Source organism: Telopea speciosissima, chromosome 1, assembly GCF_018873765.1.
Source record: "Telopea speciosissima isolate NSW1024214 ecotype Mountain lineage chromosome 1, Tspe_v1, whole genome shotgun sequence".
NCBI classification, from domain to species: domain Eukaryota; kingdom Viridiplantae; phylum Streptophyta; class Magnoliopsida; order Proteales; family Proteaceae; genus Telopea; species Telopea speciosissima.
Window position 1 is genome coordinate 12,692,015 of NC_057916.1, and position 112,227 is coordinate 12,804,241.

General features: G+C 37.9%; 10 protein-coding genes, 1 long non-coding RNA gene and 2 other non-coding genes across 15 annotated transcripts; 5 read left to right on the forward strand and 8 right to left on the reverse strand.

Moving 5' to 3' along the window:
- Positions 1-4,557: 4,557 nt before the first annotated feature.
- LOC122649063 (exocyst complex component EXO70H1-like) lies at positions 4,558-6,578 on the reverse strand. Its single transcript, XM_043842423.1, has one exon. It carries the CDS (start codon positions 6,518-6,520, stop codon positions 4,607-4,609), a length of 1,914 nt encoding a protein of 637 aa, XP_043698358.1. The 5' UTR covers positions 6,521-6,578; the 3' UTR covers positions 4,558-4,606.
- A 10,212-nt stretch (positions 6,579-16,790) lies between these two features.
- TRNAR-UCG lies at positions 16,791-16,864 on the forward strand. The gene has a single exon. It is a non-coding gene; the product is annotated as a tRNA-Arg (tRNA).
- A 2,954-nt stretch (positions 16,865-19,818) lies between these two features.
- Positions 19,819-22,677, reverse strand: LOC122645955 (60S ribosomal protein L35-like). 3 transcript variants are annotated; one of them, XM_043839571.1, is made up of 5 exons: positions 22,525-22,677; positions 22,282-22,417; positions 21,996-22,152; positions 20,111-20,179; positions 19,819-20,073 (listed from the first exon to the last, which is right to left on the reverse strand). In XM_043839571.1, exons 1-5 carry the CDS (start codon positions 22,526-22,528, stop codon positions 20,068-20,070), a joined length of 372 nt encoding a protein of 123 aa, XP_043695506.1. In that variant the 5' UTR covers positions 22,529-22,677; the 3' UTR covers positions 19,819-20,067. The 3 variants fall into 3 exon arrangements, with proteins under 3 accessions (XP_043695506.1, XP_043695427.1, XP_043695356.1); XM_043839492.1 differs by having other exon boundaries at positions 19,819-20,065; positions 20,104-20,179; XM_043839421.1 differs by having other exon boundaries at positions 19,819-20,056; positions 20,093-20,179.
- A 10,152-nt stretch (positions 22,678-32,829) lies between these two features.
- Positions 32,830-35,872, forward strand: LOC122660035 (caffeoylshikimate esterase-like). Its single transcript, XM_043855244.1, has 9 exons — positions 32,830-32,922; positions 33,031-33,063; positions 33,166-33,259; positions 33,358-33,390; positions 33,491-33,637; positions 33,751-33,881; positions 34,029-34,166; positions 34,316-34,414; positions 35,561-35,872. The coding sequence occupies exons 1-9, from the start codon at positions 32,920-32,922 to the stop codon at positions 35,870-35,872; spliced, it is 990 nt and encodes a 329-aa protein (XP_043711179.1). The 5' UTR covers positions 32,830-32,919.
- Positions 35,873-42,814: 6,942 nt separating this feature from the next.
- LOC122660133 (UDP-glucuronic acid decarboxylase 1-like) lies at positions 42,815-50,381 on the forward strand. The gene is made up of 7 exons (XM_043855350.1): positions 42,815-43,396; positions 43,542-43,689; positions 43,825-43,904; positions 48,990-49,073; positions 49,188-49,262; positions 50,006-50,098; positions 50,193-50,381. The coding sequence occupies exons 1-7, from the start codon at positions 42,815-42,817 to the stop codon at positions 50,379-50,381; spliced, it is 1,251 nt and encodes a 416-aa protein (XP_043711285.1).
- Positions 50,382-55,722: 5,341 nt separating this feature from the next.
- Positions 55,723-56,855, forward strand: LOC122649120 (protein SODIUM POTASSIUM ROOT DEFECTIVE 1-like). The gene is made up of 3 exons (XM_043842486.1): positions 55,723-56,368; positions 56,472-56,547; positions 56,662-56,855. Exons 1-3 carry the CDS (start codon positions 55,808-55,810, stop codon positions 56,850-56,852), a joined length of 828 nt encoding a protein of 275 aa, XP_043698421.1. The 5' UTR covers positions 55,723-55,807; the 3' UTR covers positions 56,853-56,855.
- Positions 56,856-59,508: 2,653 nt separating this feature from the next.
- Positions 59,509-59,581, forward strand: TRNAA-UGC. The gene has a single exon. It is a non-coding gene; the product is annotated as a tRNA-Ala (tRNA).
- Positions 59,582-60,180: 599 nt separating this feature from the next.
- On the reverse strand, positions 60,181-61,265 carry LOC122648489 (dirigent protein 10-like). The gene has a single exon (XM_043841694.1). The coding sequence runs from the start codon at positions 61,211-61,213 to the stop codon at positions 60,218-60,220; it is 996 nt and encodes a 331-aa protein (XP_043697629.1). The 5' UTR covers positions 61,214-61,265; the 3' UTR covers positions 60,181-60,217.
- A 1,347-nt stretch (positions 61,266-62,612) lies between these two features.
- On the reverse strand, positions 62,613-64,043 carry LOC122667986 (pentatricopeptide repeat-containing protein At1g07740, mitochondrial). The gene has a single exon (XM_043864497.1). The coding sequence runs from the start codon at positions 64,016-64,018 to the stop codon at positions 62,624-62,626; it is 1,395 nt and encodes a 464-aa protein (XP_043720432.1). The 5' UTR covers positions 64,019-64,043; the 3' UTR covers positions 62,613-62,623.
- Positions 64,044-66,025: 1,982 nt separating this feature from the next.
- On the reverse strand, positions 66,026-75,524 carry LOC122667976. Its single transcript, XM_043864485.1, has 6 exons — positions 75,469-75,524; positions 74,689-74,777; positions 73,618-74,507; positions 72,522-73,584; positions 66,774-66,960; positions 66,026-66,687 (listed from the first exon to the last, which is right to left on the reverse strand). The coding sequence occupies exons 3-6, from the start codon at positions 74,502-74,504 to the stop codon at positions 66,056-66,058; spliced, it is 2,769 nt and encodes a 922-aa protein (XP_043720420.1). The 5' UTR covers positions 74,505-74,507; positions 74,689-74,777; positions 75,469-75,524; the 3' UTR covers positions 66,026-66,055.
- An 18,296-nt stretch (positions 75,525-93,820) lies between these two features.
- Positions 93,821-111,711, reverse strand: LOC122644844. Its single transcript, XR_006330438.1, has 3 exons — positions 111,701-111,711; positions 110,170-110,177; positions 93,821-93,958 (listed from the first exon to the last, which is right to left on the reverse strand). It is a non-coding gene; the product is annotated as an uncharacterized LOC122644844 (long non-coding RNA).
- Positions 100,385-101,735, reverse strand: LOC122644829 (protein SLOW GREEN 1, chloroplastic-like). Its single transcript, XM_043838211.1, has one exon. The coding sequence runs from the start codon at positions 101,681-101,683 to the stop codon at positions 100,646-100,648; it is 1,038 nt and encodes a 345-aa protein (XP_043694146.1). The 5' UTR covers positions 101,684-101,735; the 3' UTR covers positions 100,385-100,645.
- On the reverse strand, positions 110,535-111,278 carry LOC122644837. The gene is made up of 4 exons (XM_043838217.1): positions 111,274-111,278; positions 111,170-111,216; positions 110,844-110,949; positions 110,535-110,715 (listed from the first exon to the last, which is right to left on the reverse strand). The coding sequence occupies exons 2-4, from the start codon at positions 111,203-111,205 to the stop codon at positions 110,567-110,569; spliced, it is 291 nt and encodes a 96-aa protein (XP_043694152.1). The 5' UTR covers positions 111,206-111,216; positions 111,274-111,278; the 3' UTR covers positions 110,535-110,566.
- Positions 111,712-112,227: the final 516 nt, after the last annotated feature.

Consider the following 112,227-nt stretch of genomic DNA (forward strand, 5'->3'; position numbering starts at 1 on the left):
ATGCGTCAGAGGTTTCATGGTTGTTGGATTACTCTACAAGAGGTAATTCCCAATTGTAAATCCCCATTGTGAGTTTCTAGGTTGCATGTTTAGTTGAAAAAAACCTAGTTTGATTGTAAGCCAATATTAGTCAGTGTATTGGGGGATTTGGTTATGTTATTTGCAATTAATTATTGTAACTCTGTCAAATGGGGGTTTGTACAGAGATTGGGGTAGTTGCCCTCGTTTGTATTGTTGCACAAATCGAAGCAGGGATTGTAGTTCCTGGGCTGTTGTTGCAGTCAAAAATTTGAGTAGCGTATTGAGCAATATTTGAAGCCCTGGGTAGGGTATTGCTCCGTGGACGTAGGCAGTTTGACCGAGTCACGTAAATTTGGTGTCTTGTCTACTTTACTTTCTATTGCATATATTGGAGTGTGTTTGATCTGCAGAGTGGGGTGTACTGTCTGGTAGACCTGGCCACACAGTGGTTGCAAGGTGGACGCGCATGTGTGTTGTGGAATTGATAATTACGGGATTGTCCCGGCCAATCAGGTTTGCTTGAAGTCTTCTGCATCAACGTCATCACAGGATTGAAATTTATGGATTATTTTTAAAGAACACTGATTCACCCTCCCCTCTCAATGTCAACCTGGGATCAACAAATCCCACAACCAAATCAAAAGTTCTTTAACATACTTTCTCACATGGAGAGATTTGTTTTTTCAATCATATGAATCAATAGTTTTGATTTTTAAATGTTATGTTGGTAAACCTTAAGATAAATTATGAATTAAATTTTGTGGTGTAACCATTTAACTCATTGTATAGATGTTATTTTCCCTTATTTTCAGATGGTTCATGTTTCTCAATTCTCAACAAGACTTAAAAGTAAAATTTTCATTTTCAAAATTTTTTTTTTTTTTTTAATATTGACATGTGCAAATTGATTTAAAAATTAAATTATGAGACTAGATAATGATGAGGACGATGCCCTAGAAAGTTTAGGCGCCAAGAAATAATGTCACATAGGCGGAAAGATGTCCTCCATGTGGGAATGACTTCCCACAATAGAATCCGGATCAGCTACCCACAATATTGGGTCTAGGAAGCCCATTCTCTAGAATTTCCATCATCAAACGCGGGTCACGCGGCACCCTTCAATAATCGCAAAGTAGGAAAGTATTTGCTTGCTAAAAACGCTCTCTAGGACTCCAGTTTCGGATTCTTGGGCAAAATATTTATGTCTAAATGAAGATACAAGCGTAGGTGGTGGGGGAACTTGGGAGTTGACGAGAGAGGATCAAATTGAGAGGAGTGACTCTCAATGAAAAAGCTAGCTGGTGATCAGTGATGAGAAGGCTTGGGCTTCAACTTTATAAATTAAGCAGTGTACGTACACTCCATGCCCCTTCGATATGTTTTATGGAAACCTCGTTTTATGTTCTCAAAGTGTGTCACAACAGTGCAACTCAAAAATCAAAATAAAGGGCTAAGTTAAGTGTTTCTCACTTTTCACACTTGTTTTTCTTACTCTGAATTTGTAGTGATCGGTCATGCTCACGCCCAGGTATTAATAACTAGGGCGATCGAGAGAGGTTTCAATGTTTTTTGTTTTATTTTTTGGTAAAGAGTTTCAATGTGTTGGACTTGGAAACTTTTATTTGAAATTTTTTTCAAACAGAAAAGATTTTTCAAGGTTCGCGTCTTAATTAAGTGGTACATAAAGTAAAAGAGAGAATCAGCAACTGTGGTAAAGTTTGGCCGAATAAAATCTCATATTGCCTGGGATATGACATGGAATCTGCATATATATTATGATCTCTTTTACTTGTTATGATGCATTTTAAAGCCAAAAGGCTCACTCACCTATTGAAGTGGACAATAACATGTCATTGATGATATATATATATATATATATATATTTGCAGTGGATATATGCTATGCACTCCCTTGGAACCAATTAGAGCCATTGAGATGAGTGGATAGATGATGTGATGAGTTCACGAAAGCGCCTAAGGCATAACTAGCTTTATAGTACTGCTAGCTATTTGCCACATTTATCAAAATCAATGATGCTGGAGAGTTGGATTAATGGAAATAATGAGAGCAAGGGGCAGTAATAACAATGAAACCAGACTAACACTAGCAGGGAAGGAATCACCAGATTCAAGGATAGTATTAGATCTCAAACATCATGATTGAGATATATTGAGAAAGACTTCTCACTAGTATATTAGAGATTAATTGGTTATTAGGGTTGTAATGAAATAGTCATTTATGAGTTTAAACTATATGGAAGATAGACCTTTGATTGTCTGTTGGCCCTACTTCTAATCTCAATTGGCTGTCTTGCGCGCATTTGAAAAAATAGCATATTAAGTTAAGGGCACGTACATTCTCTTACGTATATATGATATTATATTTTTTTGGTAAACTTGTATTTGATGTTATATGAAAGGGTTTACATGACACTTATTTGAAGAAGAGATCGAGTCAAGCATCATGAGCATCACATTGACAATTAAAACTAAGTTTCTCTCCACCCATAGAGGACGGTTCACCCAGCATCCAAGGGTTCACAAACCCCTCCTAGGGATCTGTATGTTCCAAAATATCCTCCCGCCCGCCCGCCCGCCCGCCCGCCCTGAGTGAATGGGATCCCATTCACTGTGGATGGAGGGAAACTCGTCCAGATATACATATGTGTGTTATAAAAACTAGGACAAGAAAATTTCTAAAACTTTGTTCTCTACTTTAAATTCCTTTACTATTACGTTTACATATAACAAACCTTGGCCTAGGTTGAAGGAGACGAAGCAACAAGAAGTCCAAATAAGCAATTAGAGAATTCAAAGTCAAGAAAAAATGATTTCCCTTCCCTTATAATTAAAAACCAAGTTGGTTATTCTAATACGGAAATATAAAGCATCTTAAATCTTAAGGCATAAGTTCAACATTGGAACTTAAATTAGGAGCAGGAATAAACAAACCATAGATAGAATTTTAGCCTCTCTTAAGTCTAAGAATTAATTATTTTATGGAATTGTCAAATCAATTATTAAAATCCTAGAAAATTGCTCACAATCTATTTATTTTTCTTTAAAATGTCGATCGAGATGATTTCATATAAAACTTGATGCTAGTAGATCAAGTTGATGGTGCTACATTCTAATTATAAAATAGGAAAGACAAATTAATTTAATAATACATATTGCCTCCAAATTACGTTGTTTTGTTCACAAAGACGGATAATTAAAGTATAAGCAAATAGAAAACATAACATCATATGCGTGGTTTTGAAAATCCAACTAAAGAATGCTATCATTTGGTATCAATGAGGATACCAAAATTTTAGAGTGTCTTAACTTGTTGTCTTTTAAGGTTTTATCCATTCAAATTTTTGCTTTGTCTAAAGCAAAAGGTTTTGTAATTCTTTAGTCTCACATGGAAATGGAAAGTGAGAAAACATTTTAATTGGTATAATTAATATGCGTCTATGAGTCTTATAAGGGACATGAGTTGTATTGGAAATTCGTTCTCTTAAGACACATACCCTAGCACATGAGAGCTCTATCTATATCTCTTTTCATAGAGGTGAGTGGGGCCTGTGTACGTGGTTAAATGAGCTTGAGTTTAGGTCCACTAGATATTTTTAAATTTTGGACAAAAGACTTAAGGTATTTTAGGCCTATTTGAATCTAGGTTCATTAGATATTTTTATTTGTGGACAAAAGACTTAAGGTAGTACTTTAGGCCTATTTGAGTCTAGGTCCATTAGATATTTTTATTTTTGGACAAAAGACTTAAGATACTTTAGGCCTATTTGTCACTTATTTCTAAGTCATGGGCTTGCTAGGTAGGGCCAATACGAATGGTTAAATTCATTGTTTTAAGGCACAAACCCTTTTACATGGGTTGTCTCTTCATAGGGGCACACTCATATATAGGAAAAACGCAGATTCATGGATTTAGAATCTCCAAGGGAGATTGAATCCTGACCATTTGTTTTGGGGGAAGAGGGGGGGCACACTCCCTTGAAGGGGCATACATCTACACGCATCTATAAATGGGTGGTGACTATCATTCGTAGTTTTTCTCTGATTGATACAATACTTCTCTAGTTTTCTTGAAAGAATAGAATTGATCATCCACATTGACTATAACATTGAAAAAATATAAAATGTAACGAGTCATGCATCAATCAAAATCATTTTTAAATATCCAATGATCATACTGGCCACGATACTATTCCACGTGGAACTTTGTTCCAAACATTTATGTATTCTTTAACAATCACTGTAATCTGTTTCGTAGAAGGATTTGTTTAGAGAATCCCTATTGCCTGTAGCAAGTAGCAAGTTAGGACTTTTCTAGAATAACTGTTGGTCCTTCATGGGTCCTTCCTAATAAGCTACAAATATTTGTTTTGTTTAGAATCTTGGCCAAATGCCAAGAAATACCCCCCCCATTGAACTGAGGCCCTCTCCAGCTACGCTAACTAATTGCACCTTCAGCCACTGTTGACTATGATTCTTCAAGTCCATGGCTGAGTATCTTTTGGCGGTTTTTTTTCAAATTGCTCTCTCTCTCTCTTCTGGCCCACACAATCTCTCTCCGTGTCTCATCAACGTCTGGAGTGCTTTCCACGTGATTGCGCAGGAGAAGAAGATGGCGACGACGAAACACTCCCCAAAGCTGCTCCGGTTCCGTAGAACAGATCCGATAAGTAATTCCCCAGATCATCAGGAGCAAATTTCATAACTGACTCCATATCGTTCTCTGTTCTCAACATGTCCCGATACGTACCATATAAATCCCGGTACGCCGGCACAAGTTTCTTGGCGATGGACACCTTAATCTCTTCCCTAAGCTTTCTGTCCGTCACGACCCACGACGACTGAATTCTGTATGTCTCCTCGAACGCGGAATTGAAGTTGTGGAAACACTGCTTCGCCTCCTCTAAACTCATCGTCGTGGCCGCCGGATCTTCTGGTATTGCCGATAGTACTTTGTTCCATCCCAGCTGCACGTAGCTCGCCGCGTACTGTTTCACCGTCGATTGCTGCTTCAATATCCAATGATCTTCCAGCAGAAACCTCAGATTGGAGGATAGGACCTTCTGAACCACGTACTCGAGATTATTGGTGAGGAAGAGATACGCCAAGGCCGAGTCTTTGTATAGCTCCGCCTTGCCATCGAGCTTGCAGAGGAGCACCAGTATGATCCAAGCCATCCTAGTGGCTAACCCCGACAATGGGTTGTCGTTAGGGTTAGGGCTTTCGAAGTAAGACTCTGGCACTGACGAATTCTCCGGTAATGGACAATTGGCGAAAATATCGGAGAGGATTCCGCTGTAATCGGCGAGGAAACACAGGTAATTCATCACGTATCGAGTCAGAGGATGAAGAGCCCCTCCGTTGATAGGGGTTTTCGATGAATCCTTCTGAATGGCAGATTCGAAGTCCGATAGCATAGATCGAACCGTGTCGCCAAGCCTCATGAGTGAATTCAGAGCTTGAGATCGGACTACAGAGGTGGAGTCGAAGGAGAAGATGGAATCGATATCTGACCAGAGTTCAGCGATGGCATTATAGAGGTCCAGCATTCTGAACATCTTCTCCGGTGACTTGTGGCACTTTGCCACAGTTTCGGGGAACTGAAACAGATGTGCGGCTCCTTCTTTGGTGATGTCTGAGAAACAGGATTCTCGGATGAAGTCGGAGGCGGAGAAAACGTGATCACAGACGATTCTTTCGCCGTGGAACAGGGAATTCATTGCGATCTTGACGGCGTTGAGCCAGGTCTTGATCTTGGTCTCTAGGACCTCCCAATCCATCTTATGGATATGCAAGGAGGTGAGATGCTCGACTCCGAGTTTGTAGAGAGCTTCATCGACGATTGACTTTCTGATGATCTTGTAGATGTTGACGCATTCTTTACCGTAGCCGAAGGAGATCATGCAATCGGCGATGGAGCTGAGGTCGGACATGGCGAGGGTAGAGAATTGCTCGACCTCGGAGATGGATTCGCCCGCAAGCTGGATCTCATCCTCTGGGCCAGCTTCTTCGTCTTCAGAGATGCTGGATCGAGCGGAGACGGATTCGGGGTCGAGGTGGTCTCGATTGGAAGAGAGAATCTGGTAGAACTCCTTCTCGAGACGCTTCATGGCGACCTGCATAAGGGTCTGGGCTTGGACGAGCTTGTCAGATGAGGAGTTGTGGGAAGCATAGAAATGCATGGCTTGCTGCAATTGCCTGACGCACTTGAGGAATTCTTTGGCTTCGACTCGGCTCTCGTGGAAAAGGGAGGTGACTTTGCCGAAGGTGGAGGAGTTGGGATCCCACTTGGTGATGATGGATTTGGCTCGTTCCATGTTCTCTTCTATAATGGATTCCGATAATGTGTGAATGGGAGTGGAAGGTCTGATTCTCATAGGAGAACGGTTGTAGGATGATAAAGAGGAAGAAGAAGAAGAAGTAATTGAAGAGTCCTTGGAGCTTGGAGTGTAGAAAACGGTTCTCAACCCTTTAAACGGCATATCTCAATCTCAATCTCAATCTCGCCTGAGGCTAATTGCTGAGTTCTGGTGATTCCTTTCTCTCTTCAGTGGAGTGAAGGTTTAGGAGTTCTCTCTAGCTCTCTCTATATGTATTTATAGAAAGAGAGGTGAGAGCTGGTATTTCTGCTCTTTCTTATATCTTTCAGTGCTTGGTAATAATGCGTTTTGTGAAGCTTTAAATAGAGAGATCTGGGAGGAGTCGAGAGAGATAGAGTCTGGAATTTTTAATAAGAAGCAAGACGAAGAGATCGAAGTTGACTATCGGAGAGCGAGAGGGAAAGTTAAGTCTTTGTTACGCGGTCTATTATTTTATTTATAATTTGAAAGAAAGGGACTTCTTCTTAAGAAAGACAAAATCAATTCAAATATATTTTAACGGAATTGACTTCTCTATGATTACGTAATACAGAACCAATAAAATAATATTAATTGGGAACGACGATAGGAAGGAAGGAAGGCAGTAAAAGACCGCAACTTAGAAAAGCTACCTCTCCTCCAATATTATATTATAACCTACTCTACTTCCTATATACAATAATATATAAATAAATAATTATCAAATATCATCATTTGGCAAACTCAAACCGTTGGATCAGTCACATTGATTGAGATGCACGCTATCCAGTTCCAGAGATCCCTCCCTCTCTCTCATAAAGAAATGTTCAAATTTTCTCCTTAATCCTCAACCACTGTTGTTGACCTGTTGACCCCACTATTATTTCCATTGCGGCGGTTTGCGGTCCCAAGTTTTTTTTTTTTTTGACAAATAATTCCACCATTGGAACGTGAACAAAAATAGGAAGGATATTCATACACACGAGAAATTCTCTCATCGAGGCCATCAAATAGGAGAATGTATTCTAATTGCATTTAATGCAAGTCGTGTATATGCACGATTGAGCATGAAAATTTTTGCCAAAAAAAAAAGTAAAACAAAATGACATTATTATTCTTATATGGATAAGAGTTTTCTGGGGAAGAGCATGGCGACGGGACATATGCAAAAATTTAAAATGTCCTTATATTTTTAGTATACTTTCTTTTAAGAAACCAATAAATAAAGAAAGATGAATGAAAACTCAATCCTTTCGGATTAATAAAGAAAAAATGGTTTTAAAAAAATCCTTTTTTTTTTTGGATAATATTTCCCTTCAACCGCAAGAAAGATGCAAGGGCCATGATTATTCCTCCTATTACATGAAGTATGCTGTCCGCCTTTTAATTTATTCACCCAAAAAAAATTATGGTACTCTCGGAGGCCATCTAACTATAATAAAGAAAAGCAGTCTCCTATTATACGAAGTATGCTGCCCTTGGAGTCCCATCCAACTACAATAAAAAATAGTTGGCAAAATATTCTTCTTATAATAATAGTTTGTATTTTCTTAAAAATTCACCAAACACTACTTATCTGTAACTTAAAGATTATACGGAAACCCAAAGGATACCTCAATTGGTAAGGACCAATACCTCACAATTAAGAGATCATGAGTTCCAATACTCTGATCGAAACAAAGTTATTTGAGGGATTAATTACTATGTTGGATTCGAATGGTACTCTGAATTTGTTATGGTCGGTCACATGTGTTTTGATAACCAAGAAGGGAGGAAAGAGAGAGAGAAGGGGCTTTTCAATTTTTATGCATTTGACCAGGAAGCTTTTATTTGGATTTCTTTCAGATAGAAAGATTTTCCCAAGATGTAAATCTTAATTTTCAAATCCATCTGAACTGTCATGTGGTAGATATTTAATTTATATGAATTATTTTTATGTGAATTATGAAAAAAACAAGAACCATTGCAAATTTAAAAAAGTTACGTAATTTTACAAACAGTTTTCTTCTTCATTGTTAGATAAGTGGTAGGTGTTTAGATCGGTTATGTAGAAAATCATATGGGGATAAAATTTTATGGACGAATCAAAGGTAATCTCCTCACGTAACAAGTTTCAGTCTGATCGAAGTTGGCCTTGTGGCAAAAGAAAGTATGAAAACCTAAGACTATCAAGAGAGTGTATGGGAGTACAAAAGGTGCATGGACTTTATGAGAGTAGATGAGAGGATAAACGATTGATACTTGAAGCTGAATTTTGACACATAGTTTATTTAGATAATTTCTTAGACATGCAAATGGTCAAAATTACCACATCATTCTTCTTCCATGTATATAACAAAATAAACTACGATCACTCACCAATTTAATTCATTAGAAAAGAAAATTTTGAAACATAGGACCTAGTTTGAGGCCAAGGTAACTAATTAAGATCGTTCAAGTTGCACAATGTCTAACTTGATCCAAACTGATTAATCAATCATCCACAGCCACAGGGAAAAAAAAAAAACCGAAAGCATTTAAAATACAGATACGATGTTCAATAGTTCAGAGATTTAATTAAAAGATATATGATGTGGTCTTCCAATCAATCTAGTTTTCTCATCATTCCTATTTTCATTTGCGTGATCAGTACAACATCAAAAAATATATATGCATATATCCTACCAACCGATGTCCATAGTCCATAAAAGAATGATAAATTGCTTAAATTGGCAAGGTTCACAGTTGACACATAATATTGTAGGTTCATAGGTCGATTATCCTCTTTATTTTCTTTTCAAAATAGGAAAAACTTTAAAGGAAAGTCTATTTATATTCAATTGGTAAGATTTCATTTGGAGAGATCATCTATCATACTTGGATGGAGTGGAATCGTAGGATCTGTTGGGCTAGGCATTCTAGAACTAACCACCAGATCTGAGAATCAATCTCATTTGAGGTTAGGGTTAAGGTGCAACCTATCCAAGACTCTTGTATTGACACTCCACGCAAAAGGTTTATGGTTTCTTCTTGGAATTTAATGACTCGGCTTGTAGCTCATGTTGCTTCAAACTCTTAAGGATGATTTTATTCATGGATGTATAGTTTTTTCGTTCTTTGTGGTTTTCCCTGACCTTTCTCGTAAGCGGTCTCTTTTATTTCATGTGTTTTGTTGAATATATTGATTATTCACCCAAAAAAAATTAAATAAATTTATAATTCAAGAACCTAGTGAGAGGAACCACTTATATTTTTCTCATTCTTGCAAGCAACCAACCTTCTTTTCTTAATCAAGCTAGGAAATGAACCCTAATCGAGTTTGTCCACATATACAAGATCTGGTTGATAACTCTTTCGTTAATTATTTAGAAGTACTGGTCTTTGGGTTTAAGGATTAATAGAAGGAATGATGTCAAGATCGATGGTGAAGACTGTTGATGATAGATATATCAATACGATTGGAACTCAATAATATAAGATCAAGTATGAACACCATCCCTGGTTAAGATTGAAATAGCCTTTTCACAATTAGCTAGATGAGAGGTTGCTTACCAGGGTGAATTTAAGTTAAATCTTTGGTGACTACAAGTTAGAGCAGAGCTTAGCCCTAACAAGTGGCAAATATAACCAAAAAGGGAGACTAGCTAGTTCATATGAAATTTGGTTAATCCATGGTCCTTGAAAGTTGGTAGCCTTCTAGATGATTTAATTAGTGAGACTAACACAGATAAGCTATACCTAAAGATATTAGCTAATTTGCTTACCCAACAATTATTAAGCTGTCTCTTTCATAATAATAAAAATAGTGTTAAGTTCTATCTTAAATGATTTGACGGTCAGACTTCTAGCTATTTCAATCATATGTCATGGCCTAAATTAGAACAGGACATTGCTAAGAGTTGGAGGGTATAAAATTAGATCAATGAGTTGAAAGAATTTTACAGCCCAATAAATAAATTAACAAGAACCTCGTTTTCCTACATGAGCGCGATGAGAAAAGAATCTCCTAACAAGAGTAGTAGATCTCCCACGTGACAGATCAGATGAAGTTAAAATTTTGTAGACAATTAGACTCCTAGTTTCCTTGCTGACATGATGAATTTCAGATCAATTTAAGTTTTTCAAGTGGCAAAACACAGGAAATGAATACCTAAGAATACCCAAAAAAAAAACGTTGGACATAAACTAAGGGTACTGCATTAGATTGAAGGGTAAATGATTTGATTTGAATGTGGAATTTGTTACATAGCCTATTCAGACAATTCCTTAAATATTCAAGCACTCTTCCATGTGGCAAAATTAAATGTTCTCGTAAAAAAAGATTCTTTCATAATCAATCGTTTTGGTAAACTTTTTTGCAATTATAAAAGTAAAAAATTGATTGAGAAATGTTGAATGAAAATCTTAATTCCCCTTTAATCAACTAAAAAGTCATGGTTTAATTAGTTTGTTGTGCAATCGTCATGTTCATATTGAGAATAACAAAACTTTTAACTTAATTTGAGTGCAAATAACATAAGAATCAATTAAGTGCAACAGATTGACGGTTGAAGATGTTTAGTTGTATGTACCAACTCCTAAATATAAAAACATGAAAGACAAAGAAAAGGTATTTAAGTTATAATCAATATCTATAAAAAAGAAGCTAATGACATAATTTTATTACATTGTCATTTTCAAGGGTAGAGAACTTCCCTAATTCATTGCACTTTTCTTTCACAGACCGACAGTTCGAGCCATATGGACAGCTAATCTAATTCAGTTGGCTATTTAATTATAAATTTCAATCTTTGGATTAGTCAAATATCAAGTTTAGAACCTATCTCAATTCTCAATCATATTCTATAGTCTACCATGCACTTATTGTTTTTTTTTATCTTTGCAATTTGTATTATTAAACCAAAGATAAGCGATTGAAGTAGACATTCACATCATTTTCTTAAGAGTTCTGATTCAAAATAGAGAACTTCCCTAATTCATTGCGCTTTTCCTTCACCAACCGACATTTTGAGTCATATGGACAGCTAATTTAGTTTAATTGATCATTTAGTTAAAATTTTCAATTTTTGGATTAGCCATACTTCAAGTTTGAGACCTATCTCAACCATATTCTATGGCTTATTATACAATTTGCATTATTACACCAAAGATAAACAATTGAAGTAGACTTTTAAATCATTTTCTTAAAAGTTCTTCTAACCTTACATTTCTAATGTAAACAGGCTATCCAAGTTTTTTTTTTTTGGCTCCAGGATTCTCGTAAAGAGGGGGAGGAAAATTATAATTATGTGTGAGAGTTGAATGGTCATATAATAGACATCATCTATATGTGTAACTTAGCATTTTTTTTCTTTTCATTATGTATATATTAATGGCCGAGAGCGTTTCTATGGTCGACAGAGGAGAAAAATATGATCGGAGATCATCAATGAGGGTGTTTTGAACAATTCGTCCAATATGTGGCCATTGATTGCTCTCGAACACGTTTGGTCAACGGAATAGAAAATTCTTATCCTTATACTAATTGCCACATTTGTCAAAACAATTGCAGTAAAAAAAAATTGTCAAAAAAAAAATATATAAGTAGATTAAAATCATGACAACGATCAACTTCAATAACAGCCCCAAGATAGAGGGAATCTCTAGTCTCTACCCACTTGCAAAGAGGAAAAGTATGAAAGCAAAACACAAAAGAAGCTAGATGGTGGGTAGAACCATTTGCAATCCTCAAAACATGCAGAAAAATAGCAAGTTGAAAGCAAGTCCTTTTCTTACACGTGTTCAACAAAACATGGGGTATATTTATTTAGGGAGGCTGTTCTATGTGCCGCAGCACAAGCTGTGCCCAGGCACATGGGGGTGGGCGCAATGATCACCCTATCCGCTGAGTGGCAGACCCATGTTTAGATGTTCATAGAGAATTGCATTCTTTGGACAAAATGAGAGAGAGAGAGAGAGAAGCATTTATAATTTAGGAAGGATCTTTGCGACTTTGGAAAAAGTCGTTATAAGGTCTTTGAGGCTATAAATCGATCTTTTGGTTTACCGATCCTTTGTTCCCATCAATTTAAGATTTCACATTGTTTCTACCAATATAGTTAATTGGGCCTTGTAAGCCAACGCCCATGTGTTTCTATTTGATTGATCGGTTATCAATTCATAATAGACTGATTAATTGACTAATTGGGTTATAAATGGGCTTTAATCGGACTTAATAGGCTATAAATGGTCAATTATCGGTCAGTCGATCACAATCTTCGATTAGGAGATCATCGGGCCACTACTTTGCACTAACTAGGCACCTTTTGCCCTTGGTTGATAATTACATATTAAGCCAGCAGTTTCTCCTTTTGGTAAGGGGGGTGTTAAAAGTTGGCCCACTTCATTAGGCTCGACCTAAACTGATCAATTGAATCTCGAGATCACCCGACCAATTAATAAATGTGTCGAGCTTGATCATTGATCAATTAACAATCGAGCTTTCCCAGTGCAAGATAGTGGCCCGAAGGTCACCAATTAGGACCGACCAAATACTGTGATTGATTGTTTATAGTTCGATTAGTCAATTTAGCCACATTATATCACACGTTTCGATCAGTCAATTAACCCGTTTAAAGCCCAACCGATCGAATAGAAATGTGTTGATGCCCTAGCCCACAGGGCCGGTCCGGTTACATAAATAGGCAGAAACAATGAGAACCGATTAGACCCAACCAAGGCCAACCAGTTGACGTCCGTAGGGGAGGAGGATTGGACGATGATGACAATATTCAATTAATGATATTCTAAAAAGTATATAAAATGATATCTTCGTTACGTGATATTATAAGAAAATGCTTTACGAATCTTAACTAATTTTAAAAAGGAAAATCAAATATCATCATCACCATCAATTTGAGAATGAAGTTTTGTCCTTCTCATTCTCATATACTCCTTAACTTACTTAAACATATAACACAGCTTTGCCCTGCTCATTAAGGAGCTAGCTTCGTCCTTAACCAATCATTTGGGAGAATTTTTTACAACTAATAAAAGTCATAAGATTGATTGAGAAATATTAAATGAAAATCTAATTAATTCCTCTTAAAACTTTGAGTGCAAACAACATAAAAGAATCAGGTGCATTAAATTGAAGGTTAAAGATGTTTAATTGTACTAAATCACAAATATAAAAACATGAAAGACAAACAGAAAATGTTTAAGGTATAATCATTATTTAATCAAAATGACATAATTTTATTTCCTTATTATTTTCAAGAGTAGAGAACTTCCTTAATTCATTGCGCTTTTTCGGACCGATATTTGAGCCATATGGACAGCTATTTTTGTTCAACCGACCATTTAATTATAAATTCAAACGTTTGATTAATTAGCCACATGTCAAGTTTGAGACCTATTTCAATTTTCAACATATTCTATGTTCATATGCATTTATTTTTTGCCTTTGCAATTTGTATTATTAAACTAAAGATAAAGCAATTGAAGTAGACAATCAAATCATTTTCTTTAGAATTCTACTAATTAATTAACCTTACATTTTTAACGCAAACACGCCATACATGCTTTTTTGGCTTCAAGATTCTCTTAAATAGGGGGAGGAAAATTAAAATTATGTACGTGTGAGTTGAATGGTCATATATGCCAATAGCGAAGAAAAATCAATGACAAAGGAGATCATCAATGGAGGGTGTTTTGAACAATTCGTCCAATACGTGGGGCGGGTTTCTGACATTGATTGCTCCCGAAAACATCTGGTCAGCAAAATAGAAAACTATTCTCCTTACATTAATTTTCATGTTTATCAAATCAAATTAAAATTATATGGGTGATAATTGAACGATGATATATATGACATCCTATGTGTGTGAATTTATCAATTTTTATCTAATGCATATAAAGGGTCGAGAGAGTTTCTCTAGTCAATAGAGGAGAAAAATCAATGGCAGAGGAGATCATCAATGGAGGGTGTTTTGAACAATTCATCCAATATGGGGAGGGGGGCGGATTTCTGACATTGATTGCTCCCGAACACGTCTAGTCAGCGGAATAGAAATTTATTATCCTTATATTAATTTTTGCGTTTATCAAATCAAATTAAAATTATGTGGGTGAGAGTTGAACAATCATATATATATATATGAATTTAGCATTTATTTTTTTCTAATGTATACATTAAGGATCGGGAGAGTTTCCCTGGTCGACTGAGGAGACAAATGGATGGTAGGGAAGATTATGAATGGAGGATGTTTGGAACAATTCATCCAATACGTGGGGTGAGTTTTTTCTCTTTCGCTCCCGAAACATGTCTGGTCAGGGGAATAGAAAACTATTCTCCTTATATTAATTTCTATGTTTTTCAAATCAAATATAATCCCCCAAAAAAAAAAAAATCAAAGAGAAGAAAATGCATTAAAATCATGACAATGATCAGGTTCAAAAACATCCAATAAGATAAGAGGAGAGGGCCTGTCTACCCACTTGCAAAGAGAAAATATCACAAAGGAAGCTAGGTGGTAGGTGGGAAGTTGGAACTGGGAAGAGACTTTTGCAGTTTACCGTTATAAACCGATCTCTTCTTTCCGTGTCACGTGTGAAAACACATGAACCAAAGAAAAATTGGACGAAGAAAAGTTTTAGGGTAAGAGTTCTCCGTGGGGAGCGTGGCCCTTGCATACACACGGGTCAATGGAAACGTACATGACAGTATCAAAAGGATGGTCATTACTATCTTTCGTGAGGATGAGGAAGTCATTTTTTCTCATGCATGTGTATTACTAGTGCAGAAGGTACACTCCCCATGGAGAACATTTCTCCAAAGTTTTATGTGGGAGATAAAAAAATGGTTCTTGCATCCATGCCTAGATAGGGGTGTCAATTGGTTGGGTTTGTTCATTGTTTCCACTTATCTAAGTAATTGGGTCTTGTAAGTCAAGGTATGGATATGTTTATATTTGATTGATCAGTTTTCAATTTATAATCGGATTCAATGTAATTGGGTTAATAAGGCTTTAAACTAACTAATTGACTAATTGATCTATAAATATGCTTTAATCGGTTTCAATGGTCTTAAATGGGCTAAATAGGCTATAGATGGTTAGTTGGTCATGATCTTCGATCAAGAGACCATCGGACAACTACTTTGCACTGGCTCCATTCACTTTTGTGATGATGGCGATATTTTCACATATAATTTAAGACTAAGATTTAACTAATGTAGGGGTTCTATACTCCACCGCATGTATTGGTATCTCCCATGGCAACCAAATTGGCATACGAGAGAAGTGTCTCAGGATTCGTATACAAGGGGACTCACATGGTTAGGGAGGAGAGAGGAGGGTATATTAATGATAGTGGATATTATTTACACCATTTTCCTTTAATTGATAATTACATATTAAATCAGTAATTTCTTTCGTTTTTAGAGGGGTTTCAAAATCGGCCCACTACAATAGGCCCAACCTAAATTGATTGGTTGATTCCCGAGACTATCCGACCAATTACTAAACATGTCAAGCTTGAGCACCGACCGATTAACAATCAGGCTTTTCCAGATCAAATAGTGGCCCAACGGTTGCCAGTTGGGACTGATTAATTGAATATTATGATCAAGTGTTTATAGCCAGATTAGCCAATGTAACCAGATTATATCTCGTTTAAAGACTATTTATAGCTTGCTCTGTCAATTAGACCATTTAAAGCATGATTATAATCCGGTTATCAACTAGTAATCGATTGACCAAATAGAAATATATCCATACCCTAATCCACGAGGCCAAGTAGATCCAACTTGACCCGACTAGGGCCAACCAGTTGACACCCCTAGGGGAGGAGGGTTGGACGAGGACATACAATGATATTCTAAACAGCATATGATATCTTGGTTGCTTGATATTATAAGATCAGAAGCATGTTTACTTGAATAACAAACAGGACACTAATTTAATTAAAAAGGAAAATCAAACATCATCACCATCACCTTGAGAGTGAAGTTTCGTTTACCCACCTATGATATTAAAAATAGGGAGAAGAGAAATTTAGAACTCCTTTTCCATCTCCTTCTCAAACTCCTTAATTATTATTACGTAAACATATAACAAAGCTTTGTCAAGGAGGGTTCATGACGAAGTAAGCCACAAGAAGTTCAAAATAAGCAAATTAAATACTTTAAGTCAAAGAGAGATTGGTTTATATCTTCACTTATAGTTTTAAAAAAACAATTAAGATTTGCAACATAAGTCAATGGCATCTAGCTACGTCACCATCAACTATGATTCTCAGAACCAAAGTACATGACTGGGATTGATCTTAAAAAACAACAGAAGAATGATGTTAACGACCAAGTCAGGTCCTAGAAAGACTCGTCCAACGGATGGAACATTGCCCAATTTGAATAAAAGCTATACTAAGTATTAAAAGTTTTACATCTGTATAACAAGACCGCATAGCGCAGTGGATTAGCGCGTTTGACTTCGGATCAAAAGGTCGTGGGTTCGACTCCCACTGTGGTCGATGAACTATGGTTGAAACCCTCCGGGTGAAGTTTGTTTTAATTTTCCTATTTATCCCTTTAAACATCCTTTTTTATTATGGTTCTTGAGATGGAATAGTTGAGTTTTAATTCTTTTCTAATTTGTCATTTTATTTCATCTAAGTCCTATGGAATGGCCGAGCATTTTATCTAATATTATATATTTGTAAATTTAAGAATATATTGCCATATATAAACAGGCCTAATCCAATGCATATATTAAGGTCTGGGAAGGGTCAATTGTACGCAATCTTACCCTTGTTTTCAAAGAGGCTGTTTGTTATGGAATGGCTGAGTATTTTATCTTATATTACATATTTGTAAATTTATGTCTCGTTTTTACAAATTAATGAATCGGTTGCCCATATATGCTGTCAAATCTGTTATATCTTACTTCTTTTGACTGTTTGTCCAACCGGGACTGGTTGGCACCATCAACAGACCATTTATAGCTCAATTAGCTTCTCTATATTCTAATTATAACCCAATTAGCCCAATTAATGAGTCCGATTATGAACCACTAATCGACCAAATAGAAATGTGTCCACCATACTTGACCTATGAGGCCCGATTAATTAAACAATTGATAATGATGCGCGACCTTAAATTGGTAGGAACCTATTAGGCCCAACCGGGACTAACCCATTTACACCCCTAAATTGGCAATTTGAAACCCTCAACACTTGTGTTGATGATGTGATGGGCTCCAACCCATCAAGTTAATGTTTTAAGCCTTCCAATCACATTTCATTGTAATTATGTAATTGACATCAGGTTGGTTGTTCAATGGTATAGTGACAACTTTCAACCCGGAAAAAAATAGTGATGTCAACTGGTTGCAAACCTCCCACACAATATGCCCGGATACTTTTGAGGGGAGGGTTCTCTGAGCAAGTGGCATAGACGACACTGATGGTGTGCAATGAATGGGTGGAATGAAGATATGAACAGTTTTGTAAATAGGGGGCACCAATGTCATTCATATAAGGAGATTTTTTTTTTTTTTTTTTTTTTTGGTAAAAATTAATGTAAGGAGTTGAGAGAGAGAAAAAAAAAAGAAGTGCCAACGTATCGTACTCTTTTTTTTTTTTTTTGCGGGGGGGTGTGTGGGGGGGACGCTCAAAGAAGCTTTTCCCATACTTACAAAAACCTTTCCCATCTTGCATTTGGAAAGAAATTTAGATCTACCTCCAAATTAAGTCCTTTATTTGGAGAGCTTGTCACGATGCTCTAGCAGTGAAATCCAATTTAGTTGAGAGGAATCAAATCTCTGACCCTTCTTGTCCATGTTAACTAGGGATGTAAACGGATTGGATTCGGCTCAGATAGTGCTATATCCGCATTTGAATCCGCATCCGATTAAATTTCGGATGGATTCAGATAGTGCTAAACGGATACGGACACGGATACGAATCGGATATTTTATTCGTTTACATGTAAGTATAACTTTTTGGATAGCTATAGCCTATCCGTATCCATATCCGTTTAGCTTTCGGACGGATTCGGATAGTGCAAAACAGATACAGATACGGAAACAAATTTCGACTATTCATTTACATCCCTAATGTTAACCTACTGAAACTATTGCTCATACCCTTTTATCCTGCAACCATGGCTAAGCTGGCCTGGTTTGGATCCCCAATTTGCCTTCAATCCTCTGTGTGGTACCATACATTTGCAGAGTCGCTTGAATCTTGGTTTGAGGTTCCTGTTTTATGTAAAAGAGATTGCAAGAAACCAGCTCAATTTAATGCTATTCTCTCTTGGGAGATTTGACGCACAAGGAACAGGAAGGATTTAAAACTAATTTCAACTAATACTAAATGATACTTTATTCTTGGCTAATAGGACGGTGATTGACATTGCTTCTTCCATCAACAATCCCTCACAGGGAATCTCTTTTTTAAATGCTCCCATACAAGGATATGCTAAACTATCCTGGGATGATCATGGGTAGTTTTTGGGGGGCAATGCTCCAAAAGAAAGTGCTAGATGTGCTCTATTTTTTTACAAGTTAAATTTTAGTACAATTATAATGGATATTTCCAAACATATCAATTTCTCGAGTTTAGAGTCAGTAAACAAGGGGCCATTGCTTGGTACTGGCCAAGAAGGATTGCCCTGCCAATGAGAGAGCTCAGGTATTGACTTCAAGACCGTAAACTCCATGCAGCAACGCAGAAGGGATAAAGTCATAAAACTAACTCTTAGTCTAACCCGACCAGACTCTACGAAAGGAGTCCGACAAGGTTGCGGACTTGAAAGTTGAAACCCATTTAAGCTCAGGATTAATCAAGTCACTGAACATCAACAGCCTACAGCTCCTCGTTACTGTCACTAGATACCAGAGGGAAAACAAAACAATCCAAACACATGGATAGGGACCAAGTAATCTCAGTCTCTCTCCAGCAACCTCTAACAAGTTACTTCGATTACTCTTCACTTGGAAAGAGCACATACAAGTCCTAAAAACTCTAATTTCATTTGTGCATATACATGAAAAGCACCATTATTATCATACTGAAAACATGCCAATGCAAAGTTACTCATTAACACTATACGACTTCCCCCTCAGCTATCCTCTTCCTGCATAGGATCGATAGGCACTCCAACCTACCAGCATTGCTCAAGAGATACACGAACTATTCACTTCACTGTAAAATTTGGTTTTTTTTTTCTGCCATGAGTTGGTTTTGTGATTGCAATTCTTCTCTGCCAGATGAAACCAATATTGAGTGGATCCTGAGGATGACTATATGGTCATTCCTGGGGTTACAAATCTCAAGAATTACCTAGGAAGAATTGTCAAAACATGAGAAGAGACCCTGGAACAATATGGCCGATATTAAACCGAAGATACAAGGTCACTTGACTGGGCAGACTGAAAAAAAATTAAACTCAGATGCCTAACCTAAATTCGTAAATGAAAAAATAATGGCAAGAAAGCACATCTCAAGTAGGATTTTAACAAAATTTTCCTCATAAACAGGATATCTCAATATTACCTCAACCAGACATGGAAAAAGACTTGATCCTCAGGATTTAAAGGAAAATCTGAGAATTAAATGCAAAACAATAAATAAAAAAAAAAAAAACCAATTAAGAGATATTCTTCCAAAGTTGCATCCCAAAATGACATTTTAAAGCAAAGTAACCAAACTTCCCTCTCTAAATTGACCCTACCCTACACCTTGATGGCATACTTTCTCATTGACCCTACCCTACACCTTGATGGCATACTTTCTCATTGGGAAGTACCTCTCCTTCTTCTCTTCCCGAGTTGTTTTCAAGGATAACTGCACAGGAAAGAGTATGATATCATCACAATGCAATTGATTGGTCTTAAGCATGCAAAGCCAAAACTTTAACTGATATATGAGTACAAATAAAGTTAAAATTGGCAGAATGTCCTCAGCCAAAGTATAAAAAGAACCCATTATAAAGAACAAAGAAAAAGAACCCCAATCAATCTCATTGGTCAAATTTCAGTCCTAAACAGTTGCGGGAAATGCCTAAAAGTTAGTTGAGTATTTTATAAAAAAAGTCACATATATCATGGCAACTTCATTATTTTATGAAACATTAAAATCAGAATTTATTTCAGACTAAAATTTGACCAGTAAATTGGCCATTGAGATCTCTATCACATGGAAATCCCCATGCCCATCAAGTCTAACAAGTGCGATGAGAAGGTATTTTTTGGGGGGGGGGGTGAACAAGGTCATTGCTCTTATATACATCGAGGAGAAGATACAAAAGATACTGGAAAATAGGTCCACTTCCATGCCAATTAAGGATGCAAGGGGGAGGGGCAAAAATTTTTTGGAACATGTCTATGAAGAGACAATAAAAAACAATGAGCATAAAGCAGAAAAAAATTGTTCCATGTAAGATGATATCAACATGGTATCAGAAAATCCATGTTGACACCATCTCACATAGGACAAAATACACAATTACCTGCATTAAATTGAGTGTGTACCAGAACATATCGAATACTATAAAGTAGAAACATAAGAAATGAACATGAGAAACCCAAGACTGCAGTGCAATACCTAAAAACAAGTCTAACTGCCATGGCCAACAGACTTACAGAAGACTATTCCCAGAAGTGAACAATATTGTAATAGACATATTTTTTCCATCTAAACAGTCACACTATAGGAAAGATGTTACGTGCACATGTGGTGGAGGAATAGAGACCCCTATTTATAAGGAGCAATGACTAGGCAGACCCAATTTTCTCTCCATCTAAACAGTCACTATGGCCAAGACGCAGGCTTCGTCAATAAAGCCAACACTCCCTATTTTCTCTTCAATCTCTTTTCCTTTTTTTCCCCCTATTTTCTCTCCGCCTTCACCATGAAGGTATCAAAAGATAGACCTTCCTCTCAAAATGGCTTTAACAGACCCAAAAAACAGGGACAAAATTTTGCTTCTGCCCAGTTTGCAGGAATGTTCCTGCTGCCCCAATCACAAATCAACTTGGAATCAAGAAGACTATTTTGGAAAATACAAAAACCTAAGAGGGTTTTTGTGAACCCAAAGGGTAAGAGGATTAGTCCAAGTCGGAGCCTGTGGTTAGGGTCAGCAGGAACATTCCTGCAAACAAGGTTGCTGCAAAATTTTTTCCAGAAAATACATAACAGCATAACTTCCAAGGCCACTTGAAAGCTATTCTAAGAATAACCTCCTCAAAAAGACATAAGATAGAAACATCTCCATCAACTTAATTTGGCCAGATACCAAATCAATCATCAAGATATCAACCACAGCGTATTTCAGTACAATTATTTGTCACACAATAGACCCCTAGCATATAGTTACACATTCTAATGCCTCACAAGTTTCGAGCAAAATCTGTTCAGAAGATCATCTAACGAGAAAACGCTTTTACCACCAAAACAATTCTCCAATGGAGGTCTGTTAAATTCCAAATACTTGTATAAGTCAATCGAAGCTAAACCCACCATTTCATCCAGGAGAATATCAAATAGTAGACAAAATGTCGGGGTGTTTCATCTCAGATCGATAGATAATGTCAAAATAAAGATGATTTTCGATTCACGATTCAAAAAACGCTAGAGGTGAAGGCACGAGTAACGAGTGTACCTGATGTTTGGTGAGGCGTCTTCTAATAGCTCTGGTTTTCTTCGGACGAAGATCAAGTGGCAGGAACTTCTTCTTCTTGTAGGCTTCCCTCAAAGCCGCTTTTTGCTTCTGCGAGATCACTGTCAAGACCTGCGCGATTGACAGCCTAACCACCTTGCTGCATTCCCAAAAGGAAATATACGTAATGAATAACATATGAAAGCAAACAGGTCAATCAATTTATGGATTGCTTTACAGAAACCTAACAACAGAATTTTATGAGAGACAGAGAGAGAGAGAGGTGTACATCTTGGATAGTTTGTTAGGTGCACCACCAGTGACCTTCGCGACTCGGAGAAGAGCAAGCTCTGCTTTCAGATCTTTCAACTGGTTCAATAGATCTGTCTTCGACTTCCCTCTGAGCTCGTGAACCTTAATCCTCGCTGCAGATTTATGAAAAAAAAGCAGATCGTAAGAAATCAATGTGGAGAGTCAAAATATTGTTTGGGAAATCGAATTACAATTGAACGTTTTTCGTTAACACGCGTACCCATGGCTGTGTCGCTCCCCTGCTACTCCCCTCTCACCCTCTAGCCTTCCTTCTTCCTTCGTCCTTCGTCTGAAACCCTAAATGGAGCAATATAAGGCATCAAAGGTTTTAACCTTTTATTCCTTCACTCAAAACCCTAGCTCGAACTCTTGTGGGCTGTTGCACCAAATAAAACACGCAAAAAATTAAAAGACCTCTTGTGGGCTGGACCTTTTGTTTGTTTTATGAACCTTTAACAATTTGGCCCATAATCAAATCATGGGCTCCTACGATCCATGAAGATTTTTGTGTGGTAGAGTTGAACAGCTAGAAGCTTTAACGCTGAAGGTCGAGCTGGGTCAGATTTTGTTGAGTCAGCCACTAAGTTGGACCAGCCCTGTTTTTCTCAATCAAGGCAGGCCCTAGGGATTATTCTGATTGCCTCTTAGATCTCTGATTCTAAAACATTGCAGGTCTCCCGGAACCGCTTTCTCAAACATTGCAAGTGTGACTCTTGTGCTCATGCAAGGGTCAATGAGAGCACATGTTGCGGTGTTGTCATTCTGGGGTGGGGTTTCAGCTTTTCAAAGGTGGAGGGTGGTCATTTCGTTTCCTTTGTGTTTGGATATGGGCGGTACAATCTCTCACAAAGAACTTTCTTCTTTTATGTATTTTTATTTAAAAAGAAACTATTTTACTATTTTGTTTGCAAGGTATTAACTATTAACCCTTAAATAGAGCATAAATCAGTTCAGTTTTGGTTTCTCGATTAGGTTTTGGTTTGGTTCAAGATGTAATGAACGTAAATCAAAATCGAACTGATTATAAATCGAATTTCTCAAACCACAATCAATTAGCAATCGGATCCTAATCGTTTTCCCTTTTTCATCACTTCCTAACCCCAAACACAAAGGAATCAATGCTGAAAAATCTAAAAATTCCATCATTTGCATGAGTGTTCAAGTCTATCAAATTCGATAGAAACAAAACATCAATGAGATGAGAGAGTGAGAGAAAATAAGAGATTGAAAGAAAGGGGGGGTCAAAACTCTCTGTAACTTCCTCTCACTCTCTCTCCTCGTCTTAAGCTTCTTTTATTATGAGGAATATTATATATTTCATGGTAAAAGATTTGCATAACACCGGTTTAGTTTCAAAATTGCATGTTGGCACCCCTTGTAAGACTACATCCCCTGTAAAGTGTCTCATATGCCCCCTTATTTTTTATGTTTCTTATAACACCCCTCTTCCAAGGCATGAAGCTGCGCACTGTTCGTGTAGCAAACACTCTCCCATAGTTCATTGATTTACCAATTTAACGGTTTAATTGGTTTATCAGTTTGCAACACATGGTTTCTTGGTTAAATGTGAAATTGAACCGATTATTTCCGGTTCATAATTGAAACACATACAAATCCTAACCCAGAAAAAAGCCGAGGAAATTTTATTAATTGATGCTACAAGGTTAGAAACTCATTACTCATGGTGAGAGCTAAGCATCTAACCTAGCCCAAATCCAACCCAGAAACAGGCCCAACAAACTAAAAGATTTATTGGCTGGGCTGGGCTGGGCCAGGATCTCTTGCCCCTTAGGAGGTTGATAGGGTTGATTAGAGCCGGACCCACTGATACGTTTCCAGCCCTAGCCCAAAATAATGTATGAGTTGGAATAAAATCGAGATTCTGTGGCTGTGTGATACAGATCTCGGGATTTACCCAAAAAAATATATATATACAGATCTCGGGATAGATTTTCTTTTTTGGGGGTACCAAGAAGAAAATTATCACATCAATTTGCCTGCCCGTCCATTTCCTCAATTTCATCTAATAGAGGGGGTGGACCCCACCCGAGCTATGTGTTCGATAAAGGAGTAGAATGGTCATTTTCACCCCTATATGAGATGAAATTGAGGAAATAGACGGGCAGGCAAATTGAAGGGATAAAGGTCTGTACTAACAATACATTAGAAAATTTTGATTGAAGCTTAAACAAAATCTGGGCTCTGCGACCTAATTTGTAAATTTTTTAACAATATTGGCTAACATCTAGGCCATCTTTAATAATGTCGAAATAATGAAATATGTGCAAAGAGAGAAAAATTAAATAAATATAATAAATATCTAAGGATGCAATATTATCTATAAGGTTAAACAAATAAAAATTAAGATCGAAATTTACAAAATTTTATATAAAAATGCTCCATTTTGTTTCGATGTAAAATTTTACCTGAAAATTTTTAGTTCGAAAAAATTTACATGAATAATTTTACATGTTGAAAAAGTTTTTCCCATGTTTGTTTTTCAAAAAGTAAAGAGAGCTAAATTAAAAGAGTTTGAATATCAAGCTTTACAAACTTAATAAAGAGATTTTAATTCCACACCCAGTTGTAAGAATCTTATTAGGGATAACTACATGCACGACAAAAGCATTTAATGGGTTGTTGTCGAGATATTTTCTAGACATGTCCGTCTAGAGAACCTCTTTTTCATATTTTATTTCCAATAATTAATAGGAGCATGATGCATTGGGATTGGGAGTTGGTTACCAACTGGTGAATGTACATCTTATAGCAAATAACATTTTAATTGTGTTTCCATAAAAACCCCTCCTCCCCTTGTAAACGGCAGATATAAGATAGATGGTTGGCTCTCACATGTAAATTCACCTGTTGGTATGTGTAGAGGAATCGAACTCCTCAAAATAGACCACAATCGTTATCAAATATAAAACCACTCTTCATTTCAAAAGCCAAACATTGGATTAGAATTACATTACAGAAGCACCCTTTTAAGGTTACCGGAAAAATTTTTATGAAATGTTTACTCACCATATGCTCATTTTAGGGAGAAAAGCGTAACATTAGTATATTCTCTTAAGGCTGGGGATCTAAAAATTGCTCTCATGTAATGGTATCTCACTATCTCCCATGCCAAGTTAACTAATGGGTGCATGGGAAGAGGTACCTCACATTTCATACGTAGGGGTCCACATGGTCAGGGAAGAGAGTGTGTGAAGAGAAAAGAGTTTGTGATCGAGATCGCAACATGAAAGGAAACTATTGTGATGACAACAACCGTGGAGAAGGTATGAATGATCATTGTCCATGTCGTTGATCCATTAACTGCTTTGTAATAAGGGTGACCCAATTGTATTTCTAGAACCATTGACTTCAACTAGGACATGCAATACTCACAATTAACTCTTATTATAATTATATATCTCAACCACCTGATCTATTATTTCACATCAATTTGGATTTTGAAGGATCCTAACCGGATGCCAAAGGAAAGAAACAAGGCAATTGTAGGAAATAGGAACCAGAAAGAGATTGGCCTTCTTATTTATTGCAGTATGTCCTTAAAAGATATAAGGGGTGCTGTTCTCTGTGCCGCAGCGTAGGCTATGCCCCAGGCACAAGGGATGGGTGCAATGATCACACTGACCCCCTGAATAGTAAACCTATGTGCCTGGACGCAGCCTATGCTGCAGCATAAAGAACATTCTCCCAAGATATAAATAGTTCAATCTCAAAGTGAGGAATGTATAACTCAACCTTTAATTGTGACCCATTATTGTGGCCCACTTATTTTTTATTTAACATGCTCGAAATTTTGTTCACATTTATCATCTTTTATTCCTTCATAGTTCAATCCTTCCAGAAGGTGTTGAATCAATAAAGTGGGGTCACTGATTCTCCACGTGGGAAAAATTTTGTAATGGGTATTATAATAATGTTGCGAGAGATACTTGAAATTAATAAGCCAAACTGTTCAACCAATAATAAGCTTTGTCAGTTGTCCCGCGAGCTTTGGGTATTGGTTGTTTTGCTCTAGTTTCTCATTTTTCAGTTTTGCCTTGATTGGTGATGTTTTAGCCCTTAAGCTTGGAGATCAGTTGGGATCCGGGCCATCCGGCTCCTCTCCAACGCACCTTTGAGTTGGACATCGTCTGGTACGGCAGCAGAAATAGACACATGACCAGGGTGTCGTTCAAACGGCGAAAACAGATGAAACACATATGAGCATGGTCCACATGCGATGGAGAAAAGAAATTTTTTAATTTTGAGATCCTCATTTTCAACTTGGGGGTGTCGTTTGATTACACTTAAATTCGCATGTCGACATTTGATATCATGCCAGACAATGTCCCGCTCGGGGGTGCGTTGGAGAGGAGTCGAATCCCTTCAGTTGACAATCAGAATTGGTTTTACTCAGTTTTCTATGAATTTTGATTGTCAAGTTTTGATTCATTATCTGTCAAATTCTAGAAATGGACCGTCGTCAAAGATTTTTGACATTGTCGCTAATATGTTGCTCCTTCAGACATGTTTTGATTTTATGTGTAATATTTGTAGGTCTGTCAATGTTGTGTCCCATTCTATCTATAAGTGGACTGTTTCTTACCCTTAAAAGTAGTTTATGGGTGTCCGATTGTGGATCTCCTCAATTTTTGCCCGATGTAACCTAATAAATTCCCCCTTTCTATTGGGGTCTTTGCACAAAACGAAGGGAAAATTTTCTCTAGGGGGTAGTTCACACTTAGACACAGGGGCAAAATGATTGCTCTGCCCCTAATGAAAGACAGAAATCCCACCCTTGAGATACAAGCATGCGTAGCCCCTGCACTCTCCCGCAGAGAATTCTCAACCCCCACCTTCCCCCCCCCCCAACCCAAAAAAAAAATAACAATAAAATTTTGAAGGCACAACGACTACATCTTTCACACAAAGCCTTCCCTTACCCCTTCCCAAAAAAAAAAATATATATATATATATATATAATAAAATGAAGCAATTGGTTTCATGTGTCATCAGTAAAAGAGAAGCACAAAACGTTTTATTGGCACTTGTTGCCACGGAACACCAATAATGTTTGGGCATTGCATAACATTTTAAGGGTGTTAATCGGGTGATTCAGTTTGGTTTTGGTGAGACTGAATCGATTTTAGGTATGTAGTAAGTTAAAAATCAAGGCCGAACCATTTTAAAGTGGTGCAGCAGTTTTTTAGTCTGATTTGGTTAGAGTTTTCTATCGGTTTTGCTTTATGGGTTCCTATCAGTCTAATACCAGTTTTAGTCCTGTTTGATAGAACACTGCTTTTTATTAGTTTTTCTTGGTTTGATCAGATTTCTGGTTCGACCGTTCGGGTTCAATTTCAGTCAGTCTATTTTGTCAAGTGAAGTATGAACTTCCCCTTCCCCCACTCTACCCCAATTATCAAAGAATATTGAAAGATGATGGCATAAAAGATGTCGATGGAAACCTAATAAGATGGTGCATGAAAATATAGAAGATATCTAAATCAAGATAAGTAGAGCCTCGTTTCTTTTCATTTATACAATGACATTCTACAAAGAGATTAGAAGCAAGATTTATTTCACAATCATAGCAATGATAGTTGTTCATAATATATTCATAAAATGTAATTGTGTTGAGAATGTTGTCATCTTTTATTTTTTGTACAAAGGAATCCTTTAGGTCAAAGACTATACGATGGTACCTTTACATGATTCTATGACCTAATCATATCATATCATATTATCATACTGTTATATAAAAGTATGAACTATTTTTTAATAGTTTGGTATACTTTTTTCACTTGACAAATTTTTCATAATATAAATTTTCTTCTTTAAACCCCGCTCCCAAAAATCCCTCTCCTTATCTTGTTTTATATGCAAAATTTAAATTTTAATAGAAAATATCTAATGCAAATCGATCTGTATTTTTCCATCTCTTCTCTCTCCTATTGTCAAATGTGCATGGGTTTTCAATCAATACACCAACACAACTAATAGGCTATACAGGTGGAGGAAGAGAGGAGAGGGAGAGGCGTTGAGTTCCTCTGTAGCGCGAGAGGTAGTGTAGTGCACATCCAACGACTCACAGTGCTTGGGCATGCAGCCCAACACCCCGCTTGTGTGTTGGGCTACGTGCCCAAACACTGTGGACCATCGGATGGTGCACTACAAACCCTGTCGCGCTACAGAAGACCCAAATCCGAGGGAGAGAGCATAAATACCCAAAAAACTCTAATGCTTGAATGGTCTAGCGATAGACTCAGGCACTCCATAGTGATAGATGGGGCCTAACTCCTCAAACATATAAACTCAAAACTATTCTATTGACAATAGACTAAGGGATCTTTATCTCCTCTAGTTCTCTGTCCAACCCAATTCCCCAGTTCCTCAAACATGGGGGGCTGAAATGACCACCCTACCCCACTACTGGAGGAGCTGAGGAACTGGGACGGGCAGGGAACTGGAAGAGATAATTTTCCGTAGACTAAGTCATTGTTAGAGGATTTGAGATGAGCACTCCATAATGTATGGCGGGACCTTACTTAAATATGCCAACTCAAACTATCCCATTGAGGAACATGGTTGCCTTTTTTGATAATAAATGTTATATTGATTACTTTGCTCTTTTGAAAGCTTAACAAATTGAACCGAGTTTTCCTTTAACCATGGTGAATAGATCACCGAGGTGGGTTTTGATGTCCGCAAAGGTATAGGGGTATTTTGGTGAACATACTAAAACCCTATAGGGTTCATGATGGTGGTTAAATAACTAAACATTCATTGAGCGGTGGAGGAAAACTTTGTCGTAGCAATTTTATCTATGATATTTAACAATATAAGTTCTTTAGCATAATTAGATTAAATATTAGAAGAATCACTCAATTCAATTGCATTAATTCTCCAACTATATATCACATCATGTTTTTCTTGTAAGAATTTTCATAACCTTTTGTAAAACATAAAACAAGGGGCTTCCATGTGAGAGTGAAAATATTTCTATTAATGTATAGTATAAATTTGGGAAAAGTTTCACAGTCAAGAAAGGAATCTATTTGACACTTATTTTCCACATGGATGGGTGGTTCAGTAATTCCAACTATTGAATATCTAATGAATGGTTTGGATTATTCCACATGGATGGGCGATATGTATAACTTTTAGAAATTAATTTTCAAAGGTTGATTTTATGACTTGGTCCAACTCTATTTGTGTTGAGAATTGACATTTGAGCAGATGACCTTGGGTTCATTTAAGACAGAGAGCTTTATTTTGACTTTGAACTAAATCAGTTAATTACAAATGAAGAAGAGGATCAGTTCTATATCTTGTAATAGAACTTATGCTTGTTAGGGTTTACATATTCGTAAATTTTGACCTATCTAACCACCATAAATTAGGTTAGAGATAGATTAGGTATGAATAAACTCATGGTATCTCTTTTGTAATTAACTCCTCTGTAGTACTTATAAATATTTGTAGGGAGAGAGAACCCTATCACCTGGGCATGTGCTGTACGCTGTCCATGCGTCCAAGTAGCATTTTTTCTTCCATATTTATATGATTAATTTGCATTCAAATATGCTTTGGTTCGTGTATTATGATGCCATTGCGTGAGGTGCAAAGAAAACTAATTGGCGAACATATAAAGATGTTTTAATTATTTTAGGAGTGTCAAAATGCAATCCAAACCGGCTGGACCGATTGTAACCAAATGAGAAATAAACAAAGAGAAAACGAATCAAACTGAACTGATTCTCTTATCGATTATATTTGGTTTGGGGTGTTTTGAAAGTATACAAAATGAAATCACCGGCCGGACCAATCGAAACTGAAAAACTAAATAAAACAAAACAAATTGTTTTTTTTTTCCCCCTTTTTGCATTAGTTTTTTACACTTATAAATCGAAATTGAATGGCAACAACCCAATAATGGACCGATAAATACTTATTAAGCCAACTTGATCAAAACCCAATACTGAATATGAATCTCACTTATGACTAAACCGTTTGGCTCCAATTTAGACCAATTGACATCGGATCGACCGTTTGACATCCTAACTTATTTTATAAAAAATAAATAAATGAAAGCAAAGATGTGGAACCCACTCTTCCTATAAGCTCCCCACTATCTCCATGAACAAATGCAGTCATACGCTGCCATTTTTTTCCAACTTTGAAATGATTTTTCTTGGATTAGGTGCTGATGTCTTCATCACTTCTTTCCTATTCAACCAACCAATGATCAAATAATGTTAATATACATCTATCCCCCCCCCCCCTCCCAAAAAAAAAAAAAAAAAAAAAAATATAGATATCACCATTATAAGAAAGACAATGGTATCTTTCTAATTTTTTTGATAACTAACAACAATAGCAATAACTAGTAACAATAGCCTGCAAATGATCTCCTTTGAGGGTTATGTATTATTTTTCTTGGTTGGTGATCTCTGTCAAAAAAAAAAAAAAATTTTTTTTTTGCATTTAGTTTTGATCAATTAGTGTAGTCTAGGCACCCTAGATATTGAGAAAGAGAGGGATAGGTTCTAAATGATAGGTGGGGAATCACTTCATAGAATAGGGAAATATCTATGCTATACATAATTTTTATCACATTGTAAGTTAGATGTGACTGAAATTTTGCGGATAAGTAGTAGGTTTTCCCTCCTTGTATGTCAAGTTTCAACCCAAATGGATTGACCAAGTGGTTCAATAGAGTTTTGAAAAATCCAAGGTTATAGAAAGGTGCAGTTAAAAATTACCGGGACCCATGGCTATACAAGGGAGGGTATTTGATTGAAATCGAACATGGAATTTGATATTTGGCCTATTGAAAGTAATTTCAATATATATCCAATGGTTAGAATTAACATATTATCCTTCTCCAAGCACAATAAGGTGTGTAGAGCATATAATCATATGTCTTTGATCAGATGATACAAAATGTGATGGATAACATTGGCATCATGAAGATCATAAGATATTTCCTTGTTTAATTGACCATTTTCTTAATCTTCAATATTTCTTTCATGGGGGAGAGTTCCCCACGAAACAAATTCATGTAGTATGAATCTCCCACGACACCAATGGCATCACGTGGGACAATATCATCAGTAAGGATACACAAGAGTCAGAGATGAGAGATAAAGTAAATGAATAAAAAATTCATATAAGAAGGTATACATTAAGTGGATATGTTTATTGTCACGTGGCAAGTCATATGTGGTTAAAATTTTGTGGACAAGTAGACCTAAGTTCTTATTTCTCACATGTCAAGATTCAAACCAAATAAATCTAATCAAAATCAAAATAGAACTTTGAAAAATCCACGACAGCATTGACATGCACGAAATGATGTTTTATTATTGAATTTGAGTTTAAACTTTAACACATGACATATCCATATAATTTCGAATCTAATAATCAAAATTGCATATCATCCTTCCACATAGTACAAATATGTGGAGAGCATATAACATCTTAGACTCTAAACTTTTGCCATTAATTAATTATTGGGTCTGTAAATTTTGTATTAGGCCTTAAGCCTATCGCTTTTATGGATGTTAAATACTTCTTTTGAAGGTGTTAATTATTGATTTAATTGAAATTTGCCGAAAGTACAGACAATTATTAGTTATTAGTCGCCGTTCACCGCAAGAGGAAACGAAAGATTAGGGACAAAGATGGTGGGCCGGGAAACTGGCCCACGAGTTTATATGGCTGAAGTTAGTAATTTGGAAAATCTGAACTGACGGCCCAGCCAAGTCAAAGCTGCCGTCGCCGTCTATGACGAATTGACGATACAATCTAAGATCCCAATGAGAGGCAATGACCCAATCTCATGTGGGGTCAGGATCAGGGAATTTAACATTTTAACTCCAACCCCCCCCTCCCCACTCCCCAGTCCCCACACACTTGGAGGGGAAAAACACGTGCAAATTGCAACTGAAACAAAATCCGGAAAAGTGGCCTATCTCTACACTGATTTTTTTGTCACGGGCAGAGCGGTCTGAGCGGCACACATACAGGTCGCCTTGTAATGATCCTCTTGCCCCTGCCCAAGCATCTTGCCTGAGTGGGGGTAAGATGGTCATTGCTGAGTGCCCAGTTTGTGCACCGCTCTGGGCAGGGCGCCGTAGACGATCTCGATTGATTTTCTACCTACTTCAAGATGATAATCCCGGTTCACTTTACCAAAAGATTATCCAACCCGCACCGGCCAATCCAGTTTCAAATCCACTCACCCCTCTGTCCTCGCCACTTCCGCGGATATAGGTATGGCAGTAGCCGTTATTACTTATCAGTTATCTATATTAAGGACCAATGGAACCTTCATTGTCGGACCCGGACCTTATCAGTCCAGCCGAGACCCATAAGGCCTATAACCTCTCTCTCTTGGGTTACCCTATATATATAAGTCTATAACATCAAGCCTTAACGCGTTTCCTAATCCCACTCCTCCTTTCCCGCTTGCATATTTTTTATTTCCTTATCATCATCTATTTTTTTACCCTTTTTAATCTATAAAACTTGACTTGGGTGCTCTGCATCCATCGTCTCTTTTTATTTCTCTTCAATTCCCCTGTTTCTGAGGCGACTCTTCTTCTTCTTCTTCTCCATGGTCAGATTCCTTACCCTCCCCAAACCCCTGCTTTGTGTTCTACTGCTTTCTGTCTTAACTATCTAATTTCTGTTTTTCCTTTTTCTTTTCTTATTTTTAAATTTACAGGCGCTTGAGACTGGAAGTATCAGATTCGAAGAGGTAATTTATTTGCTTTTCTGATTCAAGGGTATATTTCTGTTGTTCTTTCTGATCAAGTAATGGTAAGTGATTGGTTTTCTCTTCTTCTCCATAAAACTGCAGGAATTTATATTGAACTCTCGAGGATTTAAACTTTACACATGCAGATGGCTCCCTGGAAATACAGAACCAAAAGCCTTAATCTTTCTCTGTCATGGTATATCCTTGATCACCAGCTGTTGTTCCAGAATTACTCTGTTTTTCCATAGATTAGTCTTAATTTATTTCTGTCATTGTTTCTCCTTATGATCATAGGTTATGCCATGGAGTGCAGCATCTCCATGAAAGGTAAATGGAATAAACTCAACCTTCTTCTTAATGGCTTGATTCATATTTAAATTAAGAACAGAAAAAGAAAGTTAAAAGGGTTTTTGAATCTCTAATGCAGGAACTGGAATTCGACTTGCAATGGAAGGTTTTGCAGTGTATGGGATTGATTATGAGGGCCATGGGAAATCAGATGGGTTGGAAGCCTATATCCCTTTCTTTGATGATCTTGTCAATGACTGTTCCAGCTATTTTACGAGCATAAGTGGTCAGATTAAATTTCTTCTCTCCTTCCACTCTTCTCTTTCAAAATTATTCATTAAAATCAATGTTGTAAGTTATTATAAACTAAACAAGGAGCAACTTGCTTTCCCATTACAGAGAAGACAGAGAACAAAAGAAAATTGAGATTTCTATTGGGAGAATCAATGGGTGGAGCAGTGGCTCTTCTCTTGCACCAAAACAAGCCAGACTATTGGGATGGTGCAGTCTTGGTTGCTCCCATGTGTAAGGTGTGCCTCAATCTCATCACATGATTCACATCTCCTTTGTGTTTTCTCTTCTTTGTAGTTTCTATTAGAGTTTTTTTTCTTTCTTTTTTTCTTCTGGGTTTTTCAAGGTAAACTATTAATTGGTTTTCTTTCTATTGTGAGTTACAGATAGCAGATGATATGAAACCTCATCCATTGGTTCTTAGTGGATTGGCTAAGCTTTCCAAAATCATTCCCAAATGGAAAATCATCCCAACTAAAGATATAATTGATCTCGCCATTAAAGAACAAGAAAGGAGAGATGAGGTAGTGTACATATATCTGAACAGATAAATATAAAATCTATGATTTTTGCTTTAATGACACTTTGATTAGGGCAAATTAATCAATAAGTAACCAACTTAAGGGGTTTATGGTATTTGGTTTATTAATAATGTGTTGACTCCTTCTCTCAGGTTCGCTCAAACCCTTTGTGTTACAAGGGAAAGCCACGCCTAAAAACTGGCTCTGAGCTTCTCAGGGTCAGCTTAGAATTGGAAAAGAATCTTTACCAGGTCAGTTTTCACTTACCCAGTTAGTTTTATACTTTCAATCTTTATTATTTTATATTTTTTTTTCTGTCTTGATTTAAAGTATTGTTTAGTAATCAAATTAATCTTTCATTATCATATGACAACTATCATATATAAACTATCTTTATATAAAGTTAAAAGCAAGTTTTTATTTTAATTTAACGGTTAGCATTCTTTCTCCCTATCAAATATAAAGTTTTATCTTTAATATAATATAACTAATAAGGTCAATAATGGATATAAAAGTCTTGGTCATATCACATCCCTAATAAAGTATATGATGTTAGTGTTCTATATTATATATATTTTGGTCACATCTTTTTTGTCATTTATTCTTATTTACGTTTTTTAATGTTTAATGGTTACATCCACTAAGATTGCGAAGGAATCGGCCTACCCGTTTTTTCCTCTTTTTTCTAGTTAGTAAAATAGCAGAAAATCAATGAAAATTTAAAAAAAAAAATTAAAATAAAAAGCTCCCCCCAAAAAAAAAGATTTAAGATATGTGGAAATATTTGCTTCTCTACATGGTTTAATTTTCTAGGGGTATGGTAACTCCAATTTGATTCAAATCATACTTGATGGAGACTGATTCCAATTTGATTTGAATCAAAATCGATGGAGACTGATCCCATGTTTGGTTACAAGCTTTAAAATTTGAGGAGTCTTGAATTCAAATCGAAACCAATGGAGACTGATCCCATGTCCAATTCTGAGTTTTGAAAACTTTGGAGTCCCGAGTATAAGTTGCATTGAACATCCCGTCCCATGTCCTCTCACATAATGAGTCAGGATACCTTCTACCAAAAAAAATGAGCCAGGATGCATGCCCACATTGACACATTTTATCTTCAAATGAAACTTAGTTATCAAGGCGTCGCCTCGGCGTCCAGGCTCAGTCTAGTTGGGCGCCTTGCCGCCATGGCGGTGTCGACTTGATTTTTGACCCTCTAAAACGCCATGCTCGCCTTCTTGCCTTGACAACTATGAAATTAAATATAAATTTTCTACTAAATGAAAAAAATCTTCATCTCTTTAATTGTTGTGATTTTCTACTATGGCATCATGGGAAACCTCTACTACCCTTTAATTATTATATGCTTACGTGAATGCACGTAACTGGCACAGGTGTCATTACCTTTTCTAATAGTGCACGGAGGCGACGACAAAGTAACGGATCCGTCCATAAGTAAATTGCTATACGAGTCTGCAGCAAGCGAAGACAAGAGCTTCAAGTTGTATCCAGGGATGTGCCATGCCCTAACATCAGGTGAACCTGTTGATAACATCAACCTCGTCTTCACCGACATTATCGACTGGTTGGATCACAGAACAACACCTGGGACGACGACCTCCAAATGGGAAACAGAGCAGAAGGCTCAATTTGATGACCCTCACATTCATGCTCTCCAAGGCAAGAAAATGCTTGTAGACCCTTAAGTTTGGAAAATTATCACCTCAATTTGTCTGCCCGTCAATATCCTCAGTTCCATCTAATAGAGGGAGGTGGATCCCGCCCAGGCAGTGTGTTTGGGCAGGGGGTAGGGTGGTCATTTCTGCCCCCTATTAGATGGAATTGAGGAAATTGAGGGGCAGGCAAATTGAGGGGATAAAGATCCTCTTAAATCCACATTTAAGTGAAGAACTAGTGATAGAAAAGCCTAAAAAAAGGGAAAAAAACCAGAGGATTGCAGCTCCCCATGCCCACATTGTAGATTAGGTTCATTTTCCATCCATGGTTGAAACTTTGAAAGGAATGAGGACCATCCAATAAATCTCTAAATGTATTTTAATGAAAAGAGTTGTCTTTTAGAATTTCTTGTACCTTTTAAACACAATTGTATTCCCGGTAACCTACAAAGCTCCTGCCAAATCAATTCAAATTTACAGCATTATAAAAATCGTGAGATATGCAGTTTCTTTAGGATCTGCTCAGTTAAACTTAAAAGCCAAGGAAATTAAAATTCGCAAGTTTAATTTGATTGAAGACATTTTGAAGACATTTTGAGAGAGAGCGAGAGAGAGAGAGAGAGGGGTAACGTGCTTGTGTCCCCTATTATTTAACGGGAAAAAGCTCCTCACAGAGTGTGCTTAGTCCTCTGATGGGGCATTTTTCATTCATTTTCTCTCCTCACTGACCATTGTGGGCCCCTTTCGAAATCGTCTCACGCGTAATGTGGCATGTGAGATTCCTTCTACACGGCAGGGTGGGAACCCAACCATTGTTTAATTATCAGAAAAGATTCTCTGAACCACAGGGGTAGGATGAATTTTTATCTGTTGTAACTGGAGCGCTGCTGTGTGCATCGTGCGGCGCAACAGCGGCCATGTGTGTATAGCGGATCCCACTGTGCACACATGGCCACTGCTACGCCGCATGATGCGCACAGCAGCACATAAAGGTCCGGGGTAGGATACACTAGCATCTTTATGTTTACCTCTCTCCTTACATGAAATGACCTAGTAGGATTTTTATCGTCCCAGTGCGGTGCATTATCCAGTGCACCACCCTTGAGAATCCAACCATTAAACCATGGGCAGTGATGTGTTTTTATCTTCGCAAGTGTTGGTTTAATGGTTGGATTCTCAAGTGTGGTGCACTGGACAGTGTACCGCACTGGGGGCGATAAAAATCCAAACTAGTACCCCAGTGTCTTCCTCGCATGAAATGACTTAGCTGCCATCCAAATATGGTACCATAATATTGCACCTTATCGATGTGCACTTTTATGTCACTTGCTCAAAGGACACTCTCCTTTTGATTATTATAATTATAATGACAATATAAATCAAGTTGTAAAAGTTTAAAACCAAGACAAGTGATAACTGTACCCGAATAATCCCCAATGCTTCATAAGGATTATTATTCATTTAATTGTACGATCTTTAATTAGAAGCGTGAACTATATATATATTAGTCAATTGTTCAAGACCTAATTAAAATAACATCAAATGGTTAGTCAATTGCTCAAGACCCAAATTAAAATTGCGTCAAATGGTTAAACTAAATAAAGGGAAAAACAATGATACATGGTGGCGTAGCTCCTATGCACAAATGCATGAGCACGTAAAAGTACCACATCTATGTTGATGCCTTTGAAATTAGTAATCGCATCTATGTTGATGTCCCTGCGTGCACTCTAATTGGCCCCTGCACTGGTGCAGACACTACACAACCAGACAATGATTCATGTGTTTAGAGGGGAGTATGGGATGGGATAGTCCGATATGTAAAGAGGGGTGCTGTTCTCTATGCCGCAGCGCAGCCTGCGCCTAGGCACATGGGGGTGGGTGTAATGACCACCCTGCCCCCCTGCACAGGCTGCCCATGTGCCTAGGCGCAGACTGCGCTATGGCACAAAGAACATTCTCCCATGTAAAGGCATAGAAAAAAAAGGATAAAATGAGAGTAAATTCACTGTAATATCAATGCTAGCCCTTGGGGAAAGAGAAAGAGACGGGAAAGTAGATGTCATCAAAAAAAAAAACAAAAAACTAAGAGCGAATTAAGCCCAAAACCGAACCAGGAAACAACTCCACAAGCTACAAAGCAAGCGTTAGCGCTTAGATGAGATGATATCCCAAGTTCCTCCGCTTCCCCTTCAATTCCTGTTGATTGATTGATGTTCAATTCATTCATTCACTACATTTTGAACTTTTAGTTTAATGGGTACCCGTATAGTTTGAATTCCAGTATCTCTTCTTGGGCTTCCTTGTTTAAGATCTTTTGTGACCATGTGCGGCTTACTGTGTAGCAAGTAGCAACCTTTGCAGATTTGAAATTTAATTAGTAGATATATATTCGATCTGCATTAGTTTCTTAGATTTTACTTTATTTATTTATTTATTTATTTTTTTGACTCAGCTATTTGTATTTTTATATGCCCTGATCGTGCCAATCTCGCATACCCCATTATATACTGTTCCTACTTATCAACTCAATACATTATCTGTTATGTGTCTTGAATTCTTGTACCTATTTCGAAGATTGAACTGTTCTGACATTTTTTATGGTAACTTGAATGTGATTTTTTCTGAGGTCTGTGATAGTAGCAGAGGGCTTGGGCTAATAGGCGATACTACCCGAACCGATGGATTGACCCAACTTGGAGGAATATATATTTGTTTTAGTATCTTCTTGTGTAAGAAACTGCAAACGCCTGAGATTTGGAGAGTTTTCGAGTTAGGGTTTTTTGGGAAGAGTTTTTGACGACATTTGGATTTTCTTGAGAGATTTCCATGTGTTGCACTTTTCTTCCATTACATAGTGAAACATCTTCAACTTCCAATATCATCTTCTCTCTATTTTATTTTTCTTCGTATTTCTTGGTGTTTTGTTTTAACATTATCTGTTGCACATATGTGGGAGCTGTCAAAAGATAAACGTTTTGGCATATGAAGTGTGTATGGATGTACTTTGCATTGTAACCTTCATCGTGTGAGATTTGGGTTAGATGGCATTTCTGGTTAATATTTGTATTTTCAGCCTACATCACCTTATTTTGGTTGATGCATGAGGCAATAAAGGACTAATTTAAGAGCTCAAAGGGACTTTGACAGAGAGATCATCCCTTCTGGTAATTTCATTTCTATTTATCATCATTGCGGGGCAGAGTTTATTTTGTAAGTTGTACCATGACAGAAAAGGGAGGCATGCTTGTTTTATCAATTCATGGATGAATTGGACTTACTACATTTTGGGTATAGAGAGAGAGAGAGAGAGAGAGGGGGGGGGTTTATAACTCATAAGATCGATCAGATACCAGTATCATTACTGTTGAATCTTAGGGAAAAAGTTGTGCACAATGTTCGCTAAAACATGAAATTACACACCTCCTCATATATCATTGTTTGTGTGAGGGGGTGATATTTTATAAATACCCTTCCTCCTTTTGTCATATTCCAAATGGGTTTCCTTATTTTCTTGAAACTGTGCTTAGACAGTGTAGGTAATCGTCCCTCCCTTAACCTTATTTCTCTAAATGTCAACAACACATAATTTTTTTTTACCGGGAGGGGATGTTAGGGGATCACAGCTTTATCTTTATAAGAGGAGAGTTCCTTTCTTATTGTTCATTTGTGAATCTGATTCCCCCCCCCCCCCCCCAACCCTTAAAAACATCCTTTGTGCATAAGAATTCGTTTATTTAATAATAGAGATTAAGAGCATCAATGCAGTTTTATCGTTGTCGATATCATAGTGGTATCGTATCGGTTTTGCAAGTGACCAATACCTGATCCGATATCGTTCACTAAAACCATGGGTACCGTAGGTCACCGATCCCAATCAGGTTTTTGTAATCGGTATCGGTCCCTGCTTCCTTCAAAACATTAGATTTTTTTTTTTACATTTTTACCCTTATTTGTACTGGTCCATCAATACGAGATCAGCCATGATACTAATACAAATCGGTCGATTTGAGACAGATTCTTCAAACCATGATCCCAATATTGTGCCATACCATATTAGTGAAATGGTACAAACAAAAGGTAAAATAGCAACAAAAAAAAAAAACCCATATTTTATAGGAAATCAGGGGAAAACTTGTCCGATATGACCGATTGGTGTCGTTGCCCTACACTAAAAGAGAGAGATATTTGAGTGTCTATCTTAGTGACCAATTTGAAAGCAAATCACGTTTAATGGATTCCTATAAAAAAGGGAGAGAAAGGAAAAAGAAAAAAAATATAAAAAAAATAGAGAAACAGAGTGAACTTTTCGTGAATTGATATATATACACGTGGCATCAAGAGAGACATTGGAGAGGAATCCTCTTCAATGTCGTTGGTGAAGATCCGGACTCGGATCAATACTGTTTAATCTTAGGGAAAAAGTTGTGCTCAACGGCAGCTAAAAAATGAAATTACACACTCCCTCACATGTCATTGTTCTAGTGAGAAAGTGATATATCATAAATACCCTTCCTCCTTTTATCATATTCCAAAAGGGTTTCTTCATTTTCCTGAAACTGTGCTTAGACAGTGAAGGTAAACCCTCCCTCCCTTAACCTTATTTCTCTAAATTTCATCAACACGTAATTTTTTTTTCCCGGGAGGGGGTGTTAGGGGATCACAGATTTATCTTTATAAGAGGAGGAGAGTTCCTTATTTATTGTTCATTTGTGAATCTATTTTTTTCCCCCTTAAAAACATCCTTTTAAGCACAAGAATTCGTTTATTCAGTAATCGAGATTAAGGACAACAATGCAGTTTTATCGTTGAAGCACTAAATAAGACAATTAGGGAAACAATATTAATTAATTAGTGGAATTACTTGGAACGTAATTTAGCTAAGCCAGCTGTATCAACAGCTGTCTAAATTTTATTATAAATACAAGTAAATGGGTTTGATTATTGGTAACGTCATCATAAGGAAAAACTCTCTCTCTCTCTCTCTCTTCAATTCTTGCTTAGCTCCTCTGCTATCTTCAGAGAGTTTCGGAATTGAGATCCAGAGATTGCCTGAGCGGGTGGTGCTGGGTTCGTTGGTATTCATCTTGTGGACAAATTTTTCTGGTGAAGAAATTATCAATTACAATCACATAGTGCCAAGGTCTGTATCATCATGGTTTTCTAAATAAGTTCAAACCAGGGTTTTAAAACCAGGAATCGATCCCTAATGATTCCAAATCAGATTGGATTGGATCGTAATCAGGTCCAAAAAATCTTTGAATCGGCCTGAAATGGTAGAAATCGGGAGAATATTGACCTGAATATTCCGATTCAGGTTGGCAAAAATCAGGATCGACCGATTCCCAAGCCTATTCACCAAAATTTTGAAACCTGGTTCAAACCTTGAATAGAAGGTTGTGGTCTGATCTACTAGTATTCTTAATTCGTCAAGGTGCGTTACAGTCTAGTGGTGATGTGTCTGCTCACACCTACATGGCTTGCTTCTGCATAATCTATTGCTTCTTCTTTTACTGTAGAGTTTGTAGTTGTGAGGCTTGAGCTGGGATGATTAACATTCCTCCCCTTGGTGATATTCTAACCACCTAATGTGACTCGATCTTTCCTTATTAGCTAGATGTAATTCTCTGATCTTGCCTGAATAACATCTAGGAGTAGGGTATGTTCCTCATTAGATTTAGTTACTTTCCATTCCTACTAAATGAACTTAGAATTTCCATGTTCCGTAGCTGTCGTTTTTAGCGGTTCATATCTTAGGTAGCTTTTATTCTGACGGTAAATAGTTCTTTCCAAGGGACTTCATTCTGCTCTAGGGTTTTTGTCTTGTGCAGGTAACCATTTCTTGAGAACTTTTACTTTACTTTAGGTAACCCTCTTAATGACCTAAACCCGTGATATGGTGTTTGATTCTTTGATATCAAATGTTAGGCACTTGATTGATACGCCAAAAGATACAGATATCAATCACCTTTAAAATCAATACAATACCAATATGATATTAGCAAGGATGAGCTCTATTAGACATTTACCCTTGGTTTTCATTAAAAACTAGTCTATCCCTTGTACATACCATTTAACCGACATAGGACGATCAAGTAGAATTTTTATCCTCTGTTGTCTGTTGCCCAAAAAGCATGCTGTCCCCTCACATGGGCGTGAATGATGATTTAATCACCCCTTGGGCAGTGTGTTCGGGCAAAGTGCTTAAATCGTCCTTTTTCTTCCATGTGAGTGGACAGCACTTTGCTGTCCAGATAGTGGACAGTAGAGGATAACGATTCCGACCAAATATCGTTATTGGTCATCTTCAAAATCGTGCAATATCAGCCGAATCGGACAATCCAATACCGCTATCTCTAACCATGCTAATAAGGGCTAGTGAGCCTTAGGGCTAGGATGGTGCTGCTTAGATATATAAATATAAATATATGTAAGACACGAGGATTCGTTGCGGTACCGGCACCCTCAAGAATCGGGACGTCAAAGGTCACGCACTCACGCGTGACGCTTGCTTACTTCTGGATCTGTTTCATGTTTCGGTTCTAATGCACGAGGACTAACCCACCCTCTCTCTCTCTGTCTCTCTGTTTCGCGCGCTCTCTTATCTTTCCAACTTCAAACTACCTTCTTTACCTGCTCTTTTCTTCTCAAGAACACATGTCGAAACAGATCATGGCTTCACCAACTGCTTCGATTCCATCAGACTCCGAGAATTTTCCCTCGTATCAGAAACGACTCTCTTTCTTGTTCTTCTCCGAATGATCTGTTCGTTCCCTGGTAAGAATAAAACGCAAAGGTAAAAGGAAAGAAGATTAGAATTCTGTCTCTCCTTCCTTTCCACTCAATTCTTTGTTTCTTTCGCGAATTCTGTAATCCATTGCATCGCAGTACTCATCTCCTCGTCCTTCAACCTGAAAAGAGTTTTAAAAAAAAACAGCGAATCTTGTTTCAAGAAGCAGAACCACACGGAAAATGAAACAGCTCAAAAAACGAGCAAGCTCTTCTTATTTCCCCAAAACCCTAAACCAACCCAGGTCTCTGACGAGATCTGTCAATTACCTCTTCAAAGAACAGCGTCTTCTCTTCGTTCTCGTAGGCATCCTAATCGCCTCCACCTTCTTCATCCTCCAGCCGACCTTAATGAGGCTTGGCACAACCTACACTACGATTCCCAGAGAGTTTCCTTCCGGGGTTACCAATCACAAGCAGGTTACATACCCGTTTCGGAATTCTTTGAATTTTGGAGCTGGTGAGGTTGGGAGACTTCCGGCTGGGATTCAGAGACGATCTTTGCGGGTTGTGGTCACTGGTGGTGCCGGGTTCGTAGGTAGTCATCTTGTTGATCAGCTCTTGGATAAAGGGCATTATGTGATTGTAATTGATAATTTTTTCACTGGAAGGAAAGAGAACGTGATGCACCATCTTGGGAATCCAAGATTTGAGCTTATTAGGCATGATGTGGTGGAGCCAATTCTTTTAGAGGTGGATCAGATTTACCATTTGGCTTGTCCAGCTTCACCTGTTTACTACAAATATAATCCTATCAAGACAATTATATCCTTTCTACTGTTATCATGGTTTTCTGAATTTTTCTTTTTGCTATTTTTGTTTCTTTGGGTTTAACATAAAAAGTCTGCGATTGGTTTCTGTAGTCATTTATTGAAACTTTTAACCATTTATGGTCCTTGACTATGATTACAAAACCAATGTGATGGGAACCCTGAACATGTTGGGCTTGGCGAAAAGAGTTGGGGCCCGTTTTTTGCTCACCAGCACAAGTGAGGTTTATGGGGACCCGCTAGAGCACCCACAGAAGGAAACATATTGGGGAAATGTGAACCCAATCGGTGAGCTGTCATTTATAACTCCATTGTTACTCTTACTTGTCCATTTGTTTATCTACCTTTTCTGTACGTCTGTACAGATTTTCTACGCTTTCTATACGTTTCTGGGAAATGTTTTGACTCTTTGGTTGTGTATAGGTGTCCGGACTTGTTATGATGAAGGAAAATGGACAGCTGAAACTTTAGCAATGGATTACCATCGAGCCTTAGCAGTTGAGGTAATTGACTCTGATATCACTTGCTGAGCTGTTTTAGAAATATACATCTTGCTACTTGATATGTGAATCATTCTGCTTTTCTCCCTCCCTCCCTCCCTCTGTGTGAGAGTTGGTACTACTTGTCTTGTTTAAGATCCCCCCCCCCCCCGGCCCTGTTGATTGATGTTCACTGCTTGCATAAATTTGGAGGTAAGCCGCATTTTGAATTTTTAGATTAGTATAGTTTGGATTCTATCAGTTCTTCAAAGGGTTCTTGTTTAAGATCTTGTGACCATGTGCAACTTGCCATAGTAACCTTTGCGTATCCAACATTTAGTGGATATTCTGATTCTGCATTAGTTTCATAGATGTTTTGACACAGCTATTTGTATTTCTATATGCTTCAAGAAAAAGAGAAACAAGGTCTGCCAATTTTTAGCTTTTGACAACTCCCATATTGCCAATGGATAATGTATTGACTTGAGAACTAGGAGCAGTATACAAGGAGGTATGCGAGATTTGGGTTAGATGGCATTTCTGGTCAAAATTTGTCTTTTCAGCGTCCACTTTATTTTTGTTGATGGGGCAATAAATTTCTTATTTAAGGGCTCAAATGGACTTTGACAAAGGGATCCCTGCTGATCATTTCATTTTTATTTATCATCATCACTGAAGCTGAGTTTACTTGTAATTTGTACCACAGACAGAATACGGATGCATAGTGGAGATCTTTTGATTTGAAGCCAGGGAATCATGAAGCCTCTTTTTCCAATTTGGTGAATTGAGCAGTGGAGGCCGTCTTTAAGAAATTAATGGAACTATGATAATGGGACTTTAAGAAATTAATGGAACTATGATAAGGGAATTCTCTCAACATTTGTATCCAGCAATGTCGGCTGAATTAATTGGAAGCCAAAGCATCATGAAGCCTCTTTTTCCAATTTGGGGAATTGAGCAGTGGAGGCCGTCTTTAAGGAATTAATGGAACTATGATAAGGGAATTCTCTCAACATTTCTATCCAGCAATGTTGGCCGAAGATTGTATCAACTTCTACCACAAGTCGATGCAACTTAAATTCAACAAGTAAGAAGGATATACTTTCTTGGTCTCTACAGGGTATTTTTGAGTATTTTGGTTCAGGTTTAATTATGGCTGCATGATGTTTTGGTATTTTATATCTTGTTGTCTTATTCGATAGATTAATTGTTGAAGGTTTCTAGGTTCAGAGTATCTAGGCTTTGTCAAGTAATTGAAGATATGGTTTTATCAATCTATGTACATGTTTAGTTTTAAAGGTCCTTTGCATCTATCAGCCATATAAATGGTATAAGTCTTTCAGGAGTCATCTGTATTCAATGTATAAGCCATTATAAAATTCAATGAAAGGAGTTCATTAGTCCAATGTATTTCATTAAAGGGTGAGTCTGCAAGAACTGAGAAGGCTATATGAGGGGTGGCCAGCTTCATCTATAACAAGAAAATTTGAATGAGAAGATTTGTTTGAGCTGGAGTTCCACTTGTGAAACCCAAGAAGTACCTAGGTCTCTCTCTCCATCCATTGCATTGTTGCATTTATCAGTCCATATTCTCTTCCTTTGCAACCTATAACTTAGGTTCCATCCTTTTAGTAACCCACACCTCAGAGCCAATCATATGACCTACTTTTTGCTGAATCATAAGCTGAAAGGGAAAGGGAGGTATCATTGTAGGCTTTAACCAGATTTTGGCGGTGCTTTACAATTAACCTGTCAATATGATACTCTGTGCTATCTCTTGGAGCAATATCCTGTCTCAGATACGGTAAAAAACTAGTTGAGATGAGTGAAAATGAAATGTTTGTTAGAAGTAGGAAAGTCTACTTTGGTTTATAATCCAATGCTTATTCTGTTGTCTTGTTCTATTTTTCCTTGATAAGTAAAAGACTTTAGAAGATTCTCTGTTGCAGTTATGTGTAGGAATAATTAGATATATTATATAATATGCGTTTCTTTTTTATCCTTATATTGTTAGAGTTGTCGTTAGCAGTAGAAGTAGAGTTTGCGTTCAATGTTAATTCAGTTTTAGAGTTTGAATAGGTTTGGTTTCTTGTTCACAACTCTTTAAATAGATGCATGTAGTCCATCGTTGGACAGATTGAGATTTGGAATGAAAAGTTTGAGTTGATACCATTGGCTGCCAATAGCTGGGCATCCCTCTCTCTCGTCTCAGGTACAATCAATCCATACTCTTCCTTTATTTTCTTCTGTTATCCCGAGTTCTTCCATTATCAACAACAACAACAACAACAAACTCAGCCTTTATCCCAACTTGGGGTCTGCTACATGGATCCAAACAAAACAAAGTAGGGAAAACTGAGGCCTAAACAGAAAAGGGGAATAAAGAGATGGGAAATGAAATGACAAATGACAAATGAAAAAATGGAAAACAAAAAGGAAATGAAAGATGAAATTAAGAGGAAAGAGGCACAGCCCAGCAAGTCAGGAGAATCTCAGCTAAATGGGCTCTGCTACATGGATCCTATCCCCAATAGGCTCTATCCGAAGTCATAGTTGGTACAAGACCTTGACTATGCAAGTCCTTCCTCACAACTTCTCCTATGGTTATTTTAGGCCTGCCTCTAGCTCTTTTAGCTCCTTCAATCGGAATCATATCACTCCTCCTTACAAGGACGTCCCTAGGCCTTCGTTGAACATGACCATACCACCTCAAACAACTCTCAATAGAGAGGGTTTCATTGATATCATTACGGAAGGAGATCCAGCTACTATCAATGCCTGGCTGTCTTCCAATAAAGGCAGCCCTTGGAGGTTCACTCATGTTATTAGAGACATCAAGTTTTTGGCTTCTCAAGTTAACTGCTTGTTCCAGTGAAAGCTAAGATCAGCTAGTGTCCTGGCAAAGAGGCTGGCCAAGAAAATGGTTCATAGATCGAGTTGGTTTTGGGATGTTTTTCGCCCCTGGCTCACTAGTTTTGTATATTCTGTTTTATTTCCTAGTGTATGTTCTGGGCCTTTTAGAATTGGAGCTTCATATTTTGTCTTGGGTTTTCTACTATTTCCATTTTATTGTACTTAGATTGTTATTATTTTGTCTCAAAAAAAGTTATAACAATAAAGTTATAAAAAAAGGTAAAGTAGATTAAAAGAGATTTTTATGGGATTGCCCTGAAGAGTGATACCATCTTGTTGATTGAACTCTATTTGGAAGTTTAAGGATCAATAAGTTAGGTCTTAGAACAATGCATTATTTAGTAAGTGGCTGGTGAATTTTGCTGAAGAAAATAGTCATTTGGAGGTCAGTTATTAGTTTTTTCTGATCTTGGCGGTCGGTTATTGATACTGGGTATGGAAGCAAGATGTCCATTCATATCAGAGTTTTGAAGTCTCATGTGCATACTTTGTGTGTCTGGTTGGCTACACTTGATGAGTTTGACAAACGTTGTCTCCTTCAGGATCAAGAGAGGTGACTGAATTACTTTTTTGGGAGTTTATATGTTAAGAGATGTGTGGCATGTGCCTGATGAGGGGACCTACTGACGCCAGGAAGGTTGATTAGTTGATCAAACTATAATCAAAAAGTTGTCATACACATATCAGCCCCCTTGAAGATCCATGTATGGGGATCAAAGACCAAATCCTTTTTCTTGACCTTGATTGGTAACGTGAGATGGATTTCCTGAGGCATTCATCTAGTGGCCCCCCCCCCCCCCCTTTCTTCCACCTGAGACATTTGTCATTTGAACCCTTACCTTGAAAATATCCTTAATGCTGATAGTTTGCTATCAAGGAAGAAAGTAATGGTCAACTACGTCATCTGGACACTTCAAAATAGAAGTCATGACCTGCACTTCATGGTTATGAAATATTTTAAAGTTGTATCCTTGCTACACCTGTGTACCGATGAAGGTCCGTGCTTTTGTATGGTAAATATTGATGTGGTAGTAAACTTCTGTTGTCTTGCAGCTTTTGATGAAGATTTGATCAATTAACTTCTTAACAATCTTTGTCCATCAAAGTGATGACATTTGGATGTTTGGCCTGTTCAAGACTTCAGCAAGATTTTTCATTACTAGAACAGCACTCATGAGCTTGTTAACTGATATACCTTAAGTGCCCTCTTGTTTTGGTCATTTATCCTTAAGATTTTTTAAGGAAACAATCAAAAAATAAGTGGATTTCTATCACCTTGATGATTCTTTTGCAACAACCTACTTATCCTCGTAGCAACTACTTGGGTTCGGTGATATGAATCCTGTCCTGGCATTCCACAAGGTTGGCCTAAAAGTTTCTTGATTCATGTCTGCTGACTTTTTATTTGTGCTTGGACTTTATACTCCATGGACCAGGGTGCAACTGTTTTATAGTTCTTCCTTTCCTTCCAAAAATACACGCTAACTTCTATGACATGTGACTGATTTGAGACAGTGAATACACAAATTGACATTCGCTGTTGTTTAGGTGGTTTAATATTTTGGCTATTTTCCAAAGAAAGCTTTTTAAATGTGTTGTTACATAGAAAATAAATGTTTTTTATATGTGTTAATCCATTATATGCCTGATTATGTAACCTATTAAAAGCATATCCAAGGTCAACGAAAGATTAAAGCTTTTAAGCTACTTAAATTTTACTTCCAGGTCCACATACCCTCTTTTTCATGGTTTACTATGCCATTGTGAATATATTGTAATGCTTCTGTACATATTTTCTTTGACCCTTTGGGCCCCATATAACAAGAACATTTATATCAGTGCATCAATGTTCTGTACTGAGAGTGTGCATGCTAAGAAAATTTTATAATGGAACCTACCGCCATGTCATACAGCATAGTATGTGGTTGAATGAAGCGATGGATGAGTACAGATGTAAAGTTCATATTTTGTGCAGTGTCTTTGTCTGCAAAAAAATTTTGGGACCATTTTGGTTTGCTATGATCTGATTATGTAAGGAAGATCCTCCATTGTTTGCTTGTCTTAGAAGTCCTTTATCTGCTAGCCTTTTCACTGCCTAAATGGACATTTTGATGTTAGGAAAATGCTCCACACAAAACGATTCTGCAGGATTTATTGAGAAGATTAGAAGGGTAATCTGAGGTTTTTCTTTTGCAGGTGCGTATTGCCCACATTTTTAACACATATGGACCCCGTATGTGTATAGATGATGGACGTGTGGTCAGCAATTTTGTTGCCCAGGTTTGTTCTCTCTAACAGTTCTTTAGTTAGGCTTTGATAATACGATGAATTCTGAAATTAGGATATTTGAACATTCTATTGTCGAGAAGATTTTCCAACTGTCATACCTTGCAGGTCCTTCGTAAACAACCAATGACAGTATATGGTAATGGAAATCAAACACGAAGTTTCCAATATATATCTGACCTGGTAATCCTCAAATTTATCTTATTAAATGTTTGTTTTATGCATGCATTTATTTTCCCATTGGGATTGGGGGGAAGGGGGTCGTTATCTGTTAATATTAGTTATGCATGCTATCTTTCTTTTGAGTCTTTGAGATTACCAATTGTTTGAGATTACTGCACACGATGCGTGCCTGCTATGCTATAAATTATCTGATTTTTTTTTAATCTGTCAATCTCTCATTGATGATACTTGTAAATCTTTTAAGATGATCCTAAATAGAAAGGTAGGAAGCGTGGTATTATTTTATCTCAGTTGGAAAAATATTACTTATTTTTAATGCTTAAGTAGGGGAATAGATGGCAACTTCTTTCTTTTGCTTCTCTTTGCCATGATATCTTCTCATGGTTTTTTTTTAATTTTTTTATGGATGGAGCAGTGCATCAACTAGTTGCCCTTTTTGGTAAATAGTAATTATTTATGACTATTAAAGAGATCAAAACCTCACAAATATCATTTTATTTGAACATATAGAGCATGTGCATATTACTTAAAATAAAGTTCATATTAGTGGCTGATTTTTCTGTGATTTACCATCCAATTAGAAATTGAATGTTCGTGACTGCTATTTTGGGTGGGTGGTTGTTTCTTTCTGGATCTCATCGCATGTTTCCATTCAATGTCAAAATGTTGCAGATATATAATAGAGTTGAGAGTTCTTAAAATTTTCAGGATACAAAATAGTGTGCTAAGGTTTCTTGTTATAGGTTGATGGACTGGTTGCACTAATGGAAGGCGAGCATGTTGGACCATTCAATTTGGGTAACCCGGGTGAATTCACCATGTTAGAGCTTGCTGAGGTAGGTAATTTTTGGATGGTATTATGGGACATAGTTTGGCTTGCTTAGCTACAAGTTTCTTTTGCAATCAATAAAGTTTTAACTGTCAATGCAGGTTGTCAAGGAGACAATTGACTCTAGTGCAACCATTGAATTCAAAGCAAACACCGCAGATGATCCACATAAAAGGAAACCAGATATCTCCAAAGCTAAGGAGCTGCTGAAGTGGGAGCCAAAGATTTCATTGAGGCAAGGCCTTCGTTTAATGGTTACTGATTTCCAGAAACGTATCCTAGAGTGCTGAAGGTCTCTAGGATATATTTCTGGAAATCCATAACCATTAATGGAAAACATGCCATGACCCCACAAGAAGGTTTTTTTTTTGTTTTCCAAAATTTTTTGAACATGTCAGCTGCTTCTATGATGAGGAGATTTTGTTTTAATTCCTAGTATGTTTGTTTTTTTTGATATATTTCTTCATGATCTGTATAGTTCCTGGAACCACAGTCATCCATAATTCCTCCTGATGACGTGTAATACTTTTTGCTTTATCAGAAGGCTACAAGCTTGTATTCTAGAATTTTACTGGGCAGAGATCTAGTGTAAAAGTTTACCCATAATCATTAAGAAACAGAAAATCCTTCATAGCAGGTAGTACATATTTAATTGGTCTATTCATCTTCTTGATTTTGTTGCAGGGCTTGTTCGGCTTACCTTCCAATCTATCCTATTGCTTTAACAAAGAAGTAAAATCCTGTACTCTTTAACTATTCCTAAAAACTGTTAAAATGTTGGGATTGTATCAAATCATAAAGAGATAAGGTTCATCTCAGAAAGTTTCAAAACTCAGACTCGGGCATAAAATCAGTCAATATACCTTTTTCCAAAACCAGGGTAAATCGGAATCAGGCAATGCACCTTTGGTGATTTTGCAATAACTGAGGGAAACGTCACTCTCTCTGGCCTTGCAATTCATCCAGCAAGAGCCTAAAGGGTCAAAGTAACTCATGAAGTGATTTTGCTTCTGATTGGGTCAAAACACACGCAACCGCCAAAGGTTGTTTTGAGTGATAGGAAAAATTATTTTAAGGGAAGCAGTTTTCTGTACGGGAGTGTGGCCTATGCCAATGCCAGCACTCCCGTCTGTCTATCTCTCTCCTCCTTAAAACAAGGGGGTAGAGGTGTCTTGTCAAATGGGGAGGAGAGAGATAGACTCATGGGAGTGTTGGCAGAGGCCACACTCCTGGACAGAGATCTTTGTCCTTTTAACTTATGGGGAGTTATTTAAGTCATGGGTCACTATGACCCCATTTGTTTAGAAGTGATTTACGTGGGGCGAGAAAATTGGGATGGCAAAATACTGATGTGACACTTCAAAACCCATGAAAGAGACTTTGTTTATTGTTCATGAGCAAAGAAACTTTACTTCAACATTTTTATTCCAACAAAACCTCACCAACATGTGGGTCCCATCTTTCCTACAATCCCATATTCTCACCCTTTTTCTTTTTTTTTGATCAATCCCACATTCCCACCCCACCTTCCCCTGGACAAACGGGGGCCTACAAGAAAGAGTTTAGGTGTACTATCCACATGGGGGACAGGTAGGGACAGATCTGAACCCTCTATGGGGGTGTGGGACGGAAAAATGCTGATGTGACACTTCAAAATCCCATGAAAGAGATTTTGGTTACTATTCATGAGAAAAGAAACTTTACTTCCACATTTTCATTCCAACAAAACCTCACCAACATGTGGATCCCGTCTTCCCTACAATCCCATATTCTCACCTTTTTTTTTTGTTGATCAATCCCACATTCTCACCCCACCTTCCCCTGGAAAAACAGGGGCCTACAAGAAAGAGTTCAGATCTGCTACCCACATGGGGACGGGTGGGGACAGATCTGAACCCTCCATGGGGGTGTGGGACCCACGCAAGTGATCTCTCTTCATCGTAAGTAAAGAGAGAGACTCGGGATTCCATCCCGTATTGTGATAATCTGTCAAAAAAATAAAATAAAAAAAGGTATAATTGCACCACTGCCCCTCAACCCCACAATACCCGGTTCCAGTCCATGCCTCTTCTCAATGCCACTTTTTTAATTTGTATTCCTTTTTCTCTGTTTTTTTAATTTTTAAGTGCAATTCAAGGGCCGATCGGCCATCAACTCTATCATGCTAAGGAGACTTGAACCACAGATCAAGCTCCTATCTCCCAAGGGAGTAACGAACCATCAAGCCTTGGATCAACGCCTTTTCCTCTTCACACTATAGTGGTTGTTGCATATAAATTCATCACAGTGGAACCTATATACCCTTTTTATTATTTCTTAATTATCAAGATAATCATGAAATCCATTATCACTTTAAAGTAAAGAACCAGTTTATATATAGACTATGTACCTCTTTCTTTTTTTTTAATATAAGAAAAAGTGGGCAAAATTATGGCTCGTGATAGAAAAGGAAGGCAAGTTAATTGTAACATAATTAGGCTCTTAAGGGAAAAATAACCCATTTAATGGTACAAGTTGGGGAAAGATTGTTGGCATGGTAGACACAGAGACCAAAAGAAAAAAAAATATCTGTATGCTCAGCTATGATAAACACAAACCATGGAAGAGAAGATAAAGATGGAGAGGATAAGGAGAGGAGGAGAGGAAGATTCAAAAAAGAAAAAGAGCCATTGATTAATAAAAGACCTCACATCATTTAAACTAGTGATTATAAAACAAATGGCTTCAATTAGACCCACCTAACATTAGAAAGGGAAGGAAATCAGGGAGAGGGTTGGTCAGGAGAGAAAGCTGAAGAATCGTGATTCTTTTGGACACTCTAGCTCAGTGCTTTCTTTGAGGGGGATAAGGAAGAGATTTAAAGGGTCAAAAAAAGAAAGAAAGAAAAAAAGAATCGGATTCGATAAGATTGTGGAATGAGAACATGAGATATTAATAGAGAAGGAAAGTAGCTTTGTGTCCCATTCATCCAGAGACACCCAAAAACCATTCTTGTATTCTACAGGGTTATGGGTGCGAGGGAGCATTTGTTCCCTTAAGAATCTGGTTTTTATACTGAAGCTTCTCAACAATTAGTCCTCTACTCTCTTGATTATGGTTTTGTCAATCTTTTGATTCGATTCTCTTTCAAAGAACACTTTCTCACTAAATATCGAAGGGGGAAAAACCCTCAGTTGATTAGTGTTATATATATTTACATATAAACGAGGGCAGGCGTGGGTGCAATGTTAAGGTTGCTCCATTACAGTCTAGTGGTTGCGGGTTCAAGTCAGGAAACAGCCTCTCTGTGAAGTGAGGGGATAAGACTACGTATATTATGACCCTCCCTAGACCCTAGAATAGTGAGAGTTTCGTGTACTTGGGTACTACGTATATTTACATATAAACCTTTCATTTACTACAATTGTAGAATGTGCAACTTGTTTAATTAGATAATTTTGCTTTAAATTCACTTTGGTTGTGTTTGTTTCATTGAAAATATTTTACGATATTTATTGAAAATTGATATAAATTATATAAGAATTGAAAAAAGGGGAAAATGCTTTACTGAAATATAATACAAAGAAGGTAAAAATGTTGTTTTCCCAAAACTGTGATAATATTTTACCAATATTGGTATTCCTAGCACCCATAGAGGATTCCACTGTTTTCCTTCACCCATAGTTAAGAAGAATCTCTTTAGCCAGTGATCATCTTTGTTTTTGGATGGGGCTCTAGAAGAGTAAAATACATTTCGGACCTTCAACATATAAGGGGCCGGGGCAAGTAATGACTGTAGATTCAAGGGTGAACTAGGTAACAAAAAAAAAAAAAAAGAATTCTTTCAATTAAAGTGTTATTCATCAGGGTTTTAAAAATCGGTATCAAATTGACTGGATCCGAATCAGTCAAGACATATCCCATTCCTAAATCTAGGGTTAGGGCAACTTTGGTCCGATTCTAATTCGGAGATCAAATCAGAATCAATCGGGATCCATCCGGATATCGATTCTGGGTTTTAAACTCTGATTTTCATACAATCTAAGGCTGCTTTTGGTATACATTCTAGGTTGATTTTGCATTCTCGGATGACAAAAATAGTTGTTTTATCATTTGAGAATACGAATCGATCAAGAATATATTCCAAACACAGCCTAAAACTAGCATTAATGTCTCAATAAGTGGTGTTTTCATAGAACTTAAAACTACCATTACATATTTATATTGGAAGGAAAATGTTTGGTCATTAGATTATCATGATCCCACTAGCCCAATTTCAAACTAGTTGAACCAGGCCTACTAATGAGGAAAAAAAACAGGGATTTTAGGCCATCCCTGATCAGGTCAGAAAGTGTCTAACCAATACAAAATCCAAAATCAAATTTGTGACAGGGTAGAGAAAGATTCGAGAGGGACAAGGATCACATGAGGGATGATCAGGGCTCTTAATATAAGGTTGCACTCTGATTCTGGTTTTATTTGTTTATAGAATATTGTTTGGGTTCTTAACTCTTACATGTCTTATTGGTTCCTGAATTATAAAGACTGAAACTGAACCCACTGTCTGAGTAAGTCATTGCTGAATACTTGACCGTTGCTTTGTCCCATATTATTTTTGAATCACAGATTTTAGAATTCTTCAATTTTGTCTGTGAAACAATTAAAAATAATCAGGAACAATAAATTTGTAGGCCATACCATAGTAACCGGTACCTTAGTGTATGACTGTGAGAAGGAGTGAGAGAGAGGTGGGGCAAGCTTAAATTGTTCCATAAAGAACTGTGCATCCCACCATGGCCCAAAATAATAGCTGAAATTAAACAATGACAAGCACAGGACCCTATTATTTAATGAGGATGGTTAACAGTTTTCTTTATTAGGGTAAGGTTGCTTTTAGGGTCGCACTACAATGCACCGTTAGATGCTCGCACTGCAGAGTATTTTAATCCGTCAATTTATTAGAATTAAATATTTTAAAAAAAAATTTAAAGAGAGAAGAAACTTAGATATATTATTTTTTCATCTAAGATATGTCCTTAAGGGCCATGGCTCTTTAATGAACTATAAAGATAGAATATCCCATGATGTACACCAAAAAACTGAGGGGTGAAGATGGTGAAGAGAAAATCTCTTCAGTCATGAGATTTGACCCCGTTAATTTGATTGAGGCAGGATATTTTGGGCCTTTGTCAATAGAGGTGAATGATTAATGATGAGTTTTATTGTTTTAGGAGTCCAATTATAGTGTCAAATCATCGCATGTAGATTTTCCCTCTCTCAATTCTTCCCTGGATGACAAAAAACTTTCGCCCCACTTTTTTTATGTTAATGTGAAGAACATTACACAATGTGGATTTAAAAACATTAAAAAAAAAAAAGATCGAATTCTTTTCACCTATGATGAAAGAAATCCCTTACAACAGAACCGAACCATACCATTTACCAAACGATCCAAATTGTGATTATGAGACGATTTGATTACGGTTTCTACCCTCAAACAATTAAAACCGAACTGAACCGATTAACTCCCTGACCGGCTACGCATCTTTTTGTTTCCTCCCTGTCCAGTCTCTCTCCTCTGGCCCAAGCTTAAAAGCAGATCATGCTAGCTCGCTTGGAAGTTCCTCCTCTATCTCTCTTTTCTCAACAGTCTGCAGTCAATATTGCACCGAATTCATAAGCGTCAAAAGTTAAAACCAGAAGTGGCGTTTTGTGATCAGAACCCCTTTTATCAGAGATGAAAGGAATTGATCTCTTCTGTGCATCACCAGCCTCAACGGCCATATGTGTGAGCATGGAGAAAAGCTCTGTGGTTCTACAAGGTGGCCGGGCCATCGATCGCCACAATTACCCTCTTAGAGACGCAAGAAGAAGCACCAGAGGTCTTCTTAATCCATCATCCTCATCCTCATCTTCCTCTCACTCTCAATCTCAACCACCCACAAATTCCAAAGCTTACCCTAAAAATCAAAACCAGAAGAAGACTGATAAGAAACGCTCTGCTAAGGCTACCAACCTCATCACCCCACCTGGTTCCTCCAGATATCTCTTGGGCGAATCCTCTTTCTTGGAAGTTTATTCGGATTTTGACCCAATCCCAGCATGGATTCCTTCTGAACCTTCAAGGCCTCTTTCTCTCAACCTTGATGATTCCCCTGCTTTGAAACCTCCTTCTTCTTCTTCTTCCTCCTCGATTACCTCTTCATCTCTTACATTAAAACCTTCTTCTTCCTCAACTCCCTCACTTCCATCTCCTGCTTTAATACCTTCTTCTTCTTCAACTCACTCCCGTCACCAGGTTCGTCTCTGTTCGTCTCTTCTCTCTCTGTCTGAATCTCTCTGTATTTCTCTGTTCTTCTGTTATTTTCTTTAATAATTGATACCTTCGTGAGGTATTGCAGGTTGTGGTTTTGAGGGTGTCATTACACTGCAAGGGCTGTGCAGGGAAAGTGAGGAAACATATCTCTAGAATGGAAGGTAAATTTGATCGATTGGGCGTTAATTTCTCTTACAAAATCATGCAAATTTCGAAATTTAGTGGGTGTTGTTCATGTTTCTAATGCTCTTTCGTCTGGTTAATGTTGTCCACAGGGGTGACATCTTTCAGCATAGACTTTGCAACAAAGAAGGTGACAGTGATCGGAGATGTGACGCCATTGGATGTCCTCGCGAGTATTTCAAGGGTTAAGAACGCACAATTCTGGCCGTCTCCATCGCCGGCGCCTGTCCCGTTATTGGTTGGCTCGACTTCCGGACAGAATCGAGGAAGAACAATAATGTAGTTTCAGAATTGGATCAGGGTTTTATGTGTGTAGTCTGTTTGAGAGAAAATGGAGGCAAAAGGAAAGATGTTTGGTTCTCCTTCTTATTATCCTCTCTGCTCATCATGTCTTGGAAGAATCAATGGCGTCTTTTGGTTATCGTTAATTTTGTCTCTGTTATGTTTGGGAAAAATCCAATTAATCCAATAATCCAAGCACTTACCACGCCTTCGTTTCTACCAATGAAATCGCTTCGTACAAAGGAAATATAAATCCGTTTTCTCTCATTTGTAATAAGATCAAATGGGCTTTTGACTAATATTTAATACTATGAAGCACCCATGAGCAATTAATTAAACCGTGAACATCTTATATAGATGCAAAGCTCGAAAACTAATTCTCCGGTCTTCCTTTGCCCAAATAATTACATAAGGTGTGACAGCCAAACGGTTTTTATGTTCGGATAGAGCCCGCTGAGAGGGACAAAAACAAATTTTCCTGCAAACCGGACTCTAGGGATTTTCCTTGCTGCCCATAATTGTAGGAGTCAAAATGGGATCTCGCTATTTTAGAAAAAGGGGAAAAGAATGTTACTTGGTCATGTGGCTCGCATTTCTTGTATTTAGACGCAGAAAAGCATGTGTGAAAGTATCGCATTGTGCCCAGGGAAAGGCAAAAATTCCAAATAGGTAGAAGCGTGTGGCCAGCATGCACGTGCAGGCTCTAAAGGCCTAGGCAACGATCTCTTTCCCTTTAGAAAATATTATAAGGTTATGTTTTGTATGCATTTTTGGAATATGGTCTTGGTTGCTTTTGCATTCTTAGACGATAAAAACAACTATTTTTGTCATTTGAGAATGCAAAATCGACCCAAAATGCAATCCAATAATGCATACCAAACACAACCTAAAACTTAAAAGAGTATTTGCGAATACATAGAAGGAGATTATTCCATCTTTGTGCATAAGATTGTCGAGCAGCAGGGTAACTTAATAGAGAAGAGAGAAGGTAATGTGTACTATCATCCTCTCAAATGCAATACATTATCTAGTACACCTTTGAAGTGCATCAGACGATGATCACTACACTTGAAAGGATAAAAATCCAATGCACAAATGAGGTGCACCGCCAAATACACTTTAAAACAGTACACAGCACTTAAGGGGATAAAATTTTGTATAATTTCCTCTCATAATCACCCTCCTCTCCATTAAATATGACGGCTCTTTTCTTTCTCCTTGTTAGATATATTGTTTGACTATTAAGTATTAGTGTGGGCCTGTGGGGTGTACAACATAAGCGGGGAAAGGACAATGTGTAAATCCCTCTCCCTTTATCCCGCACCAAATTTCCACTTATAGTAGTAACTTTGATGTGCTATTATTTAAAGTATTTTTTCTTTTGTAATTAGCGAATTTCCAAAATATATGTTTTGTTGCTTCGCACATGAACAGGAGACACAACGAATTTAAACTGAGGACCCCCATCCATATTCCCTAGCTAAGTGGCCAGGTTGTGGGGTTCCAGGCATCCTTGAGTTCATCACCTCAATTTAAGAACTGATACCAACTAAAGAAAAGCCCACCCATCCACCTTAAAAAAATTGAAATCCTCTCTCTCTCTCTCTTCCAAGCTAGAGGTATCAATCAGTCGGTTCGACCTGGTTTCGATTGGCTTGAATCAGTCTTTGGATTCAATTGGGCCAAACCCAAGCCACCCTGATAAGAAAAAGGATGCGTTTTGGCTTGGTTCGGTTTCAGCTTTGTATTGGCTATCGGGTTGGGTTAATGGGCTATTATCTTTTGTTAATTGATTAGTACGGTTCGTTTTGGAATATTTAAAGAGAATTATTAACAAAACCAACTTTTTTATTGATGCTTTTGCCTTCTTTTTTTCAGATTTTTTGTTTTTATTGGGTTTGGTTCGATTCTCAATTGGTTTCGGTTTCAATTGTCCAAATCGATCGGTCCAGACGATTTCAGTTTCAAACAATTTGTCAAAGTCCAGACCGAAACCTGCCCTATAAGAGTTCAGTTCTTTTAGGTTTGGGTTAAACCAGTCAGTTTTGATTGGTCCGACCAGTTCAGGTTGAAATTTGACAACCCTGAGAATTCAGCCCACATCTCAAATATGATCTTCCAAATTAACATTTTCAGTTCAGAAATGGACCAGAAAGAGCGTATCTCAACCATGCATATAGCCCATAATCCACTGGATCTTCTCTCATTTATTTTTTCATCCATCTGATCATTGGACGGCTGGCATAACAATTCTAACCGTTGGATCGACAGATGAGCATGTGGATCACCTAGTTTTAAACCCTACCAAATTTATAGTTCAGTAGTAGGGTCAGGTCATCCAGGGATCAACTTCAGGTGAGCCCTAAAGTATTGGCCTAGGATGGGCTTCGACAACTTCTAACCAAACGAATACTTGAGCCAACGGCCCAGCCAAAGTAAGCCATGTATAGATAGGCTGGACTCAAGCAAGAACAAATCTTTGATAGGCCCATATATATCTGATGGACTGTAAAATATGGTCCATAATTTCTACACTTTCAGTAAAATCACAAATATACATTGTTCCTCATTAAACTAAATTTTCATTTCTTTAGTTGAAGGGAAAAAGTTCCCTTACAGAAAACTCCTTTCCTTAGTTGAATTACAATATCAAAACTGGGGATGTAGCTCACATGGTAGAGCGCTCGCTTTGCATGCGAGAGGTACGGGGTTCGATACCCCGCATCTCCACTGCTTTTTTATTAGAAGGTCTAGTTCAAATAAGAAAAGTGGTGGGAGTCATCTATTTTTCTGATCTGATTCTCCTCATTAAATTGAGTGTTTGTTTTTCCGAACCAGGAGGCCAAGGCCGGAAGGGGGCCGGGGAGGAACTTGTGATCGATATCATCTCATCTGTGGTTACGTTTGCTTGTTGCTTGTGGATATTCGTTTCCTGTTTCGGTTCTTGGAGACTAATGGAATCCATTGGAGTACATGGCCATGGTTCTTAATTGAGAACATCATGAGGTAATTAAGTTTGAGTATATAGACTTCGAATGGGTTCTTAAAATTAAAAGTAATTGGTGAAGTTGGAAAGAGTTTATAATTATTGTTTCTACCCCAAAAAAAAATTTAATTTATTGTCTCCTTTGTGATAAAACCTTGAAAGATGAAAAGTTGTGACAGCGAATTGGGTTTTGATAGTCTTGGCTCAAGAACAGATCGAACTTAAGAACAGTTACACTGAAACATAATCAAACAGATTTCTGCATATCTATCTCTCTCTCTCTCTCACACACACACACACACACACACACAACACACACAGTGATTTGATTTGAATTTGACATTAGAAACATATTTGCTCTATCAAATCCTAAGCACACATTAGTAAGTGACGTAAACCGTAAACTGAAGCAGAGTCTCAACTCCATCGGTGGAATTCTGATCAGTAGAAGGAAGGGTCTTGACGGCGGCATATCCCCTGGCATTCACATACTTTCCCGTCCCACCCATGATAGCAAGTTGCGACTCCGTCACTGCCGTTCGATGAACCCCTAAGAAACTCAAGCTATCCGCATAACCACCGCTTTCAAACATGACGGTGAACGCCATTGTCTGACTGGTTCCATCCTCCGAGCTCACTACATAAAACCCCTGTGCCTTCCCTACCGAACCCGACCCTAACTGCTCTCCGTCTGTCACCTCATCGTCTATCACCGTCATCGTTCCAAACGTAAGGTCCTCAAGCGTGTTCCCCGCAGGCATCTTGCCACCGTTGGCTACCGGAAACGTAGATCCACCACCACCACCGTTGATCAAGTTGTTGCCGCCGTTGTTTTGAAATACAGTGTTAGTGTTACCGCCTAAGCCGGTTAAGAATGGAATGTTGTTGTTGTTGACGATTCCATTGTTACCGTTATTGAGTGGAACGCCGCTGTTAACGGGAAGAACTGCACCGTTAGGTCTAGCGAATGGGAGTTCACCGTTGACGGCTGGGTTGGTGACGATTCCGGTGACTGCTCGAGCTGAGGGGTTTGTCCCACCAACAATGTCATGCATGAAGAAGGACATAGGTTGTTGGTTTGTACCTGAACCAACCACGGCTGAACCGGCCGATGCGGATGCAGTTGGGCCGGCAGCCACGCCAGCTGGTGGGAGTGAGACAGTGGCAGCAGGTGCAGCCGAGATAGGAATTACTTGGGTGACAGAAGGTTGGACCGGACCAAAAGCCGGTGCTGCAGGGATGACTGCCGGAGTGGGTGGCAAGACTTGGTCTAGAATGCGAGCGTGGGTGGTAGTGGTACATGCGAGGGCAAGGGCTAGCAAGAATAGATGGGCAATGGCCCTGTGCGAGGTGGAAATGGACTTGTGGAACTTCATGATAAGATGGAAATTGAGCTTTCTTCTTTGTGAATGGCCTTCTATATCAGACTACTTTGATGTGTGACTTAAGAGAGTGGGAATGTCAATTTATAGATGATGAGTGGAAGAGGAAGGAAAAAACGAAAGAAGCAAAATTAATGGAGCTGGTGCTTACTGTGTTTCTTCCCTCGAGATGGTGTGTTTGGTTAGAACCTAAACCTCAGTGTCAACTACTATGAACTATGAAGTAGTTAAGTGACCTCAAATCTCTTTAGATAGATGACCGGAGATTGCAAGAACTTGGACACACTAGAAAACGATCAAAACCGCTAATAAGGAATCAAGGTGGTAACTAGGGACTGTGATTCTCACAAAACGTTGGAGCTTTTAAGCTGGCCCGGACTATAATATAATTCAAGGAGTCAATACAATGATTTAAAACTTGGTGAGTGGGACCAATTTTTCTCGATTGAATTTTGTAAGTCTCTTCACAACTCCAATCAAGTAAAGTATTTTGGGCAAATTGGATCAAGTAACTCAATGATTTAATCAAGGTAAGTTGATTTTAAAGTCAAAAGAAATGAACATTTCATCTTTCTAATAAGTGTTATAAGTGGTTTGAAAAAAAAAAAAAAGGTGTTATACATAGATATATTTAAGAAGAGGGTTCTAAGACAAATGAAGAAACTCATTTTGAAATCTGACAATAGAGGAAGGGGCATTTATGACATATCACCTCTTACATAATCAGTGATATGTGAGAGAGTGATCAATTTCATTTTTTGGGCTGCCATTGTACAAAACTTTTATCCTCATATTTATATCAAAAGTTTTTTGTTTCCCACTATAACCCGGTCGAATCCTTCTCATAGGGGAGACAGCCCTAGTATCAAACCACGAATTCAAACTCCTACAATTCTCAAATTCAGATGTTTGGAAGAACATTCTAAAGAGAATCACCTTAGGTTAAAGTATGCTTAATGTAAACATAAATTATGACTTTGGGCTTAAAAAATAAAAATTCTTAACTTAAAAGCCTATTGGATCAATCATTGAGGGTGTTTCTGTTCATCATCTGTTAATTTTAACTCAAGTTATGTTTGGAATGCCAAAAAAAAAAATGAAGAAGAAGATGAGAAATAAATATACATAAACTTCCATAATCGCTTCCAAAGCAATTGTACATGATGACTTTCACTTAATCGCTATTTCTTAACGGTTTTCAATCTATTTCAGGTAGTCCTTTCTGTGATTCAAACCCATAACATGGTATCTGACTATGATACCAAATGTTAAGTACTTGATTGATACGCCAAAGGCTTCAGTGCTAGTGAAACACGTCCCTTAAATGAAACTCCTTAACCTAGCCATCCCCTACTAGGATCATTTTCCTCTCCAACAGTCCCATGATTCCCATCTACCCAAAGCCTATGAAGCCATACAGAGCAGCTCTTTTAGGAGCTCAGTTGCACCTCCATCTGAACCACAAGAACTCTTAACTAAAGTTTCCCAAGCATTTGAATGGAACCTCATCTTCCTCTTCTCCATCTCCTCCAAAACAAAGGAAGCATCACTCAACCTCCCACCCTCACAGAGTCCAATAACCAAACACCAAAATGTCTCTAAGCGCGGGCAGTGCCTATCAGTGAACATTGCATTCAAAACCCTCAAAGCTCTGTCGAATTCTCCAACCTTGCAAAACCCATCAACCATCATCCTATACGTCGCAGAGTTAGGTTCGCAACCTTCGATCTGCATTTCAACCATGGTTTTGTAAGCCTCTGCCGCCCTTCCTTCCTTACACAAGTAATTTATTAAGATATTGTACGTTACCACATCTGGCTTAAACCGCCTCTTCTTCATCTCATTGAGTAAGGCTTTTGCATCCTCAATCTTCCCTCTCTTTCCGAGATCCGTCATCAAAACCCCAAAATTCACTAGGCGTGGTTTGCACCCTCGGTACTCCATATCAAACATCATCTTTCTTGCGGCGTCATATTTCCCCATAGAGCATAAACCCTCCATCACCAAAGCGTAGGTGACCGCATTTGGGTGTTTCCCTTTCCGGGACATGTCTTCCAGCAAACTCTTGGCCTTCTCCATATCACCCGTTTTACACAGAAACCCAATTAAGCTATTATAAGTCACTACAGTAGGTTGGACTTCCCTCTCGAGCATATCTTCAAACAGTTGGCACGCTTGTTCCCACTCGCCTTTCTCAAGCCAAGCTTTGATGATAATGTTGAAGGAAACAGAATTCTTCCGAAAACCCATCTTGGATGAGCGGTTAAAGATCTCTTTTGCATCAGCGATCCGACCGTTTTCGACCAGGACGTTGAGGAGGAAATTGAAGGACTGTAATGTACGAGTGCAATTGAAAGAGGGGATTCTATGGAAGAGGTCGATGGCCCTCTGGGATAAATTGGATTTTCCGTAATGTTGGATTAGAGCGATAAAGAGGGTCTCTTGGCACCGTATATTGTTGTCTCGGATGTAATCGAGAAGAGTCTCAACTGCTTCGAAATCTTGAGAACGAGCAAGTTTGTAAATGAGAGCAGAATAGGAGGGATAGTCGTGTTTGAATCCCTTTTGTTGATATTCATGGAAGATGGTTAGTGCATCATGTCGGTCATCAACTTCCTTGAGATGGGTAACAAAAGGAATAGGCGTGCGAGGTTTTGGAGAGGCTTTACGAGGCAATCCATGGCGGCTTTTGTTTCCAGGTCTGTTTGGACGAAGAGTGCGGTATGAGACTGATTTGATCGAATGGTGAAGTATGCTTGTCCGTGTCTGATCGACAGTTCTTGTTCTCAGTGAGAACATGGAGGAAAGTAATGACCAACAGTGCACGAAGCCGCAGCCATTTACAAGCAGCAAATGTTGTTAAATTCACAGCTCTCATTATCAGAAATCTAGATTGTGTTTGGAATGCATTCTCAAAATAGATTATGAGTTTAGAACCCATTCTAAAATTTAATTCTTTTCTATAACCCATTTTAGGCGCTCACCCCTACGGTGGGAGTAAAGGTGCAACTTTATTTATTTATGAAAAAGTATTTCTAAGAGATATTTTCACATTAAATGTTATATATTTATCTCACATGAACTTTCCCCTATTTAGAAAACCTTTTCTTCACCGAATTTGGATCCTTTGCAGTCTGCGCTCAATTCACAGGCCACCTCGTAGAATTAATGTTGATCCAATGGTTGGTAGATGGTGGTCTGACATTTTTTTTTAATTTTGAGTAAAAATTTTGAATTTTGAATTGTCGTCATCTATCAACCATTGGATCAGCATTAATTCCACGTGACGACCTATGAGTTGAGCGCAGCACGATGGCCGTTCAACTCCAAGCCGTAGAGGATCCAAATCCTTCTCCATCCCCTTGTTGGTGCGCTCCCCCTATGCCGCTTGTTATCTAATATGAACTATCAAACAATTCATGATTCCCCTTCTTGAGTTAATTTTTTCTGCCATGAGTATCAATATCTAGCTGTACCGATTGGCTAAACATAAAACCAGCCGACAAATATGTAAAATTGGTCCAGTTTCAGTATGGGCTCTATATACTTTTGATGTTCAATCAGCCTCGATCTGGGTCGGTTAATCTGAAGAGGGACCCGAATGAATTAAACCAAAAATACTGAACCTGAACGAATTGAAAATAAACCGTAAGAAACCAAAAATTGTGATTCAATCTAAGGTCTCCTGACTCTTCATGTGATTCACCAAAAAAAATTAGGTCTCCTGACTTTTCAAACGATTTACAGCTTTTAATCCAGGTCTTAATCTTGGGCCAGGTCCATTCATATATGGACCTTTGAGTCCACAGTTTCTACATGTGAGCCAAACCTTTATTTGATTTGGAGACTGGATATAGGATTAATTAAAGCCTTATTGGCCTGAGGATCGAGCCTTGATCTAATGGAATATCATTTTCAGTCTGGGCAACTTTAGTACCAAAACCTTGCCTCAAATGATTGTATAACTAACTTCAAAATATTCTAAATAAGATTATAAAATTATTTTAACAATCAAATCCTTTTGATTTGAAAAATAAAATAAATATTACATCTGAAAACTATAATTATCAAATCTTGTAAGAATTTTAAGTAGTTTATACAATCATGATTATAAATCTTTTTTTTTTTGTTTCTTTTCAAAACTGATTTTAATTCCCTTCTTTTACTTTTACTTAAAACCAGAAGGAGCCAATATGTTGGTCTAAAAAGAGGGTACAGTGATGATTCATTTGCTAGAACCAAAAGTGACAATTTTGCAAGATGGGGATCCCATAAAAACTTTTCAAGAAGTGCGATAGAATAGATCATTTCTTAATAACAATAGTGAAGGGCCCTGAGAGTACTTAATGTTTTGATGCATAGAAATATATACCCAGTTTGGGGAGAGTCTGATCTTGGTCCCAAACACCCATTCAAGTGCAGTAATGGCCATCGGTGGAGGAAATAACTCAAGGAACAATCAGTCCATTTAACATTATAGATAGGCAAAAGTTTTCATTCTCTAATGGAGAAGAAAGAATCCCCCCTCCACTGGTGATTTGACCTTGTGATTGAATCAAAAACTCCTCTCCCTAATCCAATCAAACAGAATCAATGCCAATGGTGAGGGAATTCCTCCTTCAATATGGGTGAAGGAAAACTCAGTCCTTTAAAAGTCTGTACGTTGGAATCTTGTCGTTTGTTCGATTTTCTTTAGACATGGAAGATTCAAATCATTATTTTATTTATTCCCGTCTACATTGATATACCTCATTTCAATACATGTACGTATTCATATCCACCTACATACTTAGAGAAAGAAAAGGAGAGGAGAAAACCACTAATTGTGACTACTCTTTACATGCTGACAACCTCTTCTATCAGCTCATCAAGTAACAATTTCTCTATTTCCCTACCCACCGCATCAATATCATCCCCTACTTCCAGCCACATCATCTCTGTTCCCAAAACCTTCTGCGACGAGTCATTACTTCCTTCCTGTCCCTGGTTCACCAACAATTTCCAAAGCTCGTCCACTAGAGACTCTTCATACCCAGTGGTTAGTCTTTTCATTGCTGGCTTAACCCAGGGGTGTGGATCCATACATGGCCTAAGAATCTCCATTAACCCATAGTTTATACGATCAAACAACAGCTTCCTTTCTGATCTTGGCCATGTCAAATGTTCACGACACTTCTTCTCAAGCTTCTCAAACACCCTGGGATCTACAGGGCATTCCGGTGAGTGCAAAGCTGCCAAAACCATTTCCCGATCCAAAAAATCCAAACCCGAATCAACAAACACATCAACAACATAGAAGTAGTCTCGATTTTCTCCAGTGATCAATAAGCTCAAATGGTCACCTTTCTCTTCTAAATGACCAACAGATTCTTCTCCAATGTCTTCATCACTTGACACAAACATTTCTATTCCATCTGCATATGGATCTGAGCTCTCCAACTTGAGAAGCTGAAGCTGCATCCGAAGTCCTAGAGCAAAAAAGGTGAAGAGTTTTAAACTAAGGACAATATGAATTATAACGGGCACATACAAAGGATCTGTCAGTTTTCTATACCATTTAGATCAGCACTGACCCTCTCGAAACACTCAGAACCAGATGAGATGTCTTCCTCAAATGGTGGCTCCAGAACTGAAACTGGACTAGGCTGATCAACCTCTTTGGAGCTTGCTGGAGATTCTGGCTCGGGTAAAGAATAGTTTGCAGAGAGCAATCCTTTCTCAGTGGATTGGTCTGGTTCTTTCTGAAATATTATGACATTTTTCCAGAGAAAACAATTAGTATCAAAACAATATCATACAACTGATTTAACCAATGAGGAAACCTACTGTGTCATGGTAATAAATCTTAGATAGAAAGAACAAAAGCTCAAAGGAGTGACCAAAAAGCATCTAAAACAACTCTTTGGCAAGACTGATTACCAAGAAAATGACTGGCTGGATCAGCTAGCCTACTTTATCCAATATATTAATGCAAGCAAATCATAAGCCATCTGAATTGTAAGCCTACAGGTCCACTCCAAAGAAAGAGTTAAGGGAACAATTTGAGCCTTAAAATCACATGGACTGTTGGGAGGGAGATGCTCCATGGATCCAAAATCATTTTACTGTCATGAGATCAAGAATTGAAAATTATTTGTTTAGGAAATACAACAGTTATCAGGCTTGCAGGCTGTGTCACCACTTGGATTTTGAAAAGAAACTAATTTGGAGTAAATTAAAAAGAAAAACGAATAATTAAATAGTAAATACATCCAAACGATAATGAGAGGGTGTGTAAAACAAATGTTTAGAGATATTTCTGTTGAGCACAAATACAGTTTGGCGTTTGAGATTGATTTGGCCTTATTATTGTGGGTTACATGTTCACCACTCTTCTTTTTCTTCCAACCCCTTCCCCCCACCCCCCCCCCCAACCCAAAAAAAGGAAAAGAGGGAAAAAAAAAAAGAAAAAAAAAAGAGAAGATTAAAAGTGAGGAGGAAAAAAAATTAGGTTAACCCTAGCAAAACTGATGTTTCAGTGTATCAAAAATTAACCCAACACACCACTACAGAAAATGAAATGGAAGGCACCAAAAGGATTCCCAAAATTTTTTTCCCCCTTTGGATGGGAGGGGCGGGTGGAATCCATTTTCACTAAATCAAATTTAGCTAACAAAAAGAGGGGGGGAGGGAACACAATTCAAATAAATCATAGAAGAAAGTAAGCATTTTCAGAATATGTGCTCCTTGATAATTACATTGTACACTACAGCAAACCAACCCTAAATGTTGGTCAGTGAAGAAACAAAACATAAACAAAATTAGGCTATCTTTGGTATCATTTATGTTTTCATTTATTTGACACATTTTTCATTTTTGCAGAGGTTTGGTATCATTTATGAACCTTATTTCTATTTAAATAAGTCAGAATAACACAAAAATCATAAAAGACTCAGAAGCCATTTATTTTACGCGCTCAACTTTAATAAACAAGTGTTCTAATGGCTAAAAAGAAGGGGTAAAATGGTAAAAACATATTCTAAAAGAAACAATATAGCCAGGCAATTGGTTGAAGTAAACAAAGTGGAAAACAGATATTATCAATTGAACGATCCGACTAGGCATTCTCCTCCTTCTCGGTTCTGACCCACCAAATCGAAGACCTTTTCTTCTTCTGAGTTCTCATTTCTTTGATTCTAAAGTGTGAACTCAACTGGGTCAATGGTGATTCCCTGTGAATCTGCAGTACTTGGTTGCTGGCAGCGAATCTACGGTTTCTGTTTTCTTGTCTTGAAGCTGAGACTTTCAGCAAATCTATGCTTCTTTAAGTTTTGAATCCGTACATTTGAATAATCTACTATTAATTTGGAGGCGCAGTTGGTAAGTATTGTTGGTCCTAAATGAGAGTTTCATTGAGCGATCTATAAGAAGCTAAGTATACAAGGGCTTTGCCAGTTTGAAATGAATTTCACTGTGATCTAGTTGGTTGATTTCCAAAACCTTAGTGGGGAAATTGTTTTATGTGTTAGTGTAGTATTAGTAGCAGCAGATGTTCTGTAAATTTTTCGGATTTGCTAGAAGCTTGTACTCAGCCTTGAAAATTTTCTTCTCTGGGTATCATGAAATTTTGCATGAGAGTTCATTGGGTGTAGTTATGTAGATTATCTGCAATATGCTGGAAGTTGGTAGTGGTAAGCCTTGAAAACTTTTGTCTAAGAGTGAGGTTATGGTGGGTATGTCTAGGTAATTAGATTGGGCTAGGGATTGGCTCTTCCAAAGCTTGTTTGGACTGTTTGGAGATACTTGTCAAGTTTGTTTTTTCTTTTTTCCTTTTTTGGTGAGGGGAGAGAGTGGAATAAGGTGACATAGAGGATGATGTTTCACAGAGAATTAAAGTGGGATGAATGAAGTGGAGAGGTGAGTCCGGAGTGTTGTGTGACCGACGTATTCCTCTAAAGCTTAAAGGAAATTTCTATAGGACTATTGTTCGCCCGGCCTGATGTATGGGGCAGAATGTTGGGCAATTAAGAAGTATCATCTTGATAAGCTTTGTGTAGCAGAGACGAGGATGTCAAGATGGATGTGTGGAAAAATAAAGAAGTACGGAATGAACATATAAGAGCAGACTTGGGAGTTGCCCCGATCAATGACAAGCTTCAAGAGAGTCGTTTAAGGTGGTATGGTCATATTCAACAAAGGCCTAGGATGCCCTAGTGAGGAGTGATATGATTCTGATTGAAGGAGCTAAAAGAGCTAGGGGCAGAACTAAAATGACCATAGGAGAAGTGGTGAAGATGGACATGCATAGTCTAAGTCTGGTTCCAAGTATGACCTCAGATAGAGCCTATTGGAGGGCAAGAATCTATATCGCAGACCCCATTTAGCTGAGATTATCCTGACATGCTAGGTTGTGCCTCTTTCCTCTTACTATCTTTCATTTGTCTTTTTTCCTTTGTCATTTCCCATCACTTTCCCCATCCCTCTTCCCCCATCTTTTCTTCACCTTTTGTTTTAGTATAACTATGTTTTCTCTATTTTGTTTTGTTTGGATCCATGTAGCCAACCCCACTAAGTTGGGATAATGTTGAGTTTGTTGTTGTAGAGAGTGGAATAAGATGTTCATGATGAAATTCAAAAAGTAACAGAGGAGCCAATGATTAACCCAATCATGGAAGCAGTTGCTACAAAAGGCTTACCTTATGATGAAGTGGTGGATAATGTGATGAGGGATTAATTGTTGCAAAGAACATTTCTTATCCAAAAGTGCAACCTATGGTTAGTGCAAGCAGTGAATTGATTGCTTCAGAGTATACTAACCCAAAGGAAAGTCTTGTATGTACTATAGATAATACATTTGCTGTTGCAGAGAATATTACTTATCGAAAAGAGGGCGGTTGATTTTGACAAGGAATTACAAACTGTAGAGAAAATTACTCTTTTACAACAAGAAAGCATGTCATGTCCATATAGAGCTTTTAGCTATGAAGTGGTATTATATGAGCTTTAATCAATACATATGTTGTTTAGCAATGTGTTGAGTCTTTGTTTTTGTTATATCTGCTGTCTCAGAATTCCTCACCTATCTTGTGAAAGTTTTCATTTCTCTCTCTCTCTCTTTTTTTTTTTTTTTTTTTCTGGGGGGAGGGGGGGAGGAGGGGTGAGGGGTTGAGGATCATAAACTCTTTAATATTCAATAATCGACATAATGGTTGTTCTGTTCAATTAGGATAAAGAAAAAGTTGGTACATTCAAGAGCTGTTAGTGGAATAAAGTTGGGTTTCGATCATTACAGTGGTCACCTTGTTCTTTGTATTTGGCTTTTACTTTAATAATCAACAATCGAAATAAAGGTTGTTCATTATCCCCCGCCCCCTCCAACCACCACCACCCAGCAAAAAAAAAAAGGTTTTGCCCAGACTGGTTGAAAGGGTTACCATGTTTCTAGAGTAACTTTTGTTGTGGCCTCATTTCTACAAAAAAATACTATAAATGGAGTTCTAAAAAGCAATATTTAATAAAAGTTTCAAAGTTATAAAAAATATTCTGCACATAGGCATACCAAACCTATTTTTCATTTTATAATCTATAATTTCTAGTACTTACCAAAGGATTTTTATTTTAAGATCATATATGATTTTCATTAATGATTTTTATAAATAGGTCATAAACAAAACATAAATGATACCAAAGATAAAATTATTGTACCTGAAATTAGGATGTTAAGATGGATGAAAGTGTGTCAATCGGTGTGAGCTTTAGGGAAACCAAAACCGAACCAATAAGGGTTTTCGGTTTCAGTTTGGGTTCTGCTCGATTTCGGTTCGGGTTGTGATATCAGATTCAATTCGGTTCGGTTTGAAACCCGGGTATAGGCTGGTTTTGGGTAGGAATTAGGTAGAGTTTTTAGGGTTTTGGGGTTGGTTTTAGTTTTCGATTCGGTTTGGTCCTATCGGGCTGGCCAATCGGTGGCCTGTCGGTTTAGCCTGAACCGAGCCGAAACCAAAATGTGCTCTAACCCGGAAACTGAAGCCGAACCGATAAGCCATCGGTTCAGTTTGGATCAGGCTTGATTGGGTTTGGCAGGGCCGGTTTTGCCGGTTCGTTTTAGGTTTTGACACCCTTAGATGGATGAGTGGTGAAAATAGAAAAAGATAAAATAAGAAATTATCAAATTAGCGCTAATTTAGGAATAGCATAAAAACATGATTAGTTGCGAGAAAATCATTTGATGTGGCATGGAAATGTGCATCGGAGGCCTTTGAGTGCTCCAATACGAAGGGGTGATTTGGTGTAGATCAAAGAAGTTAAAAGAGTCAACGGTAGGCCTAAAATGACTATAGGAGAAATGGTGAGAAAAGACATGCATAGCTTAGGACTGCTAACAAGTATGGCTTTGAATAAAGCTGATTGGTGAAAAAGGATACTTGTAGCCGACCCCATTTTGTTGAGATAAGGCTGAGTTGAGTTGTAATACAGAAAACCAGCCTACTCAACTGGAGAAGTACATGCAAGTGGTTAATTAAGTCAAATCTAGGTGAAACAAGAGGCCTCAAGATTGTGATCATAATGCAAAGTCAAACAACATAAAGAGAACCAAATCAGCCAGTGACTACACAATCGTACCCACTTCCACAAAGGCAAAAGGGTGGGGGGAGTCATTGGAGATGTGCCTCTAACAGTTTATCAAGCATCATTTGAAACCACGCTACCAACTATCAAAGTGAGGAATGTCAGTAACGCTCATGCATGTAGCTTAAGTTCACTAACTTCACAAGGAAAAGTAAAACAGAACAGCAACAACTCAATACAGAAAACTTTTTCAAAAGAAACAAAATAAATAAAAACTCAAGAAAATCCCAGAAAACTCTTGTGAGAAAACTGTCCTGAAATTTAAGAACCTAAAGGAAGGCGTAAAAGAAATCTAGAGGAAATTACCATATTTTGCTGATGGCATCAGCAAGAAACCTATTGTTTGACATAAAATCTGAACGTTGCAATAGTTATTCTGATATTATTATTCATTTACAAAGTCAACCAGTTGAGTTTAAATCTTTTAACACCCTCATTCTAGAAAAAGAGCACATCTACCTCCAGTGTGTCCATGTGTATGAGAAAATAAGTCTTGACTCGGGATTATTAGACTGCCTAGAGACACCTGCTTCCGAACACATCAATTTTCTGAACTCCAATCTATGATTACAAGTTGAGTAAAAATAGAAAGTGACAAGGTCCAAATGAAAAATTACTCTAGGATAACAAAGATACAGGTGACAAGCAATCCATCTAACATGTTTGAGAGGGCAGTCAACAAGAGAATTCTAACCTTTAGAATTGATTCATTAGCATCATGAACAGAGGAGGCTTCAACGTTCTCTAATATGATACAGGCTGCCGATTCAGGCAGTTCCTCTTCAGGGGTTTCGGCAAGGCTGTTTATGTCCCACATCTCAGAAACTACCACTTCCTCAACAATTGGCCTCTTATCTGCCACATCACAAGAGAGCGGTTCAGGAATAATAGGTTTCTGCTCAGGTTGATCCCTTTCTACCAGATTCTTTCTTGGTTCATCCAGCCTTGGATGAGTTTCTTGTTCAGCATGATTATTCTCCCAATTTGTTCTAAAAGAAGAGTGAGATTTGCCATTCTTGTAGCTTAGGTCCCTGAGGAATGAATCTTCAATGCGGTTGGAATTTTTAATTATTAAATTATGAGGTCCCCGGTTGATAGCCTTTGACATCAACCAGCTGTCATTCCCAACAGCTCCATGAGCAATGCCAGATTTTGGATTTTCAAACAAAGTAAATGAAGCTGGAACTGATTTGGACCTTGGCAGATGTTTAGGATAGCCATCTTTCCAACCATCTCTACTGCTAATACCAATAGGGGTACCCCACCTTGCAATTCCATCAGTCCTTGCCAATCCATCACCTGACCCCAACATCGTTGGCTGGGTTTCTTTATCAGGCATAGCAAGCATTTCACCAAGGGTGCTGCCCTTGCCAACCAATCCCACTTCTTGATATCGGCGAGTCCTCTTCCACCTTTCTGAGAGTCGCTTCTTTGCCTCCTTGCTTACAGATGACTCAGTTGAACATGATGATGATGGACTGTACCTGTTCTTCCACTCAAGGATATCTCTAGAAGTTGGTGGCACGGCCTCTGATTCATTTGCAGAATCAACCTCCGACATGCTACATGAACTCTCATCCCCAGCATAACCTCTAAGACGTGAGCTGGATGCCCTTATAGAACTATTGCTTACACCTTGTCTCATTTGTCTAGTAATCTCCTTTGCAATTTCTCTGGAACTTTTAGACCTATGCCTCACATTGTTTGATGAACTTTTTCTATCCCACACTTCAGCAGACAACTGATGATTCTCAGAACTTCGAGATTCACCATCGATCCTGCATTCTGAATGGAAGCCTACGGAAGAACTTGGTGAGGCAGATCTTGATGTAATATGTGCCTTTCCAGGGTTGGGCTTCAAAACAACAATCCTCGTAGGAAGAACACAGTCCTCATCCTTCTCTTCAAACCGAGATTTCATGTTCTTAGATGAATTGTAGGCACCATCTCTACCATGGCCATGGCCAAAGTCTTTCGGCATCAAGTTTATAGTTTCCCCCTGGTCAGTTTTTCGCCCAGCTTTCCAGCATATGTCAGGGTGTTCATGCATTGAAGCATTTGATGATTTTAAGACTGTTATGTGACCAAATTGGTGAGTGGGTGGGGCACCATGGAGATCACGTAAATGCTTTGAGAATAGAGAATCTGGTTCTTGAAGAAATTTCAGTAAGAGATCCTTGTTGGAGTCTAACACATCTAGTGCATCATGGAATTCCTTTGATTGTTGAAGCTTTTCATCAGTCGATAGACGTTTTGCATCCATGAACTTCTGCCTAATGAATGCCATCTTTGAATCACTAGGTTTAGAGTTTCCTATGCCTTTCTGAATTGATGGCTTACTCTGCTTCTCTCCCTTTGATGTTTCCCTGACTTCAAAGACATCCTTGAATTCCTGAGCCTCCTTGACATGCTTCTTTCTTGAGAAACGGGCCTCATGCGATGGTTTCTTCTCTTGAAAAGCTATAGATGCAGTTTTTTGTAGGTAGTTTTTCGAGAACACTTTCGGTTGTTCATGAACAGGCTGCTGAGATGGCAATGCATCAAGGCCCATCAATCTTGCAATAACACTTGGAGGACGTCGCTTGGATTCCATATCTTTTGACAATTCTTCTGCTAATAGCTTCTTCATTGGAGTCCCACAGGCTTGTTTTGAAGAACTTCTCCTCAAATCAAACATAAACTAAAACAAACACAAAATATACTTGCATCAGGTGGAAGAAGATATTCAGTAATTATAAGGGGGGGGGTAGGGGGAAAGAACCACGTCTCATTGAGATATCAGCAAGACTGACATTTGATTCTTTACCAAGTAAATATAATTAATTAAAGAGAAATTAGTGCAAAGAGGATAAATGGCTTACCGAATCTTCATCTACAGGACCACTGCTACAAGAACTAGAATCAGAGGCTTCATCCGAGGAGATCACTGATTTTCTGCTCTGCCAATCTCCTGGAAATAAACACAGTACTATTATGACTAAAGTTCCATGGGGAAAATATGCACTATACAGATTAATAGAAATAGCAGATAGCCTTTTAAAAATAGAAAACCATAGAACAGCAAAGAATATTGGGAAAAGTATCCACACCCAAAGATGAGATGAACATTGGAGATAGCAAATAGCTGCAATAAACTTTTACTTCCCTCCCAAGGATAGAGTTACCCATTAATTTCATTCGTAACCGAGCTATTGTTGAACATGCTGAAGAAGAAGAAGAACAGAGACGGGAAAGGATCTTTCTGACATCAAGTAATATTTATAGAAAATGGCAGGCCGAAATCAAGTGCAAATCGGAACCATACCAGACAAATAAATAACAGAACGGTTAAAAGATATAAAAGCAGAACATGAAGCAAAACGTTCACCCGGGAGAATACCAAATAAAAAACACTCGCCATTGCCAACAAAAAGCAGAAAAGCAAAGAAAGAAAAAAAAAATCTAAAGGAAGCCCACATCACTGTTATGATACCTCATTATAACCTCCAAACTCTTCCATTGAAGAGAGACATAATCATGCGAATAGCACCATAGGAAAAAATCAAATACAGATATCATTCGAAGCAAAACCTACTTTTCTCAAAACAGAATAATACCAACATCAATAAGTAAAAAAAAAAAAAAAAAGAAGGAAATTCAACCTTAAAATAACGCCACAGCTGCACATATGAGGAAAGGAAAGGAAGAAAAAAGCCCTAGAAGCCATGGCAACCGTTGTCTGACCTTCTGACGAGAGGTTTCTGATCTTTGCTGCATATCCGTGTGAAGGTCTCTCCCGACCATGCCACCTCTGAAATCCCTCCATATTCACGCATAAAAAGCCAAAATCTCGATCTCAGTACACGAACATAAATCTTAAATCCCGGAAGAGTAACACGACGATTTGTCGTGGAGAATGAAGGAAGGATCCCAGAAAATCATACTCAGAAACCTCAGCTTTTCTATCTTATGTTATCTTAAAAAAGAACTGCGATATAAAATTGTTTCTATGCGTGTCTGATCTGAGAAACGCACGGATCGGAACCAAGTCGTGTTGGCTTCGCAAAGGAAAGAATGTGCGAGAGAACAAAGAAGAGAAGCTCCAAAAATGGCAAGAAAAAAAGGAAGAAAGATAGTTGAAGCTCTGGTTCCCAAACTGTAACGCAACGGCGGACATTAATGTCTCTCCTGACGATCTCGACCCAGATCTTTCGGCTTTCACTCCTCCTTTACATCACTACCTCAGCTATTAACAACTGGATAACCTGAGAAATGAGAATGGAGAGAGAGTGAGAGAGAGATACAGAGTTTTTTGAACTTTCAAATACCGATTTTCTGACACCAACCTGACCCTTGCGCGGGCTAATGCCCTAATCCACGCGGCGCTTCTCTAATGGATCACGTATTTAATGATCTTCCTTATTCTCAAATTAATTGACTATAATGTCCTTTCGTTAAATAAAGTAGGTTATTACCACCGTACATGTGGATGTCCATCAAGACTGATTGTCTCCGTTAAGGTCTCTCCGTTACATTGGATCTTGTCCCCGTATCACACATTTGAAAATGACAGTATCTAAATACGTGTTTAATGGCGTGGGCCTGGGTTAACGACAACTCGGCCCATCATGCGTGAAGTATACGAAAGCATGGGACCCACTGGATAGTTCCCGTTTAACAACAACAAATAAGCTCTGATGCTTTCCTCTATCACATCAATTTAAAGCAATATCCCTAAGTTTTAACTTTAACCATTCGTATCATCACATAATCTAACGCCCTTTAATTAATACCAATTGAAACAGTAGGGTTATAAGGTAGGGTCTTCATGATTCGAGGTCGGTATCGTATCGGACAATACATTTCAGTTTTACTAGTCACTGATCTTGATACTGTATCAATATTGTATCGATAAAATAGAACAAACAAAAGATAAATTAGTGAGGAAAAAAATAAAAAGCATGGAAAATCAGGGCAAATTTTGTCTATTACGATGAATTCATGCCGACATTATATTGATATTGTATTGGTTTTGCAACTGATCAATACCCGATCCAATACCTTGCACTAAAAGCACGAGGGTCTTCTTAAAATGAGTCTCGAATCCCAAGGAGTAGGGGGTGTCAAATTTCAGCTAAAATTGGCATCGATGATCAAAACCAACCAATTCCAACCAGATCAAATCGAACCAAACTCTATTTAGGGGTCGATCCAAGGCTTGCCCTGGTGGTTCGCTACTCCCTTGGGAGAACTGCGTCAGGCGCTTGATCGGTGGTTCAAATCTCCTTAGCGACACCTAATCCACATTTAATTGCTTTCCAAGAAGTGGAGTCTTTGGGTACCATATTTGACCCCTTGTGGGTCCCCTCGTTGTCTCCTTGTGGGGTCCTGTTAAGGTTGATGGCCAGTGGGCCCTTGAATTGCACCCCCAAAAAAAAAAAAAACTCTATTCAGGGGTTAGTTTCTATCTGGGCTCTTACAAAACCAATAGAAATTGAAAACGCTCCAATAGAAAACCACATTGAACCCAATAAATACTGGGAAAATCTAAAAAATCAATACAAATTGTACTTTTTCAATCGAACTAATAGCAACCCATTAACCAAATCTGATATATACCCGAAATTGAACTGGATTGAAACCGATACTTTTCTTGTTGGGCAGGCTTTGGTTTAACCCAATTAAGAATTGAGAACGAAGACTGATTCAACTTGATCAAAATCGAACCAAACCAACCGATTGATAACCCTACGAAGGAGAGTCAGCTCTTCCCATATATGTGATATGTAGATTTTAATACTTATCACACTTGTGAGTGCCATTCGGCAAACACGTGGCCTAATTTAAATACATATATTTGGCAATTAATATTTCGTTTCTATTACCCTCTTGAGGTGGGAACCCATCTATTTTTTTGCTTGTAAATTGATTTGGTAAGATAGATTATTATGGAGGTACAAATGGAGCCACCTATGTTAACAAACTCAGAAGAATTGTGCTTTTTAAATTTAACACACAAAAATGATGCCAAAAATATGTATTGAAATTTTGAAAAATTGTTTTTCTGACACTTTATTAGCATAATTAAAGGATAGACGATTTGATCATTTTAATCAACGAATATATGAAGTTAAAATGAATGTATAAGGTGCAAATTTATCACATCTGTAGCTGAAATTAGGATGTTGAGATGGATGAGTGGTAAAATTAAAAAAGATAAAATAAAGAATGAACAAATCAGAGTTAATTTAGGAATAGCTCCGATACATGGTAAGTTGCGAGAAAATCGTTTGAGCTGGTTTGGACATGTATAATGGAGGCTTTTGATTGCTCCAGCAGGGAAGGGTGATTTATTTAGATTGAGAGAAATTAAAGAGTCACAGTAGACCCAAATTGATTCTAAGAGAAGTGATGTAAGAAAATAAATGCATAGCTTAGGACTCATAACAAGTAAGACTTTGAATAGAGCCGATTGTAAAACCAGGATCCATATAACCGAACCCATTTAGTTGAGGAAGATGTGTAAAGTTTTGTTGAGTTGTAATCACCACATCATTCTATGTATCCTTCCCAAGTCCCAAACATGTGATACACTCTGGCAAAAATCTACGGTCATGTACCAGGGCTTGTAGAGTGGTTTGGCGCAATGGTAAGTTGACACATTGTCTTAGATGAAAGAGCTCAAGACTCACCATTTGTTAAATCATAGTTTTTTTTTTTTTCCTGCCTTTCTTGATGCCCCTTTGACATCACAACTCAAAAGAGTTTTTAAGTTGAAAAATCAACTTGATCATGTGATCGTTGCTTAACAAGGGGAAAGGGGAAGCATATTCCTGGCCATAAGGTCATTCAAAGAAAGAAATTTGATAAAGACCAAGTTTCCCTTCAACCATAGACTTTGATCCTTAGATTAGATTGAGAAAGAGTATTTTCGGTTTCATATAATAGGGTTGGGAGCTAATGATGACTTCAAAATTCAATTACATTGTCACCTCGCCAACGGTGAAGGAAAACTTAATCTAGTAAAGCATAATTAAATTACAAATTAATCAAATAGCAAATAATCATCAAGTCAAGTTGAATTTTTATTTAAATTGACTATGACGTATTTTTTTTTTTATCTAATTAGATGATTCCTCATGATGCAAGTGTGGGGGATTCTCTCACGCTACACCAATGGCGACACAGAGAACGATATCATGCATATGAGATCCACATGGTCAAGAGAAGAACAAAATAATAATAAAAGACCCATATGAGAGAGCAATAGTGCACAAGCGACGTGGGGATTAAGATTAAACTAGAATTGACACACTTTTTGTTTTTGGAGAAAAGTTCTCTACAGAGGAGTGTAACGATCATGCATAGACACAAATGGGGTGAAATGGCCGCTCCGTCCCCATGATACCAACGCGCTCTCTCGGTGACCCCAAGTGCAGGGCCACGTTCCCCACAGAGAATGCAGGCCCATTTTTTTGTTATATTGAAAGAAATGAATTTAGGCAAATTTCACAAAATCTATAGGAAAATCATTCATGATAAACCAAAAGCAGGTCAACCAGCTACTCCTTTGCTTTTGTTTGTCCAATTAAGCAAATGTAACCTATCATGAAAATCACAATGGTGGGGCCGTTGGGGCAAGTCTTTTCTACACTATTACCAAATCCAACTGGCCCAATCTAAACATGAGAGAGAGTGCCAAGAAGGTACTATATAGCATTACAAGCATGCAATTCAACTCACGGCCAAATTCTTACTTTGTCGTGGGACCCACAATTGCAAGATATATCTACTTGGAATTTTTTTATTTGGTAAACATATAGCAATGAATCAAATACAGTATAGTTTTGGCTTTTTGGATCGAATCCAATGTAGACTAAAGAAAAAAGAGATGTTTATAACCAATGGCACAAGACACTTTAAAAACGTCAAAAAGCGAACCATTTTTTTTTGGTAAATGTGCCACATAGTATCTAACCATTTTTTTTTTAAATCTTCTAGAATGGATTCGCTTTCCACCGTGCCTAATTGCATTTCTTCCGGTGTAGTTCCATGACACGCTAGGTTTCTTATTGATAATGCAGGCATGGTCTGAAGAATCTTCACCAAAAAAAAAAAAAAAAAAGGTCTGGAGAATCGGGATTGAATCGCTGGTTGCAGTGGATTCGGATCAAAATCATATGATTTCATTTCTGATCAATTTATACTTTAGTTCTAACTAGGGTTCATGACGATTCCGGCTGAATCAGAAAGAATCAACAGAGATTGACTTCATTGCCGATTCCACTTGCTTGAACCATGAGTGCAAGGACCTCATGTAAAATGATGAATCAAGACCAATTAATTTATGGATCTAGTCGTACCATCTCTCAACCCCCCCCTCCCCCAAAAAAATCCTACCTTAATATAGTAAAAAAATTATAAATAATGCAGAATATTTTATGAAAGCGGGTTCTCTGTCGGGCAGTGTAGCTCATGCATCAACACAGGGTCAATCACAGTGGGATGAGGTGGTCATTTTGCCTACATTGTGTCTGGGCCTGTTTCCAAGCACGTGGCATGTCAACAAAACAAGAGAGGCCCTAATTCAATTGTATAATCCATTTTTAATTTCAAAGTTTCCTTGGCTCGAGACCTCCTGATGAGCATGGGTATGAAACACACCATAGCTGACCAACAACGCTAAGCAGTTGTTGTTTATTCACCATTTTTATTCTCTTTGTAGTTTATTTTGACACTTGATGGAGACAATTTGAACTCAAAATTGACACATAAGTAAAGGAACACGGGTTATCTATTTTTAAAATATGGGAGCCCACCTAATCTACCATGTGGTAGATGTGGCTCTGAAGCTAGAATTCAAGGTTTTAGGTATCAGTATTGGTATCAGATCGATCATCTCAATCGATTTGTATCGATATTGACTATAACAGATACCAATACATTATTGATATGAATCAACCAATATGATACAAACATTCATTTTTTATTGGTATCAGATCGGTCTCAACCCCTCCCATTCGATCCCCGCCATGGCTGCCTCCTTGGCACCCAATAAACTAATCTGGCTCCTTGTGAGCATTATAGCTCCCCAAAAAAAAAATTTTATATAAACCAAATGCCAAGGGTGTGATCCAACCTACTTTGATCAATGCAGCCCTTCTCAATTATAATGAAATTATAGTTAATTTGTAGGGGAGCTTACAAGAACAGTAAATTTCCTTCATCAATGAAATAAAAAGGTTTCTAAGATTACTTTACATTACATAAATCGAGTTTCCCTTCACCCCCAACCAAGAGCAAACCTGTTAAAAAAAAGGCAAGATCTATTCATACGGTTGGACGAAGGAAAGGTAATTGGATCTTCTTAATGGTGGCATTCATTAATTTTACAGTCCAATCATAATATCAAATCAACTTAGACGAAGAGATTTTTTGCTTCATCTAGTGTGATGGAAAACTTTCTTCTAAAATAATAATAATAAAAGAATCTGTGAAAATTGCACTCTTGTAGCATGGAAAAGTTTTTCCCACCAAACATTTATTCGTAAATAGAGAATATGGTAGGAGAAACACTCTTGTAGTATGGAAAAGTTCTTCCCACCAAACATATATTTGTAAATAGAGAAGCTTGAATGGTGGGAGAAAAGCCTCTATCATTCTTAATACAAAGAAGAAAAAAATAAAGAATCTTTTTTGATTGGCAACGGTTCATATTGTCATTTTCTATAACTAAATGCATGAGATTGTCTTTTAAATTTGCCAAATGGCAAAGTAAACAATGGAGGAAGCTACTCTTAAAGATATATAGATTGAATTTATTTTTTTTGGGTGAATTATATAGATTGAATTAGATGAGTAGAAAAGCGAAGATCTTCTTGTAACCAAACTCGGTAGAAACAATATTGTAACGTTTTTTAGAGAATTTTTTTATTGTGGAGAAACGACCACTCTGCCCCTATGAAAAGTGGAAATCTCGCCTCCCATAATGCTTCATCGTGTGCTCGTATTGGCCCAGCAGACGCACAAGGGCCACACTCCCTTTATTTTTTTTTATATTTTGTAACTATGTAACACATACTGCCATTTCACATGTCAATTCAAACAGAAGAAAATTAAAAGATCACATAGCCAAAAAACCCCTATCAAAACATGTTTTTTAGTAAGACTTAGATCAAGATCTTATTTAGGCCAAACTAGAAAAAATGTTGGCAAAATTCTTTTTTAATTCAAATTATTAAAGCATGTTGACTTTTAGGCTCAAGCAATAATCTGGCAGGATTAAGTGAATGATTGTCTCATAAATGACCACGACAGCCTCAGTTTTGTTGTTTACCAAAAAATACAAGGCATTTGGTATGTAGGTGATGGGATTTTCTTATTGATATTCTCTAAGGTGTCAATAGATTTGTAATTTTATTTTTTTATTTCTTGTTTTAAATTTTTAGTATTAAAACTTATTTAATGTAGGTGTAAAAAAATGGTTTTCAAAAAATTGAAAATCTTATTCAACATTTAATGCAGTTCCTATATAAAATGACAAATTTAGTCTCTTTGAAAAAATTACATTAAATGTTTTTAGGAATAAGATAATAGAAAATTGAATGAAGGTGTCAAATTCTAATACATTTTTTTTTTCGTTTGGAGTTAAAATTCTAATACATCTCTAGAGGGGTCATTTGCACACTCTCTTAGGTGATTATTATAACTATTAGAGTTTTGTTACCTCATAGTCTTACTTTTTAGCCCTACGAAAATTGAGAAAGCCTTTGCCACAATGCCAGACTGTGAAGGTTAGACCAATGGGAGAAGTATGATTGGTTTTGTTAGGCATAGGAAAGAGAATGTCAGAAATTATTAAACGGTGAGAAATTATGAGAGAGTTTCTTAGTGTCGGTCATAACATTATCATCCAAATATGATGGGGAGTGGACGTCAAAAGAGTTTCATTAATTGACAATGACAAAAAAGATACTTTAAATACCAAGACAATTAGGTTTAAGACAAGCAAACCATTTAGAAGCAATCTTTGCATATTCTATCGGAGATAATCAAATTCTAGATTTCATACATCTCCATCAACATTCTCAGTGAAATTGCCTAACATGAAAATAAAAAAAAAGGAAAAGGATATGATTCAATCCAATTTCTTCAATAATTGTTTCCCAAGATTCTAAAATCTGATGAAAAGGAAACTTATTGACAATAGATATTGTGAAGGTGTCCTAATCCTCTGGCGGGTACTAATCCACAAAGAAAAGATAGTTTGAAAAGGATTAACTCTTTTTATTTTATTTTTTGGTAGAAAAAAAGGATAAACTCTTTGTCTTTGTTGTCATTTATTAAATAAGTAAATGTTTAAGCTTTTGAAGAAGAAGAAAAAGACACTTTACCTAAACCAACAAATGTTATAGACACCAACCCTATAAGTTAGCTAGGTACTACCTATTAGTGGATAGTCAAGAATCAACCTACACCCTTCTTTTGATAATGCAGATCACAGAGTACAGGTTCATGTGGTTGAGTTTCGGGCAGTGGTTTCCTATTAGGGGTGTCAACCGGTCAGGTTCGGTTGGGCTTAATCAATTCCCATCAATTTAAGAATCCACATCGTTTCCGCCCTTTTAGGTAATCAGGGCATATACATGTTTCTAATTACTCAATCGGTTATCCATTCTTTATCAGGCTTTAATCTAGATAATGACTAATCAAAGTATAAACGTCCTTAAATGGGTAATAATCAGGTTAAATGTGCTTAAAAGGGCTAGTTGATTAATAAAGCTGAATGAGCTTAAAAGGGCTATAAACGGTTGATTAATGTCCGATCATAGAATTCAATTGGTCCCATTTGAGCCACTATTTTGCACAAAAAATGCCCAATTATTAATCAATCGGTGCTTAAGTCCAATACATCTATTAATCAGTTTGGCCGATCTCAAGCTTCAACCGGTCAATCCAACTTTCGACACCCCAATGGGAGACTTTAACTACAAGTATTAGAGGCTACAACTAAAGTGGGGAGGGGGATAAGAGGGAAAATAGTATGGATGTCAAGCATCCGATGGGGGGAATTTGAACCAACGATCTCTCTCAAAGACTTAGGCCAATGCTCTATTGCACTGACAGCCACCACCACACCAAGAAGAGTTTCCCAATTTATGTTTTAAGTTGAAGCTCACAATTATAGATTTGCAGTTAAACCAAATCATTTGAGTGCCCACCCCGGTCCATAGTTCCTGGTCCACCAACTGTTTGGGTTAGTTATTTTGGACATTGATCTGCAACATAGTCATTATAGGAACAATAATATAAGGAAAAAGCAGCTGATGGATCTCCCAAGGAGAATTCTTTCCACAACCTGTAACTTCTTTTCCCATGAAACATGGTTAAGGGACCTAATTGATGATCTAGTTTTTGGGTGGGGAACCCTCTCCCATTTTCTAATTGCAACCATCAATCATGTGTGAAGTGTGAGCTATCTCATTTTAGGATAGTGTACCTCGAGGAGAGAAGTTGGGTATAACATTTTAAGGTGAAAGGTTTTATATATGGGCAAGGGATCGGCATGTTGGCAGCGTGTCTAGGTATCTATACACCGAGGAGACAAGGAAAACGAGAAGAGAATGTGTCAGACAAGAGGACAAGATAGTGTACAAGTACAACATTACAATCTTACCCTTAACCATTTGACCAGTTTCCCTTCACCGTGGGTGAATAACATCGTGTCTGGTTGTGTAAATTTTTGGATGTCTGTATTGAATCAGATGTAATATCCATAGATGAGAGTATCTGTGGATTTAAAATTCTGACAAACGCACATAGGGGAACTAAGTGTGGATTGTATATGACAAACCGCAAACCAAACCCCACACCACCCCCCCCCCCTCTCATTTTTTTTTTTTTTTTTTTTTTTTTTTATTTTTAAAACCGGGCCCCTTTTGTTTTATTAGGTGATGAGTTATCACTATCACTCAACGCCTTTATGACTTTTAGCTTAGGCTGAACCCCTTGGAATAAGGCAGTGATGGTCTTTGAATCTGCTTTTGTGGGCTTATTCTCGGCCCGTTGAGGATGGGCCCTTTCAATTCTTAATTTTTTTTTCAATCGCCTATGAACTGAAGTTGGTGGATTTACTTATTTCGAAAATTTGATAATAAAAAGTTTTTTTGCAGGGTTTTAGTTTTATGGTATCGGTCGTCGACGAAACTAATAACAAACGTCCATATCGAGCCGTATAAGACTGAGACTGGATTAAAATGTTGCCCGGCTGATATACCTGATTTGATACCAATTCCTAAAACCCTAATTTTTTTATTAGAAGAGATTCAAATATGGTGGTGCGAATTTTAATTTTACAGTATATTTGTTAATTATGATTGTTATGAATTAGAAGGGGGTGTTCGTACTAAAAATTTGTTCGCTAATGCACCTTGACACTCAGAATCGAGCCACCTTAATCCTTTTTTTTTTTTTTTTCTTTTCTTTTTCCTTCATATAACCCTTTGTTTTATTAAATATTCACACCAATGATGTAGATTCATGGGGAACTTAAGACCACAAATGACAAGAAGTCATTTTCATCACATTAAAAAAGGAAGAAGAAAAGCCTTAGTGTATGGTGATATGCTCATGCCTTAGTTAGGAAAATTTTGATGTAACCAAGATTGGTTACAACAAAACTGTAACTTTATTTTTTTTGTTTCTTGTCTTTATCCCAAACAGTTATTTTGGTGGGAAAAAAGGATTTTCAAAATAAATTGAAAATGACTTATCAATATATAATTTTCAATAGCTATCATTGTCCATGTGAAATAACATGATTATTCCTACATTAAACAATCTTTGGCAGTAAGACACAATTTGTTAGTTCACCTATTTGGTGACAACAAGATGCACCCTTTAGAATTTATATAAACCAAGTTTGGGCAAGGCACATTGGTTAAAAATTGAAAAATAGTAAATGAAAGATGATATAAATCGTCTACAAATCTTATGAGACTAAAAATTGCATAAGATCAATCAAACACCTCTTACTATGCATAGTAAACATGTATGAAAAATTTTCTACCCAAAAAAAAAAACAAAAAATGTATGAAAATTTGGACCTAGGCCTTATTAATTAAGTAGGTTTTAATTCATCATACAATTATGCATTTTGGTATAAATTAAGTACCCTAAATAGAAAAGATAGATTGTCAAAAGAAAAGGAAATAATTTATAAATATTCCTAGAGACAAAAAAGTGCCAGCCGGTAGCGCAGAGCATGCCACCCAGCACCCAGAAAAGGGGTGCACAAAATGACCATCGCACCCCCTGAAAAGATGGAAATGACTTGGGTTGCAACGGACATAGGGCGGCATGCGCATCTTTCCCATATTCTTATATGGAAACCTTATATGTAAAAGGCCATATGGTTATGTATAATCTCACAATGAATTTAAATTCTAATCATACAGTATATAGTACTACGAAAATGATTGTTATAATGATATATTCTTTTTTTTCAGATATGAAAGAAAGGTATCATGTAGAGGCAGATATTAGACCACCACAGTTGAGCTACTACAGAAACCGGAGGGATTACAGAAGGCCAATCAATGCAATCTGCCTAAAAAGATGAGAAGTGGTCCGAGGTTAAAATGGAAGCCCTTCGAAGAGAGAATTAGTCTACAAGTCTTTAACTACTTGCCCAATAAATGATGACCAAAATTCTTAACAAACTGAACAAATCAAATTCAAACAACTGCATGAACCAAATTCATAACATAATTTCAGCTCAACATAAATTCAGTGATTTGAGATCCTGAGCATCACAAATCAATCACGGACTATGCAAATATATGCTGGATCATGTCTATGTACCCAGATTCACTAACCAATGTATTAATCACTGCTAGTATTAAACCAAAATGACTAAATTTAGCTAATTAACTTTATCATTCAACCAATTGAACTCCTAACCTACAGTAAAGGTTTTTTTTTTTTTGGGGGGGGGGGGGGGGAGGGGGGAGGGGTTGAACTTGGAACAGTGGAACTCCAATGGCCACAAAGTGCCAAAAATTGAGGCCCTGTACAATTGATAACAGCCACAAAGAGACACCAACCTGCTAGTTCATTCAGAGGGATTACCTTTTAAAATATGTGAAAGAAATCCATATGCACCATGGGCAGCCTCTGAAAACCTAATATCAGACTAGCAAGAGCCACTTGTAGCTTAGCACCCCAATATCAACTGCTTTTTAGGAAATTCAAACAGGTATTAGCCAACATATAGATATGATGTAAAAGTCATTGGCAGTTTAGAGTCCAACTTGATAGATAACCATAATGCTTCACTAAAGTTGAATCTCAACAAGTTTAAGCTTAAGATTTCAACTTGGATGATTGTTGGGGAGTTGGAACTAGGAGATAAAGGCATACAACTCCCAATAATGCCAGAATCATATTACAAGACTCAAAATGATGTCTATGGGTTTTTCCTTTTTTCCTCTTTTTTTTTTTTTTTTTTTGGGGGGGGGGGGGGGGAGGGAAAGAGAGATGGTTAAAGCATTAAGAAATAAAAAAAAATTACAGATCTTTCGAAGCATAAAGCTTCCCATGTTATGCCCACTAATTTTTTGACAATCTTCTTTATCACATTAATTACTGAAGAATTTTAATGGTTAGAAGAAAAAAAAGAAAAACATATGTATCAAAGTAATCACAAGAATCCCATAGAAGTCCTCCAGAAAGAAAAGTGGCAACCAAAAGAACAAGACTTACAAACATATAAGCAGCAGATACAAGTAGTAGCAAGATTTCAAGTCAGAAACAGTAGTATGTGAGGCCAAATAGGTAATAATAAGAAAAAGATGGGCTGCCCTTTGTTCATGTTGCAAACCAACCATCTGGTCCATGAACTCCAGATGATACCTCTACCCACGTCTTAATGAAGTCAACAGTTCCACTTCTCTATCACCACTCACATTTAATGACTACCTTAATGGACAAAACCAGGATGCTCCTTGTCCATGTTGCATTTGCTTTGTAAACTCTACACAACTATCTTTTGACTTCTTAGTTTGTTTGGCAGAAAATGTTGCCGCAGTAGTGGAAAAAGATATCATATAGCCAAAGTTGTGTTCCTTGATTACACTCCACAATAACATTTCCAAAAACCCTTAAACAAAATGGAAAACAAGATCCTAACTACCACCAACATATGTCTCTAGTTAGAACACTAATACCAGTTGGCTTTTCCATTTGAGGGTGGAGTATGTGAGGCTTCTCTAGTATACTTTATGAATTATGTGATTGAAGTATACAATGTATTGTGTAAATGTCAATAAATCTAAATTCATGTTGAGAATAAATGATATGTGAACACCAGGGCATGGAAATCCAATGGACACACAACCAATTGAGGAAAAACAACCCCACTTCAAATAAATCTAAGACTACAGTTCAGTATTGTCAAATTGAAAATTAGGGTTAAGGCGACAAATTCAGGTTTGATGAGAAATCGAAATTTGAGCTTTAACCTCCCCCCCCCCCCTACTCTCAGTCACTAGTTAAAAGGAATCACCAAAACAAAAATGAAGCTCCAAGACAAAAGGTTTGAAATGCAGGTACGTTCGTATGGATGTTTCATGGTGACTAGCTCAAGTTTATGGAACAATTTGGGCAGTTCTATACAATTACAGTTATTCTTCTCTCTTCTTCTTTTTGGCAGGGGGAGGGGATTTGAAGCTATATGATCCAAGCAGGTTATAATTTGTAATTACATATTAGTTATTAACATTCTCATTTCCCTTAAAAAAACATAAAATGTGTCAACTTGGAACAAAACAGAAAAATCAACATCTCAACCCATGCTTACAAATTCAATGATGTCAAAGAGGGAAAGCCTACAGCCACATCTAAAGTCTCAAATAGGTTTATGTTGACCCCATAACCAATGTCTGTGCACTAAATGTTCTTACCTTCTTGTAAGTTGATAAAAACAAGATATGCTGACTTCATGGCATTAACAAGGTCTCAACATGCACTTTAGAGAAAATCCACAAGGATAACGCAGAAATGTGTCAAGGCTAGACCAAACATTATGAGAAAAATGAAATCTGAAAAATCCAGATTATTGATCTCAGATGCAAGCAAGCTCAATAATAAAATGTGTGATCAGATCTGAGATGAAGGAGGCAACTGTGTTTCTACGAGAAAAAATCAAATCGATGGAATGGGAGGGAAAAGAGAAGAGATTGATCTGCTTGGGAGGAAGAAGAGAAGATATTAGGTATGCGATAGCACAACAGAACCAAAATTCTTAAAAAAAAAACTCATATCATCTCTAATCATAGTACTAAAGCTCGCCGAAATTACCAAAATTTCGGTAATTTCGGTGAGGTTGAGACAAAATGCACCATCGAAATGGAAAAGACCATATTTCAGTCAAAATTTCGGCCAGTTGTGACATTTCGCCAAAATATCGGTCTACTGTTACAAAGCCGAATTATAAAAGGGCAGAAACTCGTAAGTCTCAGTCGAAATTTCGACCGAGACCTCACCAGAGTGTTCTTTTTGCTCCCATTTCGACTCCAAAAGTTGGTTTTTGCTATTTTGCGGTTCATTCTTCGAATTTTCATCGCATCAATGTCGGAAATGCTTGAGAAACACTGCATTGAAGCTTCTTCTCCGCTCCACATATCTGAAGCCTTCTCCACTGTCCAAGGTAAAAGTTTTTTCTCCAAAAATGTTTTTTTTAAAAAAATTACGATCAATACATGTTGGTTGATGATGAATTTTATTATATGTAAGACACCGGAGCCCGATTTTCTCATACCCTAGATCGTCTTTTGTGGATGACATCTTCTCATACCCTGGCTACCCAACCCACCAGCCGTACCTGCTGCCAGTGGCATCATATCGCAGTGGATCAGTGGGTAATCGTGGTTCTTCACAGTTTGGTGACCCATATCCTAAGATAGGTTACCTTCAGTATGTCGATGATGCAATTTAAATGGCAACTGTGGAGGATTATACTCGTTTCTTCTCTTAGACTAACATGTGGCATTCATATAGAGTACAATGCACGTCGACTCCAGCAGACCAAGAGTGGGGTCGATCTAGGAAGGCGCAACAATTATTTCTAGTAGACAGTTGTATTAGGATTTACGAAAGTGTCTGTGTATTGACTATTGTAATCTTGTCTATGTACTTAGTTCTATGATTATGACTTTATGAGTTTAAAAGCTACCATTGACTTTATCTTTGTATGATTTACTTGTTTAAATTGCTTATTATGTCTTCTAGTACTTAGGCAATGTGTATTTAACTATTTATACAACTGGATCCGACCGTATACTGTTAATCAAGGGTGCAAATAAAAAACATCACTTTGAGTGACTATTTTTGCAATATGAACAATATGTTCATATAGCTTAAAATAGGGTTTTCATGAAGTATCAGGCCTTAATTTGGCCTAAAACCCACCAAAATGACCTACTAAAATTGGGCCTGAAAAATACCAAATTTCAGCAAAAACTCGCCGACATCTCAATATCTTGGCCATTTCGGTCAGGCAGAAATGGCCTGCCAAGACGAGATTTTAAACTATGTCTCTAATTGATAAGGTGATGCAGAATCATCACCAAATAAGGCTTGTTTCATTGGGAATAAGTCTAGGGTTGGGTTACATACATGTTGGGCCTTTGATCCCATGGGTTTCTAATGTAATAGGCCACTTTTATGGGCCTAAAATATGGGTATATAGGTTGCAAACGAGATTTGCCCAATACTTAGTTTATTTTTATGGTTTTTAATTGAACCGGTTCAAATTGGTTGCATCCAATTGGTTCGATTTAAGTGATCATGTGACTTGGTTAAGTGGTCATGTGACAACTTAAGCGGTCATGTGATGTAAGTTGGGCTGGATTAGGACTCTATAAGTCTAGCCATGTTTTGAGTCTATTTCCTTTAGTATTCTAGTTTCCTAGTCAGTTTAAGTTACCTAATAGGTTAGGGATAGGGTTAGGCCATTCATTTTTAGTGTCTAAGTCTATTTTTGAGTCTTCTATATAAGTTTGTAAGGGAGGCCAGCATTGGATACGAATTTGATTAATAAAAATTAGCTTTATGTTTGCTGTCATTGCTGCTGCTCTTTGTGAGTGTATATCCTTGTGGATCTCAAGGTGGTGAAGGGTAGGTGGACTCCTGCGACTCCTTGCATTGTGAAGATCGGGAGGTTTCTTCAAGTTATCAAGTTGCTGCCATTGTTCTTTGCAATCCAGTAAGTTTGAACCTGCTATTTGTTTTTAAACCTTCTTCTACCAGCCTTTATCTTCCCTTAGACCTAATCCACATTCCCCTCCATCCATCAAGCCCTAATCTCCATTAAACCTGCAACTCCTACCTCAACTAGGACTCCCTCATAACTCCAGATTTAGCCATCAATTTCGAACCCCACTTCCAGCCTATATCCCCCACACCTCTCCCTACATTCAACCTTAAACCTAGCCCTTAGTCTCTACTATAACCCCTCCATTCCTCCACTCCATTAAAACCCAAAACCTACAACTTAATTCTGTCCAGAATTTAAAACCTTCCCAAATCCAATTATTTTTATACCATATTGACCCCCTAGACCTGCCCATTAATACCCTATAAACCCCTTTCCCAATATCCAACCCAAACCCTAGGAATTGACCTAAATCCTAGTGCTGCCCATTCGAACCAGCAGCCCCTTTTGTTATTTGATCCTGTTTTTTCGCTCCTAGTAGGTCTCCTACCTATTATTACTACATTAATTGATATCAAAGCTATGGCGGAGGGAAGCTCCAACCAAGCCTCAAAAAACCCACCTCCATTTTCAAGACCCGAGTTCGTCTACCCAATGGGAGCACAACTATATTAGTTGTTGATGAAAGGCGACGTAACAACATTATTTCACAATCCGTGGTGGATATGTTGTCCCAATCAGGAGAGATTTGCATCATGCCTACAGGTAAAGTCTTTGTTGAATTTGGGTGTTCTTCATACCATGATGGTGCTTGGTGTCAGCCGGTACCACATTCAAAGAGTTTTATTGCAGTAGGTGGTGATTGGTTAGACACGCGACAAGGTTGGTTTGAACATGAAAACAACTCGTGTGTCCTACCTGATCGACACCGTCTATACCATTGTTTTATCCTAAAAGGGTTACAACCAAAGGTGACCACATCGACTGTACAGCCACAAGGACTGCCGAACATATCAACTCCAACGCAAGTGGCGGCGATTGTGCTTGAAGCTTCACCAATGGCAGATGCACCAACAGAAGCTTCTACAAAGGCGGTTTGTGTTGAAGAGATTCAAGAACCTATAGCTAAAGAAATTCAAGTAGATCAAGCTGTACAAGTAATTGAGATCATGGTTGAGAAGCTCAGCCATCAAATTGATGTGGAGGTCCAAAACACAATGGTAGAAGAAACTACTGAAGAGGTCTATACTGCAGAGAGCAAAGTAGAAAAAGCTGAAACAGCAGAAGATGAAGAGGTGGTTGAGAGCACTCCACAAGAAATTAATGGCATTCAAGATGCTGTTTTTGAAGAGGTGGAGCATGTGTCTCAAGTATTAGATGCGAAGGTTGCTAACACTGAAGACTCTATGGACAGGACATTCACAGTTGCTGCTGATTCAGAAAACGAACACATAGAGTTTGTTATGCCACCATGGTTCTTCGAAAAGAAAGCTCCACGCCTTGGAGATTTTATCCCCAATGCTCCCGCTTCACCGGAATTCTGTTTGGGGATGGTCAAAGCTGCTGATCACATGTTGATTCCCCCTCATCACTACAAAATTCGAGGACGAATTTTTTCAAGTTGGGGAGTGTTGATGCAGATTCATCACCAAATAGGGCTTGTTTTATTGGGAATAAGTCTAGGGTTGGGTTACATACATGTTGGGCCTTTGATCCCATGGGTTTCTAATGTAATAGGCCATTTTTATGGGCCCAAAATATGGGTATATAGGTTGCATACGGGATTAGCCCAATACTTAGTTATTTTTATGTTTTTTAATTGAACCGGTTCAAATTGGTTGCATCCAATTGGTTCAATTTAAGTGATCATGTGACAACTTAAGTGGTCATATGATGTAAGTTGGGCTGGATTAGGACTCTATAAGTCTAGCCATGTTTTGAGTCTATTTCCTTTAGTATTCTAGTTTCCTAGTCAGTTTAAGTTACCTAATAGGTTAGGGATAGGGTTAGGCCATTCCTTTTTAGTGTCTAAGTCTATTTTTGAGTCTTCTATATAAGTTTGTAAGGGAAGCCAGCATTGGATACGAATTTGATTAATAAAAATTAGCTTTATGCTTGCTGTCATTGCTGCTGCTCTTTGTGAGTGTATATCCTCGTGGATCTCAAGGTGGTGAAAGGTAGGTGGACTCCTGCGACTCCTTGCATTGTGAAGATCGGGAGGTTTCTTCAAGTTATCAAGCTGCTGCCATTGTTCTCTGCAATCCAGTAAGTTTGAACCTGCTATTTGTTTGTAAACCTTCTTCTACCAACCTTTATCTTCCCTTAGACCTAATCCACATTCCCCTCCATCCATCAAGCCCTAATCTCCATTAAACCTGTAACTCCTATCTCAACTAGGACTCCCTCATAACTCCAGATTTAGCCATCAATTTCGAACCCCACTTCCAGCCTATATCCCCCACACCTCTCCCTACATTCAACCTTAAACCTAGCCCTTAGTCTCTACTATAACCCCCCCCATTCCTCCACTCCATTAAAACCCAAAACCTGCAACTTAATTCTGTCCAGAATTGCAGAATTTTAAAACCTTCCCAAATCCAATTATTTTTATACCATATTGACCCCCTAGACCTGCCCATTAATACCCTATAAACCCCTTTCCCAATATCCAACCCAAACCCTAGGAATTGACCTAAATCCTAGTGCTGCCCATTCGAACTAGCAGCCCCTTTTGTTATTTGATCCTGTTTTTTGGCTCCTAGTAGGTCTCCTACCTATCTAGGACTACATTATAAGGGGTATATTATATATATAAAGACCTTCTACAATTCTTAAATTGACTCGTATAAGGACTCCTAATCACACTCAAATACTCAATAAAATAAATAAACTAAAAACAGGACTCTATATAGCTATTAAATATTCTAATCTAACTCGAACTCTTAACTACTAATCTCATGTACTAGCTTTATCCCCATTTTATGGGCTTATAAATTATGCCCATTACAATAAACCGAAAAAAAATAAAAGGTCCAACAGATAATATACCTACCCAAAGGTCCTACCACCAGCACATTATGGGCCTCCCAAACTTGCGCAAAGACCTCCCTACGAGATTCATGTCTAAGCAATTACATCAATTCCCCCTCGGTAAAATGTCTCATATGTTGCATAAGTAGCACGAAGCAAGTTCGGAAGACAAAACGTTGATGGCGTATCCTCGTCTTGAAATATATAAACAATAACATATTCAATAAGTAAAACATCCATCACTTCAGTAGAGTCTATTGTTGTTTCACCCATGTTAATCATCTCGACCCCCTTTACCATTACTTGTTGTCCCACATCAAAATAGTCTTCCTCTTGTGTCGACCCTTTCGGCTCTTCCTGTGGTTGCATTGCTGGTGCTGCCTCTTTTGGCTCTGAGGATACTTCGTTAATCAATGCTCGAAGAAAAAATGAATGGCACATATGTGAGAAGGTTGTAAGGTACACAAATTTCAGTCGCGATCAATGACGCCCCTGCATGCTTCTAACCACTATCGACCCACTTTAATGATGTGTTTGAAAGAATAAGATATATCACAATATAAGCATCATCACAATACCGGGAAATTGAGAATTCGACGAACTTAATGATGATTTCATTGGTCTTTGGTAACATCTCCACCACAAATTGTCACTCTGCCCATCATCTATGATTAAAATAGCAGTTTTTATGTTGGATAAACAAACTCTGGCTTTGAAAACGTAGGTATCCATGGCTAGGTTTGGCTCTAATACCAATTAATGCAATCTGAAAAATCCAGATTACGGATCCCAGATGCAAGCAAGTCCAATGATCAAATCTGAGATCATATCTGAGATAAAGAAGCAACTGGATTATTAAGGGAAGAAATCAAATTGATGGAAGGGGAGGGAAAAGAGATGAGATCGATAAATAAACTCAAAACAGAACTCTATCTAGCTATCAAGTATTCTAATCTAACTCAAACACTTAATTATTAATCCTGTGTACTAACTTGATCCTCACTTTATGGGCTTACAAATTAGGCCGATCACAATGAAACCTAAACAATAAAAAATAAAAGGCCCAACCTACATTATAACTACCCTGAAACGAACCAAGGATATGAAACCACTAACTGTGGAAAGAGAGGAGAGAGAGAGAGAGAAGATGGTGGGAGAAAGAGGTTGTTGCACATGATAGTCCAGAATACTTGACTATCGTGGGTAGCCTCTTATTTATAATATCAGTCCAAGAATCCTACCTATAATACAACTCTAAATAAGGAAACCAAATAACACTAAAGCATCCTAACACAACTAGAAAGCAAAGACACATCATGATAGGAACTCTTCCTATCATGATCACTAAACAAAAAAACAAAGTAGATAAGGAATCAGACACAAATACCCCTACTTCCCAGTAGATTACTTAACACTCCCCCTCAAGCTGGAGTATACATATATCAAAAGAAAGCTCCAGCTTGGACCAAGAAGAATAAAAATTAAATGCAACACCAGTCTTGAATAGCAATTGTAGACACCAGTGAGTATGGAGAGAATTTCAATCAATCATCATCAATCCAACAACAATATCAGCTCAAGCACATCAACCATCAACAATAGCAATAGTGGATAAAAATCTTTGCGTCGAATAAATCCAAATAACAACGAGCAAAAATAAGTGGTAGTGAACACAAGCAAATAAAGGCGGAAAACCAGTAGCAGCGAATCAATTCAAAACCAGCTAAGAGAACAATCACAGTAAACAAATCTTCAGCAGATTGCAGTAGCAAATGAAAGCAACATCAAAATGGCAGGCGATGAAATCAACTTCAGATTGCAGTATCTGTTTTCTCCAGAAGATCAACTTAGCAAATCGATGTGATTTTCAGCAAATAGCAGCGATTGATAGCAGGAAGGAGAGCCGTTATGTATAAATGGAAAACCCTAGATATCTCTTTCGCCAATTGTTTTGACTCTCCGATCAGTTAGTAATGCAACGGCAGTCTTTAAATTTGAGCAATTTTGTAGGAGACCCTTTTAACAGTAAACAGATAAGAAATGTGCCCCCCCCCTTTTTTTTTTGTCTGGACATGCAGGGACCTTTCCTCTTCTCAGATTTGTAGTTCCCCCCCCCCCCTTTCTTCTTCATTGCTCTGATAACATGAAACGAACCAAGAATATGTAACCAGTAACTGTGGAAAGAGAGGAGAGACAGAGAGACGATGGAAGGAGACAGAAGTTGCTGAACACGATAGTCCAGAATACTTGACTACCGTGAGTTGCCTCTTATTTATAATATCAGTCCAAGAATCCTACCTATAATACAACTCTAAATAAGGAAACCAAATAACACTAAAGCATCCTAAGACAGCTAGAAAGCAAAGACACATCAAGATAGGAACTCTTCCTATCGTGATCACTTAACAAGAAAACAAAGTAGATAAGGAATTAGACACAAATACCCCTTGCTTCCCAGTACATTACTTAACATACCAAAAGGTCAATTTCAACCCATTGGACTGCCACAAGCACCATATAGGCCTCCCGGGCTTGCGCAACAGCCTTCATACGGGATTAATGTTTAATGCAACTGCATCAGTGGGACAAACAGGCTGTACCAGCCACCAGGTGCAAGTCCAACTTTAGCAGGGTCCTCAGAGGGGTGGATTGGATATTGTCCTAACCATTTTCATTTTGCCCAAAAAGGCCACTCCCAAGATTCGGATCCACATCTTCATGCTGGCAGCCCAAGCATCTACAATCACAAGCAACTGTGCCCACCAAAAGGTATGAAATGCTTCAATTAAATTCTTATTACAGACTTATTAATCTAGGTCAACCCTAAATTGGAAGACTGTCATCTGAAGAGAGCTAAGCAGGTAAGCATGAAACAGAAAAATAGTTCTTTCTGTAAAGGCTTCATTTCTTTCAACGCAAAATGAGCTGAAGTAAAAAATTAAGAATGTAAACATCTAACTATGGAGTTTGTTTCACAAGAAGTAGAAACAGTGAACAGAAAATGTTACACTACAGCCCACTTTTTGACATCCAAAATCTGGGAAATAATGTAGGGAACTTTCCCCTGATTAATTTTACTTTCAGACATTTTTAGTTGAAGCAAACAGAGCCAAAACTGTAAAGTTGATGACCATACCAACCACTAATGCCAATGGCTAAATGAAGAATGAGATAGCATGGTCAAGGTTCAATTCAGAGAGACATGGGCACTGGCTTAACTGGTTAATAGTTCTCATTCTGATGATGACATATCATGTCATGATAAACAATTATAACCTAGTTCACACCAGTTTCAGTAATAAGTATCTCAATAAAACAAGCAAAAATGCTTTTAAATGTGCATTCTTTCTTCTTATGCCCTTCAAAAAAAATCAACTAAATAAGAGCAATTCTTTCTCCCATTAACCTTAATTTATGATATACCAAAATATTTCTACGATAAAGAATGCAAAACCTAGAGCAAAAAGATCATACCAAATCAGCAAAAGGGCACAGAAACATCATCAGCATGTATCTCCAGACAGAAAGCTGATAATCTTATAGGAATCACCTGCAATCAAATTTGTTCAGCCAGAAATCTTTTTTATCAATTTCAACTCTAGTTAACAGTGATCAAATACTAGAGGAGGCCACAAAGGACCATATTTGAAGAACAGAATACAGAAACACAATCACACACATTCCCATATGCACACAGAGACACATATGGGTTTCTGGATGGTGCTTTTCAATTATCGGGTGAGTCACCCATGGGTGACCTTATGACGCCATCATCTCCCTTAGATTTGGTCATGTTCCAGTTTTTGAGTTGTTTTTATCATATAAGACCTATCTGGTTCATTTGAGAGGTTTCCAATCACCTATGATGTTATGAAACAAGTTCCGTCAAATCTGACTTGATTTGGAAACTAATTGCAAAAATTCTAGTTAAGTCCTCCGTGACAGAATTTATCGCTATTGGAGTTTGAGAGATATAAGCTCCCATGTACTTCATCTTTTGTACAAGTTAATGAAGAAACTTTGCTCTTGACTTTAAGGTATGAAGTTATGTCAAAGCCTACATGTTAGAGAGGGTGTACCTCTATACCGTGGGTTGGTAGTCTTAGCTAAGTAATAGTGTTTCATTTCTTTTCTTTACTCTTTCCTATTATAGTTATGTTTCAGGTTCCTATTGTAAATAGGTTTTAGGCTTAGCTAGGTAAGAGGTGTTAAGAGTCATATTCCCTTTGTAACTCTAATATTTGGTTTTCTATATAAAGACATGGAGGCTGGTACGATAGACGCACATTTACTATCGTCCAGCTTCTCTTCTTATCCCTCAATCTCTTTCTTTTCTTCTTCTCCTCTACAGGTCCTGGTTTGTTGGACTCAGATTTGTCACACTCCATAAATAAGAATGGATTCTCAAGTAATACTAGATTGATCTAGTAGGTTATTCCTTTCTCTATTACTTCCTTCGAATCTCCCCCATTTCATCTGCTGAAGTACTGTTGTTTTGTACAACTGGTGATCAACCATCATAAACTCTAGCTGTTATGAACCATAATTCTCAACAATTGAGATCCTTTAATCACATAAGAGTTGAAACCAGGACAATAACAAAGAAGCCTAAAAAGATCTAGTAACCTTCATAGTTGTCACGGCATCACGGCGATCCAAGTCGGTGGAGGGGTGTCACGTCGATTTATCGACATGTCGCCCGCCATGGCAACTGTCGACCATGTTTTATTTTTTATTTTCTCTATTTTTAATGTGTTAATAGATGTATACTCAAGCCATGTTTTATTTTTTCTCTATTGTTTCTCAAGTTTTAAGAAGAAAATTCAGAAATCGAAGAAGAAATCGAAGAGGGAAAGAAGAAATCGGAGAGGGAAAGAAGAAATCGAAAGAAATCAAAGAGGGAAAGAAGACAGCAAGAAGAAATCGAAGAGGGAAAGAAGAAATCGAAAGAAATCGAAGAGGGAAGAAGAAATCGAAGACAGGAAGAAGAAATCGAAGAGGGAAAGAGAGACAGGAAGAAGAAATCAAAGAAGGACGCCATGGCGTAGGTCGCCATGCAACCCTCTCCAGCGCCAGGACGCCATGGCGACGCCATGACAACTATGGTAACCTTGCACACATGATTCGTTAGCAAAAGCCATGGAATGTTGACGAATTTCAACCCAAAGCATAAAAAATATTGCGGTTTCAATAGAAAGCGAAACAATAAATTTTTGGTGAATCAAGTCAAAACCGAGCATTCTAGTGCTAATTATTCTCTTTAATATTTATTTATTTCTTCAAATAAATTTGACTCTTGTCTACCTATTATTAGGTTAGTTGGCTGTTCAACTCATTTCAAAATTCCTCTTGGCCTATGACCAACCACCCATGTTTCACCAACAGAAGAAATTGCTTAGTGGCACATATATACTCCCAGAAATAGATCAACATGGCAGCAGACTGAATTGTACTAATAATGATCTAGTCAATCACATCATGTATGCAGAATTTTTCCAAAAAGACGACCCTAATTTTTTCCCTCCCAGATTGCCAAAAAGTTGCCATAAGTAATTGCCCCAAGGAAGTCAAGTATATCATTTGCACCACCAAACCTGGCAAAAGAGATCAAATGAAGGTATGTCAGCACTGTACCATTACTACACTGGAATAATATCTGGTTCCCAATTCCTGTCCTTACACAATCAGCATACCTTATTAGTAATGTGCAAAGTGGAAATATAGTCACTTCCTCCCTAAAATCAATGGTTTGCCAAAGCGTAAGACAGGAAAAGAATAAGTAAAAGTGGACCAGCAAAAGTATCTGAAACTGGAACAGAAAATGGTAATGATATCCCTTGCATAGTTGTCAAGGCGTCGCCTAGGTGACTGCCTTGGCATCCAGGCGCCTTGACAGCCAGTGTTGCCTTGGTTGCCTAGGCGGGTGTTTTGGTTGCCTAGATCGCTTTGTTTGTGTTGCCTTTCGTCCAGGCTCCCTCCAACGCCTTGGGTCACCTAGAAGTCGTGACAACTATAAATTCCCCTGATCACCCCAGGGGTGAGAAAGAAAGGGGAGAGTGGCTATAGAAAACAAGCAGAGCCTCAAGGTACAGGATTCAGCGTGAACTTCCAATGTTCTCATCAAGGCAATTCGAATGAAGTTCAGAATCAAGTTGAACAATTATCAGTCTTTGCCTTCACTTGGAAATTTGATAGCTTTGTTAAAACAACATCTACAAGGAATCAACAATCAACCATAAAGAGATGAAACTATGAAAATGAACAACTCCCACAATGCCATTGCAATGTAATTGAACACCCAAAAAAAAAATTAACAACATAGTGAACCATAAAACAGATAATCAAAATTTTTATCTAACTCTTGCTTAATAATAGATAATAACTAAGAATTCAATATTAAAATGCCATGGCTGACAACAAAATTTGCACCTTGGCACCTCTAACATTGGCTACGGTAAGAAGAGACTAGGAATCAAAGGCACAGCTACAAAAATAAACAAAGAAAGTAAAGCAGAAAAGCCAACTTTACACCATCACTCTGCTAATGATGAACCGGAAATCTGTTATTCAGGAACCATAAGAAGAACCCCCATTTCTCAGTTCCTGGAACCTGTTCTCTGGTCCTCTGCCATTTGCGAAAACACTTTGGTCGCAAGCATGTTATCATCGAAGAAACGAGCATAGGGATGCTCCTTTGGAATGAGTCGTCGATACTTCTGGAACTGCTTCTCTGCCTCATCTTTCTTCTGCAACAAAGTATAGATAATCCCCTGACAGAGATATGGCCGGAAATCCCTTGGCTCTTCCTTTACAAGCTCCTGATAAACCTTCAAAGCATCCGTATAGTTACCCTCAATGACCTTAATCTGAGCAACCAGCAATTTGAAATCCCTGAAATCCTCCTTCCTCTTCTCCTTCTTACACTTCTCCATTGCACTCTCGATCCTTTTCAAGACGTCTCCCAATTCACCCGACTCTGACTGGGATGCGGCCATTACTAGGCCATGGTATGCTTCAACACAAAGGGGATCCTTAGAGATAATCTCTTCGAACCCTAACTTGGCCAATTCGACATCTCCGCTGTAATTCTGAATATAGGCTTTCAATAGGGGCCATTCCCTCTCTGTGGGTTCAATTTCGACCAATCTATCAATCACTGAGGTAGCTTCCTGAAACTTGCGTCCTTTGATCTTAGCCTCCATGAGGGATCTGAGCGCCTTGACATCGTCGGGGTTGGACTCCAAATACTCTTCGAGGGTTCTCTCTTTTTCTTCGTCATATTCAGATTCGGATGTGTCCTTGGTGGACTCAACGGTGGGTTGGGCGACGGGGACGGCAAATGAGGGCTTACTGAAGCGGTTGAAGAAGAGTGCGGTGGCAGCCAGAGCGATGCAAGTGGTTTTAACAAGAGAGGCGAGCGGTTTTATGACTTCAAGCGGAGGACTAGAATTACAGAGATCTTGTGGTTTCGAAGAGATAGGGGTAGTGAAGGCTCTGATACTGATTGACATTCTCAACTTTGAGGAGTTCCTGTGGGACGAGAAGGAGGAAACAGGTCTCGTAAATGATGGACGGCGATGGAAAGAGACATGCAGAGGGTGTGGGTGTTGATGGACTTTCGCTAGAGACTCCATTTTTGGGGATTTCTTAAGCTTCGCTTTAATTTTGCTTCTGCGTCGCCTCTCAGAAGTCAGAAGTCAGAAGTCAGAAGTCAGAAACCCTACTCGATGGAAGGGAGGGAAACGAACTAAAACCAAAACCCTGCTCGAGTTGAGAACGATTTACGAGCAATTTGAGTTGCTGAGTCAGTTGTCTGTTTTTTTTTTTTTGGTAGAGTCAGTTGTCGGTTGGATTCGTCGGCGTGCCTAATCTTAATCATCCATTACGATTATGAAACGAACGATTGGGATTTAATCCATACAGTGGGACCAGTTGTAGACTTGTAGTATGGGGATTAGGAACTGTAGTGTTTTATCGGATCTCTGTTTACTCATCAATGATCAAATTGAGTCAACCTTTGACCAACAGCATATGTAGCCAATCCACATTAAATAAAATAGATGGGAATCCGAATCTGAATCTAATGCATTGAGCTGTCCCCAGTCCCACTTGACAATACAAAATAGTCACCTGCGTCAATTGGGACGGTTCCGATATTCGGTACGGGTCTGTACTGGTATCAAAGGTGTCAATCTCAGTATTATTCCATTTAAGTTAACGGGGCCAAAGGGTGTCAATTGAAACGATTCATGGAATTTGGTACGGGTGTGTATTGGCATTAATACCGGTACTAAAGGTGTCAATCTTAGTACTGCCCCATTTAGATAACGAGACCAGACCGACCTAGGTCTGGTTACTAAATGGTTCTAAGCTTGAAGAAAAAAAGGAAAAGAACTTTAATGGTTTTATTAGTAATGTTGTGGATCTTTTTACTATTATGAAATCTAAGGTATTTCTTACTTTTGAAAGCAACTTAGAATATGAAACTATGATGAAATTTCATGATTTTACTTCTTCAATGTCCTTAAGATCACATATAAGCTTCTTAAAATGACGATTAAGAATTAATAAACACGAAATAAACAAGTCCATATACAATTTTTAGTGCTATGACTAATCAAATTTATAGAAATAGACCTGAAGGTCTATCAACTGAAACCTTCATAAGAGAAAATGCCACTCAAATACATCAAACTTCAGCCACAAAACTTGAACACAAGAACATGAAATATACCATTTGAAAGGTTATTAATAGTTCTGATTCCATCCAGTACCTAATCGGTATTTCTGTACTGGTACCATTGGGAATCCCATCCCATCCCATTTAGTATTCGGTACCACAATCAAATCTCAATACCGTCCCGTTTATTAATGGGACTGTTCGGTACTGGGTTTTAGTGGGATGGTTCTGATCCCAAATTGACACACTTGACCTACCATACACATAAATACTTTCCAATTATATATCCTTTGGCTTTTGTTTGGTTATAATAATGTTAGGGATAAATAAGAATCTCATGGAACTTGTTATTTGTTAATCCTCTCTTATATTGTTTGGGAAAAAAATCTCTACTTAGTGAAATGACACCTCTGCTCCTTAAGTAGATACCCAAGCGTGTTTCTCCATTGACCCAGACACTTGTGTAGAGACTATTTGACCAAGTAGAGATCCCATACCTGTTTGTTATTAGAAAAGCAAGGTGTAGGTAACAGAAAGTGAAACCAAAACCCATTAGTAATCGGATTCGGGTAATCAATATTCTTATCGGTTTCGATTATATGGCTGTTATAAGTTTTCAGTTTCATTTGTAAGTCACTTTCAATTAAACGGTTCTTGGACAGTTCAGCCAAAGATCAGGCCCAGCCTTCAGCCAAAAAATAACCCATAATTGTAAGCCCAATTGGGAACTTACGTTTGAATAGAGAAAAGCCCACTAAAAAAAGTCTCATGTTGGATTGAAGCATGATTTTTGCCTTTTCTTAAAAATAATTTTAAGTTAGGACATGAGATCACTTTTTGATTGTGTAGCGCTGCATCAGCATGGGAGCCAATATGAATGTGTACAAGGACATCAATATAGTATAATTTTTTAATTCATAGGGGGCAAGGGTGGTACTTTTGCACACTCCTGGCTTAGGAGCCACGTGACCAGGTGGCGTTCTTTTTCCCTTAAAGTTATTATAGGAAAAGGTTCTCTAAGCCGTTGGAGTAAGCTAGCACCTCTCTCTCTCACACATATCAAATGACTCTCTGCCCTCTTATGGTTGATATCATTGTGTCGCAACCCATTGTTGCACTCCCCTATGGTGCTTGCTCAGAGAATCCTCTCCCTTAAATTTAAATAATTTATATGATTTAAAACCAATCGATTTGTAATTGTTTTATTTATGTTTAAACGATTTATTGATTCAAAACCAAATCGAATATTATTCATTTTAAAATTTTAAAACCAAAACGAAACCAATTATTAATAAATATAGTGTTTCCAATTTAAACGGTTTGGTACAATTTCGGTTGAAAACTCATGCCCTTAGGTCTATAGTGAATTGTGTGTTTGGACGGATCGTTATCCTCTGCTGTCCGCTGCCCGAACAGCACCTGCTGTCCCCTTACATGGGGGCGAAATGACGACTTAACCTCCCTGCCCGAACACACTGCCCGAGGGAGGTTAAGTCATCATTTCGCGCCCCATGTGAGGGGACAACACTGTACTGTTCGGGCAGCGAACAACAGAAGATAAAAATTCGTGTTTGGACAGTCGAATTAGCTTTATTTGCCCCATTTTGAAAGAACATAACCCGAAATGCATTAAAAAGAAAGTTTGAATATCTGAAACAGAAAGGGAGCCAATCCGATGTCACCCTGGCCAGAGTTGTCCAATCAGCACGGGCTTTAAACGACATGTTTAATCCAAATTTATGGGCCGAAACAGAAAGGGTCCAGTTTGGGGCTTTAGACTAGCCCAGTCAAACAGTGTTAGGTTAAGAGCCCAACAATTTTTTGGGTCGCAACCCAATCGTAAATTTAACATAAGAAGCTAAAAATGATTTGTTTCCATCCTCTTTCAGCCACTCAAGAGTGCAATACAAGTTTAGGAAAAAGATCCCCATGCGGACAGTGTGAGGACATTTTCCCACATCTTGATCATGTGGGCCATGCATAACTCACTATTTCATCCTTAATCATGTAGGCTTTCTGTTGATGAAACCTTTTCCTGTGTTGTGATTGGTTTGATGTGGAAGATTTAGCCTACACTGCCAATGTGGAAACCCTCTTCCAATCCAATCCGATTCAGGACGATCCAGATTGGTATCTGATCAGGATCGGCCGAGACTGATCTAGATTGGTATCAGATCAAGATTGGCTGAGATCGATCCTGATACCGATTACTAAACTATGGTCTGGAATCTGGATTGGATTATTGAAAATGATTTTTCCAAACGTCATGGTAATGCTCTAATCCAGGTCTAATCAAAATCATCCAAAATCGATCCAGATTTCGATTCTAGGTTTTTAAACCGTGTCTTTGGTGGTGAATTTTTTTTTTTCACTTCTTCCAAACACACAGTTATGATCTTTAGGCTATGTTTGGAAGCCAATAAAAACAAATAAAAGAAAAAATATAATAAGACAAAAACTATGATGACATAATGATTGATTTATGTGTCTGTCTCTCTCTCTCTCCTCCAATTTTTAGCTAATACTCACAGCTACGGGATCAGGTGAGAGTCATAATGTAACCAATCTTAACCCCACTTTCACAAAGAAACTGTTTCAGGACTTGAACCCATCACCACTTGATCAAAATAAAACAATCTTACCATTGCACCAAGACCCACACCCTTCTCAAGCTAAAACATGAGGAAGGAATAATACAGGATAGATGGGAATCCAGCAAACTCTTTATGGACCGTAACTCGAAATCTGTCTCCACCCATGAAGGTGATACCCCCTTAGCCAATGAATAATCTGAAACTAAAGGTAGGGTGAGAAGGAGAACGTGCTTACCAAGTGATGTGACATGGGTTTTTGCCTTCTCTATCAGATGGATTCAGATCCGACTCCAAAAGAGAGAGAGAGAGAGACTTGTCCCATGCATATGTAATATTGGGACGTGAGGAAAAGTGAAAAGGCTTGTTTGCTTTGGTGCGATAAGACTCGAATAGGACTTGCAAAGGAACCAGGGTCACAGATTACTACTTGAAAGTTGGAAGCTAGAACACATATGATCCATACATCTGTTCTGAAGCATTCCAATATCAAACATCCTGAGATCTTACAGCTACAGTAGAATATTCATAAGAATTAAAAAATTTAAAGTGTGTGTACCTTCACCTGTTTCTTGGTTAATTTGTTTCATATTGAAAATTTTACAGGTTCAGAGCATTTATAGTTAGGGAGAGAGATGGATGCACAACCTCTATATATAGACATCATACACAATGGATTCACACATTAAACGAGGAGAGAGAAAGAGAGAGAGAGAGAGATGTAAGGAGGGCGTGTATTTGGCGTTCATATGCCGGCCTTTTATCCTTTATAATTATAGCGTAGTATTGTCATTTTGCATGCATAGTTAAGGAAAAATCTCTTTGAGCTGCAGGCGTGGGCTACACCAGTAGCTATTGTGTCTATCAATCTCTCTTCTCTCTTTTCCATCCTCCTATCGATGAACCTATGAAGGCTGGCGCCTCCTAATTTGTATGCCCTCCTATGTCGCTTGTTCAAAGAATCCTCCCCTATGTATACCAATAATTGTTTCTGAATTCATCTGTATCATTGGTTTCTAGTATTTATTGGAAATAATCTCACATTGGAAAACTTTGGGGCATTCGATGACTTCATGTACCATTTGACCTCTCCATCCAATAGCTTAAATTTTTTGAAATAGAACCAATTATTTAATCAATGCTGCAATTCAGATTCCTAAATAGGGCACTTTCCAGGTTGAAAATTTCAAAATATATGTGTAAGCATACAAATAATCAAATATTATTTTTAACTACCCAAATACTCAAATATCCACTTATAAGCATTCAAACCAAATTCCTACCAAATACTTAAAAAAGAGATCTCCATTCTTAAGTATACAAATAAATCCAAAAGTCCAAAATTCTAATCACGAGTACCAAATCAAAATCCCAAAACATTCAAATAAGCCTTATAAATTACCTATATATGCTTTTTAAATGGCCCTCGTGAAGTCGTGATTTCAGTTCCGATTGGTTCTTTATTAGTCTTTCAATTTTGAAACCATTCAGAAAAGCATCCCTAAACGTTCCATTCCGACTATTAATTGGTTCTAAATTTAGAACGAAAAAATCCGATCCTGATCAGATTAGAATCAGCCATAATTAAAAACAGAAATATGATCTCACCAATTTCGATCCGGATCGGATTAGAATCAGCCATAATTAATCAAAATCCACTAAGAATAGACTCAAATCGACTTATTTAGATCCAGATCGGCTCGAATCGACTTATTTGGATCCATTTTTTCAAACCTTGTGAAAAATAGATGCTCTCCTATGAGAATCTCTCTTGGCATATATGAAAAAAAATAACCCTAAAAGACGGCGTGACCCTTGCGTTAACCTATGAAAGACGGAAATTCGTCCCCAGCCAGCAACCATTGCCTTTTAAAGAATCTTCTCTCAGACATATATACAAACACATACGGGCATCCAGCGTGGAGAGAAGAACAGTCCAAGGCGTAGACATTGGAAAATGAAAACCAATTCTTCACTACCACACAAAGCCTAACACCTTGTCGAGTCAAATTACTCTTTCAAAACCAAGCTATAGAAAGAGGACAAAGAGAAAGACTGAGACAGAACAGTATACGTAAGAGTCAGAAGAGTATACGTAAGAGTTAGGCAAAAGAAGGGGGAGATTGCGACAGCTCTGGGGGTTTAGACCGTTTAGTTAGCAAGAGAGCGCACAGATGATCATGTATATATATAAGACCTCTCATCAGCTCTCTCTCTCACTTCCATGGGCTTCTGCATTTATTACTTCCCTCGCTTCTTATTTTGTTGGTTTTTACGATAACTAACTATCAACAACCAATCAACGAGTAGCACGATCGCAGAGACAGCTGACGCTGAAGGGGTTAAGGCTTTGACACGTTGCCGCCACATGTTGTCAACGTGTCAGCACACTTAAAATCACGCTTCCCAACTACTCCTCCAGCCCAGTCCTCCTGGCTTTGTTTGCCCTTTTAATTATTGAGAACTACTTCTGATGAACACTCCTTTAAATTGATTGGGACCATAGTTTACCCCTCGAGCGGAAGGAAACACGGATCCGGCTCCTTTCCAGTGCATTTGTGCGCTGCACGGTGTGATATGCGGTTGGGGAGTTCCGATTCATACGGTAGCACACATTTTGACATGTTAGCATGTGGATTGAGGTCTCTCCAGTCGCACGATATGCACTGTACATTGTAGTGTGCGGGAGAAGAGCCCAATCTAAGAAACACCCAATAATTGACCATTTTCAAAGGAGAGAGAGGGGAATGCTAGCATAAGGCAGAGTCGCAGAGATCACTGTGTGGTCGCATAGCTCCTACACTAGTGTGAGACTAATGAGAGCGTGGGTAGAGGCATATTCATGGTTGGAATTTTGATTTTGCATAGGCGAAGTGGTAATTTTGTGCATTCGTGTTTGAGTGCAAGGCTATGCGATCAAGTAGAGTTCTTTTTCTCTTAAATTAAATAAAGAGAAAGAATGTTGCCAAACTATGAAGCGTACCCTAGTGCCTCCCCCTCTCTCTCTCTCTCTCTCTCCTAACATGACATATCTACCCCTTAACGTGGGAGGAGAGAGAGAGAAAGAAGGAGGCACTAGTGAATGCTATAGACAGATAGGGAACTCAATCTAATTAATCATTAGGAAAGAGATCACTACCTGAGCCTCTGGAGCTTGCAACGAGCTCTCACTAATGGGATCGCGTGTATAAGCATTGACCCTAGAAAGGATTTTTGATTTTTCATGAAAGTAACATGATACTTTTGCACGTTTCTGTGTCTAGACTTAGGAGTCACGTACATGAGTATAGCGGCTATGTAGCATTTTTTCCCCCTTAATTATTATATGGGAATGGGCCATTCGGCACCATAATTCTGGCAATTGAAGGGTCTCTATTACAAATCTTAAAATGGGAGGGGGGATTTTATAAGAGATAGAGAGAGAGGCCCCCAATTATGTGTTTTTTGGTAAAACCCAATTTTGTGTTTTGGCGTGCCAATAAATCCTGCACATGGATGGCATGCAAATCCTTTTCTTTTATTATATTGCATATATTTTAGTTGGAAAGATTCCTTTTGAATAAATTCATAGGAAAAAAGAATCTTCCTCGATTCCTTTTTCGATTTTTTTGTTTGTCTGTTTGCAGGTGTTGCTGATCAGGTGCTGGTGGCATTAAGCTTATCGTCGACTTAGAAATTTTAGCTACTGTTCAACCTTCACCATACCTCTCCTGTTGTTGAACGAATCTCCACTCGCCGATCCAACAGATCCTTGCAGATCTGTTCGAAAGTAGGCTGTGGCAACATTTCCGATGGTTTTTTAACTGTCTATCAAAGCTCCACTCGTCGATCCAGTAGAACTTTGTCTCTCTAGCAAGTCTGTTTGAAAGTAGACTGTGGCAGCGTAGCGACATACATGGGAAGTCTGGTGTTTTTGGTCTGTTCGGCACATATGGGCCCCCCTCTATTGGCACGTATGTGCATGCGCTTATCTTTGGCATGTGAGACCGGGTCAATTTCCACTCCTTAGTTTGGAATACCGTATATCCATACCTTGTATTTATCATGCTCTCTATCTATCTTATGTATTTTTTTTACCTTTGTTTGGTGTTGGGCACGCATGAATGAATAGCCTCATTTTCTACCCAAAAAAAAAAAAAAAAGGGAGACAGGCAAAATGACCGTCCTAACCCTATTAAAGGCGAAAATATTGCATAGACCGATGCTTCCATGCACACTCTTATTGTTCTCCGTACGGCCATAAGAGACTATGCTCTCGGATAGAGAATGTCTTCCAAAATTTATATGATATTCATTATTTTAGTTGAAAGAAAAGAATGCTACCTGGTTGTAGGCAAGGCGTGGCGACTATGCCTAGACACAAAAAGCACCTTGGGCACAAGGAGATTACTGCCTTACCCGCATGTTAAAGCAGTCCAAGTACGTACCCAAGGCATTTTTAGTGCCTAGACGTGGTCGTCTCGCCTTACGCACGACGGGGTAGCATTTTACTCTTTTATTTGTTAAGAGATGTACATACCCATGCCATAATTGATACATACCTATTACCCCCAAAAAATAATTGATACATACCAATTACCAGTATCAAAAAAGAGAGGTAACTTATATGTCATTATCTTACCCAAAAAAAAAAAAAAAAAAAAAGACTTATCTGTCATTATAAAAGTAATGCTGTCTCTGACCCAACATAGAAGCAGGTGAAATTACCGTCCGGAGTCCTAAACCAAGGTGAGATTGGAGGAGTGAGATAATACTCAGAAACTGAGAAGAAAACCATCGATGGATCAGTCACCGTTCCCTTCCCGCCGGAGAAAGAAAGCTACACACGATACGACGATATGTGTTTGACTTCTTTTTCTTACATCTACGTCTCATCTGACTGCGGTGGGGTCTCTCTCTCTCACTCGAATATGGGGACCGATAGAGAGCGCGCGAGAGCTTAGAGAGTTTTAATCTTTAATGCAAATACCAAATATGTAATTAATAATTCTAATCCAATGTTAAGAAAGTAATAACATGGGGATTAATTACAAACTGTACAATGGAAATAGCACTAATGAGTAAAGTTAAAGAGCGATCTGTGTTAAATTATGGTGGATATTACGGAACAAGCCACCGTCGACACTGATCACTACTTACCCCATCTTCTTCGAATAGAAAGAAAGAAAGAAAGAAAGAAAGAAAGAGAGAGAGAAAGAGATAGATTTGATATCGTTTTCTGTTTGGATTGCAAAGTAGGGATTCTCTTAGTTGTCGGAATCTCTGGCGGCGGACGAATCGGAAAGTATCTTGTGGATCTTTTGGCTGCTTGCCTCCTCTCCCGAAATCCCTTCTCCTCTGCTTCTCGCGTATTCCTCGAAGAAATCCTTATTCTCCTTCTCCAGTTCCTTCCATACTATCCTCACACAATCACAATCGAATCAGAAAATAATATTAATCGAACCATTTCCATAACTATAAATGTTAGCTAGCTCACAATCAGGCAGGCAGAGACAACAGAAGATACTTAAATTAATTAATTACCAGTGGAAGTGATGACTGGTTTTATGTTTGCATGCTTAGAGAGAGCTTCCATGCACTCTTCTTTACTCATGTGGAAGATTATACACTTCTCAATCAAGTGTTGCACCTGCAATATATATTTATATCATCCATATATCCAAATCCAAATCAGTTTATAAATATTTATGATCTCTCGATATGTAATAGACACTAATAAAAATAAAATAAAATATATATATATATATAGATTAATGATGATTAATTATAACATGAAGCCTCTACAAAGATCAAGATCAAGAGGAAAGAGGTAGAGCAGAAATCAATCGATCTTAACGAGGGAGAGTTACCATGCGGATATATGAAGCAGAGGATGAGTCTCCCATATGATCTTGATCTTGATCGATCGTCGACTTCCTATTAATTTACTTTCTCTCTCTCTCGTAAAACCAACCTTCACTTCAAATTCTTTCAGAGGAAATTAAGGAAGAACCGGATGACGAAGAGATGCGAAAAGAATGAAACTCTTTAGAGAAGGAAGAGAGGGGAAGAAAGATGAGAAGGATGGTATCTGAAGTAAGAGGGATTATATTAGCTTAGTTGTGTGTGTGAGAGTGAGAGTGAGAGAGAGAGAGAGAGAGAGAGAACGCATGGGGGACAGAAAGATGAAATTAAATTAATATAATATAATATAATATAATATAATATAATAAAAGAAAGGTGAAATAAAAAATAAAGAGTAACTACGGAGAATAAAAGGAAAGAAAAGCCGGAAGAGGGGCGTGGGGGTGGGGACGGGAGTCCCACGTGGGAGATAGAAGATAATTGGTCGAGAGGTGATTAGGGGAGATTTACAAACAGCCACCTTAACACTCATAAACACCTAATTTTCACGTGACACGTGGGACCCTCTCAGCATATCATGATTCAGCAGTAAAGAGAGAGAGAAAGAGAGAATACGACAGACAGACACGTAGACAAACAGAGCTTAGCTTAAGTCCAGAATCCTACCCTTCAAACAAAAACCCAGACGAGTCGGCCAAGGTTCAACAAACCAGAATCGTCAATGGATCGGCCTCTTCTGATTTTGATTCCTTAGTTCTGATTCACTGAATATAGAATTTTGAATCCTAAACATTTGAATACGGGATTAATAGATTCAAATCTGACTAGAATCAGAATTGGAATCTCTCTCAATCGGAATCATGATCCACTGATTTCGATCCAAATTAAATAATTGGGATCGGCCGATTCCAATACGCTTCCTCAAACCATGCTCTATCGTGGAAAAGTCCTGAGTTTTCCAATTCTAATAGCTCTTTTCAGTCCCGATCATAATATTCCAAATATCCAATCGTACAACACTACCACAGTCATAGTCTCATAGACGCCTCAACCATCTCTCTCT

Coding starts and splice junctions, on each gene's coding strand:
- LOC122644829 (XM_043838211.1), bottom strand. CDS start 101,683: ATGGAGTCTCTAGCGAAAGTCCATCAACACCCACACCCTCTGCATGTC.
- LOC122649063 (XM_043842423.1), bottom strand. CDS start 6,520: ATGCCGTTTAAAGGGTTGAGAACCGTTTTCTACACTCCAAGCTCCAAG.
- LOC122649120 (XM_043842486.1), top strand. CDS start 55,808: ATGAAAGGAATTGATCTCTTCTGTGCATCACCAGCCTCAACGGCCATA. Junction 56,369..56,471: donor CAACTCACTCCCGTCACCAG/GTTCGTCTCTGT, acceptor GAGGTATTGCAG/GTTGTGGTTTTGAGGGTGTC. Junction 56,548..56,661: donor ACATATCTCTAGAATGGAAG/GTAAATTTGATC, acceptor TGTTGTCCACAG/GGGTGACATCTTTCAGCATA.
- LOC122667986 (XM_043864497.1), bottom strand. CDS start 64,018: ATGTTCTCACTGAGAACAAGAACTGTCGATCAGACACGGACAAGCATA.
- LOC122648489 (XM_043841694.1), bottom strand. CDS start 61,213: ATGAAGTTCCACAAGTCCATTTCCACCTCGCACAGGGCCATTGCCCAT.
- LOC122660133 (XM_043855350.1), top strand. CDS start 42,815: ATGAAACAGCTCAAAAAACGAGCAAGCTCTTCTTATTTCCCCAAAACC. Junction 43,690..43,824: donor GGGAAATGTGAACCCAATCG/GTGAGCTGTCAT, acceptor GGTTGTGTATAG/GTGTCCGGACTTGTTATGAT. Junction 49,074..49,187: donor TCAGCAATTTTGTTGCCCAG/GTTTGTTCTCTC, acceptor CATACCTTGCAG/GTCCTTCGTAAACAACCAAT.
- LOC122667976 (XM_043864485.1), bottom strand. CDS start 74,504: ATGTTTGATTTGAGGAGAAGTTCTTCAAAACAAGCCTGTGGGACTCCA. Junction 73,585..73,617: donor AGTTCTTCCGTAGGCTTCCA/TTCAGAATGCAG, acceptor TGAATCTCGAAG/TTCTGAGAATCATCAGTTGT. Junction 66,961..72,521: donor CTAATGAATCAATTCTAAAG/GTTAGAATTCTC, acceptor ATAATATTTCAG/AAAGAACCAGACCAATCCAC.
- LOC122645955 (XM_043839571.1), bottom strand. Junction 22,153..22,281: donor CCTAACAAACTATCCAAGAT/GTACACCTCTCT, acceptor TTGGGAATGCAG/CAAGGTGGTTAGGCTGTCAA. Junction 20,180..21,995: donor GACGCCTCACCAAACATCAG/GTACACTCGTTA, acceptor TTTCCTGTGCAG/TTATCCTTGAAAACAACTCG.
- LOC122644837 (XM_043838217.1), bottom strand. CDS start 111,205: ATGGGAGACTCATCCTCTGCTTCATATATCCGCATG. Junction 110,950..111,169: donor CTGCTTCATATATCCGCATG/GTAACTCTCCCT, acceptor TATATATTGCAG/GTGCAACACTTGATTGAGAA. Junction 110,716..110,843: donor ACCAGTCATCACTTCCACTG/GTAATTAATTAA, acceptor GTGTGAGGATAG/TATGGAAGGAACTGGAGAAG.
- LOC122660035 (XM_043855244.1), top strand. Junction 33,882..34,028: donor TGGTTGCTCCCATGTGTAAG/GTGTGCCTCAAT, acceptor TGTGAGTTACAG/ATAGCAGATGATATGAAACC. Junction 34,167..34,315: donor AACAAGAAAGGAGAGATGAG/GTAGTGTACATA, acceptor TCCTTCTCTCAG/GTTCGCTCAAACCCTTTGTG.